At 40.2% G+C, this 137,377-nt stretch overlaps 3 protein-coding genes across 6 annotated transcripts in view; 2 read left to right on the top strand and 1 right to left on the bottom strand.

Annotated features, from left to right (window-relative positions):
* The window catches only part of lhfpl2a (LHFPL tetraspan subfamily member 2a), a 42,256-nt gene extending 15,055 nt beyond the window's left edge, over window positions 1-27,201 (top strand). For 2 of the 3 annotated variants that reach the window (XM_046066135.1, XM_046066136.1), the window contains exons 2-4: window positions 1,553-1,641; window positions 17,753-18,575; window positions 26,032-27,201. In XM_046066135.1, the coding sequence (XP_045922091.1) occupies window positions 18,155-18,575; window positions 26,032-26,288 (678 nt within the window). In that variant the 5' untranslated portion in view covers window positions 1,553-1,641; window positions 17,753-18,154 and the 3' untranslated portion in view covers window positions 26,289-27,201. Of the gene's footprint in view, window positions 1-1,552; window positions 1,642-12,275; window positions 12,337-17,752; window positions 18,576-26,031 lie in introns of those variants that run through there. The other variant, XM_046066137.1, reaches the window with a different exon arrangement.
* Window positions 27,202-31,574: 4,373 nt separating this feature from the next.
* Window positions 31,575-46,718, bottom strand: LOC123981376 (secretory carrier-associated membrane protein 1-like). The gene is made up of 9 exons (XM_046066134.1): window positions 46,477-46,718; window positions 42,162-42,239; window positions 40,632-40,739; window positions 39,487-39,598; window positions 37,951-38,079; window positions 35,604-35,763; window positions 35,410-35,511; window positions 34,902-35,019; window positions 31,575-34,804 (listed from the first exon to the last, which is right to left on the bottom strand). Exons 1-9 carry the CDS (start codon window positions 46,531-46,533, stop codon window positions 34,655-34,657), a joined length of 1,014 nt encoding a protein of 337 aa, XP_045922090.1. The 5' UTR covers window positions 46,534-46,718; the 3' UTR covers window positions 31,575-34,654.
* Window positions 46,719-48,416: 1,698 nt separating this feature from the next.
* On the top strand, window positions 48,417-109,277 carry ap3b1a (adaptor related protein complex 3 subunit beta 1a). Of its 2 annotated transcripts, none has more exons than XM_046066133.1 (27): window positions 48,417-48,757; window positions 57,299-57,374; window positions 57,488-57,562; window positions 61,360-61,455; window positions 61,792-61,952; window positions 62,784-62,850; window positions 68,237-68,419; window positions 69,622-69,777; window positions 71,007-71,104; window positions 71,226-71,280; window positions 71,367-71,438; window positions 71,847-71,909; window positions 72,053-72,185; window positions 72,319-72,428; window positions 72,579-72,755; window positions 73,770-73,956; window positions 74,774-74,904; window positions 75,989-76,142; window positions 77,481-77,655; window positions 81,636-81,789; window positions 83,565-83,613; window positions 86,003-86,106; window positions 93,904-94,132; window positions 97,767-97,851; window positions 98,550-98,647; window positions 100,949-101,087; window positions 108,231-109,277. In XM_046066133.1, exons 1-27 carry the CDS (start codon window positions 48,627-48,629, stop codon window positions 108,382-108,384), a joined length of 3,312 nt encoding a protein of 1,103 aa, XP_045922089.1. In that variant the 5' UTR covers window positions 48,417-48,626; the 3' UTR covers window positions 108,385-109,277. The 2 variants fall into 2 exon arrangements, with proteins under 2 accessions (XP_045922089.1, XP_045922088.1); XM_046066132.1 differs by lacking the exon at window positions 48,417-48,757 and adding an exon at window positions 55,347-55,933.
* Window positions 109,278-137,377: the final 28,100 nt, after the last annotated feature.

Here is a 137,377-nt window from a genome sequence, read left to right as displayed (position 1 = left end):
AGACGAGATTAATGCATTTACATTTATCTGACACTTTTATCCAAAGCGACTTACAATTGGTTATACATGTCAGAGGTTGCACGCCTCTGGAGCAACAAGGGGTTAAGTGTCTTGCTCAGGGACACAATGGTGGATGTCTCACAGTCCAAAGGCAAGCATCTTATCTATGCGCCAGCACCACCCCAAAGCAGCAATGATTAATTTTTTTTGTCCACTTGGAGGCAAGCTGTAAACAAAACATGACATACTGTCATCTTATAAAGTTGCTTTTATGGACTAGTTAACAAACAGTTGCCTATAAAATCATCCAGCTAATTCACAGCAACAATATCATTCATTTGGAGTTGTGTTTCTGGAGACATGATAAAAATAACAGTCTCTCTCCTTTTAGCTCTGTTTTGGTCTCCACCAACCCCTGAGAGAAAAATCCTGCTCTTTAGCTGCTAAATGCTCCACTATGTTCACCAGCTAGATGCTAACTTTGGTCAACCGCTGTTTGGTACCGGGCAGGTAGTGAACGGTGGGTTAATCAGAGCTACCTGCTGTGACTGGAAATGATGAGAGCAGTGAGAGTGAACAAAAAGAGAAAAGGCAGCTGGTTGTAAAACCAAAATAATGAGCTGAACATTACTCAGTAGAGCTGAGAGAAGAAAAGAAATCTCTTTGGGTTCAACACTAGTAGCAACTCCTTTCAAATGCTACAGTCTTTTGATCCATTGCTTTTACCTTCAGGGTAAAGAGCAGAGGGGATCACACAACGAATGTTATGAGCTTGAATTTTATGAGCGAGGCAAGTGTTTAGACCTTCATCTAGTAAATAAATTTGATAATGGGATGAGATATGATGAGACTCAGGCAGGTAGGTTTGGATCAGTCACATTGTATTTTCCCTTCTGGATTGTTGGGAAAACAAAACTTTTGAGTTTTTACAAATTGGAATAAGTAAAAGCAAACAGCTCAATCAGTCAATATCAAGTGTGGATGTGTTAGAACCAGGCTGAAGTTTGTTTGAGGCTTTAAAGCACGTGTTGAATATAAAACATTGAGTTGTAGTTTAAAGGAAGTATTAACCAGCAGGGCTCCTATTTTAATATCAGCATGTCTGTGTTGATTTACAAGTTAAAATTAACATGTGGGAAAATGGGATGTTATGTGGTATATTTAATATTTAAAACACCTCTCACACAGAGCTCATGACTTGTCCCGCTCAGTGACTTGGTAGGATTATATAAAACACACACAATGTGTTGTTGTTGGGCTAAACATCATGCAGCTTTGCCACAGGGACTCACGTCGTGTCAAATGAGGGATGCAGACATCAGCGTCTCTCCCTTTTTCTTCTCTTTTTTTATGAACATGTGAAACAGTTTAAATGTTTTCTCCAGGTGCAGATGCTCGTCTGTCTCAGGTTTAGATGGAAAATACCAGCGAGCGAAGAGAAAAAGTTGCTCACGTAGTTGTGGAGCCAACTATGACTGAACTGTTGCTCTCTGGAGAAGGTATGGTTTTGTGATTTGGACTCATCGTTGCATTGTTCCTGCTGTCTCTACAGGTTGTGAAGAGTTGAGAGAGGACTCGCTACATCATTAGGATTTAACTGAAGATTTAACTCTGCATCCTCCACAAGATTCCACACAAGAGGTTGGTATTTTTAAGGTCTATGTGAATTTGTGCTATCTAAACTCTTGAGCTCAGTGACATGTGACTTCAGTGTGGAGCTTTTCCTCTGTGACACACTCCGCAATTGTGAACAAAACAAACAGAAACGTGGTTTCCTGCTTTTCTTGTTATGATATTATTGGGGTTCCTGGCACCTGTCTATTACTGGTACTGGAAATACAAGCTGTTCCCATGGCCGCTATTGTTCCAGGCAGGTGTTATCTAACATCACTCCTTTAAAGGCCCTGGAAACCTTTTCAGCTTCTTGCTGTGAGCAATTTCTTCCTACATGAACACAAAGTCATCTGTTAGAGATCGGTTTGGATTACTGAGCCTACATACATAGCCTACAGATGTGGAGTTGTTTCCTTTTGTTGCCGGACGACTCAACCAAATCCAATCAATCCACATCCACTCAGTCCTGATGATTAGCTGAGTTTTTGAATTGTAATGTATGATCCCTTTTTTCCACCTGAAGTTTAAACATTGATTGTTCCTTATTTAGTCGTGAATATTTAACATTAAAGAGAAAGTTTTGAAACCAGTGGTTCACAACTGTTTTGGCTTCCGATACCTTAAAACGAAATAATGTGAGTTTGCCGTCTCTTTTCATATGTCGCACCGATCAGCCATAACATTATGACCACCTGCTGGTGATAATATAGGCTCCCTTTTGCTGCCAAAACTGTCCTGAGCATGGACCCACTGTGTGTTCTGACCCCTTTCTATCAGAGACAGCATTGAATTTGTCAACAATTTCACCTACAGTAGCTTTTTTTTGTTTTTCATTTTGGAGTTGCTCTGACCTAGTCGTCTAGCCATCCCAATTTGGCCTGTGTCAACATCGCTCAAATCCTTTGGCTCACCCATTTTCCCTCATTCTAACAGATCAACTTTGAGGCCACAATGTTCACCTGGTGCCTAAAATATCTCACCAACTCACAGGTGCCACGATAACGAGATAATCGGTGTTATTTACTTTACCTGTCAGTGGACATAATGTTATGGCTGATCGGTGTATATCTCCATGAACAGCAAATGAAGAGTCATTTTTCCCTTTCAAATTAATTTATTTGGATACCTGTGGAGGTACAATTATCCAGTAATTCACAAAAAAGTTAATGTAGTCTAATACAACAGCCCTGCATTAAAGCCTACATTCACAAAGGTTTTTATTTAAAGGTTTATTTAGAGGTTTGGGTTAACAACTGGCTGAGTGTGTATTTTCCGCTTTACTACTGTGGGAACCATCTTTTGACCTCTGCTTTAAATGATCTGTACTACTGCCACTGTGTCAGCACTCTATAGCACGAACCTTTAGTCAACTGAAGGTGAAACAGCATCTTCAACAGGTCCAAGTTCATGCTGTATTTTCATTGTCTGCCACATGGACTATTGAAATCTGTCCGGCTTATTTATCTAAAGTAGGAAGTTGGGGGTGTTGGCGGTGGGGGGCATGTTTTTCATGTTTCATGGAGGAAAACAACAGAGTGAGAGATAATAAGCAGGGACCACCTGTGAAGGTCATTTCGAAGTGGAAAGCCCCCTCTAAGATAATAAACAGAATAATCGTTTGTCACTTTGCTCCTAAAAATAGGGAGAGTTCATGTCACCGGACCACTTCCTGTTATCTCATACTTGTTTTTGACTGGACCCCCTTTGTCTTTGTGCGCTGTACTGTACACATAAATGGGAACAGGATGCCACTTAGGTTTAATCTTTGAATTAAATCAATACAGTTCAAGCACACTTTAATTTCAAATCAGGAAGTTTTATAATAAACCTCATGTTCCTTTTTTATTACTATCTAAATACTCTCAGCTGTTATCCAAGGATGTCTCGGCTAATTTATTCTGGAAATATAAGATAGGTTTTTATATATCCTGCCATGTCAGCTCTAATTCAGGCAGATCTTTCCTATTGTGTCTGCAGGATACCGCCTTGGTGTCGAGTGTTTTGGTATAATATGACATGTTTGAGTTTTTATAAGTTGAGCTTGACTTTTCAACACTCCTCTCTTTGTCCTCAAGTGGAAGCACATCTCACTTTACTCCCCCGAAACCAGTCTGACAAAAGCAACACGCTTCTTCATTTCTCAGCTTCCCACCTATTCGTTTTTGTCCTTGGCGTCCTCCTTTTCACTCGGCTTCTCCCCTCATTTGTCTCCATCCCTCATCTCCTCGCCTCCTACACATGCCGTTTTACGCGATTTGCCAAGAGCCTGAGAGCAGGGGATGATATCACTTGATACTTTTATTATCCGAAACCTGAGAGGGTCCGGTGCCAGCTTTCCTCACCGGTGCTTACTTTTGATTTTGTGCAGGGTATCAGGTTTTAGCTTGGAGTGCCCACAACAGCTAAGGCTCTGCCCCCAGGGGCGTTTGGATAAAGCAGCCAGCAAGATCTCAGTTTGCAGGGGAGATTGTGTCAGAGCCACAGGGAAGTTGGGATTAAACTGCACTCATACGAAGCACATAACACAGTGAGAACAATTCCTTTAACCCCACAGAGAAGAGGGCCAAATACCATCTACCCAGCTCAGCAGAGTGGCTGATTTCCTGAGTCTGCCCTAGAAAACAGAAATAAGAGTGTTTGAAGTGGAGGGCCTTTTCTCCTGTGACCCCCTGTGTTAATGGTCCCTGGGGCTGTTTGCTGGGCTAAGGTGGGGCTGGAAATGGTTAAGCATAATGAAGACAGTGTTAGACCTGAGGGCCTCAAACAGCGGAGAAGTGCTAGGGCTCCTCAGGGCTCCCCAAGGCTCCTCAGTCCATCAGCAGTCAGAGAAATAGGTGTGAAGAATGTAGACCCTAATTTCCTAAAGTGCTTTTTCACCTTGTTGAATATTTTCATTAAACTATCCCATTAAAAAAAATTAACCTCCAGCAAATTTCATATATCTGGAAATTGATTAATACTGCGCTTCATTTGAGGCATTAAATTATTACCAGCAATATGAGATTTGTAGTTCGCATAATGCTTAAACAGGTAAAAATGTATCTTAACAAGACGAAGAAGCAGTACATACCCCCAATATGTGTACTAGCGTTTAACATACATCTTTCGGACGCACTGCTCATCACATCACTTTCCAAGAGCCTACTTGTGGATTGGAGACTCGAAACTGTGGTAGCCCCAAACGATGAACTAATTCAATAAATATGTATTACGCCTAGCTTTGTAACTTTGAACTTACACTTAAATTGAAGCGCTGTTAAAGTTTATCCAGAGCTGGCGAGTCGCTGTCCGCCATTGTCTGTTATGTTGTTGCTTTTGTCGCCACTATTGCATTTTTTTGTGGGATAATTACTAATATTAATTAAAATTTTTGCTTGATGGTTATAGCGCTCAATGAAAAGTTGGAAATTGTTTGTTTGTCCCAAATTTAATGGCCGATCTACTATTTAGTGAGACATATCATTCTGGACCAAAAGAAAGGGAGAAATATTCTACCCAAACAAATAAATAATAATAAAACCCCAGGAGGACTGTTTGTAGGGTCACGCAGCAACAGTTTTTTCTGTTTTGGTTTTCACGCAACAAACAGTAGTGATTGTAGCCCTGTTGTTATGGCTCTTTGAGAGAAACGTGCCATTGTGATGGATGTTATCTCTGTTTGTTGCTGCTCCTCAGACTCTTTAATCCTCAGCTCAAACAGCACAAGTTGATGTTTAACTGCTCAGAGATGCCTTACAGATGGAGTCAGACCAGCGACAAAAAAAAAAACAACTCTCTTTTGTGGCAAACAGCACAAAACAATCTTTTCACAAGATGCCTATCCAGTGAAACCCTCCCTGTCTGTGGCGGTCCGGTTGGCCACCCACTTTGAAACTGGACTGTGATATGTCAGATGGTCTTTGTTTTCCATCACCCTCTTAACCCCCGTGGCGTGATCTTGCCATGCGAGGGCTGTTATGGTCAATATGAGAAAATGAGGGATTGTTGATGTCCGCCTTCCTCCTCCGGGGCACAGCAGAACTACTGGAGTGACTCCTTCTCCACCTCACCACTCAACCTCAGAAAGTCAGTCAGATTGTATAAACAGATGTTTTCAGGGGAAACAGTTGACCACACTGAGATCAAATAGAGGTGTGCATGTTTTGTGTTCCCAGGTCCACATGTGTTCATGTGTGCACTGCTATGCTGTGTTTTTATTATGCTCTATATGTATGTATTTGGACTAAAAAGACTCTTGGGATAGGTGAAATTGTTTTCTTTTCCCCCTCATACTGCTTATTTCTCCAACGTTTCCTCAAAAGTCAAAGGTGTTTTAAGTCCTCTGTGCCTTTCCGACCGACATGTTAGCTCCACACCTCTCACAGGTGTACACCCTACTGACCACGAACTGTGGGATCTGTTCAACATTCAGGTCTCTGCACCATTATTCCTTTTCCCTCCTTCTCTCTTTCCCACGCTCCCGTCTTGCTTTCCCTCGGAGCTCAGTGTTGGGATTTCCTCACCTTCAACACATCCGTGTGTTTATGCTCCAGCGGTACTCCCCAGTAAGTTCATAAATTAGCAAATGTGCCTCAGAGATAACTCTCCCACACTAAGATGTGCTGAACTACAACCACCATTGACAAGAGTGTAATGGAAAAAAATGATGTGGCGTGACCTCACTGCGGAAATCTATCTGTCTCTTGACCTCAGCTGTTGTATTTTGGATCATTGTCAGCTATATGAATAAGATGTTGAGGCTGTCAGTGAATATACGCTTGGTAGAAAACATTTTATGTGGCTTAACCATGAAATGTTTTTGTGTCAGCAAGTTTCTTTGAACACCTTCAACGTTTATGTTAAAATCATCAAATGAGACGATAAAGGCTAAAACAACGGCTGGGTTTCCGGCCTTAATACATTTAGAATACTGACCTAAATGTGTCTTCTTTGACTTCCTGATTTAAATTAACATTTTAGACTGTCTGCTTGTGTTTAGACAGCATTTAACATAAGAGAACTTTGGCTTAAAGTATTTTTAAAAAGTATTTTTTGGTGCAGAATCTCAGGTATCATACAACTATCAAAACATTTCAGACAACACCCAGTCCTACCCAGGCTGTAAATTAGATGGTGCTCTGCCTTTCCCCTGTGTGTGCATGCTGAACATCTGTCTCCATGTGCCTGTTGATGGGTCTTTATGCAGCCGTGGCCTTGAAGTGGCCAGATGGTTGTAGCTGCTCCCTCTGTGGCATTCAAACTGAGCTCTGGCTTCTCTGATTGCACGGAGAAACAAATGTATAGCAGTGAAGACTCCCCCTACATACATTTGTCGTTCCAGATCTGCTTTCACACTGCATTGATGCTGAGCTTTTTTTGTTGGGAGATGGGAAATGCCTGACATATTTGAAAGTCAAAACGGGAAGGGTATACTGTTTACATCCATATGCTACCATCAGGGATGCTGTCAGAACCTCTCCTTGTCAAGACATTTGTTTTGCACTCTAGAGAGTTTCCCTAGTAATCTCACCGTGAGCTGTCATTATTATTTGCCTCAACTGGAAACTCCATAAGCTCTCGTCAGAGCCAAATGTTCCATCTGTCCGTCTGCTGTGTCCATCTCTTTCCACAGCAGCTTTTATAAGTGAACCCTCCTTAGCCTCTTCAGGGTGGCTAAACGGTGGAGTGATGTAATGCGTGCAGGCGCAGCGCAGATGGAAAACACGTGGAGATAAAAACCTCATTGAGATATCTGAGGCACGTCCGGGGAATCGCGACACGAGCCAAAATCAAGCATTTGGTTTCTGTTGTATGAAAACAGTTCCTTCCTGACTCAGACTGCCTTATCAAACAAGGGCTTTGGCACACCAGAACTATCCAGTTCACAGGTGTATAGACACAGATCCTTGCTGTAAACAGAACATATAAATATATAGATATATTTTCACATTACACAGTTGTTATGGCGAACAAGCAAACAGAGCACTTTGGTTCCCACAAATTCCTGAGGGAAATATCTGGCTCTTTAGCTGCTAAATGCTACACTATGGTCACCAGCTAGTTAAATTTGTCTGGACAGGTAGTCTATTTATTTGTTTTTTAAAGCTTTTTCTTTTAAAATTGCTGCCTGCTGGTTTGATGATCGCAGTGCAACTCGCGTAAGTTGTTTACTCTAAAACCAAAACATTAAGCCGAAAGACACTAAAAGAGAACTGAAGAGTATGGTGAGAATCATCAGTGATCATTAGATCCATTGTTCATACCAAATTACTGATTAGTGCAGCTTTACTTATTTATGTATATATGAGCAACAACTAAAGATGAAATTAGGAGAAATCCGGTAGAAATTAAAACAGTTTAACAATCAAATATTCTTCTTCAGCACTGGGTGGGTATGGTTTGATCAGATTTGATTTCTCCTTGACAAGCAAAGCTGGTGGAGGAAGATGACATCACTTTTTTCCAACAAGGCCATGCCCACTGTAAATTAGTGAGAAGAGTGTTGACAAAACTTTGATACATAAATCTTTCATGTGAGGTGGAGCTGCAACGATTAGTCAAATAATTGATCAAAAGAGAAAGTGTATTTGGCTACTGTTTTGATAATCATCATTTTCAAGCAAAAAGGCAAAGAGTGTTTCAGCTTCTGAAATGGGAGGATTTACTGCAGATTTATCTGTTTTATATATTTGTAAATTTGATATCTTTGGGTTTTGGACTCTTGGTCGGAAAAAAAACCCAGACATTTGACGTCCTCTCGGATTCTGGGAAACCGGATGGGCATTTTATTTTATTTTTATTTTTATTTTTTTGTGATTCAAGTGATTCATCGATTCATCTAGGAAGTAATTATCAGATTAATGGATAATGAAAATGATTTTTAGTTGCAGCTTTAACGTGAAGTAAACAAAGGACACCATTGCGTATAATAACAGAATTATTAATAAAATAATTTTTTATGTTTATGCCACTCCATAAAATACATTCATCCACATCTTAGCCAAACTGTCAAGTGGATTTCCTTTGCCCAATCTGTTATCTGTTTCACTGCACTTTGCTTCACACTCATCCACTTTCTTTAGATCTAGAAGATATGATTGATCAGTCTGACAAGAAAAGATGAATTACCAGCAAGCCCAGAGCCAGACTCCACCGAGTGCTCTATGGAATCTGTATGAATGATGATTTAACCTGGCATGTGTATGGTGCGTACATGTGATGCAGATGTGCTGCTATAATTGCGACTGCTAAGGATCTTTCTTCACTTTGTTTTCTGATCCTCTGGTCTTTGATGTGAGGGTCTGTGCTGTGTCCGAACTCCCAAGGCTGCCAAGAGAAATCTCCCGGAGCATTTTCACGCAGCACCGGTTACTCTTCATGAGTCTGTAAGACGATATGTTGTGAGTCTGTCTGATCTGTATCTCCGAATCCACAACATGACATGTGAGAGCTAGGTCTGCTCACAGTCAGGTTTGTTCTACTGATACCACTGAAAATGTAAACAGGAAGAGTAGTTAACTGAGGTATGGCTCTGCAATGATACCTGGATACGGCGCCGCTACTCGGCCTTGCTATAATTTATGCCCAGTGGCCTCTTGTGGTATTACAGAGATAAATTACCAGAACTTATTATACATCCATGGACTGAGGTATTTTAGAGCCAGTTTGCCCTTCCATTAAAACGCAATTGTCCAATTGTAGCTTGTAACTGAGCCAGAGAAGCACATCATTAACTAACTAGGTTACATTACTTTGTGGAGCTACAGGTTACGTTTAAAGAAGCCCTGTTCATAGTACAGGATGCTGCTATTAGCGTTTAAGTTAACTTTTTGGGGATTTGGCATTTGGGGAAGTTTACACTCCAGCAACCCCAGCCACGTTCCCTGTGATAGCACTATGTTTGCCAAACACATTGTCGTCACCCTGAAAGAATCAATAAGCTAATAGTAGCCAAACAAGCTTGATTTCAATCACATTATCAACTGGTGAGGCTGCTGACTGGAAACATGAATAAGTCAGCAAGAGATGTTTTTTCCCCCAACCATCTTATTTAGCTAGCTAGCTCCGGCTAATAAGAATTGCAAGTGACAGATGTCATTTTTGCCTAGAAAGGGCAAGTCTACTTTAGTCTGCCTCTCTGTGAAATAAGGACCCATTAAAAAAAAATCTGTGTATGTGCTGTGTGAGAAAGGAAAACCTGAAAGGCGTAACAACATTATCTAAGGGGAGGGGCTTAGCGAAAGGTCAAGTGTTGTTTTGCTGAGAAAAGGCATTTTTGTGATATTCCAGACATTTTAGGGAGACTTTGCGTGGCTTTAAAATGGGTCATTAACCTTTTCCCATCCAATTCGCAGCCACAGGGTGAGGATGGGTCACCAGGATTTATTGGAAATGGGTCAAAGGAGAGGTTTAATTAGGTTCAGGATATATGCATCAGGGTTAAAAGGAACTATTTTTGAACTGTTACGGCCTAACATCCATTCAGACTGATAAGAAAGGCCTCTTCCTCAGGCCTTCCACGCTGCCTTTAAGCGCCCGGCCTACCGTCTTCTCTTCCTGTGTGAGTCGGCCCCTTTTTCCGTCTTCATATGGAACTCATTTGTTTCCCATGTGTGAGTGAACACAAAAGTCAGACGAAGGCTGTAGCTGACTGCAGTGTTGGCTGAATGCACCCAGTGCTGCTGTAAGCAATCCTGGGACACTTTGCTCCCATCAGCCAGAAAGTAATCCATTAGTCAGACACCGAACCATCTGCTGTATCAGTCGGTTAACTGGGCATCCAGGCAGCGATCTAATCTGGCAATCAGATTTGTTGTTGACTGAGGAAGGATGTAACAGAATCTATGTGTGTGATGTGGTTCATGTATCGGTTATTGGTGGGAGCAACTAGATTAGCTTTGTGTCTGTGTGTGCAAGCTTAACTTTTAAGTAAACTTTATTTACAAACTAAATACTAACAGCACCTTGTAGTGTACTGTAAATTCAGATTACACAGTTGAAGTAAACTAGGAGTGCACTAGATGCATTACATGTACACTAGCCATGTACTGAGACCATAATCAGATCTTTTACTTACTGCAATGTAGAAATACTTCATTACAAGTAAAAGTCCTGCATTCAAATTTTACCGCCAGTTAAATCTCTCTGTATTTGTGAACCAGTAGTGATGTGTTTTATGCCAACTAGCAATGATTTGCCAGAGCTGAAGCGGAGAGCAACTGTAGGAGCATGGCAGAGCCTGCACGGCATGTGCCGACAGTGTTGTGTTAATACTCTCAATATCAGAAGGGAAGAGTCTTCAGAGAGTTGGTGTTAACTGAAGGGCATTGATAATGGGTGTCACACTCAGACGTCCCAGTGATCATGGCAGCATTGATTGTAGCCAGGCGACGCAATAGCACATCACATCATGTGTGCACAGATCGCACAGATAGTACAATACCTGATGCTCACCATGAGGGAATGAAACTGGAAAACATAAAACCTACTGCTGTGAGAAGCAGAGATGATAGTTACACACTGCAGCGATCCGGCGCAGAGTACCGAAAACAGCTCTCAGCACTGAAAAAGAAGAAAAGAGCAGAGGGGAGTTAATAGAATATTCAAATACTTTAATTAGAATCTGTTGTCTTTCAAATCAAACATTTTAAAATATGATTGGAAAGTTTTGTTCTTGCAGCTGCATTTAATAAAGATAAAATATTTTGACTCAAATGTTACTTAACCCTGTTGTGTAATATGTTGCTTCAGTACACTTTAAGGTCTCAATTAGACGCCTGGTCTGGTTTTCATTGAAGTTCTTTGGATGTATAAAAATCTTAAAGCCCACCGGGTCACCTGCTTGAGCTAATTCTAAGCTGTTTAGTTCGCACATACAAATATAAATGGTTTGTCAATATGGACATGCTGCACATCGTTAGATCTGTTTTCTGATTCTCCACAATTCAATCGTTTTGTTCATTTTACAGATATAGTTCAGATTTAACGGTATGGTAAATAAGTTAGACGAATAAAAGCCACATTTTTATACAAGTAATATTTTTACCGGTTGAAATTTGATAGTAGCCTATTTCCCATGTTTGCTGAGCAAGAGTTTTGTGGGAAAGGAATTAAAGGCTTGTCCCATAAAGATGCCTGTCCCAGATATAGACCAGTGACTGAAGCAAATAAAAGCCTGGTTTTACTGTGTATAAACCAAAAAGTGGGCACATTAAATTTGATTAAGTATTAAACTAGTTCACTTTTCAAGTATACCAATGGTTTATCCAACAGTATATTAACACACATACACTTCACTGAAGTATACTTAATGGTGTATACTAGAGGTTCACTTGTTTTTTGTAAGGGAAGTGAAAATACAATTTTCATTGAGGCTGATAAGATGTTGGCCTTTGCTGATTGAATGGGTGCGGAGAGAAATGAAAACAGAGAGAAGAGGTGAGAGAAACTGAGACAGAGAGAGAGGAAGAGGAGAGACCCTCTGCAGCTCCAGCTCTTGTTATTTTAACCCAGATTCAGCACTGAAATATGGCCACCATGTGGACTCTCTCAAGAAGTGTGGCTCCGGCGTTGGCCTAGCCAATCAGAGGAGACGTGGCGGCCCAGGGAGGAGGGACATTTGGGAGGGTCTGGGAGTCGGAGTCTGAGAGGGGCATTGAAGTGTGTGAGCAAAGCAGAGGAGAGTCAGGGCAGAGAAGCCACATCTCCAGGAGAGCTGGACTATCGACAGACCAATGGAGACAGGTTGGACTATTGTTTTATTTGTCCTAATTGTCCTTCATTAATTTCCTGTTTAACCTACTGAGGTTTCTTCCTGGGTGAACACTTATTCAAGCTCTCAGCTGGGTTCCTGGCTCATGTTATATGATATAAATATTATGTTTTAGGTCTGAATCACAAGCTTCACTGTAGCGTCACAGAGTTCCAGGATGCTGAGCAGATGTGCAGAAGTGTTGGGAAAGACTGGCTGTTTTGCTGTGGAAAACCTGACTATAGACTCCTTTGTTATGAACTGCTATTATTACTATTAGAGTCTGCAATTTTCCTTAAATAATGACAAGGCCAAGACTTATTCTGTCCTCTAAAGCCTTCACAAGAGCGCTGAAATAACACATAACCAGATGGATGCCCAAAGAAAGAAGAATTACCACTCTGTGCTTTTGTTGTATTGACATTTTACAATGTGGTTTATCTTAAACAGAGCCTTTACTAGACATGAAATTTTGACTGGAGTAGTATTTGAGGTCCACCGTGACCAATCATCTCCTGCATTCCCTTTCAGTAGCTGCAGGGGCTTCTCATTCAAACAGATACTCGCAGATTATAAGCACTCTCTTTGTTTTAAAATTGCTTTGCCGTTGGGTCACATAAGGCAAGAGAGGTGTGGGCGGAAAATACTGGGAATCTAAGGAAAGACTCTGCATGTTTCTGAGTTAGATCATCTTTAACAGAGTGATGCAGCTGAGTTGGAGATGCTTCTTAATTCCTGACAGCTTCGTCACAGGTTGCCGAAGCTTATCTGGTGTTTCTAGCGCTCTCTAAACCCTCCAAAAACTCTCCCTAAACCCCTCATCCAGCTCTAAACAAACACTCTCCATGGTGATGTGTTACTCTAGTCGTGGCATGTCCATAGATATGTAGATTTCTTTCCTGTCAGTTGCAGCGTGGAAAGGCGTTTCCTGCTGTTTTGTTGCTGTGATAAGAGAAAGGTTGAGCGGAAGCTTTTTCAGCCATAGGGAGATAGGGCAATGTTGGTCAATTGGTGGGTCGGTCCATCACTTTGGTCCAGAATGAAATAACTCAATAACTGTTTGATGGATTGCCATGAAAGTGGGATTGTCCTTCTTGTTCCCCAGAGGATGAAACCAGTGTAGGTGTAGACTTGACAATTATTTGATGGATAACCATGGACTTTGGTGCCAATATTCATGGTTCCCAGTGGTTGATGACTTTGGTGATCCCCTTTCCACCAGCGCCACCATGAGTTTTTGTGTCAATGGTCTCCACGAGTATTCAACTGACTGCCATGAAATTCAATACTAACATTCATGTCGCCCTCAGGATGAATTGTAATAACTTTGTCGATCCCTTTTTTTTTTTCCATCTTGCGCCATCATCAGAACAAACTTTTATATGTTTAATTCTTTAGTTTATGACTTACAAAATTAATGACCATCAGCCTCAGTTGTGCTTTGTGTTTAGTGCTAATTACATAGACTGTATAGAAGAAGTGGACGTAGTCACCCGTTCGTTTGTGGACTGCCGTTTTGAAGCCTTGAGTTTGGTCCGTAGGGCGCCGCCAGGTTGAGTTTTTGCAACCAGCGGCACTGGACATTACCATATTTTGGACGAGAATGGTGGAGCTAACGGCCGTGTGCTGAGTTAGGTAGCTTGCTTAGCTAGGTGCATCTGTAATTCACGTTAACTTTCATTTTAACAGGGCTGACAATTTTGTCTAGCGAACAACAGGCCTAAAACTAAATGTACTCACCAGAGAAAGTGAACAGCCAACTCCTAATAAGCTTTTTCAACGGCGCTGGTTAAATTTACACAGTGCTGTGGAGTCACTCTAGCCTGATTGACAGGTCACCATCCTGCCCTGAAGCATACTCTGCTTCATGGTCTATTTTCCTCTAAATGGATAATTTACTAAATGAACATCATGTTGTATTAAAGAAGACATGAAACTTGAGACCATAAACTCATTAGGAACGTGTTTACTTAAATCGGCTGAGAAGTAGTGCCATTTTACCGTTATTTCTAATGGAAACAGACTTCTTTTTGCAACCAGAAGAGTTGCCCCCTGCTGGCCGTTCAATAGAATGCAGGTTTAAGGGACTTCTGAGCATGCTTCACGTCTCAGACCGTAAGCTTCCAGCTTGGCTAATTAACAAATGTTAGCATACTAACATGCCAAACCAAGATGGTGAACATGGTAAACATTACCTGCTTAACAAAAGCATTGGCATTGTGAGCATTAGTGTGCTGACAGTAGCATTTAGCTCAAAGCACTGCTGTGCTGAAGGACAGCTTCACAGAGCTGCTAGCATGGTTGTAGTCTTATTTATTTTAGTGTGAATGTTTGTAAATAAATGTAAAAGTTAAGGGTGTTCCTCTGTGACCGATCAGGCATCTTTAACAGGTCATTAATCATTAGTTAATGCTGAATTTCCTTTTGATTATTGATTTATTAGTAGAGGCTGCAAGCAAACTGAGGTCCAACTTAGGGGAAGTTCCCTTCTTTTCTATCCATGGGCCACTAGCTCTCACTTTGGGGGAGCATGTGTTAGGTGGCAGAGAGTCTTGTAAGATAGTACGCTCATAGGGATTTGTGTTGGGGTCAACAGGTTGGTGGGATGCCGTAAACTTTTCTGTGCATGTAAACCGAGCCTTAAATAATCCTGCGTCTCCCCCTTGGTTACTCAGGCAATATAAAGGACATCATAAATTCACCTCGAGCCTCACATATACAGGCAACCATGCTTCACTCTGATCCTGATAACTGCTCTGTCTGTCTGGGAACAGTGAGCAGACCTCTGGGCATATGTTTTGACCAACACCAGGTACATTAATAGAACCAGACTTGCCCAGACTTGTTTTAGATACAAACCTGCATTCAAGACAACTCAATTGAGACTCCTTATCTCCCCAGCTGGTTTGAATAAGTGTTTTCCAACAGTGTTCCTGTCAGTGAGGAATTAGTCTTTGCAACTGGCAGGCAAATGTTTGACCCTAAAACTTTGGACTGGCCGTTTGTCTTAACGTCAAACATCAGTCTCGTCAAAGGACCTCTGGGACTTAGACGTCAACGGCCTTTTTGGTGAGAGGGTTGGAAGAGTTTTCAGTTAGTGAATGTGTGTCTGCATCTGTTCCTGCATCTGTTCGTGGTGAGGGAATGAGCACACTTGTGATTCATGAAATTAATTTTGGTCCAGATCCACAGAGACGGCTGTCTGTGCCTGTTCTTATGATCTCATCTGTTTTACACAGTCCAAACATACTCTACGTTAGCACACACACCGCCCTGTAAGAGACCACAGATTTGGGTCATTTTCTCCGCTAGAAAAGGGGGGTTGGGGGGTTGGAGAACTGTTGTTGATATCTCTACATGATGACAAAGATCAAAGTTTGTGTACTGCTCTTACTCCCTAACACACTCGCTGGGATGTGACCACAAGGGGCCACCGTGGCTACCTCGACCTTCGCTGTAAGGGCACCACAGGGGCCGAGGGATGGAAACCTTGCAGTGTGGGCGGCACGCATGTTAACAGCGGCCCCCGGCACCCTCTGCTGCCTTGCCAAACACTGGTCGGGGAATGACTAACAGACTCCCAAGAGGCAGCAGGGAAACCAGGGCAAAAAAAAGACTTAAAGAAAAGAAACAACTGTCAGCTTTGGCCCAGAGCTGTATTTATAACATGAGGTCTGTACTGTACACGCATCTTTTAATCTTCTCTGGCATTCCAACTTCTGAGTTTTAATGTATGTTCCTCCCAAATTTGTTATTGTCTCGTATAGATCAAATCTGAAAGATTTCATAACTTAAATAGAATTAGTGTTTGACTGTTTTATCTCCCGAAATCTTCCAGGGATCCTAAGGGCTTTAGATCGGGACGCCATGATCAGAAAGGTCTTCATTCTCATACTGTGTTGTCTGTTTACTGGAGTTTGTAGTTTTTGTCATCAGAAAAGGTATCTTTTATAATGCAGTAGTGCTAGACACTTTATGGAAGAAAAACATCTTACAAGGTGGGAAAATGAGCCCTGTAATTCTGATATAGTGAAATAGGGCAGTCAATTACTAAATCAAAGAAACTTACGTCCAGGACTAGACCTTTTATAGCAAATCTTTATGGAGTTTGATTTGATTAGTGGAAAAGGCTCTGCTCATTGAGGGGGCATTCAACAGGATTTTCGCGGGAGAACTAACCCTCCTGTCAAGAGTTAGCCTAGCTTAGTATAAATACAGGAAGCAGGAGGACACAGCTAGCTTAGCTCTATCTTAAAATTAAAAAAATACAGTATTGTGACAGCACACAGCTACACATTAAACCACAATGTGTTAAAATAATAATGACAACTTCTAGGTCCATACTTTTTCACAGTCACAACCCCCTCAGTATGACTCATTTCACTATCAGAGTTTGATTCATTCGGTCCGATAACATTTGGAAAGTCTGGAAAAGGTCCATGATTGAGTCATTTTATTCCCATTCAAGTTAGCGGAGGGCTAAACTTTCTGGCGCGCTTACTCTGTGCGAGGCTTTGTTAAAGGAAACACTAGGAAACTTTTTATCCAGCATATCGCTTTAATCACTGTTGCCCAAGCAAAATACCCATTTAATAAAACATGTATCACGAAATTGTTGTAATCCAGTTTTGTGCTGTAACAGATTTGGCTGTGTTGTGATTGTTTGCTTGGTGGAAGATTTGGCTCTTTTATGAACTGACACCATTTGCAGCTTCCTCATTGTAGTGTCACTGACTCAACAGTGCAGCTGGGTTGATGTCAGTGGTTCGTCAATCGGTTACCAGCGATCATGGGACAGCCGGGCGGGCGTTGTGTTATCAACCGTTGGCTGACCCCAGGTCAGCTGTGTGGGCTGCTTGATGAGAGGCCTCAGGCTTGTTTTTCTCCCTGTCTGCATCCGCTTCTCATTCCGCTGTTTCCACATCCATTTTAACCCTCCCATCTCCACCGCGCGCACACACACACACACACACACACACAAACAAACACATACACAAACACACCAAGGCAGACATGCATAATGTTTTTCTAGCTTTCATCTTTCTACAGCCTCAGCGATGACGATCCACTGGGAGTAGAGAACACGACGAGTGCCCTGATCACAAATCCTTAAACATAAACACACTGAAAACAGAAGAGGCCCACTTCAAATGAACGCATCCCCACACAACTCATTAAACCCTCTCCTCAAGATCTATACCAGAAGCCTCCCTTCCTCCTCTGTCTGCTCCTCCTCCACACTTTCCTCATTCTCCACTCTTCTGCTTTTCCAAATATGACAGGGGAGAGCTGCACTTCCTCAAATAAAACAAAAATTACTGATCATCTGAGAGCGTCTTTTATACATGCAATTACATTTTATACATGTTATTAAAGCACTCACTCTGTTGTTCTGTCTCTCTGTCTTAGGTGTGTCTGATGTGACGCCAGCGGGCTGGCTCAGGGAACACAACTTCTATACAATGTAGACACCAAAAACCAGACAGAATAAGAGTCTGAAGACTGAGCCGACAGAAGGAGGGTGAGTCCAAGGAGGAGGAACAACAGCTGTGCCGAAACGACACCAGCAGAAGATAAGAAGTGAAAGAAGCAGAGAGAGAAGAGGGAAGCAGCAAACTGTGAATCATTAACGTGAACCCTTTGTGCACAGCAGTGTCACCTACTCCTTCCTGTAAAGTGTTCACTCGCCCCGAGGGAGAAGGATCACAATATCAGCTCTCGGTCTTCTGAGGGCCTCCGACCCACACTCCACCTTTGCACCTCTCAGACGTGTTGAAATCTGAACAAAGGGAGACTCCAGCCGCCGTCAGCATGTGCCATGTCATTGTCACCTGCCGCTCCATGCTGTGGACTCTGCTGAGTATTGTGGCTGCGTTTGGAGAGCTCATCGCCTTCATGAGCACTGACTGGCTGGTGGGATTCCCCCGCACCCCCGATGCCGTCTTCGGCCCCCATGGGACCACCACAGCCGGAGAGGCCTACAGGCCCACTTTAGGCATCTACGGTCGCTGTATAAAACTGCCCCACCTGCATCGTGGAATACTGTGTGGACCGTACGCCATCCACTTTGGGGAGATTGCCAGCGGGTTCTGGCAGGCTACTTCTATCTTCCTGGCGGCAGGGATTCTGCTACTGTGTGCCGTGGCGTTCATCTCGGTCTTCACCATGTGCTTCCAAAGCATCATGAAGAAGAGCATCTTCAACGTGTGTGGACTGCTGCAAGGGATCGCAGGTGAGATATATATTTACATTTTCTGGTGCTTATCACTAATCCAAAGGGTAATTACTGCCATACCCTCCCTGTAGAGGCTAAGCCCAAGCTTTAAGCCCCTGAGGTTCTGTCCCGGGGTTGAATAATTATTGCACTTTTTACCTTGTTTGCTTAATGAAAGTCCAAGTCCGTGTGTGTGCGTATGTGCTTGGTCAGAAAGCTGTCTGTGCTTCCATGTAGCATCTGAGGAACCAAAGATTGGTTCCTTTTTATGCCAAGAGCACTAATTGTCTCTTATACTCCCTTTAAAGTGTCTGTTCCGTTCTTGTTCCGTTAGAAAAAGTATGTTTTGAGCCCACATTGGATCTTCTTCATGTACAGAAGTATCAAACAGACTCAGCAGATTGAAAGACTCAAACAGATGAAGAAATAGTCAGTTTATTTCATCAGAACTGCTTGTAGGATGGTCAGACAGCTTCAGAAATCCTCTCCATTCCACACCTTTCTGTAACTTTTCTATCAGGTGTGTGAAGGTGAAAAGTCGGCAGGGTTTGCACTTCTCTCTCTAGCTCTCTCTTTTTCATTCTTTACAGTTATTTCTTTCTGTGTGTAGAACAGAATTCAACTCTATGAATGTCCTCCAGCAGAAACTGTCTAAAAGTGTGAACTGTTATCCCCATATTTAAAAGATTATTGCAATGCCTCTAAACACATTTCCAAAGTTGTCGCCTATGGGTGTGCCTACAACCACAGTGTCCAAGCCAGAGTGAAAACAGTATTAATAATATTAATTACAAACTACTTTAATCCTTAATAAACTGTCAGTGTATTTACTGCTTTTGAGCCCCATGTACACTGTACTGATCTAAGCTTACTCAGTCCATCTAACCTTTATTGTTTCTCTCCATTCCTGTGGCGTCCACCGTTCATCAAGGTAAATGAAAAGTTTCAGCTGAACACATTCATTACGAGCACCACAACTCCCACTGCTGGAATTATGTGTTTGATTCTCATGGAGCCTTCTGTGAACTTTTACCAAACCACTCAGAAGTTTAAAACACATGGCGGTTTGTTTCCACCCTCAGAGCTGTCATTGCCACCCAAATATTTACTTTCAGCTGGACCTTTTCTGACACTTGATTGGCCAAAAAAAAAACAAGTTGAACACGCATGCGTATCTCTATTTGTGCGTGAAGGGTGTGTATCCTGTGTCTATGGTTGTGTGTTTGACGACCAAATCTCAGGCCGCTTTGACTCAGAGTGGTGAATTATGGAAGGGAGGAGGCCATGAGATCACGCTCGCTGAACCTCCTCTATTTTCACATGCTGTACCTCTCAGCTCTCTGGTGATTATGGCTGTCCTCCCCCACAGTTGTTTATTTGGTGCAGGCCCAAACAGAAAAAGGTGGGAGTGTGGTGAAGGACTTGCCAGGTTGTAAACTAAGCTGACCTGAGAGAGAGCTTAAATCCATTCAGTTCATGTTATTGCCTATATTCTGTTACATTGAAATTTAATTTGTTGGAGTAATTAACACAGACATTGCTTGTTGGTTATTTTATACAAACCAGTAAACTGTCTTAACCAATTTTCCAGATTTCACACAGACAAACAACAGCATGCTTTTTTTAGCTGATGACCATCAGTTTTGCTTTTTTTTTTTATCAGCTGTAGTTTGCTGAAAATTCTGTTTTTTGCACTGACTTTCTTGTTTCCCATGACTCGTTTTGAAAGAAGAACCGTGTAAAAGGATCTGAAATTGCACATGATAGCACTACAGACAGTATTAATATTATATAATATTATGATGAAAGACTGAGGCTAAAGGTTCATGCCTAAGGCAATAACTAACATAGAAACAAAGGAGCAAAATGTTCTTGAATTGCAGGGTAGCCTGGGAGCCTTAGTATTATGTCATGTTGAGATGTTAAATCGTTCCATAACCTTTTTCCATAATGAATGCTACTTATTTATATATTTATATAAGAGCAAAGGCTTTGAGGATGAGGACTAACTGTTGAGTTTGGAAAACGTAATGCTACGCTGGGTAGGCTAGTATCGAATTTAGCTTGAGTTGAGTGTAAACATACCCAAACCACATAGACCAGGACAAAGTCACTGACGTTAGCTTAAACTCTGATAGCATCTTGGCTCCTACTCAGTAGATGTTCCAGTCCTGACCGGCCTTTTTGTATTGTAACCTTTAATAATGTATTTATGTAAGTATTAGCTCTTTGGCCTTGTAAAAAACATTAATTTACTACTCTAGGTTCTAAACTTAGTTAGCCGGGAAAGCTAATGTTTGCAGCTTACATCAGAGCATTCCTGTGTCTTTGGTTTCGAAAATGCAATAAAAAGATTACACCGACTGTAGTTCTTACTTGGAGTCTTGGGATGTGGAGAAACTTGACAGGCCTGCCGTGCCTAATTATGGTTGCTAAGCTATGATTGGACAATCACTGTTTGGACGGAGGGGTTTTAGCGAACGGTCAATTGTCCAGTTTTTATGAATGGAATCTGCTCATAGCCGCACCAACATGGCCACCAGAGATACTATTACATAACCTGAAAGCCTACTATTTACAATCTATATAAAGGCCCGGGACTCTGGGACACATGGCCAAGGTAATGAAAGTGGGGAAATACACCTCTGAGTCTCTTCATTGTGGAGAGGATGAGGATGCGGAAGAGGAAAGGAGGCGAGAGGAGCTTCAAACAGCTGAGGAGGCGGGAGGGTTTCCTTCGTGCCTGTTAAGCTAAAGGCTGATAACCCTTTACTCATTTCAGCTGCAGGAAGAGATAAGTCCCAGCATACCGCTTGTCTGACATCTAACAGTGTTTCTGCTGATGCTTCTTTGTCTTTTTCGAATCAATTAGCGAGCGTGCATGGGAGTTCTCAGCTTGACTGCTGTCTTTTCATGAGGCCTGTGAATGATATCACTCTCACTGATATCCAGCACCAGCACTAACACACTGACTTGACTCTACTAATCACTATTTCCACTATTCGTGCCGACCCTCCGGTAATAAGAAAATTGGAGCCAGACGGCAGATGTTTGGGGAAGTGATTGCCCTCAGATGGGAAGATTGTGATGCCGTTGCCAGAGATCGTCACGTCATTGCACATAGCTCCAAACCCATTAACCTAATCTACACACACTGATGTCACTTGTACTTTAGACTCTTTTGTCCCCTGTGACACACTTTCTGATGGCTAGTGTCTCAGATGCCATTGAACTGACGGTCAGTTTAAGCTCAGGTGGTTTTAAGATTTCAGCTGAACGTAAATCCATTCCCTTTACTTTACGTAATCAAATGGCTAAAGCAGGCAGTCTGCTGTTGAGGGTCAGTTGGCTACACATTGCTGCAGACCCAAAGGCTTCTTGTACACCAGTTGGACTACCTGTAAGTAAGTGAATACTCTGTACATTTATTGAAAAGTTGGACTACCTGTAAGTAAGTGAATACTCTGTACATTTATTGAAAAGCTTTCCCCACTCATGTAGACCTTTAGCAGAAAAGGATTAGAAACAAGACGGTAAACAAACTCGGCAGTAAAACTGTCTCCAATTCTAGTGCGTTCGGTGTCGAATGCTTTTATTACCTTCCATAAACTTTCTCTCCAGCCGTGAGTCAGAGACCTCATCACAGGTTTAACCATTGGCCATGACTCAGCCCCAGGTTGGTAGTGAGGGAAACAAAACAATGTCTTGGAAGGAAGTTAAGCATCATTACTGTGTGATGATGATTCTGACACAAGATATTTTAAAAGAGTAAAGCACTGACTGGGTCTGATTGGTAAGACATGGAATTCCCATGATTTTATAGTTTTTACTGGATATCTGTGTTTACACTGGAGGTGTGGCTGTTTCATAATGACACTAACCAAATGTAGAAATTTAGTCACATTCATAAATCTGTAATTTTACAATTAGAAGCATTTTGCAACCAATAAATCCTTACTGCTTTTAATGGGAAGCCATAGTATTATTACTATAAACAACAAAGGCCATTATCATGAAGGAACAAAGATACGGTATACCTGGTACTTTACATGGTGTTACTGTTGGCTTACTGTTGGGGACATGCCATAGGTACTGTACATCATGTGCTTTACTTGTTGGGAAGTCTGGTGTTTAGGAGTCCAACTGTTTCCTGCATTAAAGCTTCTATAATTAAGGGAGCAGTTGACTACATGTGAAAGGTGTTGCTCAGTCTGTCTCTCCTTCAGCTTTACTGTTTTGGATCCTTTGCTTTGTATCTGTTGAATGTGTAAATAACTTTGCTAACATGTTTTTCACATTATAAGGTGATAATAAGTCGGTGATGTCTTTACAGCTTGTTGTGCTAACCCCCAAATGCCTAAAAAGTCAATAAATGGTCCTTTAACAACAAATAATACATTATATATGAGAGGAGACACCTAGAAATTGCAGTACAACAACACTTAAGAGTCTACATCCACGCTAGCATCTCTGTAAGGAAACATGTTGTTGCTGTTAATATTAGAATCACCTGCTAGTATAACTCAATACTTTTCAACAGTACCACAAATCATAGCCTCTATTATGACCATGAAGATGAATCAACACCTCTCGAATTAAATAGTTGTGTAATAGTGAATATATCCTTCATGAAGGTCTGATTTATATTTGTAGGGCTGTTAGATTAGACGGCTCTAGTTTTAGGTAGGTGAACCTGATTACCTGTTTACATCAGTGGTGTCCAATCAGAATGCAATAAGTCTTCAAGTGAAGCTTTTGTAAGAAGCTTTTGTACCCTCAAAGGTGCGATAGAGCTAAAGAAATTGTGTCTCTTATCAAATTGTGTCTCTGGGTCAAATCAAGAGGAACATTTTAGTTAAATTAGAGCTCCATTGATTAGTCCATCCATCCATCCATCGTCAACCGCTTATCCTGCGTACAGGTTTGCGGGGGGTCTGGAGCCAACCCCAGCTGACATCAGGCGAAAGGCGGGGTACACCCTAGACAGGTCGCCAGTCCCATTGATTAGTCGATTAATTTACGACCGAAAAGAAAGCAGCAACTGTTTTGATAATCGACCAAATTTTTCATACAAAAATGCCAAACATTTTATGTCTCCAGCTTTTTACATGTGAATATTTGCTGTTTGTCCTTGTCTTAACATTACAGTTGATTAAATGTCTTTAGGGTTTGTACTGTTGGTTGGACAAATCAAGATTTGGTCACTGTTTTACAGACCAAACGATTATCGATTAACAGAGAAAATAACTGATTGCCGGCATTTCATTTTGCCCTCTCGTTGTCTCTTCTCCATATTTTCTCCTCATGTGGATCCCGGCGGGGTAGGACCCAACTCTTCTTTTTTCCTGGAAAGGAGAAGGGTAGCCAGATTTCTTGGAGCAGAGTGCAGACTTGCTGTGTTGTGTATTACAGGGTGGAGGCTGTGGGAGCAGAGGTTAGAGAGGAGGGTTAGGATTGGTGGCACGAAGGCAGCTATCACGAATGGATTGATGGTGGAGAATTGACAGTTTGGAAGTTAACAGAGACAAGAGCCAGCGCTGAGGGACTAGCGAGCCTGGACGGGTGGAGTGCAGCGGGATATTAGGTTAGAAGGTCCAGCTTGTGTGTGTGTGTGTGTGTGGAGGGGGGGTCTTAGGGAGGGGTAGGGTTGGGAATTAAAACCATACCTTCAATCCATCACTGGAGCCGGTCTGGATGTCAGGGCAGTGCAGCAACATGTGGAAAGAATTTATGACCTAGTTTTCATTTCCTTGTTTAATACGATATTGGACGCTTTAAGAGCGAGACACTGAGAAAGAGAGGAAGCAAAAAGAGAGAGAGAGGGTAAGGAAAGGAAAGGAGGGTGAGACAGTTTCACCTCCACACTTGTTTTTATGAAGCAAAGCAGAGAGACCTGCTCGTTAAAAGAAAGCTAGTCAGTTGAAAACATTAAGACATCAAGATAATTAAATCATTAAAGTCATTTGTGTGCTTCATTTATTATCTGTTATTGTATTATTGTAAATGTTTCCTCCTGAGCTGTGATTGGTGGAAGGACCCTCGTCCGGCCGGCTGACTGATGCACTACCACTGGAGGAAGTACAGGGCACATAAGGATGGAAAGCTCATCACATGGTAGATAATATACAGTCAGTTGCATCTGTAAGAAGAGTGTGTCAGTATAAGTGTTAAGGTGTTGAAGCCAAGTCAGCACGGTAGTAGAAGTGGGTCACAATAAGACAGGAAGTGACCCCATACTTCCCCGGAGACACAGGACGTCGGAGAGTCAGCGAGTGACTGGGGCAGGCGGGAAAGCCCTTCAGCTACCTTTTCCTGTTGTTCTCTACTCTCTCTTGTGCACTGACTTGACAGGCATGTGTGTCAAAGGTTCAGGTTTAGGTTTCTTTCCTGCCTCGGCAGTTGCCACACTGGAGGTCTTGCTGTGATTATCTTCAGTCGTCAGGAAATCATTTCTGCCTGGTGCGACATTTTTGATTTCTGATGGGATGCTTTGAATGCCGTGATGGCACTTTGGCAGGAAATGTTTTCGTACCAGAGAATGGTGGCGGTCACAGAGATAATCCGCTGCAGTCATCATCAACAGAGTTGTGAAGATGGGATGTTAGTCAGTTCACTCAGACACTGTGGTTCAGAGCAAAATCTCCCTTAAATAAATGGCAAGATTGCTATAAAATGCGGTATGAATATTAATAGTCTCCAGAGGATTGCTCCTACTGAACTTGGTAAATAGAAAATGGAAATTTATAGACGAATCTGGTGGCTGATTTATATGTTTAAATGTTTGGGTTGATCACTGTGGGCAGTGACCCGTTCCAGGTAGTCTGGATTAATGCGGAGGTTATTCATCATGAAAGTACTGGTCTGAAATCAGTTACGACACAGGCTTTGGGAAAAAATAACAATGTACAGCTTCTGTCTGACCTTTACAAGCCTGTATGTGAACGTGTTATGTAGAAAAGCTGACTAAACCCAGCAGGAATTACTTGTTAGAAAACTATGATTTGTTGCCTTTTAATCAGAAGAAGTGCATAACTTGTAAAAGTGTAATTTTATACAGTGAAAGGAAGGACCAAGCTGGCAAAAGATCAGCGGGGTGGCAGCTAACTGTGATCCTTTGTGAGCAAACTTCTCTGAACGTGATTGAAACAATAATAATAAAGATTTAGGTAACTAAAATTGATTTCATAGATCAGAGTGCAGGAATTCAACTGATAACATAAGAGTGGACTTTGAACACACGTTTAGAGGGCAGCCCTATAAACCAGTGGTCCCCCTATGTAATCTTTAAAATCAATAGTATGTTTGACAATGTATATATTTAAAAACGTGTATATTGAGTAAAGATTTCTTTGTCAAACGACTATTTCCAATGTCTTTTTAAACTCATATTTTGTGGCGTAATAACCACAAAATTTTCTAGGGCTGCTATGTATATTGTTGTTAATGTTCCTTCTCTCTGTTTCGCTTCTCGCAGGTCTCTTTCTGATCCTGGGTTTGATGTTGTACCCTGCTGGCTGGGGTTCAGACAAGGTCCAGCTGTACTGCGGTCACGACGCGGCTCCGTACCGGGCCGGGCTCTGCTCCATGGGCTGGGCCTTCTACACGGCCATGGGCTGCACCGTGCTCACCTTCATCTGCGCTGTCTTCTCCGCTCAGGCTGAGATCGCCACCTCCAGCGACAAGGTTCAGGAGGAGATCGAGGAGGGGAAAAGCCTCATCTGCCTCCTCTGAGGCCCAGATACTTTTGTCCTGTGGGGAAATGAGAAGAAGAAGAAGCAGGGAGAGGAAATCCACACCTTTTCTCATAATGGCCTGTGAAATGGAAGCCCCTGCATTGTTTACCACTAAAACTGACCCTTTTTGTTTTGTGTTTGTGTGGGAGAAATCTAAGAGTGCCAAGTTTTTTCTCAGTGTGTTTTTGTCTTTCTGCCACTAGAGGTGCTGTGTTTGTTATTGTATTCATGTTAAACATGTGGGCGCCAAGAGGGGATTTGTCTGTCGCCACGTGTTCTGTAAATAAGTGTGATTATATATATTTTGTACATAGTTTTGATCGCAGAATGATGGTCAGCTTGATCCAGGCTGGGCTGATGATGTCACTCTTGCCTTAAAAACACTGGTGTTTTTTGTCACCAGACCACGACCAGCAAACCTGGATCTGTTAACTGTTTGCCACGTGTGACTGTTAACTCAACAAGGGAACCACTACTCAGTCAGAATAAACTACTCACAGAATCAGAGTGGGTGTCCTTTAAAGCTTACAGAATGTACTGTTATTTGAATGATTTATGTGTTTGCAGACCCTTGAAATGTATCAATGGAAATGATTATTCACGCAGACTGCACGAGGACAAGCGTGGTGCATTTTGTTTGTCCTCTGTTTTGTAAAATCCTGACATGAAGTGAGCTTAATCCTAGCCTAAGCTGAAAGACGACCTGTGAAGGGTCCGCGTCTGGTCCTCATTCAGCAGACATCCTGTAATCTTCGCACAAAGACATGAACTGAATGATGAGGACACTTAAATGAAGTATTGCTGTTATTAGTAATGTCTGGTTTCAGGGAGGCTGTCGAGTCGTAGATAGTGTCCTATCCTATCTTCCCATTTGTTTCTGCCAAACGAATAAAGAGAAGGGAGAAAAAAAAGGTTTGCTTTTAGTTTTTTCATCTAGTGGAAGCCTCGCTGTGGGGAAGGAGGGAGGAGATGCAGCAAGTGGAGCAGCCAGCTTGGTGCTCAGACCTCGGTTTGGCCTTTGAGGTGGGGGTGGGTACGTTTTCCAGCCAGCGGGTGATCAGTTTTTCCACTGATGCAGAACTGAACTCTGCATGTGTGTCTCTGTGTGCCTCAAGTTCATTTACTCAAGTACTCAAATAATTTTTCATCACATTTCAGAGGTAAATAGTGTACTTTTTACTTATTTATTTCAAAACTATACAGTAGTTACTTTACAAATTATGATTTACATAAAGACGCATTTGATAATCTTAGGAAATACAACACATTGTTAAAAATTAAACCGGTGGTTCACAACCCCGTCCCCTTATAAAAAAGCAGTGTCTACTTGAGGCCCTCTGTCACGTGTGTCAGATGTATAGCACTAAGCACAGACAAAATAAAGTTAAAAAAAAATAATAAGAGGTCCTTATAAAACTAAAATAAAAAGAGAAGTAAAAATAGAAACCACACAAGGGCAATTAAAGACTAATTTATTGACAATGGTGTGATCAGTAGCAGCACATGTAAAAATATATGAAGCAAAACTTCTACTAGTTTTTCTTCTTTCTTACCCCATTAATCATCTCATGTATCTGTATTAACAATCTTATAATATCATAACATTTCTAATTCTCCCGGGCCATTTATTTTGCAGAATAATTAATTTTACTACTCATACTTTAATCAGTTTTTGATCATACTTCTGCATTTTTCTTAAAAGTTCAGTGTGTAATATTTAGGAGGATCTATTGACAAAAATGTGTATTATCTCTTTAGCACAAGTGTGTTGCTTCTCCTGGGTGGCGGAATAATCAGAGCCTATTTATTCCTCCTTAAATCTTTATTGGAAAAAGACAAAAAAAAGTGTACATGCAGCATAAAGAAGTATACAGAACTTCATGCATTCATGCAAAATCATGTACTGCATATACATATCTTGCAAACATGTTTTTTGTAATATAGTTATAACGGTTAGTTTGCTGTCTGTGTAGAGTAAACTATATGTCTGCATGTTGCTCTGATAATGCTAATACAAAACACATTTTTGTAGAAGCATCCATGTTGATTCTACATTCCAACTTAAGGGCACATGAAAACACAAGTCGGAAGAAGAACTTCACAACTCGGGAAATGGGACCATCCGAGGAGCACATGAATGGACCATGAGCCACTGGTTGCACTTTGTAACCCTCTCCACTAGATGCCACTAAAACGTACACACTGAACCTTTAATTAGGATTTTGAACGCAGGATTTTGAATGCACTTTTACTTGTAATTGAGTATTTCTACATCATTATTTTGTTTCTTTTACTTAAGCAAAGGATTTGAGTTCTTTCACAACTGCTCTTATTTTAAACCTGCAATAACAGATTGTTGGCCTCTCCTTTACAGCTGAAACAACACTGACATATCTCCTTTGAAGATGATATGGCAAACATGTTTGCAAGTAGTTGTTTATTTGATTTACACATCCAGCATTATGGAGTTATGGAGCAACATGATCATTTATTCATTTCCCGTTGTGCTTGTGTCCCCTGAATGTCCACTATTCACTCTCTTTAAGCTCTGTGTTTGTTCTCCACGAACTCCTGGGGAAAATATCTTGTCTCCTTAGCTGATAAATGCTCCACTATGTTCACCAGCTAGTCTCTTAACTGTGTCTGCCTGCTGTTTACTGCTGAGCAGATTGTGTACAGTGCCTTTTCTCTCAAAACAGCTGCGGCAGAAAACGAGTTCACCAAAGTTGTGTGTTGGACAGATAAACAATGAGCCGAAAGTCACTATAAAACTGAGAGGTGCTGCAGATTCAGATTCAGATGATACGTCTGTATAACTTCATTGGTACGACCCCTTTCACAGTGTCACATGATTATTTGATACATTATTATTAAAGAAATATCGATTATACCAGCAGGATGAACACCCATACACTTCCCACCTCTAGCCTCTCTTCGCTCTCTTTTCCCCCAGCTACCTGTGTGTGTTTGTGATCACAAAACGACGAGTCCCTCCCCAGATGTTCCTCTCTCCATGTGGAGTATAGAGAAACCTTTGGCACAAAACGCTGTGGCTCCCCTCCTCCACCAGCGCACTCAAAACCAAACACAGCGCTTGATGACTTCCAGATTAGGCACATGACAAATCGTGCAATTTGAAGAGTGCAGCAGAAATGTAGGCCTGTTTCAGTGCCAGTGGCTTTTAGCTTTGCCTTTCATTTTCCTTTTTGTAGAAAGTGAGTTAGGAGAGGAAGAGCTTCTATCTTTTGTTTCCCTTTACACCTGGTATTTTCTCATGCTGATAAGCTAACAGTGGTGGAATGTACATTTACTCAAGTGCTGTGCTTAAGTACAAATTTGAAGTACATGTGCTTGAGCATTTCCATTTTTCTGTTCATTTATGCTTCCACTCCACTATATTTTTTATTTTTGCTGCATTTATCTGATAGCTGCAGTTTCTTTTTCTTTTTTTTAAAGATTTTATATGTCAAACACAGTTTATACAGTTGTTAAAATTACAACATTCTGTAACAAATCAGGAATAAATATCCAAAAATAAATGTTTTAACAATTAGGTATTTTCTGTCCCATTTGAATCAGTTATTCGTGTTCAGAGGTCAGCTTGTGTTTAAGCCATGCGTTGGACTTTGTCAACTGTCAGCTGTCCTGTGACTGGAAGTCATTATTGGTTTGATCATGTATATTAATAGATGGGCCACTTGGCAACCACAATCATACACTTGCCTCAACCTACTCTCATTTCCTCTAATAGCCAAACTAGGTTTGTACCCACTGCAGACAAGAAATCACGTATGTCAAATCCAGTTTAGGATCTCAACTGAATTAATCCAGTGGCAGCTGTGAGCAGAGCAGCTGACAACCAGAGGAAGGCCATGTCACAAAGCGGGAAGACAGCTAACAGCAGGCTGGAGCTGTTTTCACACACTCGTGAATTGTATGAGAAGGCAATAAAGAAAACAAGCCCTTGAGTCTGTTATTCCTCCACTGTGCCTCTCCCTGTTGGCACTGAATTTGATCTGCTACCAGTTTCCTCTTTTTTTCCTGCTTTATTTCACACAGGTTTTAGCAGAGACCAAAGGACTCAGCACTTGGCCTGCAATTGTCTTAGAAGTATGTGTGAGAGTATGTATTTTAGACTGCTTCTTTAACAGGTCCGTTATTGCCACTAACTAACCCTGCTACTGCTGCTATGAAAAGTATTGCAAAAAGTACCACTTAAAATGAAAAGGCAGATCTGAGATGACCCAGTCTCTTTCTTAACTTTATTTAAAAGTGATCCATTAAACAGAGAAGGTGAGTAGAGAAAACATACTGTAAGTGTATGTGCGCTGTCTATGCAGGAGGTGAATAAGAGCAGACAAGTCAAGTAAAGAATAAAAGAAAAAATAAAGTTATATATTAATTATAATGTATATTTGTAGGTTCTTGGGAGTCAGTGGGTAAGGATTGGTTAGATATGTTTAGTAAGATTTCAACCAGATCCCAATACAAAATAAACTTGTTTCAAACATTTTTAAACACGACAGAATACACAAAATAATACACTTATCTCACTTTAAAATTATTTTTAAAATAGTAGTAATAGCAGCAATACCACTACTACTGTTATTACTTTGCTACAACGAAAAATGTGACTTTTCCGACTTTTCATGGTTATTGTATTAGTGTTTATGTGCGAGCGTAGAATCAGGTTAACCCGGTCTTGAAAGTCATGACAGCAGCCAGTAACGAAGCCTGTATTGATCTAAGATTGTTCAGTTGCTCTATTTGCAGTTTGTCTTCATTCAGTGCAACACATATGTACACATATGTAAACATACAGTCTGCTTAGTCTTGGGTGTGACAAGGAAAGGATATTATATCCTATTAATGTACATGATATTGCACAATGTGAGCTATAATGTGAAATACAGGAAATTCTTTTAGGCCTTACATGACTGATTTAATTGTTCATGTGAGTGAAGCCGAAACCTCATGCTTGTCTCATGTCTTCACCTCATACCAACCCTCCAGTGATTCTCCAGGGACACGAGAACAGTTACATGCTGTCATGCTGTGCATGGCTATGTTTTATCCATTATCGATGTATTGGATACTAAATATGAGAACTGACTGTTCACCTGAACTAAGTAACATAAATCTGCAATGCATTTTACACTGAAGTGAACGTAATCTCATGTTCTTTGATAGCTACTGACCTCATCTGGTTTTCAGCTGCTGGTGCAAGCAGGGTTCATGTTCACACCACATACAGTACAAGTATGAACAGAAACCATGAAAGACATACAGAAGAAGAATTATTTATTTATTCAGTTAATACAATAAATATACAAAACTCAAACTACTCAACATGCGACTGAAGTTGAAACCAGAGTGCACCTTAAAATTACAACAAATAGCCAACCATCTGTAAATCGTACAAAATATACAAACATCTCTTCCTACTTTTCTCAATAATCTCATTTAAATGCTATTGTTAGAGATGCTTATGGACATTTTAATTTCATTCTCAGTGTTTCTACCACAAACCGTGTTGATTATGAAGCACAGCTTAAAGCCACAGTCCATCTACTGTACATCACACAGTTCACGTTGTATTGCAGCCTAACGCCTTTCTTTAAGCAAGTCAGAAAATAAAAGCAAAAGATTCTGCAGTTGCCACTCAGTCCGATTCTTTTTAAGGAATAATCTCATGTTGCTTTGTACATGATTGTACTAAGAAATACACATGCGCTGGTCCAGTGAGAAATAAAAAAGTGAGCAGAGAGAAAAGCAAGGCATGTTGCAGGAAGCTTCAACAGATTTAAAAAAAAAAAAAAAAAAGGCTCCAGGAAGTCAGGAAGGATCCCAGACCCACAGCCAGACTCTGCCCTGCACACAGATTAAGACGTAAAGGCCCGATCCCCTCTATTTACACTCCTACACAACACACACATACAAAAGGCTTAACTGGCTTAAACATGAGACACAACAGACACATTCAACACTGAAGCAACACAAAGTCAAACAGTTCTTAGAAAAAGACACATTCGAAAGAAGCAGGTTCAGATTTGATGCATCTGATTACGGTTCTTGCTGCAGTTCAGTGATAGTCAATTCACAATTAGGAATATGCAAGCAATTATCAGAACATTACTGGCCATTTTCATCATTACATTTTAAAGTAATTTTTTTTTATTGCAATATATTGATTTACAGCACACTTATTTAAAAACAAGGGCCCAGTCGGTGTCTAATTTCATACAATCTCATAATTTTTAACCTCGTCATGCAAGTGAAGAGTACATCCTGAGTAAAACTGAGGTAAGTCTCCAATAGACAAGAAATGCTGGAGACCGGTTACACTTTCCTCTTCAAAAAATGATCGCCTGTATAAACATGCAGCTGTATATACAGAATAGTGGATCTCTTACTGTTCTTTGTGAGAAATGACATGAACTATGCTGAACTCAGCTGGTGTATGTAACATGTATGAATTAAGTATGAGCAGGAAGGCGTGAGGCCATTTTTATAAATATCCTTTCATTTGCACCGACTTCAGTGTGCAGACAAAAAAAAAAAAGTGCAACTCGGCATCATGTCATGGACCATTAGAGGCAAAAGATTTTCGGCAAATAAATATTTAAAAGCTAACTTTTTAAGTGGCGGTTCACGCAAAATTTAAACAAATAAATATATTTTGAGTATTAAACACTGCTTTGAGGTGGGAGAGGGGGCTGTAAGGAGTCTGTAGTTTTGTAGTTCACAGAGAACAATGGCTCTGGGCCAACAGCAATACGTTTTACAGTGGAAAAAAGGAACAAAAGAAAATTGTCTTACCACTTTTACAGCATAATCTACTTCTCCTCTGTCTATCTATGAGGCCAAAACATGACTAAAATACCACCTGTGGCAGAGTTTCAAGAAGGGCGACATTCCACAGTGCCACAACTTAAACAATCAGTCGATTAATCTATTAAGACTAGACCATGCTAGCATCTCTGTGAGCGGAATGACAACGCTAACATGCTATTGCTAAGCAGGTATAATGTTCACAATGTTACTTTAGAGTGCTAACATTTGTTAATTAGCAATGAACACAAGCTGAGGCTCATGGGAATTTGAGTGGTTTTGCAGATATTTGACGAAATTGTATAACAAATTAAAATTCACACCTGACCTACAAGTCATCGTGAGGGGAACATGAATGTCTGTCTCAAATGTCCAAATCAATCTCAGGGTTGTGGAGATTTTTCACTAAACAACAACAAATGTCAACCTCAGGATGGCGCTACAGGAAAAGTCAGGTATCAACAAAGTCATCCTCTGGCCACCACAGAAGTCATTGCAGAATATCACAATCAATCAATCCAATATTTGTTGAGATATTTCAGCCACGATACTAGTGTGGCTAAAAGCAAAAATATTTGTCATAATAAATTAAATATCTTTGCTCATTCTTTCCAACCAAACAACCAATAGATTTCCTTAGGGAGATTATTTGATAATGAAAATCATAATCAGCTCTACAGTCTACAGGAGTGAGTGTCTGATACTTTAACATATAAGATTTTGGGTGATGCATCACTTACAGGAAGTAGGACTTTACACATGCAAAAACCAAATTCTGAGGAAAGCAAAAAGCAGAAAGCAAGGCAGTGAACTGGAATGCACAGCATTCATCTTCAACAAGTCACTCCACCGGGGGGGGGGCAGCAGTTTTAAGTTATCTACTCATGGTAAACAGCAAAACACATCACAGAAGGCAGCTGCATGTGCATTAACAACCAGAGTGTACTAGATGTCTTCCATTTGTCCATTAATGAATTAATTTAAAAACAAGGAAGTAGTGATTTTGGTTTATTAATCAAAGATAGGCCCAGTAGCACACGAAGCCAATGATGCCTGATGGTGGGAAATGCACTGGTAACTTTAGGACGTCGGGACTTGGTTCAGCTACATTAGAATCTGTCTACAGAGGACAGACAGGCCATTTAATGAGGCACACAGACATTCATTTAGTTGTCCACACAAACACACACACACACACACGAAAGTTGAACATGCTGGTTGAGTGGTAGGAGTGCAGCGTAGGCGAGGGGTGTCAGAGTCTGTGATGAGTGCACAATGTTGCCGGGGCAGGTTGAGTAGGACAGAAGCGAGCCGTGGCCCTGTTTGAATCCTGTCTGAATGTTCCCAGTGGTTGTTTTCTCACTTGGACAGAGATTTCTGCATAGCACCTTCACGTAACCCACTTCGGTGACTCTTCGTGGGGTCAAACAGGGCGTTTGGCTCAAATGGAAACTGGGTGTTGCACTTGTTAGGAGAGGAGGGGGCTTGGGGTGTAAGGGTTGGACGGAGAGATGAGCGAGCTATCTAGGCCAATCAGATCTGCTCCTTGAAGGTTTCCTGTGCAGCCCTGGAGGCGGCAGTAGCAGCAGCTGTCTGGACCGTCTTGTTGGACATGACGCCTGTGGCAAACTCCTGCTGGGCCCTCTCAAAGCTGGCACCGGTGGTACGGTACATCGCATGGACCTAATGAGAATGAAATGGGAGAAGAAGACATGAATTCCAACTGAACAGACATTGAGAGAGGCTCATTAAAATTCTTCTAGGTTTGTTCTGTGTCTACCTTTTTGAACATGATGAGGGACATGACAGCCAGAGAGGTAAAGAGAGCAGCGATGAGGATCATTATAATGCCCACTGGGATGCTCTTATTCAGGCCAATCAAAGCTGAGATCCACCCGCTGAGGATGAGAAAGTCATAATAACAAAAAATAAGGAATATTGCCCATCTTTAAAATCACACAAGTTGATCACAATAGGATCGACCATACATTTCAAGATCAAGTTTCAAATAAATATGCGCTGTTCACAGATATTTAATATCACATTATCGTCGCAAACCACGTCTGAGTCAACCACAGTACTAAGTTTAGCTTGACTGAATATTCATCTATATGTCCATGTGTAGATCATTATTTCTTTCAAGGCTGATTGTTGCTGCTGAGTGAAAGTTGAAGAAACCAGATGGTTAATTCTGGTTTTAAAGTTTTCTTTACAGCCAGAACAAACACTTTTACTGGAAAAAAAGTACATACACATTTCTGTGTCTCTTTTCTGTGTCTTTTTCTTACCTGGCGCCCCAACCACTAATGCCAATACACTGCATAACGTAGACACCAAACTGACAGATGTACACGAAGAAGAAAACAAAGAACCTGAATGAGCTGTCACTCCTGCAGAAAGAGAGAAAGAAAGATATAAACAACACAGAGGTGGAGGGTTTTATTTGCACATCCAAAAAGGTAATTACATTTGTGATGTTCACCTGAATGCTCCGTAAAGTGGTCTGTACCAGCAGACGAAAGAACACGGCGTGAAGAGCATGAACCAGAGAATGGACAAGCCAAAGTCCACCCCACGTAATGTGTCCACACAGAACCAGGCCAGGCAGCCCACCATGTTCGCAAGCAGCGTCCCAGTGTGAACTGAAGTAGAAAGAGGGAAAATATTTAAATTAAGTATCTGGATCAAGCTTTTAGTGAAAGTGGGACAGTGTGGCAGCCTTTGGAGGACGGCTGTTTTTCTGGCTAATGTCCAGGGTCCTGATGCTGCTGCACACTGACGCTTAATATTTTAACGTGCAACATAATGCAGGACTGAGAAGAGAACACACATTTAATAATTCATTATTACTACTTGTTCTTGGGGTCCTAACAGCGACTGTTAAAGGCATTGTGCACATATACAGTAACAACCGTCTGTAAAGCTGAGGGGATTTTACATCCCAGTGTGACATCTGACATTAGCCTGCTGGTTCACATACCAGGACTGCTCGTGTGTGCTCAAGATCCTTTGTGCTTGAATTTGCAGGAGAAAATGTTTCGAACAAAAAGTATGAAATTCTTTGCTTTTATTAGACACTAATCTGTAAAAAGAAATAAATAGAATAGCAGTGAGGAAAGTGTCTAGTGCTCTCTGAAGTCTGTGTCTAAATCAACGTTTAAACAATCATCTGACCAAGTCACTTCATCAGGCCACATGACAGGGGCATGGTGCAATCATGTGGCCACTTGAAGCCATTCATTCCCTGATTTTTACCACCACTAGGACTGAGCTGTAAAGGTTGAAGGGAGAGGAAAAGCAGATGCTCTTACCAGACAGGGTCGAGTCAGGGTTCATTTGGTAAAACAAATTCAGTAACTCTTTGAAGAAATCTCATGAGAACAGTTTGGTACAAATGTATAGAACAGTCTTGTGTTTTAGATAGACTGTAACGCCACAATAATCAACTTGAATCAAACCATTTATTACATTAAATCCAGTTAAAGGCAATTAATAAGACCGCATTTTCCCCCCATTCTCTATATTCCATGAGTTGCAGGTGTGGTATTTTACCAGCTAGGGCCTACAAATTGTGGATGGATGAAATACGTATGAACAAGCTGACTGGTTAGTGTGTTAAAATATAAAATTAATACTAGAATGATCGATTATATAAAAAGCTCGCCTTGGAGATTAAACACAGAGTGCACACAGAGTTTGGCATCTGTTCCCAACAACATCGAGGGCCAAGAGCCAAGCAGTGTAAACAGCAGAAGATGGTTTCTCTCACTCTGTGTTAGTTGTATTAAACGGGACAAGCAAAATAACATCCATATATTGTTACTTTACATTCACATAATATTTATTCTAGGCACAGACAATTTCATGACAGCAGCATATGAGGTCCTCTAGTATGCTAGTTACCAATATGAAAGATTTGCCACCATACGCCTTTTTGCAATAACTCCAGTGTGAACATTCACACAGAAAATCAAATGTGAACGTCAAAACAAGCTCACAAGGTAAGTTTAAATGGACCAACAAGTGGTGAGTTCAGAGGACATCGGGCTTCACTGCTTTATGCCAGTCGTCTAGTCAAAAACTTGGGAGGGTTTTAAGTTTCCTTCCCATCTTTCATATGTGGATAAATTAGTACTGAAAAGCATCCAGTGATTCATTTCATGACTGTAGCGCTGCTACCAACTCATGACTAATCGATTAATTGTTTGGTCTGTAAAATGTATTAAAATTGTGATAAAAATCCATCATGATTTCTTAAATAGTTCGTTTTGTCCGACCAAAACGGTCTAAAACCCAAAGATAAATCGCATAAGACAGAGAAAAGCAGCAAATCCACTCTGCCACACCTGAAAAACTGCAACAAGCTGAAAAGTTTGGCATCTCTGTTTGAACACAGCGACGCTGGAAGTCAGTCAGAGTTGGGGATGCTGAGAGAAACTCTGTCTATTTAATGACTTCATACAGTACGTTTTGCCAAAGCTCAAAAAATTACAGCAAGCTCTAGTTAGTAGATATTTTCCGTAACATAGATCTATAACGGAATCACACGCCCAGTAACTGCAGTTACCTGGCACTGTACTGCAGCTGTAGCTGGCTGGACTGAACTCTCCGAGTCTGTCTGACCATCTGCTCTGATGTCTTTGGACACTCGCTAAAACACGTCAATGTGTGAAAGTGTGAAAGATCCGAACGGCCTTTTACTTATTTTAGGTTAATCTTTGTTCTGTTTGACTCTTCACTCACTTCATCTGTGGGTTACTTCACAGCCGTTACACTAACTCTTGATTACAATGCAGCAGAACAAAGAAAAAAAGTAATAAAAAACTCACACATCCAGAGGTAATACATGATCTTGACGGTCTTCTGAAACTCTACAGGGATGTCCACTGTAATGTCATGGTAGAAACAGGGGCCCACAGGGAGCTTCTCTGGGAGTGGAGGCCAGTTGTTTTTCCTGCCTGAAACAGGTCAAAAAGATTTTAAAGAAACGTGAGTTTATTTATTTATTAGGATCCCCATTAGCTGATGCAAAAAAAGCTTAAGAAAAGCATAAGAAGAAACACACTACACAATACATAAAACAACAAATTACAAGGAAAAACTCAATCAATACACTGAACAAACACACGAAAAATACAAAGAAAACAAATTTCAAAGAAATACATAAACATAAAAGAAAAATATAATACGCTATTTTCCAACAAATTGGTTAGATTCATGTTTTACAGGAAGGATAACATCACTAATAATCTAGACTTCATCAGATCATCCAGAGATACGGTCAGATAGGGGAGAAATCAGCTGTGTGTGCATGTAAAGTAAATGCATTCGCTGATTTCCTGCTTAGATTTTTGTGTGGGTGTTAACGCTGTTGGAAAAAGCACCTTTTATTTCGATAAACCCATCATTTGGTTGGCACTGAGATACAGAGGAAATGCTTTTACTTGTGCCTAATAACGTTGAATAAAACCCCGCTTATTTAGATCAACTTGCATCTCTGTTTGCTAAATATGATACTAGTGCTCAGTATAAACTGGAAGCAGGGGTCACCAGCTAGGCTGGCTCTGTCCAAAAGTAGACCTCTAAATTCGACTAATTAATTAAGACGTCACTATTTCTCTGCCGGGTGCAGCGACTTCATGGAGTCTGATCTTACTACTTCACACTTTTGTTCCAGCAGGTACCTTAAAACCACAACTAGTCATTGTTACATTTCTGTTTGTGCATGGATTAAACAAATGAGATGTGTGTTAATTAGTAATATTTAGCCAGGCTTCACCCACTTCTGGTCATTTTGCTAAGCTTTTTTTGCTTAGTTTATTTGCTTAGCTTAGCCCATTCCTTCAAATATATTGCAGAAACATGAGCATGGTTTTATCATCTAACTCTCCATAAATGTAGAATGTTTCCTTTAAATTAATAATAACTTCGATTTATATAGCGCCTTTGACAAATCCAAGGACGCTTAAGAAACAAAAGGTATGTAAAATATGTACAGTATGTGTCTTCTGTACTTAGTAAAGTTGCAGACTTGCTAGTTTGAGATCATGAGTAATCTAATCCAATCGCATTCATATGTACAGCTGTCCTTATTTACGACTCGTTACATTTTGAAACGATAGGGGCGAAAAAAATGGCCAAAAACACCAAATCCTAGATAATGTTGCTTTTCGTGTATGTAGTCATTAAATGCTTGGCAGAAGAAAACAAAAATGGTTCTGATCCCCACAGCAGAAAAAGACGCAGTGCATCAGTGCAGTGCACCTGCTGTTGGAAAAGGTCATTTTGAGCACGAGTGGATTTATAGACGGCATCATGTTTCAGTTGTGACAGAGCTGATCTGATGCTGTATGTTGGTGTCTAACCTCCTGAAGCACTGAGTGACTGCATTTCTCTCTCCCGGCGGTCCAGCTCTGCAGCCTTTCTTTCCAGCTCCTCCTGCCTCCTCAGCAGCTCAGCAGCTCCTCGCGTCTGCTCCTACACACACACACACACACACACATAAAAAACAGATTTCCACACACTGGTTTAAGTACACAAGTGTGTTTCATGTGTCAGACTATTATTCAGCTCAATAGGAATTCTCTGTTTCCACTTTTGGAATAAATCCAATTCTCCACAGGGGCAGCACCAACAGGAGGAGAGACATGTTCCCACGCTTACAAATGAGATGCATCATCACAAACTATTTCCTCCGTCTGCCTGGATTTCTCTCTGACTCTGTGTCTCCCTCAGCTAGAAAGCCCAGTCACAGCTTCTTCCTACTTTTCTGTCCACAAACTCAGCATTAAACCAGCGATCATGTTAATGTATTTTCTGCCTTCAGTACGCCGGTAAAATCTCTGCTAACGACACACAATAATATCAGCATGGTGACTGTCACAGGGTTAGCCCTTGCCCTATAAAATAAGATACGCATCCACTGCATGTTCCACTTCCACTATTAATTAAATCACGCCGCCTTGGAGGTGTCTGTGTTGGCGTGTCAGCAGAGCATGATTTCACATTGTCATCCTTACTTCTGTTTGTTAATGTCAGGAGGTCCGCTGACAAAGCATTAATATTTTCTGTCAAAGTATAAAAACGTGTATTTTAAATCAGACACTTGTAGTTGCACTAAATATTTCTATTTATTGTTAAAACTGTTTAGCAAGGAAAACCATCTGTTTCTCCTCTGCTGTAACTGTACTTCTCTGTTTAGACCAAGAACTGACAAAACCGTATAGGAATGTGCCATTGGCTTATAAAAATGTCTCTTAGTAGGACCACGAGGGGTACAAAGAAGAAAGCTGGAGATCCTGAAAGGGAGTTGTGGTGATATTGTGTAACAGAGACAAGCCAGCAGAGAGAGAGGGCCCTGGTTAAAGGTGTGATTGTATGTTTGCATTAGTAAATAAATGAACCCGGGCTGCTAAACCTGCAATTTCTCTACATGAACATGAAAGCATGAAGCTAAACAAAGTAAGGCTCTGTTTTTGGCTGTGTGAGGTCTAGTTGTGTTCAGTCAAACCTGTGCCTGAGACTGCGAGTAGGCTGGAGGCTCCTCTGTGGGTTTCATGATGGCGGGTTGTGTGTTGATGGTGGGGGCCGTAGTCTTGGGCGCCATACCTGCATGTGTCTACGGAGGAAACATATATGCATTTATAGCCTGTTATCATTACAGTTCACAAACAGTCTGGTATAATGTAAGTGGTGAGTAATACTGGTAACATTATGAGCACCGTTTGCCTTCAGTTAATCAGATTCTGCAGTACTTCTGAAGTTAACATGGAGATCTTTTCTTCTTACATTAAAACAAACTGATGATTTTATTCAAGTCCAAGCATGAAAGCACACTAAAGTTATGAAAAAGGAAAGTGTTTTTATATATTAACTAGGGCTGGGCACGGTAAAGTGTTATTATCACGTTAACGCATTAATTAATTAACGCCGACAATTTTATCTAACGTTAATGCAGTCTGTTATTTTGAAAGTCCGTTGCTCGCTGGCTCTGAATACACATAAAGTCAAACCATGGGTCACAGGAGGGGCGGGATGTTGATCAGCCTGCAAATCACCCACCCAAGCAAGCAGTGGAGAGAGGCTTCAGCAGACTGCGCTGCAAGACAAGCGATCAAATACTGTAGCGTAGTGGAAAGCTACACATTGCATGCTGATTAGTATTGTGGAAGATGTCGGTCGTATGAACGTTCTTAAAATCACAATGTAGTCGTTTGGACCCGCGGGGTTGCACTTTCCTCAGGTGAACAGGAGACAAGCGCTCAGCAAGTAAACAGCAGGCGCTCTACGGATAGTAAACATGCAGCTTCTGTGCGCTAACCAGCTGCAGCCTATTTAACTTAAGTTAAAATTATACATGACTTTACCTGATAGGCCTACATCTAGTTTTGCGGGGATGCTCTGCCATGCAAATTCCCTCCTGTTCATGTCCTGATACTACATTAATAGATTCTGGAAACTCACAAACAGCGAGGATCAGTCTCTATTCCACTGATTTGTGCTGACAATTCAAGACAATTCAACTTCGGCAGCGGGCTGGCGTGTGCGTGAGGCGAGCACAACCACTTCGTCTCACTCTAACAGGGACACATGCTACTGAACAGTGACTGTTTCTGCTGCTACCTGAAAAATGAAGGTGCCTGTTATGATCGTGGCTCTGGACTCTAACTTGATTTAACAAGCTACACAGTGTTTTTATCTGGACCTTCAATATAAATTTCCAACGTAATCAAATAGAATTTTAAAAGTAATACGAATGAGAGCTACATAATAAAACTGGGTGATTTGTGTCCTGTAATTACAAATTAACTTAAAAAGCTTTCTGGTGGCACACGTGTTAGATTGGAGTATGATGATAATGACAAGCGCTGGGTATTATACACTATGCCCTGGGACTTTATTGGCTCTCATGTCACGGGTAAGTCATAAATAATGTGGGTCGCTTTAAAACTAAATCAATCCTATGAATGCTGGTAATGTTGTTCAAATCTTTTTGAGTGTGTGAACTCATTGCCAATAGATTAGCTGTAAAAGTACTCACTGGTTTGGCATCTGTGAAGGGATTGTACTCCTCTAACCCCGGAGTAGCCGCCGTTCTTACTTGTGTCACTGATGGATCCTGAGAAAACAGATTAAAATAAAATCTCATATGAAAACACTTTCAATAAGCTAAACATACACTTTAGAAGAAAGCCTTAATTAAGTGTTATGAATAGCTTTGGTATGATAATACCACAGTCTTGACGTGTCTGTCCTTGTGTTCTTACCAAGGACAGCAGTGGAAATCTCTACAGTAAGAGTAAAATGGCTCATGTTAGTATAAAAACCCTCCATTATTCTGTCAGATCGAGGCCAAACAGCCCTCTTTATTCAAAAAGCAACAGCCCTGTAATTCAATACTAGCAAAGACAGGATGATTCCAATAATTTTCACGGGAAGACGTCTTTAAATAGTCAAGACCATGAGTTTCAGAAGAGGGGGAGAGAATGCCTCTGATTGCCGACGACAGAAATAAAAAGGGTAACTGTTTTTTTCCTTTCTGATCCTATTTAAGCAAAATCCTGATTTCTAAGACAATCAAATTTAAAGAGCCCACATTGGGAATGACAGTTTTACTATGTAAACATGCAAAGTTAAATAAAGAATGAAGCTCAGGAAAAGCCCTACATTGTTCTCTGCACTGTTTACATGTGGTGTGCATTCAACTATAGCTACCACAAACATAGCTTAGCATCTTCTGCTTCTTATCTTCTTGAAAAATTCTTGTTCCTGCAGACATCAATTAAATTAACATGTTTCTTTTTATAATAAGCTTACCATCAGCTGTTGTCAGTCATGCGCTAGTTTCATTCAAATTGCCGCTCTAGATAAACATTTAATCTGTTTATTCCTGCAGTGCTATCCTTATCCAGTCTCAGTGTAGTCCTCTCACTGTCTCTGTGACTCTTAAGTTTCTGGGAGCATCTCTTTCTCTGCCACACAAGCACACACACACATACACAGGCTGCAACTTGTCATCAGACCAGGGTCATAAATATTTCAGGGTATGCAGCGTTTAAAGATTAATGTTGCCCTGATGTACTGCCAAACAAACACATGCATATTCACCAAGTTTTCATCTTGAAATCTAAAGTTACAAAAAGGTAAAAATCAAATGATGACCATTACCTTTGGCATGTCTGCCTGTGTGAAAATGAATCACCTAACGAGGCACACAGTTAGTGAACTTGTATCTGCTTTGGTCCTGATGTAGCTGCAAGTCTCATTAGCTGGTGACACTTTACCCAAGAATTAAACGCTTTGCCTACTGTACTGTGTTTGAGGGTTAAGTCTGTAGAAGGTTTCCACTTTTGATGGATTTCCTAAGACTATCTATGCTTCCTTACAGGATTTTTTAGTAACTGACATGGGAGCCTAATTTCTGTAATTAGCCTACATCCAGAGAAATAGGCCAAAGCAGAATAAACAATCTGACACATGACTGACAGTGATGAAATTCAGCAGGAAAGACGCCAGAGGGGATCCGAGCGCCACATGTCGCCATAACGACACCATATGATTTCATGAACTATTGAAGATAGCTCAGAGAAGGGGACAGCGCTCCATTTCTCCTCGGGGAAAAAAAATTAAAAAGTGTGAGCCAACAAATGGCAGAAAAATGGCAGGACAGCAGGAGTTCACCAGTCATGTCAGAATGTTAACGGCGCTCCATGAATAATTCACTTTTCGTGCGTCTGTACGGTCCAACTGGGCCGTCAGAATCTTTCACCGTCATACACTGAGTTGATGAGATGGAGGACTGTTTTTGCGATACATTAGCCTCTAAAATGGGAGACATAATTTATTGTAGCCATGTACTCATGCACAGAAATTACTGTCTCATAGTGTTTTAACCAGTTACGCTGTTTTATACTTCATCAACCAAAAGAAAATGAACTGGTAGCTTCCCTGACTATTCATTTTTTCTTTTCTCTCTCTGTTTGTATTTGTAGTATGTCGAGAACCGATCATCCAATTGACCTCAAACGTATGTGTGTTGCTGCAGACCCAAGGGAGCGCAGTGTCGCATTTGGTGCAATTTGGAAACGCGACAACTTCAGAATGAATAAACTTGGAATAAACTACAGTATAACGTAAGCTGCTCCACTCTGCAACAGCAAGGGCAAGGTACGCTTGCAGCAGCGGGTATAATTAGATCCGATGTGGTAGTGAATTGTTGAAACCATCACGCAGGTTTCATGTATTTTAGAAACAAATGTGTTGAAATGGAGCTGTAAGAGTTTTATGTTAAGTTCTAATGATGCGCAGTATTTCCGCCACGGTCGTGTTGTTTCAGAGTTATTAATGCAGTGACAAGCACTGCACAGAAAAAGCACAGGGAGGGGTCACATCGGCCCCTGTGAATAGGCACTGCACTAGTAGCCTATGTAATAAAAATGCCAAATGTGTTTAGGCTGGTTAGTTTGTCTTTATAAAACTAAACCTTTGTAGAACATCTTTAAAACCATTATGTGTGACACTACAGACCAAGTGATGAATCTGAAAAAAGGGCAGTAACTAATTATTATTTTAAAAATGTGTGTTGCTGTTCCCTTATAATTTGTCTTTTTTGACACTTTACAGTTGAAAATGTATCTTTGGCATTTTACTGATACTGTAGTAAAATATGAGCATTGACCTAATAACGGCCAAGGAATCTGCCTGGCTGATTTATCAGTTGGCCTCTAGTGGAAAATGCACATCACAATTTCCCAAATGTTGTTTCTACCAACTGTCCACAACTTAAAAAATATTCATTAAAATATCATAGTTTTAGACAAGGAAAACCAGCAAATACTCATATTTGAGAAGCTGGAAGTAGATTGACTTTTTTGGCATTTTACTACTTAAACAATAAATATCAAAATATTTGCCGATTCATTTTCTGTGTCTTGACTAATCAATCAATCAATCGCAGAGTCTTTTCAGCACTAATAGAATGCTAATTAGTTGCTGCCCTAGTGTCCCTGTTTAGTACACCTGAGAGTGAAACGCCATTGCAGGCTTGCTAAGAGAGGCACGAACTGAAGGCCTGAAGGGAAAATGATCATCAAAGTCATGCATTCACTATGACAAGACACTATTAACACAGCAGCATAATGAAGGCGTGACAGTTACAAAATACACAACCACACTGTATGATCAGCTTTTTCACTTCTCTGTTTTGGAGAGTTCTTAGGAGTGCCTCATTGTTTTAACAGCCTATTTAAAACATATGTATCCAGGAATCATCCCCTAAAATCCTAGACCTCATGTTATTATTATCATTATCTGTAGTGTGGGATAGATTCAATCTAATTTCAGAAATATCCATTTAATGTCAAATCTATTACAGCACTTAGACAGGTACGGGAAATCAAACATGCATGCAAACAGGAACAAAACCAAATATGTCCTTGTTCCCTTTACATGTAGGGAAAGGTTTTATACAGGTGTAAAGTTAAAACTGAAAAGGTGCAAATATGGCATCATAGGGCTGGGCGATATGGCCAAAAATGTTATCACAATAAAAAAATGAATATCATTCAGTATCACGATATTTATCATTTATCACGATAAATGTCATGTGTTTCTTTAGGCTGATTGAGTGAAAGTTGAAGAAACTAGATGGTCAACTGTAGTTTTCTTTATGGTCAGAACATGACAAACACTTGATGCCAAACAGTGGATCACTTAACAAATCTGAGGTACAACATTAGAAACAAATATGCATGATGAGTAAAATCCAGTAAAATCCTTTCGCAGTCCTCAACACAATAAATCTTAATAGAAAAATTAAGAGCTAATTTGTTCGTCAAATGAAATTAATCAAACATAAAGATAATAATGAGCATTTATTTAACATGTTATATTGTTATTGAAAAACAGTAACAATATAATAACAAACTTATATCGCGATAATTATCATTATTGTTTTATTGCCCTGCAGAACGGACAGTTTAATAAAAACAACACACACAGAGTCTGCTGCAGTGTGAATTAAAGATAATACCTGCTGTATCGCCAGGAAGGCCAACACAAGAGATCAAGCTAAAACACTCAAACAAAACACTCCCCGCTACCTTTAACCGCTAACGTTAGTTAATGTTAACTCACTCCAGTTAGGCAAAGTGTGCCAATATTAAGAGACAGACTCTAACTAAAGCCTACCAACAATTCACGTATTTCACCTGCTACTGCTTCTATTATTAAACTCAGTTAGCTTTTATCTCAGCTGCTAAACACATCCGCATCCAAAGTGTCTGATCAACGTCAACCTGTTAATTCATAATGCAGAAGCTAATGCTAATGCGGCTAACGCAGCTAGCTCACGTTACCTGAAACGGGTGGTTGAGCTCCGGGTCCGCGAACGGGTTGCTGTCGAAGTCTGACATTCTCCTAAGAGGATGACTTAAGTCGTTTCCGTTAAATGTGTCTCTCACAATAAGTATTTACAACCTGCTTCGAAGAAACGGCTCGCTTTTTGTGGGTAGACGCAGTAGATGACACGGTCGGAGGTGAAGTCAAGTAATGTCCAGAGACACTACCGAGGTGGAGGATTGGTCACCAGCGGCGGATTACGTGCGAGATACACCGAGACGTAAGGCGGAAGTAAAGAAACGTCACTTCCTAGTTGTAGAAAAAGAAGAAAAGTGGCGACATGAATTTAATAAAGCGTCAAAGTTATGTTGTTCTTTCAGTACCAGTGGTACTACGGTAAGGGCATTAACTCAAGTACTGTTCAAGTACAAATGAGATACTTTTACTTTACTTGAACTTTATTTTGATGCCACTTTCTACTCCAACTCCACTACATGTCAGAGGGAAATATTGTACTTTTCATCCACTACATTTATTTGACAGCTTAAGTTAGTAGTTACAGTTATTTTACTTTACAAATTAAGATTTGTGCATACACAAGTCGGTGCAAGGGTTGGTTCATTTGTCACATAACAACTGGTTGTGTGGTTGTGAGAAAGTGAAATTTAGTTTGTAACTCCCTTTTGCGACGTAGTCGACAATATATAGTAAACTAAAAGCAATCATAGACGGAAATAAACTATATTCAGTGGAGCAGTGCTGAGGATGAGGATGAATGAAAAAGTCTGTTAGCTTGGGGGAAAAGCTGCTCTGCAGTCTTGTGGTGCAGCAGCAGAAACTTCTATATCTCTTCCCAGAAGTCAGTAGGGTGAACAAGCTGTGGCTGGGGTGGGTACTGTCTTTTAATATCATTTGGGTTCTGCGTACGCACCCCACATTTCAGGCTTTCAATTCCTCAAAATACTTTTTCTATTAAATTCTTTTAATAATTTAAATCTATTTTTAATAGGCTAATTTTGAGGTTTGACCTGGACAAATAAAACATTGTGAAGGTGTTGCGTTGGGCTCTGGGTATTTGTGATGGGCCTTTCTCACTATTTCTACTTTTTTTTACAAACCAAACAATCAGTTGATTAATTGAAACAAAATCTGCTGATTAATCTATAATGAAAATTATTTGCAGTCATATAAATTATAGTTTTACAATCAGCTCTACCTCAACTACAATGGTATATTCCTGCTTTTAAATTAATAAATGAGTAATAATAATCTCCTGATAAAATAATAGTACAACAATCACATGGGGCATTTATGCAGTAGCCTCCTTTTACTTTTAATACTTTAAGTACATTTTCAGTGCAAGGGGCTACAATGTTGAGATTAAAGTTGAAATGGTACTTAATTTCAACTTTATTCTCTTAATTTCAACTTTATTCTCGTACTTTTACTTTTCAAATTTATTCACAACAATTCGACAATACATTTAAAAATTATTCTCAGCATTTCTGCTTTATTCTCAAAGTACAAAATAAAAAATCTTCATCCCTAATTTATAATTTATATTTTTTATTTTTTTTTAATCCATTCACCTCACAGGTGTGGTATATCAAGATGCTGATCAGACAGCATGGGTTATTGCACAGATATCACAATAAAAGGCCACTTAGTCGTTTGTAATATGGTGTTATTAGGTTATAACTGTTAATTTGCTGTCCCGTACCTTAGGAAAGGTATTTATTAGCAGTATTTGCAGTGCAAGCAATATTTTAGTGGTTTCAGGGAATGTAATGGGACAACTCTGGGACAAAAAAAACACCTTTGTAATAGAAAGCTTCAAACTGTTTCGGCACAGTTGGATGACAATGATAATGCTAATCCAACACATTCGTGTTATTTCCACATTCCGATTTAAAGCACATGAACACACCGAAGTCGGAAGATCCGAGGAGCACCTCAATGCAGCATACGTGCCCTGTCATGTGACACCAACTTATCCAGCTCACACTTCCGGAACTGCGTGTAAAAGAAAGTTGGGTGAAATCTTAAAGAAAGTTTGGCTTTGCAGGAACTTTAAACGCCACGTTACACTAACATATCCTCACGTTTATGAGCAGTTTAAACATCGGGAAGAGGAGCAGATTTAATTATCGTGCACTTTGTTTAAGCAATGTCGACAACAGCCGTCTTGTACAACGACCAAGGAGGAGCGGAGGCTGCGGTGGAAGCAGGTCAGGAGAGCACCCCGACCACCTCCAGCTCCGGAGCTGCCTTCGGACTCTTCAGCACCGACTTTAAAAAGTAAGCTAGCTTAGCACGTGTCCCGTCTGCTGTCAGCGCTGCTGTGTTGTGGTGAAGTTTTGTGGTTATTGTTAACTTTATGCGGCTAACTTCCAGTTAGAGGCCAGGAAGACCCACCATCAACAAGCTAGGCACTGACTGTTAGCCGTGTGTCATGGCACTGTTTGTTAAAGTTACCCAAATACTGCGTGTTTAGGTTACCTTTTGGGGGGCGTTTAACCATTGTGTATCTGTTTTTGCCCGTTGAGATAGGTAGCAGGTTTATACAGCGTATATATATCTTCTTTAAGCCAAAGATCTTTACTTGCACAGTTGAGAAGAAGTGGTATTCTTCCTCTATTGAGGTTGGCAGGTTCAAAAAATTCAAGAGGAAAGCAGAATGTATTATGAGCTGTGTAATTGTGGGTTTAGTGGGAAGAAAAAGTGTCTATTTGTGCTGTACAAACTAGTTTACTGTTTAATTGTGATGTTTTTAGGATTGCTAAATTTCTCTCTAAAGCCTGGAAAAGAAGGTGGTGAGATGATGGAGACAATTTAATGGGTATTTAAGCTGGTTTCTCAAGAATTATATAGTAAATGTCCAGTGTTTTATAAACTATGTTGGAGAAAATTAAGGCCCTGAGGATATGATTTATGTTCAAGTTTACTTTTTTATAGTATTGAATGAAAATGTATAGGAGGCACCTTGGATCGGGCTTTATGATCTGATCTGAATGTATGGTGTCCTATAAACCCAGGTGGGCTGGCCAATAAACTAAGTTTGAGTAGAGTTTACACTTTTCATAGTTTGTAAGAAATAGCATTGGGAAAGGTCTAACTTAATCCAAATAACAAAGTCTTCTAGATCAGCGTCCGTAAACAAATCTTGAACTAGTTCAGTCATTAAATGAGTACAGCTGTTATTTTCTGCACAGGCCTCCACACGTCTGGACAGTATAGGCAGACAGAAGAAGTTGTCTCTGTTTGGAGACTGGAGGTGTTGAGCAGATGCTGCCAACACAGTAAAGTCTGCTTTTATCAATGAGTGAGGTTCTTACTTTTTTGAGGAAGGTGTTAGCATGCTTTTTCTTTTTTCTTTCAGATGTCATTTGGAAAATAGCCTATTACCAAAACCCTATATTTCCACTATATTTCATTTATCATTATGATATGTATTTAACTAGCACAGAATTATTTAACTATTAATTTATTATTATAAATATATATATTTTCTATATATATTGATGTATAAATTATTAATTTTATTATAAATTATTATTATTAATTATTTATATGTGTTTATTTCATCCTAGAAATTTGTATTTTTATAGAAGAGCAACAGGGTATTGCATTCCTATAAACTTGTGAAATTGTGGCCTGTTTGAATTTCTCTGCAAACCACCTGTTTTTATGCCCGGCCTTCTGATTCTCTGTGCTTTATCACACCCGGGTGTGGGTAGATAGGAAGAGAATGATCTGTACTTAAATTTACATGTTCAGAGTTTGAGCTACTCGAATTTGCAAAGACACAAGACCTTTTGGACCCAACGCATCAAATTAGTTTATGACATAGCCATGTAGGTGTCCAAGTCTGTCTGTGTTTTCCAGGTGAAGTTGTTAAAGAGGAGAAATGCTGTAAAGACACATGTGATACCATTATATTAACATCACATGACGGTTAGCTTCTACATTAGCTTGTCAAAACCATGTTTCATTAATCAACCTGTCAGTTGTATAAAACTGAAACTGGATTGTCAGCATGTTTTTTTAATCAGTTTCATCTGAGAAACCTGCCACTAGAGGGCAGCCAATCATCAGTCTAACCATCCTTTGTATTTTGTAATTTCTTGTTAAAAAAGAAGAAGAAATAAAGCAGTGTTTGCTGCTTAGCTACTCTGGTTTCATGCTCTCTGAGTGGCTGCACACCACACCAGCTCCACATGTGTAGATCTGTGCTGCTCAGTCTGTTTTTTAGCAGCCAATAAAGGCTTTTATGTTTTTCATTTAACAAGCAATGCTGTTACTAAATTTCCTAAAATCTGTTTCTGTGAACTTAAACTGACTTAAGTTGTTTTGAGTAAGATTTTTCCTATCATTGTCATTTTAATCCCTTTCTTTTTGCCAACATGTTAAATGTTGCTTAGTACGCTGAAGTGAACGTTTAAGCGGTCTCACATGACCATCTACCCAGCGAAGCAAGGGGAGGTCATATGTTTGCCTTACTCGGGGCCGAGGGCATGAATGATGCTTCTGTTTGCTCATGTCTGTCTGAAACAATTCACAATGCTTAATCCTGTGCATCCTGAGCTGTGCCAGTACAAGTATCCCGTATTAGTGTAGCACACAAACGTTGTCCTCCTCAGCATGTATGTGTGTTGCATATTTGTTAATTGAAGTTAGTCCCAGCTTGTTTCAGTAGGTAGAGGATGAACAGAGAGCTGCTCCTGCTGAAGTCAAATTAAGTTGTGCTATTATCTATTTAAAGTTGCTAACTTGTTTGTCTCATGTGAAGGGCACTGCACCACTACTGCAGTGTTCTGTAGTTTTATTGGCCTCTTCGTACTGACTAAAAGCTCCATGCCAGGCCTTATGCATGCAAACATGTGACTCATTTATGAGATGTGACTAAAGAGATGTTTCACTGCGGCGGCTGAGTGGTTTGGTGGTTTGGTTGTATGGATTCGTTGTATGGACAGTTGTGTTTGAGCTGCTTTAAAGTTAAGATTTTGATCTTTAACTTTATTTTCAGGAGAGGGTTATTAGCTCAGTTTCTGTTTGCCCATTTGTTAATATCCTGTCCAGGGCACACATCTGGTTAAGAGACTCTTTCATTTTCCACATAGAGAGCAGACGTATTTCAACCAAGAAGCACCACAAAAGACTGAATGACGAGGAAATTATTCTAATAGATAGAGCTGGAGTAATGCTTTTTTCAGTGTCTCAAACACTAGAAAGGTTTGCAATCTTAATTCACACCCACTAAAAACTGGTATTAGTTGCTGGCTGCATGTTTACCGTAGAAAAACACTGATCGAACCGCTGCACATTGACTTGATAGAACTTCATTATTCCCTCGCTGCCTTTTTGTTTTTCTAAATGGTGTATTGTTTTCAGTTACATGAGTCATGTGAATGTAGATTTATTAATCTTTTATGCAGCCCCTAAAAATAAAACGAATATAAATAAATAAATAAAACAACAAGCTCAACAAACCGTTGCTAATTATGGTGTAATTAGCTAAAACCTTTTTGCAGTGTCACAATCCATGAAAACAACTATTTCTGTGTAAACTTTATCTTATTGAAAATCTTTTTTTCTGACACCTAAGCATTACTGCAGACTTTTTTGTGTTTGTCTCAAACCTTCCCTTTGGCAAACTGCTATTGAGGTCGATCCAAATGTTTTACAGAGCATATTTTCCCAGGCTTCTTGGCGTGCTGGATCAAAACTTAAACAATGTATTTTTCTGCTGTTATTTAAGATAATCTATGAAATCTATTTGAGTCTTCATTTTTTGACATAAACAAACACACTCGCATGTCGGTGAAGATTCTCAGTCATCCAGGTTAGTTATCCAAAGAAGGTTAAAGTCAAGGGCAACTAGACTTGTTTGAAGATACTAGAAGATGTTTCGTCCCTCGTCTGAGAGACTTCTTCAGTTCTGACTGACTGGTAGGGAAACTAAGCTATTTAACCTCAATGGGGTTGTTTGCCAGGATCGTCAATACCGCAGGTTTGTTAGTGTTCCTGGCTGTTGTAATGACAGTTGTTATGGTCGTTTTCATTTTGTTGTCTATCCTTTTAAAAAGGCCTAGGGTAGGACAATAAAACAAGAACAATATTTTTTTTTCTATAACAAGTGTTCAATAAATGTTTTTTTTATTCACTTGAATCACACACAAATTAGGACTTTTTTTATTAAGATGTTTATTTTGTTGGAAGAGGGACTGAAAAAAGCTTTTACTTAATTTTACTCATGCATATTTGCAGAATTGTTTTGAATGTCCTACCTCAGATTTAGTGACCCACTGTTTTGAATCAGGTGTTTGTTCTGACAATAAAGAAAAGTTAAACCACAATTAACCGTCAGGTTTCTTGAACTTTAACTCGGGAGCAAAAATCAGCCTTTAAACTTTATAAACGTGTTCTATTATGACCCCCTTTAGTCTTTTCTCAGACGCTGTAACTGCTGGTGTTTATTTATAAAACATCACAAAGAGTCTATTTGTTTTGCCAACTACTGTTTCCAAGGTCAAGAATAAATGTTTTATCACAGCCTTTAATCCAACATGGATGAGTAGTCCTTAAAGTACTAGTAGAAAAAATGCAAAGCTCCACAACAGCTACAGAGAGTAACTCTGTAAAGGTTTCTAAATGGAGAGGGAGGTATTTAGTTATATTTCAATATGATATATTGATGTAAGATGTGTCATACAGCTCTGTTCCTTTATTTAAATCAATTAAGAAAAAATGTGACTCTTTATTTATTCATTCATTCATTTATTTCTGTATGAATGGAGTCAGTTTTCTGTATGAAGTTCCTGTGCTGAGCTACAGAGACGTACCTCACACCGGTTAAAAATCTGGGCTATAAAATATCACATTACAAAGTTAGTTAACCATATTAACCACAGTTTCGCAGAGCTATTCTGGTGTACGGGTCAGACCACAAGAATTATAGAATTGGGCTTGATTTAGTTGTAGCATTTTACATACTTTTGTATGACTTAAGTCTAAAATGATTACAGTTCTGGAGAGTGACCTGGTTTACAAACTTCATAAAATCCAGCTCTAGCTGTGTTGTGAGTCTGTTACAACTAGATGATTAGATTGATAAAAGTAACTGCTGGCTAATATATCTGATATATCTAATATAACTTCATGGAGACACTAATCTCTGCCGTCCATCTGTCCTTCATACTTAACTTGAATTCAAGAGTTGACACTCTATGTGACAAATGTGGGTGCGTAAAACAAAATACTTGTAAGATCTAATAAGATTTAACTTGTTTGTATAAATCCCCCCCAAAATGTGTTGAAATACAAAGCTGAAATAATGATCATCAAATCAAATGTGTTATGTCTGTCTGTCTGTGTCTCTGTCTCTCTCAACATGGCATTAAATGAGACCGATACACACATGTGGCACATTTGTGATAAATATTCCTCAGGACTGCCATGGGTAAATTGTATTATAATAAATCTCAGCACTGATGGGAAGGAAAGATTTGAAAAGCTCGTAATCAGCCAGAAGCGATGCAGACATTTGGCTTTTTGATGTGTAGACACTGGAGAGATTGAGAGCGATGCATTGGTGTTTTGCTGAAGCTAACTTGGTGCCTCTTTTAACGTTTGTTATGCACTATAGTATTTATAGATTCAGGGATTTATCCTATTTAATGTAAGAACCTGGATACTATACAACAAAGGAAGTATTATTTTAGATGTTACTGCTGCTATAATCAATATTTTTATGTTAAAACAGATGACATGACTACTTGTGTGTGGAAACTTCACTCATTATCACAATATGGAGCTTTATAATATTTATTTACCTAAACTTAAATACTAATATGTCACTGTTGTGTTAGCTTGTTTCTGCTTTCTCTAAGTGGCCAAACACTCAATTTGTGCAGGTTTAAACAACAACATTGAGTTGTCTACTTTGTCAATAGGCTTCATATATGAAAAGAAATTATGAGAACAGTCCAACTCTGATTTATTATCGGTTTATTACAATTTTGGTGTAAGCAGGGGTAGATAACTTGGAGAAATCCCCCTCCCTTCAGGCCTCCATCCAAAGTCACTGCCAAACACATTTTCATGTGCAGTAAGTGTACGGGCAGAGTGCATGCAGGTAGACAGCTGTCCAAATGAAATGATTGGCCATGCTTATTACCAGATATTTTATTTTTATTTTGTGTCAGAGCATTTAATTTATTGATTGCTGTCGGGATGTAAAGAGAATCCAAACCTAGTGTTAATTACAAAATAATTAAAAGTTTGGCATCTGTGAATAAGTTACTAATAGTTAACTGAACTAAAACTCTTTGGACCGATTTTCTGTATTATCTACTGTATTGTAGAAACCTACTTTTCCAACATTTGACACAAGAAGATATTTACTGTGTGATATAATCATTAGCGTATGAAAGTGACATTGGTTATCAGTTGTTTTCTCCCAAAAGAAAGGCCAGGAAACAAATGTTGCACCCTCCAAAATCCTTTTGTTACATTCACATCTTACAGGGTATTTCCTGACATTCAGCCTTTTTGCTGTTATCTGTGATGCAGGCCGATCCTGTTGGTCCGGTCAGCCAAACTTGGCAGGGTATGTGCTCTCAGTGGTGTGAAGCTAAAATGGATTATTGTGCAGCGGAGGTGATGAAAGGTAGCGCAGTGTTTACCCACCAGTGCAGATAAGGCCCTCCTTTTTCCCCTAGAGGGAAGTGACCACAGTCACACAGGGACAGAGTCACACACACAACCAGAAGGCAGGTGAGTTGCCAAGTTTCCAGAGGAAAATCTAGAAGGAGAGAGGAGAACAACTTTAACAAGAGTCGAGCACAGCTGACTGGCAGGTAGAAGGAATATGGACCAGAAGGAGAGTGAGCGGGCACTACCCTCATGAATAAGTATGACTTGCCATTAGTGAGCTGACAGGGCATCTTGTGACTATTTTTTTTTTTATTTTTTTTGCCCACGAGAAGAGGAACGGAGTAGTGAATGACAGGCACCAAGCCAGTGGAGCCTGTGCTGTTTTTTCCACTCTTCCTAGCTTTTGACAGTTATGAACAAGAACGGGGCGAAAAGACAACTGTAAATAAAGCCAGGAGAACAGGGCGCACAACCTGAAGGAAAGCAATTACCACAGCTCTGTTTCACTCTTGAGTTACTTGAAATATAGTCAGTGGGGTGTGTGGACTCTATTCTTTAGACGGCTAACACACACACACACACACACACACAGAAGAAGTACTGATTGTTGAGTTTACTCGAGTGTTTGAGGACTGCTGTGGGAGAGAAAGCCGGTATGGATGTTGGTTTATCTTCTTTGCGCTCGGAGGCAGTGGGAGCCATGAGGACTGCGCTGGTGTCTGCTGAGAGCTTACAGCTCACTCTGAAGACTGAGCTCAGTCAGGAAGAACAGGCCCTCACGCTCACCAACAGTAGCCTCAAGGAGTCGCACAAAGCCGGGTACTGTAGTAAGATCACCCACAGCACTGTGATGGGAACATACTGTAAACTTTGTTTTCTACTTCTTTGAAGTACGATTTAGTTCTGGTTATTGTTTCCTCACAGTGTTGGTCAGATGGATACTCAAGTTTGCAATGTCTTTCAAAAGAAAACCTTAAAGAAAAAATTATGTAAAACATGAGAACCTTGACTCCTCAGTGACTATTTACTTTTCTCAGAATGTTTGGTGCACTGCAGTTTGTTTAGCCTAAGAAGGAAATGAAGATAAAATGCAATTTATTTTACTTGAATTAAGATTATTGAACCTCCAAAAGTATAAAACAACCCAGTGAAAATGCAATATATATTATTTAAAATTATGGCTCATGGTCTTTTAACTTCAACTCTGCGAGATTAATTGATTTTGAAGGAAGTCACAACATAATATTGGAATTAAAACAATTGATTCACTCAGACCAGTGAAATAAGAGTCTACAGTCTTGCTAGCAGCTCTGTGAAGCTGTAGTTAAGCACAGCAGTGTTTTCAGTAAAATGCTATGTCCGCATGTGAACTTGATCACAATGTTAAAATGCTGATGTTTAGCAGGTTTTACGTTTACCATCGACACCATCTTAGTTTAGCATGCTAACCTTTGCTAATTAGCACTAAGTACAAAGTAGGCCTACATCTGATGCTGATAGACATGTCAGTAGTTTAGCAGGTATTTGGTCATAAACCAGAGTGTTGACCTGATGATGGCACTGAATGAAAAGTCCAGGGATCTCCAAAGTAAGAAAGATTTATCTTCTGAACACCATAAATGTCTGTATAAAGTTTTATTTCACAGCAATTGATGCTAAAGTTGTGGAGATATTCCAGGCTGGAACAAAGTGGTCGACAGACCAGCATTTGCCATCCTTACAGCCTCGCAGCTAGCATGGCTTAAACACATTTCACGTCTGCATTGGCATTTCTATCCCACATTTTGTTTTCCTTCTGGACATTACCTCTCTAAATGTTTAGCCTCTGTGTGGAACAAACAACCTGTGTAGTTCTACAATGACACTGTGTGTTAGCATTAGCCAAGGAATTGGCATTGTCATATCATGTGAGTGCAATTTTAGCAGAAATTGCTGTAATGCTGCTGTTGGTAAATGTTAACATTCCTGCTGTTTGGTTCGGTGCATTGTCAGCGTTTTGTTTCACTTTAGCTCCTATACAGTTTGTCCTATAGGAGCCAGTGTGACCCCTGTAATCTGTGAAGCTGAGACAGATGTCGTGTGCATGGAGCTTTCACAGCACCTTTGGTCAAGCTGATTAGTCACCTCAGCAGTGCTTTTTCTGTTGTTTGCCACAATAAGTACAACAGTGTTTTCTGTCCTTAGGAATGAAGACCTTAAAGAGATGCTGGAGAGCAACAAGGAGTCTCTCAAACTGGAGGCCATGAAAAGAATTGTTGGGGTGAGTGCACTATGGGAATTCATATTTACGTTGTTTTTAATAAATTATTTAGGTTTGATATATGTGATAAGATTGGTGGATTAAAATAATTTTATTGTTTGATATGTTTGCAGCTCATTGCCAAAGGGAAAAATTCATCTGAGCTTTTTCCTGCTGTTGTGAAGAACGTTGCCAGTAAGAACATTGAGGTGGGACATTATTAAGAAATATACCACAGAATAACATCATCATTACTATTCTTACTACAGTTGATTGTTATGATTCATTTAAGGCTCATGTGACACGGCATGAGGGTACTCATGACATTATAGAGGGATCTTCCTCATACAGAAAAATGGGCTCATGTGGATTGGCTTCACTTTTCATTGATTTATTTTACATTCTTATACAAAGCGAAATAGGCAAATTTAAAAGAAATGGTCAGATAAGAGTAATTATATTAAATGAATAAATGGAAAATGAATAGATAAAACACCAGGTAAGAACAAAGTCTCCGCAACAACAAAGTCAGTCATGCCAGTAATATAAACCTAGATATAGCCATGTACAGGGCTGAATGATAAATAAAAACATTTATATTGAGATTTATAGTGACAGATTTTATGATTGTGATGTGAGTCACGATTGTAGTTGGGATGGTAATTTTAGCATTTCATTTTCACTGAAAAAAATATAAGTGATGTGGTTCTGTACCAAACAAGCATATGTTTCCTTACATCTGGAGATTATTATGTGTAGTCTGGGGCATCTCTGTAGCGCCACAATTGTAATGGTATGTATCAAAATATTGCACTTTTCAAAATATTGCACAATTCATTGTTCAGCCCTACCGATGTATTGTACACTCACTGTATGTGCATAAAAATGCGTAGTCTCCCGTGGGTTTTGCTCAAAATAAAATTTATTCATCGTAAATAATAGATTGCAAATAGAGAAAAATGGAAAAAAAATGGGGTCATGTTAAAGCAAAACCAAAATTAATTGATATATTCAAGGTACATTTATTTGTCATTCGACTTGGCTCCTTTCCCGCCTCTCTTCCCTCTCTTCTGAGCGATCACCGCACCGTCGCAGTGCCTGTTCACGATGTTTAGTCCGGCTGCTTGGACCGGGTGGATTGTGGTCTGCTGCCCTTTAATCCAAAAACCTTGTCTTCCTTTTCCAGTGATACGTGTTTCGGCAATAAAGCCAGAAAAAAACAGATGAAGAACAAAAGTGTAGCAAAGTTGGAAGGAGCTACCGGCCGCTGCTTCTACAAGCTCCACCAGTTGCCGTATATGAGTATAACTGGAAATTTGGTATATTCTACCCATCTACTGTTCTACACAGTTGATCTAAGCTTGCCTAAGCAAATTAATCCTCTCAGGTGTATAATACATTCTGTGGTGGAAGTAGGTCAGACCAATGGTTCATATCAAAATCCCAGATCTGTCTTCCAAATTTCTCTTAAACGTTCTTATTTTTTGGGGCATTTCTACCTTTATTTATGAGGGGTATGACATTCAACAGTGGCGCCTGACTGGAATAAAACCAGAGACGTTGCAGTTAATACTAGCGCACTATTGGTCTTATTTGCCTTTGCTGCAGTCAAAACTTTATTACAGATTCAAGGTCCAAATCTTACCCACAACAATACATAAATACATACCCAAAAACGCACATACATTTATATGTACATATAAAAAACCCATCATAGTAAATCATGGTTAGAAAAATTTAAAATACCATATAATTTTAAAACGATAATCAGTGTTACGAGATTGGGAGCAGGTAGTACTCTGCCGTATGTTAGTTAAAGCCAATATTATTTCATTTTGTAACCCATTAAGCCGGCACATGAATTTATACATTAGGTTTCTTAAGACAGCATAAAAGGTCCTTACTCCTGCAGCCGCAAACATCTCACTTGCACTACACCACCTTGGTCTTTTGAGTAATATTCTCTTTGCATTGTTAAATGCTACTTTACATTTTAGTAGACATTCCTTTCTATAATTTGACCACAAGTGCGCAGTATAGCATGGTGTGCAATATATTTTAAACTCTTTCTTTACACCAACCCTAATGTACATGCCCTAAATTTACGTAAGAGAAAATTGGCTTGTGCAGACATCCTGCGACATTGCCTGTAAATATCATCTGCCCTTTGATCGGTGATAAAATGACCAAGGTATTTCACCTTATTACAAACATTAAGCTTATTATTAGCCAATTTAAAGTCAGGATAGTTTAAACCTATGCCTATGTTTTGCAGCTATCCTTTACTTGAGCAGTAACTCCAGTTATGATAATAACTAGAATAGTTTTATTACTGCAAATCATAATTTGGTGCAGTAGCATAAAGGTACTGTGTACCTGTATTAATACACCACTAAAACATGTAGCCATGACAGACTTGTGCACACGCTACTCCAGTGAATGACCAAAAACTAAACAACTGCTCAAGAGGGGTTCCCATGCCCAGAGCCTGTGAATATTGATTAGCAGCAGCAGAATAATCAGATGGCGTGAGGGGCACCATGTGAGTGGGGGGCCTGAAGCCGGGGGCGCTGTGTGCAAGGCATGCAGCCGAAGCGACTCATGGCAGGGTAGGGGAGCAGGTGGGTGGATGTAATTGACAGTAGAGAGCCCACAGTCACGTCTCCTCTCTCCCACCTCATATTCACCAGCTGCTAAGGTAGTATGAGCTTCTCTCTCGGTTTCTTTCTCTAGCTCCTAAACACTTTACTCACCTACAGTATATCTCGCTAAAAATGGCCCCTTCTCTTGTTCCCACCCTCATCCCTTCTCTCCTCGTCACTGTGAGCTGCCATTGATCCCCACTAATTAGAAAACAACATAAGAGATTGCAGGTTATTGACTGTGTTGTGTGATTTCATATCACTGCAGTTTATTTAATTTAATCAGTGCTCCAATCCATTTTACCACCACATATGATACATGAATGTGTGTGTGTTTGCATGTTTTGGCATACATATGTATACTTTCGAGTTCATATTCAAGTGACATGAAGAGAAATTATTAAAAAAAACAAGAGTCTTATTTCTGAGCAAGTTGTCGAGACCTTGATCGCCTACTTAGAGGTTCAAATGAAACCAGTCTTGTGTTTTTGTGGTCATAGAAACCAGATCCTTGAGGGCAGATGGGTTGTGTCTCCTTTTTATAGTGAGTAATGCCATTAATTCCAGCAGTAATGACCAGAACGATGATTGAGAACCGTGGTGCACTGCTGCAGGTCGATACTCGCTGCATTAGAAAGCATGGAGCTGATTACTAATTAGGCTCTCGGCGATTGTACCCAAAATGTAACCTTACCCCTGACCTCGACCTTAAATCAGTTCTTAAAGGAAACTATATTATATACAGTTCCCAAAGTAAATCATAATTTTTCATAACCACTTGTTTTCCAGTTCCATTATTTAATAATCCGCAGCCTTACAAGCAGAAATCATCTCTGTTAACACTTCTTTTTTTCTGAATAGCTGATGTGGATCAGCAGAGGGGCAACCTTTGGCCTCCAGTTAAACTCGTCAGAAAGCAGGACAAATATTATGTCAGGCTTTCCTGCGAGAAGTGTGGAAGTCAAAACACAAGACAGAGGGGCGAATAATTCAATAGCAATTTCTGAAAGGAACAAAAATACATAACCTCGTTCTCTGCCTGAAACAACACTGTAGTGTTTCTGCAGCTTGTCATATCAAGACAGGAAAGCTTCCTATACAAACTTTTTCCCCCACCCCTTGAAATAATAAACTCAAATTTCCCTCAACTAAGAGAAGATTTTGCCTTTTAGTTTCATATCATTTTATTAATTATTATAGCTGCAGTCTTTTATTAGATTTGAAAACACGCAGCACATCCTCTCACATAAGTTTTAAAACACAACTGTTCCCACTCCACCTAGATTGTTTCCCCCATGTGCTGCATTCAATTCCCTTTACAGCTGTTTCAATTTATTGCTGTTTGATTTAATTGTCCTTCGCAGCTTAAGAAGCTTGTATATGTGTACCTGGTGAGGTATGCTGAAGAGCAGCAGGACCTTGCTTTGCTATCCATCAGCACCTTCCAGCGGGCCCTTAAGGTAACATTTCGGCTTCTTGTCTCTGTCTTTCTCTTTTCATTACAACTAACATGGTAAAAAGCTGTATTTTTATAGATTGGACTACTGATATTATATTGTGGATATTATTCAGTGTGTGCATCTTATTATGCACGTTTCTAGAGACTGCTGTCTTTCTTGCCTTATCTTCTTAATTGCTGAGATGTTAGACATTAGTCTCGCTGTGGTACATAATCTCCGCTGGGAAACTTGCATATTATCTCTAACTAAATGCTTCTGGTACAGTAATCATTATTAGTAGTAAACATTCTTTCACACACTGACACTAGTTCTTTTTCCCCTATATCTTTATGGCAGGACCCAAACCAGATGATCCGGGCCAGTGCACTGAGGGTTTTGTCCAGTATCCGGGTCCCCATTATTGTCCCCATCATGATGCTGGCCATCAAGGAGGCGGCAGCTGACCTGTCCCCATATGTCAGGAAGACATCGGCCCATGCTATCCAGAAACTCTACAGGTATACTTCTGTGTATCTAATGTTGTGTCCGGTTTTGGCAAATACCAGGGCTGCAACCCAGCTGCAGAAGAAAATAGTTGACTTGACTTGACTCTCATTACCAACTCATTCCTGAGAAGTTAATACAGTACATGTTAGGTAATGTTGATACTAGGGGTTTTGCCCAGCAGTTACTGTTTTCTTATCAGCTGAGTCTTTCTAAGACTGGCATGAATCACAGGGTAAATGAGTGCTGAAATTATGAGCAAAGTAGTAAACCTGAACTTTCTAAGATCTCACCGATTTGTTGTACAATGCACTATATTTATTTTGCACCGTTTTATTTGATTGTGAAATGTATGCTGTATATAGTGTCCTTTTAAAAATCCCACAATAGAAAGAAAAATAAATTTTCCTTGGTAGGGCTGCAACTATCTGTTTGTTTTATCTGAAAAATCTCAGATTATAGGAATATGAAAGGTGCCTACTGTAATTTCCCAAAGCCCAAGATGATACTTGTTTACTTAGTTACTGTCCAAACCCCCAAAATATTCAGTTTACAATCAGATATAACGAAGAAAAGCAGCAACATTTGATTAGTCCAAAATCTTAATTTATTTCTTTCCATAGAGCAAAATACTGAGTGTATAATATATAGGGAGCAGTGAATATCACTGATTTCATTGATAGTCTAGAAAATAAAGCATTCTTTATTAGACGTAGACAGTTGACCTGCACCACTGTAAGCTTCTCTGTATTCTAAGCACACAGAGGGGACATAATTTAATTTGTAATTCATGTTATCTGAATAATTGCCATTCCTTGGTTTGCCTTTCTCTGTATTGTCTTCAGCCTGGATCCAGACCAGAAAGAGCAGCTGATCGAAGTGATAGAGAAACTATTAAAAGACAAAAGCACAGTAAGTACAGCCTGAGCAGCGAGTGGGATAATACAGTACACTTCCCATGTTGGAGAATACAGACCACTGGAGGGCACCCCAGTCAAGCGATTCTCCTCTTAGCTCTCCATCCCACAGCTCATTCGGCAATGCCATGGTTTGTTAACACCCACTTAAACCCACACATCTTCAGATGCTCCTTGTTAAGTGTCCATTTGGAAGGAATTTTCACACTGATGCTAGTGTCAGCTTAATTTTCTCAAAGGCCAACTTCTTCCCTTTTTTCTGAAATGGACCGCAAATGAGTTGAAATCTCAAATTCTGTGTTTAGGCCAGTCACAGACACAATGCAGGCAGCCCATTAGAAGTCGGTAGGCAGCTCATTAATTTGAGGAGGTCACAATGAATACTAAGGGTGTTTAAATGCCAATTTCAAATATGTAGACGTTGGCCACAGAATGCAGAGTATGCTGTGTTTGTACGTGCCAGTCATGCACAGTTTTTTGTAATTATGTATTCATAGCAAATACCTATCGTTATATAAACAAAACAAAGCAGCTTAGGCCAAGGGGGGATGGAAAGCCCAGTACCAGATGTATAGCATATTTAGCCCCAGACGCTAACGAAGACAGATGACTTCTCCCCGTTGGAGCCCACATTGTGAGGCTGGGGACAGAGAGAGAGGGCACTATCATCACACAGACACACGAGCACTATCAGTGCGTGATGAATCCTAAAAAAACCCAAACACACTGGATACTTAATAGCTATCAAGCGGTATATTTTTATGATGTTAGGACGATACCACGCGCTATTCAGAAGTCCCACAATGATGGTCAGTCTTGCTTAGCCATTTTATTTCTGTTTCCATAAGCTGGCAGTAATTCTATGTGAGGATGTCCTGGAGTTGAAGCAGTGCTGTCAGAGGCTCCTGGTGGGTCACTGAGGCTGGAACACGTAGCTTTATGTAAACAGGAACTTCACATTACTTTTACACAAGGTACTAGTCATGAGGAGTACTGCACTGCCTGTGAAATCAGTTTTACAATGTCTTCTGTAGCTCAGGAGGAGTTTTGTCAAGTCTCAGAAAATAACCCCTGATGATGTCATAAGGGTTACTTCAGCTTGGGCTTGGAGGCATATTGGAAATTAAGAGATGTGGGTATTTACCAGACATGGATGAAAACGTGGTATTGGTTGTAAGTGGAAATATATTCTCATTAATATATAATATAATCACATTAGAGAAGCTGAAAACAGTGTATAATATTATCATTTTTGAGGATAAATGACTAATTCCGCAATTCTCAATCGATTATAAGAGTTGTTCATTTTCTGTCAGTTGACTATTATATAAATTGAATAATCGTTCCAGCTCTATCTAGTGTTGGAAACAAATTCACATTATTGAAGTTGTTTCCAAACTTAAGTTGAAATAAATTGATGAATTGATGTTGTGAGGAGTTAATTACTTTTCTTTTGAGTATTAAGCCATTTATTTTTCATACCGCCTGTTCTCTTAAGACTAGGCACGACTTTCAGCGTGAGCCGATCGCCGTGCTGTTCAGACTACACGACTTGTCGTCTTGTGACAAAGAGTCTGGAAGTCGTCGTGGCGATCAAACTAAGTGACTGATCGGCGAAAGGGATTCATACACTACACGAGCTGACAGCGTCTGTATCAACAGACGGCTGGTCTCCAAACCACGTTTTGTCAAGAAAACACACGGCAAATGTGAAACGGGAAATGACGCGAACCCACACAAGAAACAGCTGTTTGTTATAAAGATAGCAGGTAGCAGGGATCCTCTGAGCTACAGAGAGAGTTGGAGGTGAGGAAAACGTGTTTTGCAGTGAAAAAGTAGCTGCCTGCTCTCATAGGCTGGATGTGGATGTCGATTCGGCCGACTCCTCCACATATTTGGCGTGCTAGATATCTGGCTGGCGTCTGTGATGTGTCAGCGATGCGTCGGAGAGCCGTTTTGATGCGTCGTAGTTCACACATAACGACTGGCGAGCTCTAATCGATCGCTGATTTACCCCTGAACACAGCCTGACGGTCGCCGAGCTCAGTGACCAGCAAATCGGGCTAAAAATGATGTAGTTTGAACTAGTCTTTAAGGTCCACATGGTATGGGGGTCGGTGGTTGATCCCAGCATGCATTGGGCGGGAGGCGATTTATTACTTTAACACATATGAACAAACATATGATCACTCATTCACCCTTACTAGCAATTTAAAGTGTATGTCTTCAGACTCTGTAGTCATATCTATAGACCATTTTTACAGTAGACATTTGTCATAGCAGGAAAAACACACGTGAAACTAATTTCGTACATGGCTCAGTTCCATCAAGTGTCCTAATGTTATTAATCACACCTGTGCTTGTCCTACTGTGACATGTCAAAATGCTTACTTTAGCTTTTCAGGCTTAAGGCAGCCAGCTTTCCTGACATCTTCAAGTTTGTAACACTGTTTTGCCATATCTGATGTTAATGACCCAGTTTAACTGCAAAAGTTAAGTGAATTCATGTAGCTAAATGCCATTGAGCTGATGTCACTGTGCTGCCTGTAGAAGAGGGAAGCATTTGGTCATTGTTCCAGTCTGCGGCATTGTCGAGGCCTCCTGACATTTACCTTTACAGATGTGCCTGTTTGGTTAAATGGCTGTGACACATGGGGGGCCTGTTTATAGGCAGGATGGTTTAAAGAGAAAATGGGAAAGCCTGATGACAGAGACAACATAGGAGTTTGTGCAGCTGTTTTACCGTGATGGATCTATTATCCAGCCATTACAAGATAAATGATCGATCCTTCCCATCCCCCCTGTGCACCTTCTGCAAAAATTGAAATGAGAACAGAAAGGGGGGGGGTACTATGATTAGGGGCTAGGTGAGATACCCATTAATTTAAGAGAAAAGGGGGGAGGGGGGGAGTGAGAGAGCAGGAGAGGAGCGAGCAAGCGAGCGAAGGAGGATAGGCCGACCCCACGCCGGGCCATCAATCAAAAAGGCGCATGTTGTCTCTGGCGTGATGACCCAGCACTCTCTGCCTCTCTGGCACCCTAATTAGAATTCATAGCAAAATAGATGCAAGGAAACGGTTTGGGCCCTTCATAATTTTATAGGAAATTTATTGTTATTAGAAGAACCATTTGCTTAGTGTGATTTTTCCATTACCGGCTTGTCACGCAGGGTAGATAATATGGTCGGGGTGGAGGAGGAGGGGAGAGGAGGTGTATGAACTCCATAGATTGGGGTGTCAGTTTTGTTGATGGCGCATGTAGTTTACCTTGGAGCTGTGTCTAATGGGGGGAAGTTGGTTAGAGAATGCACAAAGCCTGCAGGAGCCACATGCTCAGAAACAGTGCTGCCTGTAATAGCCTTAGAGACCGGAGAGGCCAAGGGAGAACACCAGGGGAGAGTGAGAAGATGCACAGCAATACAGGCTGAAATTATATATTCTAATAGACTGCTTTGGGTAGTTTTATGCACAGTAGAATATGTTCTAGCTGAAATATTCTACAAGAAATCCGTGCTGTGTTTCAAGCCGCTGTGAAACTACTACTCGAATGTCATGATTTCGTCAGTCTCTGTGAACAGCTCACATTGGTACTACTTCCTACGCGCCTCTTTAAAAACAGTTGAAATTGTGTTTTGTGGATTATCCAGAGGAAGTGTGATTTATAGATGGAAAGAAGTCCATATTGTGCCTTTAATTAATTATGGAATTTGTAATAGTAACAGTTTTTGCGCTTGAGTTGCTTTCTCTCAGATGAAACCACATATTAACAGAAAGTTTATTTTCCAAAGAAATTTCCCCCTGTTTTCTCCCTACACCATCTATCCCTGCTAGTGCTAAATCAAAAAGATAAAGAAGATTCATTCGATGCAACGTTAGAATAGTATGATATTCTTATTTTGTAATCTTCCAGATTATTAGGACAACTAGCTAAAGCTAGTCCAGTATGATACTGTCATGAAACAAATCCTCCCTTCATGATGTTTATAATGTTCAGTTATTTGCAATACTCTGAAAGGGGTTTATTTACCATCATATTTTTATTTAAATAAAAAAAATGGAGTGGACAAAATAATAGAAACACCAATACGATTCAACAGCACCACAAACTGCAGCCCCCAGTGAACACAAAGTTGAATCAATTCCTCTCTAATCTAAAACCGTTTCAACAAAAATCTGAACATTATAACCTACATGCAGGGAGGATTTATGCAGGACTGCTGTAGTAGAGTGCATCCTTTTGGATTAGGAGTGCCTAACAAACTGGCAGTTGAGTGTATATTATATATGATTGGCGTTGAGCTAGTTTTATCATGTAATTACCCTTGCTCGATCCACCTGCAAGTGTCATTGGCTGAATGTACAGAGAATTTCTGTGTGGGTCATTCAATAAGTATCACTTCATACATCAGCGTTATACCTTTAAAATGTAGTTTTCTTGATCCTCTTGTAATCCTTTCATTAATGTCAGTGTCAGAAAGGCCACTCGGATTTAAGGTCCAGATTTCTTAGAGAACATACAGACAGCAGCATGCACATTCACATTTCATACACACACACACACACGTTCACACACACTCACACATAATCAATGCAGGCTCATGACAATGCTGATGGGTAAATGCACCGGGTTCCCACAGAGCCACCAGGGGCCAGAAGGCTTTAATTGGGAAGACCAGATTCTGCTCCCTTTCTCTTCTTCTTCACCCTCGCCTGCCCATGATAATGCTGTTTGCATATTAATACACCACCATGTCACTCACACTGTCTCTCAGTCAGTCAGCGAGCCAGCAGGCAGTTGGGTGGTGGCACGGTGGGGTTGGGTGCGGGCGTGCAACAGCCAAATGGGTTTTTACCTCGTAGCAATAAAACATAGTTGATTATTGGCTCTCTCAGCTGCTGCTTCCTCCTTGTCCTCTTTTCTCCGTGAATTGAACATTAAATGAGTTTTGTACCTGAGGAAAAAAAATATATAATTTACGGGAAAAATGAGAAATGCTCTCATTGATGGAGTCCTTTCACAGGGTTGTATAAAATGAGTAATTTAAAAGTTAAAGTGCAAACATTTTCCTTCTAATTATCAACTAACTACTTAGAGGCTGAACTGTGTGCGTTGTAATCAAAGTAGTAAATTGGCAATGTGTGGTTTTTTTTTTTTTGGTTTTTTTTTTACCAGGGTCATATCTGTTAGCAAGTCTTTTATTTATCTAGGGTCTTTATATTACAGCTTTTTAAAGAGATAAAGTATTTGTTCAATCTGTCAAACAAAACTTCCATTTACTCAAATGTTAATATTGTAGAGAAATACATATTAAAAAGAATCAGCATTTCCCTCATGAGTTGTTTTTTCTGTGTCTTTCTACTTACCTTCATTCTTTTCTGTAGCTGGTGGCCGGCAGCGTGGTGATGGCTTTTGAGGAAGTGTGTCCAGATCGCATTGACCTGATCCATAAGAACTACAGAAAGCTGTGCAACCTGTTGGTGGATGTGGAGGAGTGGGGCCAGGTGGTTATCATCTCCATGCTGACCCGCTATGCCAGGACGCAGTTCACCAGTCCCTGGAAGGAGGTGAGGACTAAAACGGAAGGGGATCCATAAAATGACAATTCAACATAGACTTTCTAAGGATATTTGGTAGTAAGATTACATGGTAGCTAGTTCATGGTCATTTTAACTACTTAGTTAGTAGCTAGAATTGCGAGACAGATCATGTTCTGTAAAAATGTTCTGCAGAGGACAAAACACATCAAATGTAAAAGCTTTACACTTACCTTTTGGATAAGAATCCGGGATATGCTCTCTCTGTATGAATCTTGTTGTGATATCTGATATTAAAGGAAAAATCTGGTGATACTTTATAATTTTCTTTTAATAAACAAATCTTATTAAAATACCATAACTTGATCTGCATTTTGGAGCTGAAAAACTGTTCCCACTCACAAGTACTGTTTGTTTATTCAAAGGCTGATATCCCTCTGTGCCATAGAGCTCCATTGTTTTTCTTAAAACTATTAAAAACACATCAGCGAGTCTCACTGTGGCACTGAGGGACATGTTCCTTCATCGTCATGAACACACACACTGTAGTTAATGTTGCCTCAGTCCCGCATACACCATCCTGCTGCTGTAAATACTCAGTACCCACTGCTAGAAATAGTGCTTGACGAATACAGTATTTACTTCTGTTAGTAATAGTAATATTTGGTAAAGACTACAGTGCCCTACATCTTCAGCAGGAACAGATGGGCTTGGTGTTGAAAGGCAGAAATAGTTTCGGGAAGTCAAAAAGTTTTGCATTGTTTGTCTTTTATATAATAAAATATAATTCTAGAAATGTATAAATTGAAATACAAAATGAGCAAGCCAAAATGTAATATTTGGGCTAAACTCTTTATTTATGAAACACATTTCATTGTGTTTTTTAATTACTTTTATACGTTGGAGCCATTTCGCAATATTTGATTTCTGGTGAAATGTGTAATGCCTCCTTTTTATAAGAGAAGTCTATAAGAGAAGTTAGGAGAGTAAACGAATCTTGAGGCATTAAAAACATTGTGTCATTGTGTTATTGTGTAATTGATATACTACCAATATAAAATATTTAACAACGCAGTTTACCAGTTAATTTACTCAACCCACTGGGACCAGTTATCCAGTTTAGTTCAAGAAAAAAACCTTAAAAATGTAAGTTCATAATAAGCCTTTGTCAGGTTAATGTTTAAGGGGGATAGTTTAATGCATTAGTGTGATGTTCTGTGTTTGTGTTTCAGGGCGCCATGTTTGATGAGAATAATGAGAAAACGTTTTATGACTCTGACTCAGAGGAGAAAAAAGGCCGGACGGAGGTCAAGCCCTACATCATGGATCCAGATCACAGACTGCTGCTCAGGAACACCAAACCTCTACTGCAGAGCAGGAACACTGCTGTGAGTTAGCTGCACACTTAAACCTGGACATGATGTACAGCTATATTCAAGCCATTAGGAGCAGAATCAGCATCTGAAATGAAGATGATTGGCGTGGCCTCTGCTTGTAGCTACACAACAAGTGCTGCTGTAGCCCTGTATGGACACACACTCCCCAGCAGTAATGCATTTCAAGATACCTCTTCTTCCACAAGTACACACATATCTGGACACACAACACAAAGACACAAGAATAAACACACACACATACCTGCCGTAGTGTACTCCCAACGACTGGAGGGGAAAAAAACAAGATAAAAAACATAGTGAGTGCAAATCTCCATCACCCAGGAGGTCTCAAGGTCTCTGTCGCTGTGTAGCAGCGGGAGGAAAAATGCTCCCAAATGAAAGTGTTGATTAAAATGTGACATGCTGTGTCTTTACTCGCGACGACACAGTGACATCCTCCATCTTCATAGATGCCTGAACCCTTTCATCCTGCCTGCAACGATGGACACACGTCCGCCTACTATTAAAGCTCCGCTGAAAAATTACCGTTACAGAGTCGTGTCATGAGTGCCTTTGTGGAACACTAAGAAATGCTTGTGGAAGAAATGTTATTTCATCTTGTGTACACAGATGGTAAAATACTGTAGGTGGTGTAATAATGATAATAGTAATAAGCACTTAAAAGATACAAAGTGCTTATCAGGACGTTGACAAAACATGAAATCAAGGAAAAGTAAAATATAGAGTGTAAAACGTGGGTGCTCGGTCCTAACCCGTTCACAACTGTATTTGGCATCACACTTGAAGCAAACATACCATACCATTGCAAAGGCTTCTGGCTTCCACAACTTTATTGGCCTGATGTCTCACCTATTTAAAGTGGAAACATGTTTCACCCCTCTACTAACGATAGATGGATTAAAGAGGTTCTACAGTGTAAAGAGAAAATTAGATTTTCCCATAAAGGCTCCTTGAAAACCTTTAACAAGACATGGTTTGGGTCGTAGGTGGGGCTGTGGACACTACTAGTTTGGTTGATGGGTTTGGTTTTTATGCGGGTAAAACTCACAGCAGGATCTGCGCACATGTACAGTTTGTTTTGTATATTTATAAAATGAAACAAACAAGAAATGCGGTAAAGAGATTTGAAACAAAAAGTGGTTGAACATTAAAACAGGTGAGAGGTATTCAAATGCACAGATATTTAAATCTATTTAATTTCTAACTGTGGTTTGTTTTAGGTGGTGATGTCTGTCGCGCAGCTCTATTGGCATTTGGCCCCTAAGCATGAAGTCAACATCGTCACCAAGTCACTGGTTCGACTATTAAGAAGCCACAGGTAATGTCTCTGTTTGCCTCCTCCTAAGCAACACTTAACGTCTTCCTTCATCACTGAGTTTAATGTAACTCTGCGTCCATGCTGGCGATAAAACAAGTTGTTTTCTTTCTGTTTTACACAGAGAGGTGCAGTACATTGTGCTTCAGAATATAGCCACAATGTCCATTCAGAGGAAGGTAAGTCAGCTTGTGAAAGCCGAACAACAATGATGGTGCCTCTCATTGGTGTAGGCTGTCTAATAACATGAAGTATCTCCAAACAGGGGATGTTTGAGCCCTTCATGAAGAGTTTCTATGTCAGATCTACAGATGCAACACATATCAAAACACTGAAGGTAACTACCGGCTCATGATGTGCATACTGTACCACAACATGGGCTCAGATAAGGATCAGTAAGATTTTGAGCTTGTAAAATGATAATTTCACACCGTGTGGTTGAATATTATTCCTTTTTAAAGCCATGAAAAATGGCTGCAGCAGAAATTCAAGTTTACGGTAAAAGATACCATATTATTCCACATATGCTAGTGTTTATGCTCTTTTCTACAACTACAAATGTTTTCTACACATTTACAAACTTGAATTTCTCCTGCAGTTTTGCCACAGCTTTTATAAGGGTGATTTACTGCACAACCAGAGTCTTTGAAATCCTTTCTGAACACCATTTCCCTAGCTCAAAATCTTTTTACTTAATTACTTGAGCCCATACTTCAGCCAACGTTTCGCCTTTTGATTTTTGTAGTTGGAGATCCTGACCAACCTGGCCAATGAAGCCAACATCTCCACTATTCTGCGGGAATTTCAGGTTTGTGTTTTTTATTGATTACCAGCTATTTGCATCAACATTGGATAGTGCCTGCTTTGAGATTTTGTGGATTACACCTTCTGGGGACTTGTATACAGTTTCTTCTCTTCACTGTCTTTGTCCTCGGTCTTGTCTTTTTTCAGACCTACGTGAAGAGCCAGGACAAGACGTTTGCGGCGGCCACCATTCAGGCCATCGGCCGGTGTGCCACCAACATCTCTGAGGTGACAGACACTTGTCTCAACGGTCTGGTGCTGCTGCTTTCCAACAGAGACGGTAAAACACCTTAATTGATTATAGATATCGGCATCAGCCTTTTGCCACAGGGTTTTTCTTCTTCAGTGTATTAAGGTGCTGTGAGTTTCCTGTTTGGTGTCTTTTGGGAGAATTTGCTGTTTTGTCTTTGCAGAGACGGTGGTGGCCGAGAGTGTGGTGGTGATCAAGAAGTTGCTTCAGACTCAGCCCACCCAGCACAGTGAGATCATCAAACACATGGCTAAGCTCTTCGACAACATCACTGTATGATTCATCATTGTATTCTTCGTACTGTTGATCCATTTAAGTTAAGACGGGATCAAATTAGTGTCGTAAAATGCGTGCGTCAATATTTATGCTAGCACTCTGAGTAACTGCTGCTCTTTCTCTATGATTTGTCACGTAAACTTGCAGGTCCCCATGGCTCGAGCCAGCATCCTGTGGCTAATGGGAGAGTACTGTGAAAGGGTGCCAAAAATTGCACCTGATGTACTCCGTAAGACTGCAAAGACTTTCACAGCAGAGGAGGACATTGTGAAGCTGCAGATAGTTAACCTAGCAGCCAAACTCTACCTGACCAACTCCAAGCAGGTACAAAATAAAGCAGCAAGCCAAAAGAAATTTATCAGATTCCTGTTATCTTAACGTAAGTTTTTTTTTCTACAAGACACAGCTTTGTCTTGCAGAGGAACCGAACACTTCTGCAACTCAAAGCTAAATGCTCGGTTTAAATATAGAGCTGTGAATGAGACAGCTTTAACGTAATGAAGCATCTCCTAGTGCAGCTTGGTGTCTACAGGCCTATTCCGTTAGATGGGGTGATTTTGGCCTCTGAGCTGGGTTTATGAGCCCAGACGCTTCCCCTCCAAACGAGCACATCATTACACCTCTCGTAATGTGTCGGGAGGATAGAGAAGGAGAGAGGGAGAGACGAAGACAATGCAGAAAAGGCTTTGTTTATAATGCTGCCTTCATGACAGCACTGATTTTAGTTTTTATGCCTGCCTAAATAATCAATGTCAGTTCAAGTGCTGTTTCTCCTGGTTTTGCCTTTTACTTATCCAGGTTATAATAAGAACCAAGCATTTCAAAGAAAGAAAGTGTGGGAATGACCCAGAGACAAGGGGTGGGGGGTGGGGGGGGGTGGTGTCTGATGTTTAGTCATTAAGGGGCGGTCATGAATGGCTATACTTGCTCAGTTCAGTTGGTTGCACATTGAAGTGTATGGATATATTCCAGTTTTATAAAGGAAATACCGTCATTCTCTTTCTTAGATGAGAAGATCACATATTTGCCCTAAGTACAGAGCTTGAGCCAGGAGGCAGTTAGCTTAGCATAAACAGTGGAAAATGGACAGGCTGGCTCCATCCAAAGTTTCAAAATACACCTACTGACACCTCTAAAGCTCTGTGATTGTCAAATTATATCTTTTTAGATTAATCCAAACAAGAAAGAGTTGTAATGATCTTCTCTCTGCAAGACAGCAATGGCATTTTCCTTGTCCTCTGCAAAAACTGTTTCCTAATGATTCACAGTCTTTACCCAAAAAAGTGTTGGCTGCTGTCTTATGTCATCTCATAATCCAACCCCCCTCCCCGGCCTTAGACCAAGCTGCTGACCCAGTACATCCTGAACCTCGGCAAATACGACCAGAACTATGATATCAGAGACCGAACACGCTTCATAAGACAGCTGATAGTGCCCAGTGAGAAGAGCGGTGCCCTCAACAAGTACGCTCGACGCATCCTACTGGCCCCCAAACCAGCCCCAGTGCTAGAGTCTGCCTTCAAAGGTACTTCATGCATTTCTCATATCAACTTCTTATTCTTATTTTTAGACACATTAAATCCTCTAAATTGGTTGAAAGTTTAAGATTAAATACAATTCCTCTCTGGTAATTCATCTATTTCACATTCAGCGGCTCTATTTCAAGTGTTATGCAAAGATGATTCAGGCAGTGGTTTTATTATTCTGGTGTGTCTGTCTCTCTGAAGGGCAGTTAGGTCAGACCCCTTTACCTTGGACTAATGACATGGGTAAAATAATTGAGCTAATGCTAACCTTTTTCAGACGCTCGGAGTGAAAAAAAAATCTGCCTCATTTAGCTGTCTCTTTTCTCTCTCTCTCTGTTCTTGACAAAAGGGACAGAAAGTGCCTCCTACAACATTAAAATTCAGAGGCAGTGTGCACCTACTGGATGTTTATGGAAAGCGTTAACCACCCCTGTCATTCTTAATATTCACCCAAGTCTTTTCTCTCTTTTTGTTTGCAAAGCACTGTTTTTAGAGCATACCTCCCAATGCACAGACATTGATTACCTTCCTTGTGAGAGAAAACGGTGAATGTGTGTATGTGTACACACAAATACAGAAAGCTGATATTGAAAGCGCGTGCCTAGGTCTTATATTAAAGGTCTGTCTGAGTTTACAGTGACATTTTGCCACTGGCTCCCTAATTAAGGACCCAGTGAGGTGACTTTGAACCATCCTCTATCTGACATACCCTAATTTCTCCACCACTCATTAAAGTAAAATGACCGCCTCCTTGCTTTTTGCCACTCATCTTTGCAACCCAGTACTTTTTTTGTTTGACTTTGTTCTACTTTTCAGATCGAGATCGTTTCCAACTGGGCACTCTCTCCCACAGCCTCAATACTAAAACAACTGGATACCAGGAGCTCTCAGACTGGCCAGATGTTGCTCCTGACCAATCCGTGAGGAACGTGGAGGTCATTGAGCCAGTAAGAAGTCCACCTTCCTGACACGCTCCTTTATGAAAGTTATACTTCATAAATGCCTGTCATGGTTTATTGAACGGCAGTAAGTAGTTGATTAGTCGATTGCAGAAAAAATAACCTGCAACTATTTTTATAATCATTTAAATAATTCAAAATTTCACTGGATCCAACTTCTCAAATGAAAACATTTTCTGGTTTTCTGACATTTTATCAACCAAAGAATGAATTGATCAATAGGGAAAATCATCAGTAGACTAATTGATAATAAAAATAATTGTTAGTTGCACCTGTAGTGGTTTAAAATCATGTTAAAGTGCACTATTTAAAAAAAATATTTTATGAAGTCTGATCTCCCACTGTACACTGATATATGGTGGTTGAAAAAGACATTTACCGGCCTCCAACATCGTCTGATGTCCAGCTTTGTTTTGTGGGATATGTCAGTTTGTGTTGGAGAAATTAACATGCGTTCCTTTGTTCAATTCAGCTCACAGACAAGAACTTTTTGGCCCTTGTTAGACGTTAAAGAACAGAAATTACAAAAATAAGGTTTTTCATTAAGGAAGGTTATTGATTATTCAGTTTTTTTTTTCTCTGAGCTCAAGCATTGTTACTTTGTGGCAGCTCATGGGGGATCCTAATAAAACAATAAACAACAACAATGTCGTTTTAAATATAATGTAGATTTAATAGAAGGGAGATCTAGTTGGAGAATGCCAAAAACCTGATTAAAAGAACTATCCTTCCATCCATAGCTAGACCCACGTATCACTTTTGAGGGGCCCAGCTGACACTGGGCGAGAATTGGGAGAGAACATTGAGTGAATTGATAATAGTTTTAGTTAATTGACTAATTCCACTGCATGTTATTAAAGTGATTGAGAGGTATATAGTGTGCATACCCACTATATCCAGCTCTTCACAGACTGCTAATAACAAGATACTCTTTATTTTGTCTGAAAAGTATAAGTAAGTATATTTTTCATGACAAGGCAGTTGTGGAATGATTTATTTTCTTTCCATTGTGCACCTACACAGCAAAAACTATTTCATAATGTCTCAAATATAACTTAGCTCATCTGTTTAGGTGAAAGAATGGGCACCGATAGTTGGGAAGGCCAAGAAACCCAAATCAGATAAGTTCTACTCGGATGATGAAGAGGAGAAAGAAGAGGAAGGGTCTGAAAGCAGTGGCAGCGAAGACAGCAGTAGCAGTAGCAGCAGCAGCAGCAGTGGTGAAGGTTTGTTTCTATTTTTGTCAAATAAGTTTTATCACAGTGACAAGATGTTGAAATGTTGTATTGAAATTATAATCCCTAAGATTTCAATCCTGGTTAACGGCAAGTGTGATTTAAAGGTTCGGTGTGTAATATTTAGGAGAATCTGTTGACAGAAATGTTATATATATATGTGTGTGTGTGTGTGTGTGTGTGTGTGTGTGTGTGTGTGTGTATATATATGTGTATATATATGTGTGTATATATATGTGTATATATATATATGTGTATATATATATATGTGTATATATATGTTTTCAGTGGTGACCTTACATAATGAACTGTTTCTTTTTTATTAACTTAGAATGAGCTATTTCCATCTACATACACTGCTGGTCCCCTTACATCGATGTTGCCTTGTTGCGCCGCCATGTTTATGCAGTAGCCCAAACGGTCAAGCTGCTCTACGTTGAATACGTGCGGAAAACAAGTAGTGTTAGTAGTAATTGTCTTGGTTTGTTCAAAGTAAGAAGAGAAGTGAAATTTGGACACATTTCAGAGGACATAAATAAGTATACAGAACAGTACAGAAATATATAAGAAGACACAAATAATAAAAACTTTGCCAAGGGTAGTCTATATTCTATAAAGATATTAAAAGAGGACCATATGTTGACAGTTCACATCCTTTTTGTTGTTAGATTTAGAAATTAAATTGATATAATGCACAAAAGGTACAAAGTTAGTTTTTTTTTTTTTTTTTACTGCTGAATTTACAGTTGCCATTAGAATTAAGACATTTATTATACTTATTTCGTGCGAGGAGCAAGTGAATGCACACAGAGCTGTTTGTTGCAATTCACAACCCTCACCACTAGATGCCACTAAAACTTACACACGGGACCTTTAACACTATAGGTCTCTGAATTTTTAGCAGCTACTTTGATCAGAAACACAACAGAAGAGAGAATCTGTTTTCAGTGCAGCCAAAAAAATTCATTGTTTTAATAGAAGAAGATGCCAGTTAATAATTTTCCTTTTTCTTTCATGTCATTTGCAACCCTGATCTGATTTTATGCTGTGCTAGTAGTTTTCCACACAGAAGCAAAGCACAAAAGGTGTTTGTTACCTTTCTGAGGATTTAGAGGCTTTTATTGTGAAACAGCAGCAGTAGGAAATGTTGGAGACTGTAGGTGATTTAACAGTAAACAGTGAGATAAAATTCCAAACTGTAACACTGGATCAAATGCATTCCTCATTTTCGTCTGTAAAATGCCGTTAATCATAAACAGGGTTTGATCTCATGAACTTTAATTTACCGGGCTTATGTTTGATCCGTTTGTTGTGTGTATGTCTGTACAGAGTCGGGCAGTGAGAGCGAGGAGGAAAGCAGTGAAGAGTCAGAAAACACCTCCAGTGATGGAAAGAGATCCAGTGGATCTGAAAAGAGCTCCAGCGAATCTGAATCGGAACAAAAAAAGAAGAAAAAGACGAAGAAGGCACCGCAGAAGAAAAGCAAGCCAACAGCTGCTGACAGGTAGAGTAAAATCTCTCCCGCCTGTGAGACTCTGAGAGCATAATTTTTCTTCCCTGTGAATTTGCTGTGTCCAGATGTTACCTGTTTCTTTCTCGCTTAGCTAATTAGACAGGTGTGTGTTTGTGAGATACACTGGAGTCGTAGTCAACAACAAATGTGATCAGTGCTTTGCTGCATCAATAAGCTCAAACCCCCATCTGTTCACAACTTCTTATTTTTTTTCAGTTTTTATCCTCTATATGACAACCCACCTGCTGGCATGATACTTCCTTCTGTTCAGTTTGATCTTTTTTTCCCTAAACCCACAAAAAATTTTGATTCTTAAATAGCTGGATTTTTATATCTTTGCATCGACGACAAAGGTGTTCTTGAGTCATTTGTAATGCATGAAAAGTTGAAACACGCTGAAATGGTTGTGAAACTGAAAATTAGATGCATGCTCCCCCAAATGGGGGGAAAAGATTTGGTTTATTCCAACATGTTTTGGCTTATGTCTTCATTATGCCTTAGTAGAGCCTGAACAAAACTCCAAGTTTTAGCCTTTGCAGCAATTTGTAATTGTTTTCTGGGGTTTGATTATCTGACAAATGATTTGTGTTAAGTGGCAGTGAATGCAGCGCTGTTTAGCAACTCATTGGAAGTTCCAAATGAAGAAATTTCAAACCATTGCATGCACACAGTGTGACTGTGCTTAAGCTAAGAGACAATAATTCAAAAGAATACATTAATAATAATAATGGAGAAAAGCTCAGATCCAAACAAGGTGTGTAAAAAAACACGCACATCTACAGTATATCTTGACCATGTACTGATTTTTAAATGAACTATGTTTAGTGTACTATGTGGCCACTATTATGCTGTGTGTGGGTGGAGCGCCTATGTCTGGTGGTCTAGTTATTTACAAAATATTTGTTGTTAACTTGGTAGTTTATCTTCAGATAAGGCTGAATGGGGCAGAAAGTTTAATGCCTTGTATGCAGCTGTGTCCTCTTCACTCACTTCTGTGACCTTGCTGTTATTTTTACCCTGTGTCTACAACATCCTTGGTTCACTCTGCAGAGACGGCCGAGACACAAGTACTTGTCTCTTACTTTATACTTTGATGAACGAATGGACCAAACCTCTATTTGTCCAGTTTGAAGACACTTTAAACATAATTCCTTAGCAGTTATTAAAGAAACAGTGTTAGTCTGTCTAAATGGCAGTGGTGGAATGTTTCTCCAATACTGTACTTAAGTGCAAGCTTCTTGTGCTTTACTTAAAGATTTCCATTTTACGCTACTTCTGCTTCTACTATATTGTACTATATTGTACCCCTAACCAATGTGCATGCAAGAACTGCCAAGTAGCACATCTCGATAGGTAGCATATATCGACAGCAACACCGGTACTCCGGTCGCTCTGTGACCGAGACAGAGCAATGTCTGCAGCAGCTGAAGCAGTAAGACAGAAGAAAACAGGGAGAAGATAAGGAAGGTTTGTGTGTGTGTGTGGCTCAGTGCCATTTAACATTAGCTGTATCTGTGCCTTTTTGTTGTTCAACTTTTCACAGAGCCGACGTGCTTGTCAGTCACTTTTCGTCAACCGACCAATCACAGCCTGGATGAGGCAGGACATTAAAAAATGTTTGATGTGCTTCAGTAAATCATTAAATGTTGACCGATATGACTATTGACAAGTTAGTACTTAGCATTAACAAATTAGAGACCAATGTAGAGCATTTTGCTTGCACAAGGATTAAATTTAAAAAAAAAACACACAGAAATGAAACGACTACAACTGGTTTTAATACTCAACAAGTGGTAAAAAGTATACTATTATATGAAATTCTAATTAAAGCACTACATAATATATTTTTGTTATACTAACAGTAAACTATATCTAGTACTAGTTAACTAATCATTATACTCTTTATATAATACACTCATGCACAGTTCCTCCTCCAGGTTGTGAATAAAGACAGATAGACAGATGTACATTGAGCCGGTGCCAGTGTGCCAATATTTGCTGCTTTTAGCCGCCGCCTCCGTAGAGCAACACGCTCCCCTTGTTCTGTTTTACATCTGTTTTACTTGTCATTGTTATAAATATTGTTTCTTGTTTAACTTTAAGTTTAGAAATACACATTTCAAAATATCTTGTGACTTGTGAAAATCACTTTTGCTCCAAATCGTACAGCTCTAAGTATAATGTATCTTAAATTGGCTGCACACTGACAAACTATTACATTAAAATGCTCTTACATATAATAATATAACGCCTGTCTGCATGGTGAGTACATTTACTTTTGTTACTTTAAGTACATTTTCCTGATAATACCTATCTACCTTTACTTAACATTTCAACACAAGTCAAGATTTTATCTTCTAATGGAGTATTTTTAGATAATAAGACACTTATCTAAGACAATAAACAGATAATAAAAATATATAATATTTTTACAATATTTCTACTTATTATGCGAGTATCACCGCTGCCCATAGGTGTGGTTGCAGCCTGTCTCAAGATAACACCAATAGTGCATCACAAATTAGTATTGTATAGATAATCAACAAAACTATTAAAAGAGTAATATACATTGGGAATTTGGGAATCAAATATGAAAAAATAAAATCTTAGACAAAATAGAATGGGGTACATTTTGAAAATAGACTCTAATAATCTGTTTGAATGAGAGTTATTTAGACTCTAGACTTTGCAACAAAGAAGAGAGTTTAACAGGACCAGATTACAGTGTTGTAAGTCCTTTTCAGAAGATGGAAACCACCAAACAACCAAAGCTTAGTCAACAGATTCTGGGCCCAAATGCTTGCACTTCACCAAATGTAGACAAAAGTCATGTTTTCAGAACATAACCTCACACCAGCTTTCTTGAAGGAGGAAACAGTGTCATCTGTGAGACACACACACACACACACACCTGTTGTGCTGTGTATACACCTTCTCGATCACTTCTCTCTGTAACACACAGAGACACATCAGGCTGGCAGAGCTGCTAGAATATCGTTAGTATGAGTTCCATTAACAAGCTAATCAAGGAGAATTTTCCTCCAGTAGCGTAACCCACATTTACATGGCTAATGGATAATGACTTTTGATTGGTCATTTAGCAGCCTGGTGTTACCAATGAATGAGATTTGAGTCATTACTACTGAATATGCTCACGTACTCTCTCTTACACAGTGGCAAATTTCACTCTACTTCATTTGCCCACAGACACACAAACTCGCACCGAATGTACCTGATTTCGCTGTGTGACAGGCCGCCGGCTGACCCTGTTCTCTCCATTAGAGAGTATAATTAGAGCAACTCACCCCAGTGCTCAAACACACAAAAACACGCACACACACACATACACACAGTAATTAGAGCAGCTCACCCCAGTGCTTCCACAACAAACACAGCATAATGCCCTCATTATGGCCCAGTCATTTCAGGCAGGGCCTAATCAAGCCCACAGTGATTTATATCACTTTTTCCTGTTCGCAGCAAATGAAATCTGTAGGCCAAATTAATACTGGCTTTTCATCATCGCCCAAGTTAAAAAGCCAGTTACCATCACAATTCCCCTCATTAATTTAATGGCTGAAAATCCCAGGCAGGCGGAGTAAACACTCATTATCAGGACAAATTGAAGAGGGACAGAGCAAGTGAAAGAGAGAGGAGAAAGATGGAAAAAGTCTTTTTGAGTGAACGCAACATTGAATTAACTTCACAAACAAAAACAGATTGATCGCTGTTGCTCTGACCGGGCCAAGTTTAAGCTTTTCAGTTTGGATGGAGAAGAACAAAAACACATTGGCTGGTGGTTTCAAGACCATTTGTTGAAATGATACACAGGGAAGAGTTTTATGGAAATGTTGTGGTAAAAGCATGTTAACGTTTCACAAAGTAAATGGGCAGTTCTGTTATTTCATAGATGTATTGTTTTGCTTGTATTGATACTATACGTGAGGCAATTTCTGCTGTTCATGTTTCAGTGACTCAGATGAAAACGGCAATGGACCTGTAGCCCAAGCTAGCAGCTCGTCAGCTGAAAGCTCCTCTGGCTCGGAGACAGACTCTGAGGACGACACTGACTCAGACTCCCTCACAGCACAGAAGAAGAAGAGTGATATGAAGTCTAAACCCAAGGTAACATTATGATTTCGTTGGGTTTTTTGGACCTGGGATGAACAAATGTTTGAATTGAGCAGCAGAACAAAGTCTAACTTTGAGAATGCTCAACAATGTGAGCTACTATGCACAACTCTTGCCTGGTACACCGCGCTTTATTGTATTATTCTTACCTTCATTTAGGATGGTGTCTAATGTTGTTGTTTCGAGTCTATTAATCAGTCATGTGACCTACACATATTTGAATTTATTAAAAGATAGCTTCTTGAGATCCATCGTCTCATTTTCAAGAGGGTCCTAGTTAATGAAAACAGTCTTAACACATGTATCATCAGATTGTCTATCTTGTGCATTTTGATTTTTTTCCGGATGCCATCTAAAATTTTACAAACAAACAAACTATTTTTAAAAATTAGAGTCTTGGTGGAGGTATACATCTACACCAAGGCCTGCTTTATCTCTGAGCACTTTCAATTTATTTTATTTTACTGTATTTGTTTTAATGCCTTGATTAGACAGCCCCAAGAGAGTGGAGCATAATAATGCTAAAATACATGTTATAATCATAAATGCTAGACAAGTAAAGTGAACGTTAAAAATAGACATCTGGCAGTTTATATAGATATTCTTAGCCATGGAAATACACTGCAAGCAATTCTGGTGTATTATCTGGTTCTACATACAACAGATGTTGATTTGGAGCTTTTATCAAACATTTAATAGTACTTGCCTAAATTCTCTAGAGGGAGAAAAACATGCATTTGTCATGCTGTAATATATAGTTTTTAGCTCAGTTTCAATCATAATAAAATAGTCATCCATGATCTGAGTTATTCCACAATATATCATGTTTAAATATGAGGACAAACACCATGTTCTCCCAGGGAGTTGCTGTTCCCCAGGTACATGAAATCACAGTTTATATAGTGGGATATAATTTTGCTCCTTTGTAATCGGCTTTGCTTTTTCTCTTCAAGTCTTTCATCTGTCCCCTTTTCAACCCTCGCCATCTTTTTCTCACCTGTTATGCTCCTCACATTATTTCACCCTCCCTTCCCTTTTCTGCACTGTGAAATTCTCATATCGTACCGTTTGTCATTTGGACATGGCCTATGAATTATGCATCTTTCTCTCCCTCTCCTTGTACTCATCTCTCTCTCTCTCTCTCCCCCCCCCCCGCTCTTCCAGACCCCTGTATTTGCTAACAAGGTTTCCGTCTCTATTACCATCACGAAGCGTCAGTCAAAAGAAGATCTGATAAGATACGCCCGCTAACTTTGTTTGTTTTCACTCTCATTCCTCACTCCCTCCTCTGTCCTGTTGTTTTGTTTCTTTTGGGGGGGTTTCTTCCTCCTGAGTGGAATTTTATGGTTCTTTATGGGACGTGAATGGAGTCTTGGTTGGTTAGGAGGGTGTGATAAAAGCGCTCGTATGTTTAAATCCGTTTTTATTGGGCCTGTTGTGGTGGGAGCCAGAGGCGTGTGTTGTAATTCCCACAAGTCAACACCTGACAAGCCCGCCTCAGTCGCACGAGGTGGCGTGTATCGGTTGTGACACGACACTGTGCATGACTGGTCAATGGAAATTCCAGACATGTTACATATAAATGCAGAGTATCTGTTTTTGGGATGAATGTCTCGCGTCTTGAGAGACACTGTCAGCTAAATTGAAACATTTCCTCCACTGAATAGCACAACACACACTTTCAGTACTTTTGTTTTGAGTTGTCATTTTTGTGCCGGATCTTTTTTCTTTGTTGCTCATCGTCATTTTGCTGTGTTTTTTTTTTTCAGGTGGAAGTGAAGTCCAAGAAAGAAGTCTCTTTACTGGATCTAGATGACTGTGAGTTTGTCTGCACTTTTCCTCTGTAAATGGCTCAATTTACAACATTTGTCTTAGTCTGTATAAGATGGAAATCCTTCGCTTATAAACCTAGTTTTCAACAGCAGCAGGCTCAAAAAAAGCTTTGATGAACCAGATGTATCCTAATGACCCAGGTATTATTCTCTGGAGCTGAAGGAGCCCCTGAAAGAGCGCCAATAGGAGTGAATATTGACCTTACATTAGTCAGGTGGCCAGAAACATGGATCCAAATGAATGTCAGTGTTGCTCTGTGTGTACTGGATGTGTAAATACGCAATTTATAACACATGTTTCAACAACAAATAGCGACCTGTGGGCCAAATCCAGTCCTCCAAATAATGTTTGGCACCTTCACAAAATGTTAAATTGTCCCCTTGATTTTCTGCATCAAAACTTTAACAGGATTTTTTTCTTCTGTAGACAACTTGTATAGAAATTTAAGGCTTCTGTTAATCCCACTAAGCATGACATCGTGTCATTTAATAATAATCGATGCCTCCATGTGAAGAGAGTAGGGCTGGGCACGTTAGCTCGCTATTATCACGGCAGGCGCTCTATGGATATTAACCATGGCAACGGCTTCTGCGCTACACAGCTGTAGCCTTTTTAACTGAAGATAAAATTGTAGGCTACGTAACTTTGCTCTGCCATGTAAAATTCCCTCCTCTTGATGGCCTATTTAGTAAACAGTAATGGATTCAATTCAGTTTAACTTCGGCGGCGGGCGTGCGTGTGCGTGAGGCGAGCACAACAGCGACAGGTTTACGAGAATGCGCCTGCTTGACGCTACGCCTTGTGCTCGACCACTACACCTCACTCTGACAGGGACACTTGCTTCTGAACATAGACTGTTTATGCTGTTCCCAGATGATAAAAGAAAAATGTTTCTGCTGATACCTGTTCAGATAAAAAAACAAGAAAACAGATTTATATATGTTAACTTGTTGCTCCGAAGGTGCCTGTTATGATCGTGGTAATGCCCTGGCAGTGGCAAATAGCTTTGTTGATTTCATTACATTAATGTTTAAGTTGAGATTTACAAGAAATTTCTTATTGCTACCTTGTAAAGGTATACTGCTGGTAAGAAGCACCTTATTTGTTTAAAGTGCTTGCAAACCACATGTTATTGCACTTTTGTGTATATAGCAGTACATTTAAATTAAAAGTGCGCACTACACTACTTTTAGAATTCATTATTCAATCTTGCGCATAACAATGCAATTAATCGTGATAAAAGATTTTAATCGGTGCCCAGCACTAGAAGAGAGGCAACCGTGGCTGCTGTGCCTCCTTCAATGCCTGGCTATTCCAAGTGGGGGTGAAATGAAATCTAATAACATTTCTTGATTAGTTACACAGATATATAATTTAAATGAAAGAAGTACCCCTTGGTTTCAAACACTAGATTGATTGGTGGATAACATTACTTTTTTGAAAGGCAGCAATAATAACAGTGGTTTATCTCAAACAGGACACAAATTAAATCTCATGTCTCGTAGTACAACACAGAACACATTTTACAGCAACATAAGCTGCTGTAACTCTGTTAGCACGTACTTAATATCTTCCCTCAGATGAAATTCTGAAACACTTTTATAAATCACTTTGGTCTTTTTAAATTGAAACTGAAACAAATAAATATATTGACAAGCCAGCTGCTTCCACGCCTGTGAAACTATGCTGCCCTTCATTGAAAAAATGCTAGGAAAAGTGTCCTGTGATTGAACCCAATTGCCAATACATGTTGTAAAGGGATAAAATGTCAGTTGTTTTCAGCGTTTCCCACAGCCCCCAAGTGGCAAAAAAAAGTGATTATTATACTGTGTTCAGAATTATTAATTCTTGTCTTGGCGCCCTCCAGTGGCAAAGACACAATAGGTGCGTTTGACTTCATGCGGCGCTGCGCAGCGCTGATTTAACGTGATGCGTGCTGGACTTAAAATAAAGGCGTGCTGGTTAGAAATTGTGTCCGATTTTCACCGGGGCTGCAAAACATCACCGTGTCACATGACATTAAACGGGAGTAAGGCGGCTGCTGGCGCGGAGTCCGGCGGCCGCTGTAGCTTTTCCCCGGCTGCACAAAATTGGAACCACACTTTTGCCTGTTCTCGCAACATTTGCAAAGAAAAATCAGTCAGTGATCTCAGCTAAACAGTAAGCTCACGCAGGCAGAATGTGTCCGACTTGACGGCGCCGTTTTTATTCCCCGCCCCTGCAGTCACATGCAGCTCACGTTAGACCGTCAAGTCGCCGAAAGTCAGCCGCAGACATCTCGAACGCACCTAGTGACACAGAGCAATGCATGCCACTACTACATAGCAGCTTTAAAGTACCTGTTCTTGGTTTCTGTTTTCTCTCCGTCCTTTAGTTTCTCCTGCTCCCTCAAACACACCAAAGTATTCAGCCCTCTCTTCGAGCCTGTTGTCCGACCTCGAGGGCCTGTCTCTCTCCAACATCTCCTCCACCATGCAGGTTAGTATACTGTGTGTGTGTGTGTCTGATGTTGAGACACACAGGGTGACATTTCCTCTACCAACGTGTGTTGAGAGTCAATTGTTCCTTTCTGTCGCTGACACTGACAGAACAGCCGAGCAGCATATGAGATGGTGAAATGAGCCTCTCTCCCTTGTGGAACATTTCTGCCTCAGACGCCAACTATTGACCTTTTCTGCCTTCTTATATTTATAACCAGTCAGGACAGTACAACTGCTCTCCCTGTTTCCTGTATCTCTTATAGTTTGTCTTTCTCACCCTTGCTGTCTTTTGCTCTTCCACACCCTTGAACTCTATTTCTGTGTCTCATCTATAAGTCCACCCGCTCCGTTTCTCTCCCCCTCTCTCGGTCTTATGTCTCTCTCCTCCTCCTCTCTGTCACCTTCCATCTCTCTCTGTCAGATGTTGTGTCCCTTGTGTGTCGGTGCTGTGTATATCTGATGGTTGACCTTTCCTACTCTGACGGCTCCTTTCTCTCCTCCGTGTGTGAGCGGCTCTGAACATATTTTGTATCTTGTCTTCCCCCGGGAAGGAAAATGTCCAGACCATTTTTTATGCTGTTGCTGTGTCTATTTTGTCTCTCATAGCCAGGTCTGTGGTAACTCTGCTGTTTGACGATATTAAATCTGAATATGGATGATGGCGTGAATCTTTCTAATATGTTTATAGCATTCACACAGGTGTTTGACGTGCGCTTTTACTATGGTATTTACTTGAATTCACGTAAATAACTTACTCATAATTATAAATAGGGCTGCAACTAATGATTTTTTTACTTAAAGATTAATCTGTGGATAATTGTTTAGATTAATTGTGTAAAAATATAGAAAGGAAAAAAATGTATAAAGTTCCCAGATCGTAAGGTTTTCCCAACAACAGTTAAAACCCCAAACGTATTCAATTTACCATCAACAGATTAAGTGATTAATTAAATCCACTTGTATGTTAATCAAATAATAGTTTCAGCACTAAATCTAAATTCAGTTGAGGAAAGGTTGCAATCAGAGAGGAATTTGTTTTATTTTTTTAGGTTTGAACCACAGCGTGTCTTCCTTCCTTCCTTCCTTCCTTCCTGACTCTTGATATGTGCTAAATGCTTCTGCAGTCTCAAAGGCATCTTAATTTAGAAGAGAGATGTACACATGAAATTACCTTGCGTTCCAGTTGTATTGGGAAGTCAGAATTTCCAAATTCCCAGTCGCAAATTTCAACTGGAACATCCCCTTAAGGCGGATTTCCGACAGTGAAAGGTGTAGTTTCTACTGTTTATTAGCACTTCTGTGTATTTGTGTCTCATATAAACTATTGTGAACAAAGTGCAAACATGTTGCTACTGTGTTCAGTATGCATATATACTGCGTAATGCGTTTCTATCAACCAATGTTGGTAACAATGGCTAACGTGGCTAGTTGTAAACAGTGGCTGGCCGAGCAAGAATTTCTGACTGTTAACTGGAACGTGGTCCGCTTGGGCGTGACGTCGTTCTCACCTCTGACTTCCGAGGTAAATGCAACGCGTCAATATTTGTCTTTTTAGATATTAAAATAGATAAGTGTCTGATGGTGTTTTCAATTTAAACAACATATGAGTTACCTATGTAACTGTGGGGAACAAGGAAAGAAGAAACCTTTAGGAAGAGCAACGGCGGAGGAATTCCTCTTCCAGGATGCACAGAGAATAATTGCCATATCGACAGAGCAGACAGAAGCAGCCGTGGTAGAGTTACAATGTTAGAGCAATAGTTAGACATTTTGTGAAATAATGCTTGCTTAAACACTAGTACTTATTTTAGATTCATGTACAGTCTAAATGAAGGGAAATACTGGTGGTGGAAGAAAACGTTTAGTTTGTCTGCATGTAGATGAACGTCTTTTCACAAATATCCCAGCTCTGGTGCTGTACTAAGCTTTGTAGTCAGTTACTCTGTATTCTGAATCTGCCCGTCAGTCCTGCCCGCCTGTCAGTCAGTATGATTGACAGCTGCTCTCAGGCCACCGTTTATGCAGCGCCAGTCTTGTTCGCCACTCTCTCCTCCTCAGGTGAAGGCCACGGAGAAATACAGAATAGAAATGCAGATTAGAACAGGGAACTTTTTGCACATCAACATCTGATTTAGAGTCAATTCTATGCATAAATACATGATGGGCATCAGGATTCATAGACAAGGGTAAATAACCTCACCTTTATTCACACACGCCCCTCTCAATGCATGCACACGCTTATACAGCTCTCTCACACACACACACAATCGCACACAATCACACACACACTGGCCTCAGTGTCATTTCTATTTCTCAGCAATCTGCCCACAGAGGCAGCGAGTCTGTCTCAGCTGAGTGCTCGGGCCCTTTTAGAGAATTACTGCATGGTTATCAAAGGCATTTAGATTAACCCTGGTCACTGTCTTTGACCCGCCTCCTCTTCTGTCTCCTCCTCCTCCTCCCCAGTTTCTGCATGCTACCGCTCTCTCTAATAACATTTTGACATTAGGATCTCTCGCAAATGCCTCTTAAATCCCCCACCCTCCCACCCCACCCAAAACCTCTTCCGACCGCTGTCCATGTGTGCGGCGGGGTGGCTGAGGCTGATAACTTTTCATTCATAATTAGCAGTCAGCGAATGGGGCTGCGTTGGGGGGAAATTGAACTGTCAGCGGCAGGGCGCAGGGCGTTTGACCCCATCACACCCAGAGGGGGCCATCATAATTTGTTCATTTGGTGTCCATCAGGCGGGCGCCGGCTCACCCCCTCCTCTTCCCTCGTCTCCCTCCTCACCCCTCTGACCTCCCCGTAGTGGGCGCTCTGGGTTCACGTCTAATTATGAATCAGCAGAAGGACCCCGAGCACCACGAATATAGCAGCCCCTGCCCTCCAAACCTCTTGCTGCCACTCAAAGTGCGGAGATTGCCTCTTAAATAGGAATAAATGCCCACAGAGAAATTGCCAGTCAGTGCAGTGGCCTACGCAGCAAGTGGGTAGTTTGGGAAATGTTTGTGTTTCAATGCAGCTGTTGCAACATTTCTTTTCTTATTAGTTTGTTTTAGTTACTATGCGAGGTTTTTGTCTCTGTGCGTGCGTGTGTGTTTAGGCATTTTATATTTCTGTCCCCTTCCTTTTGTCACTCGCGTTTGTCCTTGACGTGAAGGAGGTCATCATTACAATGATCCCTTAAATCTTGATTTATCATATGTATGTTTTTATTGACCACTTAGTTATTTAATTACTGTAAGCAAATGAATCAGGGTCTTAACCCCTTGTTTTAAGATCTATAATATAAGTATGATTCCTACATGAACACATCTGCTTTGGCGTTTCCTTCTTCCAGAGATGGAGGGAGTATTCAGATGCTTTTCTCAAGTAAAAGTAACAATACCATAATATGAAAATACTCCATACAAATACAAGTATAGCCCTGCATTCAAAGTTTAATTTGAGTAAAAATACAGATGTAATATCAGCAAAATGTACTTTTCAAAGTCTTAAAAGTAAATTCACTCCTTATGCGGATTGGCCTCTTTCAGAGTGTTTTAATATCATATACATGTGAGACTCTTGTGATTTATAGACAAAAAACTTTATCAGCAACAGTTTTGACTTTGAAGTACTTCGTTAAGCAAAAATGTTCAAGCTTCAGCTTCTTAAATGTGAATATTTGCTGAATGTCTTTGTTTTCGTTGATAGTAAGTTGAATATTTTATATTTTATTCTTATTTTGCATATTGTGACTTTCAGTCGAATCAAAGTCGAAATTTTATATTTCGTCATTGAAGATTAAAGTATGCTCTTGACTAGTGATCTCAGTTTATCATCACACACCTACTATTAACACCTGTTTTTAGTTTACAATCTTTATTTTAATTGTATCCACCCCCTAGCTCTTTGTAAAGAGTATACTATGTAATCCGTTTACGGTCATTTGATGACACAAGAAAATTATAATTTTTCTGATTTTAGACCAAAGGATTAATTGAGTAATCAAGAAAATAATCAGCAGATGAACAGATAATGAAAATAATAATTAGTTGCAGCCCTGTTGGCAGTTTGGTAACAATACTTGCAAACCTAGATGAAGGACAATGCTCTTTCTGAATAACAGTCCTCTATTATTGCTAATCTTTTTTAATGGAAAATTTCAAAATTAATCATTTCAGAATACCTAATTTACTGACAAATTGGCATAAATGAACTAACCTCTGTCTGTATGCGCTGGAGAGACTTCTTGTTACGTTAAAGTAGTTTTAGATGGCTGTAGTAACATTTATTTAATTAAATTTGCAGTCAAGGTCTTTGTGACACCCCTCAATTAATTGTCATCTCCTGACTAGGGGAACAATTAGGCCCTAAAGTCAAACACATGTCCCTTACCTTAATCCTCACAACTCCTGTAGAGCATAATGAAATCCTGTCCTCGCTGTCGGAGGCAGACGGTGTCTGAAAAACAGAAATGGATTTTCAATATATGCCCATACATCTCTGTACTCCCCACACCACTTTCTTTTAAATTGGCCTTCTTATGCACACGGCACAAGGCTACCCGGCTCCGGTTAGCCCTTTTTTGAATATGTCAGCTGGATTTTCAGGTCATTTGCCAGAGAGGATGCTGGGAGCGTGGCGTCCGGGCTCTGAAGGTGACTGGTGTCTGTGTCATCCATCACAGGAGCTTCCTTTAAGTTGATGCATAATAGAGCCTCTCAATCAACTTCCTCCCTCATTGTCACCTCCCTCCTTCCTGTCCAGGATGGAGAATGGGAGCCAAAGACAAAAAAAAAAAACAGAAAGGGAGACTGACAGAGAAGTCAAGGTTACATCCCCCTTCTTCTCTTATTTACACTTGAGGTGTTATGGGCTTGTGCTGCGTAACAGGACAACAATGGATAACCGAGTGAAGGGGCTTGTGTGGGCACTTGTGTCAGGCTTTAACTGTCCACTGTGTCAAATTGGTGATAATAAGCAGTTTGAAGCGCTGTCCTGTCTCCGTTCCTCTCTCCTGTCGTCGCCTGCCACAGGGCGAGGCGACAGACAGGACCTTGAAGCAGGATGTGTCTGTCAGGGAGGTAAATCTCTGTTGTGATGGGGTGGCAAACATTATGGCCAGCTTTATCGACACCGACTGCTCTGACACATCCAAAAGTGGCCCAATAAATTTGCAGGCTGTCGGTGGCGTGACGGGCGCTTGTGAGGGCGCAGCAGCGTTACAGCACAGCGACAAATGTTTGTTTGACCTCCTTTTACAGGCACTTGGGCAGTCGGGGCACAAGAGACGCTGCTATTCTGTCAAGGGGACTCGGAGATGGTGTTGTGACTGGGAGACGGTTTATTCTGTATCTAATATGACTGTTTTATATTGGTGCCAATATGATACTCAAAAGGCGACACTCAGGTCACAAATACACTCACTTTGTTTTGTTTTTTGTCTTTTTTTTTTCTCCTTCCTTCTTTATTGACAGACATAATTTCCTTGCGTCATAAAATGACCGTGAACAGAGTACATATTAGACTGTTGACAAAGAGCTAAGGCGTGGACACAATTCAAATAAAGCTCCTAAACAAAAACAGGCGTTAATAGTAGGTGTGTGACGATAAGCATACACAATAATGGGTTCATAAGAATGAGACAAGACTATTTTTAAAAATCTTCAATGACCAAATATATTACTGGAAAAACAGACAGATATATAGATAGTTGTAGTTTAGAGGAAACCATTAAAATTAGCAGCTTTAAAATCGCATATATAAATAAATAAATAAGCCATTAAAGGATTGCATTAAATAACAAAATGAAGCAATTAAACATGCATTAAAATGCATAAGCAATATTAGCATTAAAACTAACTGGTACAGCAATTAGATAAAGTGCATTCAGTGTGTGTTAAGTGCAGTTTGATCTATCATGTGATGCCAAAGTTTCCACAGCTGTTGTTTTTTTGTATTCAAAATACTACCACATGAATGATTTATAACTTGCGGGCTTATATTCTACGCTATTTTCTCTTGTTTACTTTTATAATTTTTCTCTCACTCCGTCATGCTGATATTGTGAGACAGATTTTTACCATGAGAGAAATATTGTGGTGTTTTTATATCGTGAGATCTCATCACATGTCTAATTAATAGTTTTAATAGCCTTTGGATGTATTCTTTTGTAGCTCGAGTCAATGTACTGTTTAAACTCCTTTTGTGTGAACTAAGAGATTTGGATTTTTACCTGTATAAGGATAAACACACTCCATTTCATTAGCTACACCTGGCTAAAACTTTCCTTCAGAAATATATGTAATCTTTTAGATTATTTAACTATATTTTATCAAACCTGTTGCGTTTTTCATGTCTTTCTGCTACAGTACATTGATAGTGAGTCACCCGCCAAAGCGAACACATTGAAACTCATCTCCACAGCTCTTGTTGTATGTCAGACCGATTCTTCATCCTCACACACCACGTGACAAGTCGGCGGATGCCTCGTACGTTTCTCACCCAAGTCTGAACACGCTGCCAGTACGTCCAGCTTCAATAAAACAATGTACCCTGACACCCCTCAACCTTGTGAGCCATCATGCCTGCATGTTTCCGCTGTTTCTTCATATCATATTATTAGTCATATTCAATTAGCTTAATCATTTAAGTCTGTGGTTTTTCTACCACTGGTTGTTGTTTTTCCACATAATGCTGTCTCACACAGTGTTGTAAATCTTTTTGGTGAGTAGCAGTTTTTCAGTCTCTGAACTCATGCTCACTTGTACCAGGATGATATGTGTTGCCTCTGTTTCATAGTACGAATACATTCAGGTGCTAAGTGTTTTAGAGGGTGTGAAAAGGCTTTATCCATCCTGATGTTTTGAACTAATTGTGCTGTCATTCAAGACAGACAGACCAGCTGACGAAACTACTAAAAGTTATTCTACTTTTGTGATGTTTTTTATTTTTTTTATTATTTTTTATAGTTATGTTTGACAGTGCAAGATGTTTAGTGCGTTGTGGTGCATTGTGTGGGCAGAGTAGTCTTATCTTCCTAATGAGAGCTGACAGTTGTCACCATCAAGTGTAAACCGGAAAGCCACCAAGTGTGAACATTGTTCATCCAAGTAACAAGATGTTAATTTTTTTGGAGGAAAAAACACCACATCCACCTTCTTTCTTTTCCCTATCTCTCAAAGGTAATTCAATTTCCTGCCTCTGAAAAGGTAAAAGCCCCCTTTTTAAAAGGCCTGCGAGCGGCAGGTTTGGCCCATGCAGGCACTTGTGTTTCTATTCATTAGAGGTTGTTTTTATTCAGCCTGGTTTGGCCAAGCATCCGGCCCATTTTCATCTAACTGGGCTGATTGAGCACATTTCTTAAATGGGCTCCTCTTTACCCTACAGAGTTAATGAAGGGAGGGTTAGTGGGGAGCTATCAGCCAACCCTTGGTCCCACTCCACTCAGAAGTGCTGCTTTCTGCCTGCTGATTGGACACGGTGAATTGCATGAATCCAGGTGATGGAAGGACCGGAGATTCTTGTATTAATCTCCTCTTGTGTGGATGCATTTGCACTGTAATGTGCAAGGCGTCCCTGGATATTGTGTAGATGTGGAGCGCTTTATGCTTCTGGGAAATGTTCTGCATGTACTGTTTTTCTCATCTTTCTTCTCTGCTTCTGCTCTCAGGCTTTTGTTTCCAGCTGTGCTTAGTTGTTCATAGATTCATAATTTCTTTTGTCAGCACTGTCTGTTTGCACAAAAACAAAATTATACTTTGTCAGTGGTTGCTGAGGTTAATCCCTGTCTTTCGTGTGCTTCTAGGTCACCACTCCGTCTTTCGGCCCTGTGAAAACGTATGAGCTGCTTCACCATATGACAGGAAAAGGTCTGTCAGCCAAGTACCATTTCCCCAGGCAGCCCTGTTTGTACCAGCCCAGTATGGTGGCTGTACAGGTCATACTGACCAACAGCTCAGACCACAGCCTGGAGAAGATCCATATAGGAGACCGAAACCCAGCGAGCCTTAACATCCACTGCTTTAACACCATCGGTGAGTATTGGTGCCATATGTGTAAAATACTCCGCTAAGGACGCATCATAATGCCACTAAGTGGTAAAAATATGCTTTATTCTTAAAAAGGTAAACTGTGACTGAATAAAACAGATCAAATCTTATATCACAGTATTATTATTGTACTAATAGTTAAGTATAATATTCATTGTGGAGTTTGCATGTTCTCCCCGGGTGCTCCGGCTTCCTCCCACCAGGTGTGGGGGTTAATAGGTGTCTCTAAAATTGTCCTTAGGTGTGGATGTGAGTGTGAGTGGTTGTTTGTCTATGTGTGGCCCTGCGACCTGTATTGGGTTTACCCCGCCTTTCGCCCGATGTCACCTGTGATTGGCTCCAGCCCCCCACCACCCTGGATGGATGGATGGATGGATGGATGGATGGATGGATGGATGGATGGATGGATGGATGGTATATATTGTAACATCATGCTATATATTTTTTGGTAAAAACCCTTTTATAAGTAAAATAACCAGGTAAATCTAGTATTGCTTATTGATTTGTAGTATTGGCAGCAAACGGGAAATTGAAAGATGAGGCTATTGATATTCTATATTTGTCTAATTGTCAACAAATGCCTTGAAAAAAATGCATATCAACACTGGTTGTGAGCCTCGATGAATGTTCCTTTGTCACACTGAACATGGGCACTGTAGTTTATTTTGACTTAATCCCAAATACACCGTACTGCTGCGGGAAAAACTCACTAGAGCACCAAATGTGTATTAATCCACCACTGAAAATAGTCCCCCAAAAATGCACTATTTACTCCTGTTCGAGTTATGTTTGTTAAACACTACAGTGTCCAGCTGGTTAAGGAAATATTTAATCTTTAAAGAATGAAGGTGTTTGTTCATCTTTACATAGGAACCAATAGGCTTGGGGCTTGAGAGCCACATTCAGGATTGGGATGTCAGTAATAATTGAGACTACTAATAACACATGATTAGTTTTATTGGTCTTTTAATGAGATTTTTTTTACATTAACAAAAATAAAAAATAACGAAAGAAAAAAGAATATCGCCAGCCTTATAGTTTCCTTGGTATTAACAGTAAAAATCAAAATCTTTGTCAGACAGATTTTAATATGAGCCTATCACCCCTCACACTATCTAGAATCTAAAAAGCTAAATAATACTTTTAAATTACAGAGACCATTATGCAAAGTGTGAGGAATCTGCTAGTTATTTTATATCTTCTCTTCATTTATTCAGTCTCTGTGTCATTAACTTCCTGTGTAAATACAAAAGTGTATTTGGCATGGCTCTGTGATTTTTATATTTTATTCTATTTTCCAGTTCCCCAAGAAAACGTGACAGATTTAGATACGCATTATTAAAATTGTGCAGAATGTGCTTGCTACCAGTTTCACACATGTTAGGCTACAAGTGGGTCAAACTCCAGCCTGAACTCAGTTTTTTCCCCTCTGTAATGTAAACATAAATATTTATTACAATTGGTTGAATATTTGTTATCACTCCTAGTCATTCATAGTGGCTTTCTGGAATTTCTGCGGTGCTAGCTTATGTTATATACTATGATTGTTTGCTTTCAGCTCAGCAAAAGCCCTGTCCCGTTCTCCCACCCTGAAAAGAGCCAATTTTACTTCAGCTTCCCTGTTCATTAGTATCGATCAGGACGAACAAACATGTACTATCTCCATATTTCTTGTCATGCTGTTGTATGATTGCTACACTCTAAGACTGAGAACAGTGCTCTGTCAAGGTTTTATTTTTCATGCACACACAAACACACACACAACTGGTGAGCGGTGGAGCACGTTAAAACTGTCAATTGCAAGGGATTGATTGGGCATTGAAGGAACTCAAGCAGCCAAACAGTGGGTAATTTGGATCGATTGAGCCTGGCAACTGAGCGGGTTGCTGGAGTTGGTTTGGATAAGTTGCAGAGGATGAATACAGACAATGTCTGTATGTCAAGACTATGTCTTGTTAACGGAAAATACTGGCAGGGTTTGTATTTAATAAGAAATATTGCTCGTTGCCTCTACAAGGTGCTTTACTTTCAATTGCTGTTCATCTGCACGTGAACGGTTGTTTAAACCCATTATTTAAGGTAATTTCAAATAGTATTTGTGATTTTCTCATTGTTTATGTTCACCAACATGTCCCTAAATCAGTTAACATATTTCTTGTCAGCTAATTAGTTACAGCTAGTTACTGGCATCTCCTCCACCTTTTAATACTTAATACTTGTAGTTTAATACAAGTAGTTATCAAGTAGCTTTGGGAGTTTATGTGGTTCTGGTTTATTACAGCACAGGTTTTATTTTGTGATTTTATTCTGTAATAACAATATTATACTCAAAGCAATTGTGGAGTTGTGGGAACACAGTGACATTGTGAGAAGTCTGACAAAGCAAGATACATCAGCAGTCAGATGATCATACAGGTTGTAAACAAACCCTCTGGTTAGCCACACGTGTTGGGATGAGAATTAATCTTAAATTAATTAATCTAAATCTAAATAATCTTATGTAAACATCTCTCACAGTTTACACACTGACTTCCTGCTTCAACTTTGAGCTGCTGTATTTAGAGCTGTTGTGTTTTGCTGTGCAATGAGGGATTTTTACTGACATTTCACATGTGCATTTTTGTGTTTTGAATAGTCTAGATAAACTGTTGGCGTGTGTTTAACCTGTCTGACTGACTAGCCACTCATGGGACACTGTTGTTACTGTGTACCCAAATTTCAGCAATTATAGATTTTGGATATCTCAAATCATAAACTTGTTCTTACACATTGTACATACACCATTAACTTACTATCTGCAATTTGGCCCTCTAAAAGAATCATTGTTGAATCATCACATTTCGATAGATATTGTTATTTATTCAGATAATATTCTGAATCATTTGTCTTATGGTTTACTTGATCACAGAAGACTAGGGAGACGGAGACTGTAAAAAAACAAAAAATACATAAAGGTAAAACCCGAAAATGTCTGTTAGAGAAGCTGTGAAGGCTGGATTGGAAGTGAGTCCATGATGGCTCTGTTTTCAGAGGGTTTCCTCTGGAGCCTCTTCTCTTCTCTGTCTGTGGAAAGAGTTATACAGTAAAATCGCCCTGCTCCACGGAGAGAGAAACACAGGCCGACTGGGGAAGCGTGGAGGATGTTTCTGTCTGTCTGTGTTCTTCTCATCCTTAACCTCCCTCCTCCTCCTCCTCCTCCTCCCAGTCAGCTGTCCAGACTCTCTGTTCAGCATTTTTTGGCTTTACTTAACTCTCTGTCTAGCTCGCATTTCTTCCACTCTGTCTCCCTCACCCCGTTCTCTCTTGATGCTTTGACAAGCCCATTGTTTTGGAAATATGCTAGTCCTTCATGTGTTTTGTTTTTTCTTTTCCTTCCCGAGGCTAGAGGTGTGGGGAATGAGATTGAAGGATAGATTTCTCACACACAGTGGCCTTGCTTTGTGAAGTAGAAAACACAAGTGGTGTGGATGCCTGTCTGTTCCACTCTGCTGCTGCCCCCCCCTCCTCCTCCTCCTCCCCTCTCCCTTTGCTTCATCCTTCCCCACGTTGCACACTGTGCCCTTGTCACTCACTCTTCCTTTTCTCCTCTCGTCTTTCCTCCCCTCTTCCCCACTCTCAGAGCGGCTGGAGCCAGAGGCCTCGGTGACTGTTTCCATGGGTATTGACTTCAGCGACTCGACACAAGCAGCCAACTTCCAGTTGTGGTAAGACAACCTGACAACCACTCATATCAAGTTGGGCTTATTTTATTCTCTCTCAGACAGTCAGTTGTATGTCTCTTTCACCACTTTTTTCAGCTACTGCTCTCATTCTGTGTCTCCAGATTCATCTTCGCATCCCCCTTAAGTGTCTCTGTCTCTTACGTTCATTTGTGTCTTCTCTTACCTTTTTCCTCTCTCATTTGTTCTTTGTTAATTCTCCTTTTCCTACTCCGCTTTGTGCCAGCACTCCCAGGTGAGACATCAGCCACGATTGATCCGAGTTCACTGGGATAACAATTATTCCTCCAGTAATCAGCCCCAGCCCAAATCAACCTGCTGAATGCCATTGGCACCGCTGCTCAGCCGATCAATAACTTTATCAGAAAATCTGTTCAGGATGGGGGAATCAATCTGGCCCAAAATGCCATTCACAGAGCGCGGGTTGCATGGCAATCAGAGGAGAAACATTTAATACACAAACAAAGCATAAATACACACAAGTGCACAAAACACACACAAAGTGTTCATTTAGATTAAGATGAATTTGAAGTTATTTGTATTTTGAGCTGAAACTTTGCCTTACAAGTCCTAACTTACAAGTTTCCTGAACTCTTTAAACAGAACTCTTGATTAAAGAACTCTTTATGTGCCTTATCCTTTAAATATCTTACTCTTCTTTCTCTGTTGTTTGTTTCCCTCAGCACCAAGGAGGACCAGTTCAGTGTGTCCATCCAGCCTGCTGTGGGAGAGCTATTAATGCCCAGTACCGTTACAGAACAGGACTTCTGCAAGGAGCAAAGTGAGGAAAACAAATGCTTCAGTGTTTGTTTCAGTGTCTGCAAAATAAAAAGTCCTATTGTTAAAAGCTTAAAGCACATTGGAGATCATCGTAATTATCACTAAATACAAACTTGAATTGTTGTTTTACTAATTCAAAGTCTTTGATGTAAAAAGTATTTAAAGTAAAGTATTTTACCATACCATAAAATGTTGCTGGATGAAATATCAAGGTAGTAACCGCAGAGTTGCTGCAATGTTCGGTGTTAAATCAAATCAGCAACAGTGGGAGAACTAATTCATTTCCTTTCTGTTGTCTGTAAATACAATTTCTCTAAATGTTTCAAGACTGCTGGGTCTTAAATAAAATAATTATCTTTTAAATTTGCCCAAGTGACCTTAACCTTTTAGCAAATAAACATCTGCAGATCATTTTATGATTAAAGAATAAGGAAGGCAATATATTTGTAGAAAATCCCCAAAAAACAATGTGTTAGTTCATCTCTTCAAACTTCCCCACTCAGTATGTGGCACTAAGCCCCATTCATTCATTCCTACTGAAGACATGAATCTTTAAAAACACACCTGGGCACTAGTTTTTAGCTAACATCACTCATACAGGAGTAAATAGTACATTTGTTGGAGACTTTTTCTGCTGTGGATAAATACGCAGTCAATGTAGGACTCAAAGTAAACTGCAGTGCCCATGTTTAATGTAATGAATATAGCCTGAATGATACTGGATGTTTTTGAGGTCAATACTGATATAGACTGATATTTGACATCACTATATAGGCCAGTAGTAACTTTTGCAACATAAATGCATAACTTAATCATTCTGGTGATATACAGATAATACTAGAAGGATCGATTCATTGTTGGTTTTGAATTTAACAGTAAGAAAAATGTAGAATATCACCACACCTATGCATTAAAGTAATGGTCAACTGATACGTGTTTTTCAGTGGCCGATGCCTATGTCGATATTTAGAGAGCAGGGCGGCCGATATAATGCTGAAATCAAAACAAAGGAAAGCCATGTATAAATCCATTATTCTATGCAGAATACAATTTAATATTCATAGTTATCTTGGCCATTTACATGTTGGTTTAGATGGAATTTTTATGAATGAATGGGTTCTGCTGTGTTTAAGGGAGAGCGCAGTACAGTTTGTAGAAGTGATGATGTTCGGCTGCATTATTCCCTACAGTATAACAATATGTATATATAATGCTAGCCAGTAATGGTATTAGATGTGCTGTCATTTAGGATGAAATATCGGACTATTGAGTGCAGCCCGATTAATCGGTTGGCCGACTTTAAAGGTGATTAAATTGTTATGGATGAAGTTGCAACCATCTAAAATACATTTAACAGAACCACTCACAATTACATTTCAGGTCTTTGTGACAAAACTAGGGGTTTGAATCTTAAAATCATAGTTTATCCTCTATTACATGCTGTATTTAAAATTTATATCTGTCAAATGAAATAAAATCCTAGCAGCCTACCTCTAATAAACATTTCCTCACCTTTTGTCATTAAAGCAAAATGCTTGCCTCTTATGAAGCACTTAATGGCCTTTCCTACACACACACACACACACACACACACACACACCTGTAGAGCTGCATACTGTGGCAGCTGAGAGCATACTCATATCTAAGCCATCAGTGTGCCCTTAAGTGCCTGCTAAATGCTGCTCCTGCCTTAATTAATCTTCATTCGCTGTTTTGAGCTCTGCTGGATACACCTTGCACTCAGACAAAAGAAATGGACAGAACAGAGTAGGACAACTTGCTTTGCTGAACCTTTTTCTTTCCAACAAATTGCTGCTTTATACCAAATTGAGTGAACTTAATTTATTCTTTCAGTTAGCAGTTTTCATTATATATATTTTCCTTTAAGATCCCTTTTTATTTCTGTTTAACTTCTGCATATATATCTTCATTCTTTCTTTCAAATCCTTGCTCATTACTAAGTGCACATGCATTGGCCCTTTGCCTTCAGCGGGGAGTCTTTTTTTCAACTGTGTTTGCATTTTAAAGAATCTCCCTTTTTATTGTTTAGCTCACCCTTTTAGTAATTATCAATCTATTGTGTCTTGTTCCTTCACTGTCTGGCTTAAAACCTGGTCCCAAAATACCCTGTATACAACAAGGTAATACACAGTTTTATGTATATTAAACTTAACTGTGGAATTGTAATTATTAGAAGTTTAAACCGTACAAAAACATTGAATATAAAGCAACAACAAGATTTTAGCTCCTTTTAGTTTGTGTGCGTCCATGTTTGATGGCTGATCATTTTGCGTCCTCTCAGGTAAGCTCCTGGGCATGAATGAAACCTCTGTAACCATCACCATGGCAACAGCAAACACCTCAAGCCAGGCCATCAGTAAGCAGGTCCTGTCCGTGGCCAACGTAGGCGTGGTGTCATCCAGCCAAAACGACTTCCACAGGTGAAATGTCCAGAATACACTAATACACACAAAATATCTTGTTATTGTTAGGTTTTACTATTGTGTCTTTATTCCTACATATACAGATAATTTATCCAGATAATGTATGAAATGTACCAATACTTATACAGCCTGATGTTACATAGATACAATTGTACTGTATCTGACTGAGATCTTTCACGTTGAATCCTAAACCAGCCCAAGACTGAGAATTTCACACTAAATGACAGGTGTTTAATGTTTCTTGTCAGCTGTTGGAAAGAAACCCCACAAGACAATAAGGAAAGGAGACATGAATTCACAATAATTGACAAATTGACAAGGATTTATAAATGCGGGTTTAAAACATGAACGTTTCTATTGTCATGTTAAAACAAGAAACTGATAAGGATCTGCAGAGTCATCCAATCACTTAAATGAATACCAAATCCACTTAAATTACATTCAATTAGTCTCGCCCTTGGTTTTTGATTTGAGCAGACTTGAACCATAACAATATTTAAAAGAAGAGTTTGTCATTTTGGGAAGTTTGGTCATTTGCTTTCTGCTGGAGACCTCAGCAGTTGGTTAGCTTAGCTTAGCACAAAGACTGGAAACAGCAGGAAACAGCTAGCCAGGCTTCTTCCAATGGTAACAAAATTACCCTACCAGCTCCTAAAGCTCACTAATGAACACAGAATATCTCTTTTGTTTAATCTGTACAAAAACCAAAATGTGTGCCGCAGTGTTTCTTGGTTGCTTAGCCAACGCCCTGCCGGCTGTAGCTTTATAATTAACAGGCAGATGGTGGACAGGAGTGGTATCAGTCCTCTCAGCTGACTCTCAAATATGCAAATAAGTGTGCATCCCCAAAATGTCGAACTGTTACTTTTAAAATGATAACTGTCCACATCAGTACAGATTTGGGTAGTGTGACATTAGCGATAGAGCTTAGTCAGTGAAGCAGTACTGTAGTAATAGGAGGAACAATAATATACATTAAGATATAAAAACAATGCAAAATGCAGCAATTCAGACTGAAGAAATGATAAAAATAAATAATGATAAAAATAGTCAAAGTACATTTAGAAATGTTGAGATTTAGCAACATGTTCCTGAATTGCCTGGAATGGATTGAAACACCCACTTCATATGACTGCTGAGTACTCTGAGACCATTTTGTGTGTCACATACAAATCTGGAGTGAGAAAATTAATGCACACGTTGCCCGTTATAGTTGTGTTTTACGTGGAGATTAGTTAAAGTGTATATGCTGGTATCATGGAGCGAAAGTGCCTGTGTGTCCCCGCCAGCCTCACACAGACATGCCAGGGGAATGCCCTGAGAAGCCTGGCTGTGTAATTGGTGTACACAGAGTGTGCTAATGAGCTTCCTCCTCTGTCACGCACACCCGAACACCTGATAGATAATTACACCTCCCTCTCTCCCTCTGTTTCCTGCTCTGTCTCTCTTTCACTTCATCTCTGCGCCCCCATCTGTCTCTCCTTCCACACCGCTGTCTCTCTTTCACTTCCTCTTTGTCTTTCACTCCATCCCTCTGCGCCGTGGCCTCCTGCTCCTCTCTTTCTGTCCGTCTTTTGTTACATCTCTCTGTGTGTCTTCGTCTTTGAATGATCTTGTGCTGGTGATAATTTCTTTGTGGATTTGGGCTGTGAATAGAGGAAAAATGTAGGAGACAGTGGATTAGTAAGGGACAGCGAGGAAGTCAGAGAGGAAAACATAAGAGGCAGGCAGTAGCACAAGGGACAGTGAGCTGAGAGAGTGGAAATCAATGTCAGCCAGTGGGAGAGGCCTGCATCCAATAAGCCCATACTTCATTCAGAATAACCAATAGCTCAAATGACTCCATGCTATCAATCTCTCTCCTGCTTCTGTGACGGCTAAAGAGGAAGGCAGTGTCCCAATGTTGCCCCGTAGTCACATAATAATGAAGGCATTCTCCTCCATATTGTCCGCTGGTGTCCTTATGATGGCCGGCTCCTCCACGCTGAGGTCTGTTGATTGGAGATGATGGAGTTCCTTGCTGACAAAATCTTCATACCAGGACTGTTTGACAGCCTTGACTTTGACAAGTTGTCTCAAAGAAACAGTATTGGGTGCTTCTGTGTTTCATTTATCCAGATAGTTCCCTTTAAATGTTTCCGTTAATGGTTTTAATGTGGTGCCGTTAACTGCACGACTTCTGGATATTTCTTTTGATGTGTTCAAACAGTTATAGGATTGTTATGATTAGAGCTGGATTAGTTCATCATCCTATCCTAATGCTAATCGATGAATTAACTAAGTCATTTTAAAAGCAAAAAAAGCCAAAAAAAAATCACTGGTTTCAGCTCCTCAAATGTGATCTCTTTTTTTTTTTTTTTTTTTTTTTTGTACTTTTCTATTACAGTAAACTGAACATCTTTAGGTTTGTAACTGTTGGTCGGACAAAATAAGGGAAATTATGAAGGACATTTTCACTATTTGCTGATATTCTATAAACACAAACAATTATTCAATAAATGGAGAAAATAAATGTTTGAGCAATCCATAATGAATATAATAATTAGTTGCAGCCTTTGTTATGATTGCTCTTTTAAGTTAAGGTTTGTTAATTCTGTGTTCAGTTGTGTTGTTTTGTTTCTGCAGATCAATTAAAGAAAATTAACCATTCATCAACTGTACTTACTGTACTCCATATGTTTATTAAACATTTTCCCCTTCCCACATACACAGCTTTAGATCCTTACTGAATCTTGGAAAGCAAGAGTAATTAGAGTCAAAACTAAAGGTTATTTTTATTATTATTATTATTAATCTGTTGATTATTTTTACTGTCAGAAAACAGTGGAAAAATGCCCAGACGAAGAGCTGCAACCAGAGACCGTTGGACTTTTTGTTTTATAAATAACTGAAGCGCTCACTTGATTTCAATATTGTTGATTTAATGTCTGCCAATCGTTGTAGCACTGATAATTCTACTCATGGTGTTTTTGTGTATTGCTGCTGTACATACTTTGAATGGCACGCACACCCACAGCAGAGTGATCGATCTGATTGGATACACCCACTGAGAGCTTATTGTGGAGGTCACTTTGCATTAAATGTGATGTGCGAGGTGACCTCCATCCAGGACCCTCTTTCTCACCTCTGATCTCCCCAGAGAAAGGGTTCTCTAATCCGGGAAAGATTACACAAAGGATCTGCCCTCGGAGGAGCGAGAGTTTGGGTTTAATGCAGAAATAACGGATGGGATTTCAATATGAAGCCTAAGAATGATACAGTTCACAATGAACTGACCTCCAGCTCTTTGTGTCATAGATTGGTGTTAACACAGGTTCTGTTTAACAAAGCCAACATCCAGCATCCCCCGCTGCACCTCTGCATCCCTGCACTCCCCTTGTTTATCAGCAGGGTGCAGCACTGCTTTTCCCAAACAGGCCTGGAGGCCGAATGGAGGGGGATGCCACTGAAACACTGAAATTGATTGCTGGAAAGGAGGATGGCAATAAATCAAGCAGGAAAGCAAATGTAGAAAAACGCTGTTCTTGTTTATGTCTAAACAGGCGGAATAGAATAAATGTGCTCTATTTTTCAGTCCGTTTGAAAGCAAATTTGATCGAATTTTGCATGCATTGCCAATCCCGCTGGTTAGAGCCTAATTTTAAAAAAAAAAAAAGAAGAAAAACTGAACCCTGTGATTTATAAGCTATGCTTTCTCTTTACACTTTGATATAATTAAATTATGTCTCTCTAAACACTGAATTTTCTCTTTTTTTTTTTTTTTTTCAGTGAAGTTGAATCCTATTTAAAATTTAATTGATTTTGATTTATAACCTGCCTAATTAAACGTCTGGTCTCTCCCTTCTAGATTGCTTTAGCAGAAACTGTGGCTTTTGATCTATCTTCAGATGAAACGAGGAGTGCCATGTAACTGTTGTAATGTGGGTTGTTTGTAGAAGACACTGAAGAATCATCATGTTTAACTCAGTTGTAGGTATCCTCGAATCCTTGTTAAGTTAAATTCTCATTTCCTCTTCCCATCTTGTCCCTTTTTGTTCTTATTCTTCTTCAGACTGTGTAGTCTGTTTGTCCTCTCCTTCCCTTCGTGTCCGTCTGCACCTCTGCCCTTTGAGTGCAGCGCTGCAGTTTGTCCGTATGGCCGAGCTCTGGAGATGCGTGGAGGTTTCCTGGTTGTAATTGGGGCTAATAGCTCTGGCCATCTGCCTGGTCTGAGTCTGCTCGCATGTGTTTGGCTCTGGTCTGGCCTCACTGACCACTCAGTTGAAGGACACTCCTCCACTTGTCCACCTGGCCAAGAACCGGGATGGAACAATATTAGCTAGCAGCAGCCACCACACATATGGCTTCAACTTTTCTGATGTTGGTGAAAACGTCTTTTTACTTTTTTTGGATTCAAAGCTGGTCGAATATTTACTTAAGATGCAGGTCGCTTGTGTACTCGCTTCGGGTTAAGTCCTGCATTCTTGGTTGCAGAATCCTTGGTGGCCTGTGTCTTCTCTGTGTGTGGGTGAATGTAAAGGTGAAGCCCACTTTGTGTTTGCAGTGGCAGGGTGGAGGGGAGGCAGATGGCACACACAGGCTCTCTACACTGAGGAGAATCACAGATAATTGGAGAGTGATGCTTAGCCACAGCCCTGCCGATCGATGCCAATCCGCCTGCTCTAAGTCCAGGGGTTATGCTTTGCTTTTCTTTCCATACACTGCAATTAATCCAGTGTTTAGCCCGGTATGTGAAGAGTGCAGGAGAATACCAATGACCCGTTTAAGGCCCCGCTTGTCTTTAATCTTTCCCTTCTAGTACCTAAAAGTGCACTGATGTTGTGTTTAGATAGATGTAATGTAGATCTGCTCATGCAAGCTGCCACAAACAGCAAAGTGAGAATATTCAAAGTAAATAGACTTGGAAATCAAACATAATCAAAACACACTCTTGTTTCTTTCACTCGCTCTTAATACCACACATGAACAAAAGCCCACAACCGCGTCTCCTGAGACGAAATGAAAGCAGCCTCAGGGTAGTGTTAACTGGCTGAGTAAATGATAGATTTATATCCTAAATCCATTAGCAAAGCCACAGGGACCACATAGACACCTTAGGCTGCTGACAGTGGGGACAAGAGAAGAGCTGAGGGAAGCAGACAAGGGACAAGCATGTATGTTTACATGTTTTCATGACTGTGTTAAACAAAACAGTATTTTTCTTTTTGCATAAATAGGATAATTTTTGTTGTGTTGTGCAGCGAAAGAAGTATGACAGAGAGCACACCCTGAATTCCTACAATTAGTAATTTGAATGAATATACGACCTCTGAATTATTTAAAGAAGTGAGAGCAGAGCAAAGAGGTTGGTATTTTTGAGAGAAATTAATCCTCTTCTTGAATGGCTTGTGTTTCCTGCTGAAGTGGCTAATATTTTAATTAAGCCTGAGGAGGACTCCCTCTCGCCTCCCTGAGAGCTCCCTGATAAACTCCCTCTCCTCTGTTGATGGTAATTTAGCAGCTCCCCAGAGACGCACCCAGACACACTGGGTTTGTGAGCCAGCGCTGTTTCATTGTGTATGTGTATCTGCATGTACCCTAGGTGCCCCCCCCCCCCCCTGTCTTTGACGTGTGTGTGTGTGTGTGTGTGCTAATTGGTGAATGTCCTAGTCGCTCCTGCTGGACAGCACGGCGTCGAGCGGCTCTGTGACAGCGCCTGTCCAGAGGCCGTCCTGCGGGGGCTCTTCACAGGCTTTAGTCAGGTCTAAGTGGGGCTCTTTGTGGGCTGTTTGTCAGGCCTAAGCAGGCTGCCACGGGGGGTCTTTGTTGCAGGGATGTAGTGCTAAATGGAGGCAGATGGCTGGGAGTCAGCCACGTGAGGCTCTGAGATGCTGAGGACCAGAGGGGAGCGGGAGAGGCGGCTCAACTCGGCTCCGTCGCCCCTCAAAGAGGGTCACACAGGGTCATAGCCCCTGTCTGCCTCTTGTTAGCACTCTCAATGGGGACCATGTGTGCCCAGATTTGGCTCCAGTCTGCAGGGACGGTATCCAAGGAAACGGCAGACTAAGAATTCTCCTGATGGCCCAGAGGGAGCGGGTGGGACGGGGCATCCCCCATACCGGTTCTGAGGCTCCCACACACTCATAGACACCCACGGTCCATAAAAACAGGCTAAATTTAGTTTGACTGGCACAAAGGGCGTGTCTCACCTCTAATGGATCTTTAGTCAGCTGGAATAATAGACTGTCTGTTGCTCTGCTCTCTATATTTCCTGTCACATCATTGTCCGTCTTTGTCTCACTCACTAATTTAGAGTAATTACAAGGTGTGAGGTGTTATTTGGATTAGGATTTATGGGTTTTGGGGGAGAAATGTGAGTTAAGTGTATAGGCCTGTGATTGGGCACATTTATCTTTTTTCCTTTTATTTTTACGTGCCTGATGTTAGCGTGTTCATTGATGTAGTTGTAACTATTGGCTTCACATCCAGGTGTTTTCTGTGATTTATCCTTTTGTTGAAAAGGAAATGTTGTTTTTAAATAGCACGAAACACCTGACAGTCATCCTGCCCAGAAAGTTGTTGAAATATGTTTGTTCATTTTTATAAAACCTGTTTGCTCAATTCAACCAGGGTGATGGGAATGCACCTTTTTCATATTTTTATTTTTGCAGATAATTAAAAAGTTCACATACAATTTGTTTGATAGGTTGGAGGAAAGATTCAGTAGCTATTTAGAAATTGTGATCAGTGCGATCGGTTCTTTTTGTCACCTTTGCCTCACCCGAGTAACAAAAAACATATCATCTCATTTTCCCCTGGTGGCATCTAGCCATGCAGAAAGCTATGGTTTTTATTTGTTCAGGTTTTTAGATATCTGCCTCCACCCCAAAATGATGGAGCTGTATGAAATTTTTGTTTGTGATGTTCACAGCACTGAAAATCTATTCTTGAAGAGTTGAAACATCTCTTTACAGAAACACTGCCTCTGATACTCAGCCACAGAACATGCTGTTAATAGTTTGGTAAGAAGTATTTCCATGGACAACTGTCGGATGAACTTAAACCCTTAAAGGCCACGCTTTCCGCAGCACAGCTCAGTGTCTGTGTCGGTCAGTCTTAATGGTTTTGTACCTGACACCGTGTTTTCTGACTCACCTGCAGGTTTGCTGGGCGGACAGTCAGCAGTGGAGCCCTGGTCTTGGTGTCGCTGGAGCTGAAGGAGGCCTGCACTGCTCTACTTACCATCAACACAGAGAAGAGCGTCATGGCGTCCATGTTGCTTCGAGACCTCAAACAAGCCCTCTCCCAGGCATAGAGCCCCCCGACTATCCTCCCTACTGCCTTTAGTAAAGGTAAAAGGGAACAGCACTTAATTAAATATTTCATGTATTTTATTTCTGTGGTTTAGGACAATTCAGGCAGTACCTGCAGCCCCGAACAACTAGAGCTTGAACTTTTGTGCTCAGGAAACAGTGGATAAGCACTTGTGCAGAGTTTCTTCTTTTAATGGTCTGCCCTTTTAGAAAGGATTGTCCTGAATCGCAGGAATAACTTGTGAAATACTTGAATTAAAGAGATGATCCCCTTTTAAAAACACACAGAAGGCATCATAGAAGTGATGATACATTTTAAAATGTGACCCATACCTTCTCCTTTAAACGTCACACACATAAACATGACACTACTCGTTCAGCTCGTCATTTACGTCAGTAGTGACTATTTAAATTTCATGCCATTTATGGTTTTGCTGTACAATACATAATGTGGGAGAAAGAGTACATTGCTGCACCCCTCTCAGTGCTACAGGCCAATGGGTCTCTCCCTCTTCAGTGTTTACACAAATTGACATACTCCACTAAAGCATTGATGTCTGACTGTAGTTCACTGGCATTTGTGCCGGAGCCAAGCAACTCTGTGTTTGCATTGTGCCAAGAAAAGGAGGATTTCTCCACGCCATTTAGACCCATCTAAATACTGTCATAAACCTTTTGAAAACTGTTACAATGCAAAACTAGTCCCTATCCATCTATGATGTAGTTTTACATTCCAGCCTTTACACTGCTCCAAATCAAATTTGTTAAAGTGCCTTCTGCGTGAGAATAATGTTATTTAGAGAACCAAACATATACATTAGACTTTAATCAACGAGGTCTTTTTATCTGTACCGCTTTGCTAAACAATAAAAAGTGCATTTATTAAAACGGAAAACATTTTATTTGTGTCTTTCTGGTAATAACACACCTCTGTGTGACTTGGGCTGATTAACCTGACTGCATCTCTCTTACATCTCTATGTTGTGATTTATGGTCATTTAGCTGAACGTGGCTGAAACACTAAATCATTAATGATTAGCTTTGCTAATTGGCAGGCTGAGGCGCATACCATGTACTCATGACATCATGATTTTGATGAATCTGTCAATCCACCTGCTCACATATGTTCTTCCCCTTCTCCTCCCATGTTTCCATCCACCGTCGACTGCGTTGTATCCTACAAACAAGGAGTCGAAATCTTTGCAACCAGTAAAAATATGTAAATATACATTTTCGCTTACATAGTTTACATCTAAATGTTTAAAAATGTTCACAAATGTATAGATAACAATGTAAACACAAATCTAATGTAAATCCCAATAAATATGTACGTTGCAAAATCTAAAACTGCCACTTCCCTTAACTTCATGGCTTTAGCCTGTTTAACCAGAACAAATTTATGCCTCTCACAAACAAATAGAGGTACCACTGCACTTCTTTCAGGTATTAAAGCTAACACACTACATGAGAGGCACAAACTGGGGCGTGTACGCTGCTGTGTAGCCCTCACTTAGTAAAGGTAGGTCAGACACACTCCTATAGCAAACAATTTTATAATATGTTTTATTCTTAAATTAATTAAGAGACAAACAGAACATACTGAAAATACTCCTACCTGTAATGCACTGCCCCCCAAAATGCTGATTCCTGCTATAAACTAATGTTTTTAATGTTTAAAAGACAGTCAGTCATAACAATGTGTGAAAACAGTTGCTACGTAAGCGGTATCAGGACTTGTAACAGCATAACAAAGTGATAGTTGGTTTATTTATGTTAATAGTAATGTGTAGTAGAAGATGTATGAGACCTAAAGCCTATCCGCCGCCTAAAGACAGTTCTACTGCTGCGAGTAAAGTTGTGCAGATGTACGTGCTGTGCTTTAGCATTGCGTAGGCCGTTGGCGAAGTGTGCTTTGCGTCTGGCTGTCTTTGCCGGCTCATAAATAGCGTCTCTGAGGGCTGTGGTGAACACCTGTTAGCTCATCTGTCACAGGAGCTCCACTCACATCCATCACCTCTCCCTCTGTACTCATTCCCTCAGCCAGCTGTTCCCATTACACACACACACACACACACACACACACACACACACACACACACACACACACACACACACACACACACACACACACACACACACACGAGCTGTGTCAGGCCTGCCAGACACACACACATCATACAGATCCACAGCCACATTTTACAAGATACTTCACAAAACAAAAAGGAAGCAAACAAATGTCACATTTTCTACACCAGAGGTCCTCCCTTGATTTAAATAAAAAGTAAAAGCTAAATGCTAACATCAGCATGCTAACATGCCCTCAGTGACCTGCTTATTTTCAGCAGGTTTAATGTTTACCATGTTCACCTGTCTTATTTAGTGTGTTAAGTAAGCGAACACTTGCAAAACACAAAGTACAGCAGAGGCTGATGGTAATGTTTGTTTTTCGGGTATAAAGTATTGGACACGTTAAAATGTACCTGATTGTGGTGCTAGATGAGAAGTTAAAGCAGCCAAAGCCTATAATTCACAATAGCAACGCATCAAGTGACAATGTGAAAGCGGTCTCCTTGTAGTGATCAACCTACAAATAATTTTCACCTGAATCTGCAGCTCCCTTCGGCTCTACGGAGCTTAATAATGAGTTTCAGCTCAATGTTTAGCTCTCCGGCCCAAAACTCTTGTGATTCACTCTCACAGCTCTTGTAGTGTCGTTTTTGGGCCGCAGCAAGCAGGTGTTTTTAGAGAATATCGGTTTCCATGCACGACCTGCTCAGCACCAAACAGCAGACAGACTCAGTCAGAGACTATAGCTGGTGAACAAAGTGTAGCATTTAGCAGCTAAAGAGACAGACATTTGCCTCAGGAGCTCATAGAGACCAAAAACAGAGCTGTAAGAGAGTGAATACTGGACTAACATTTACCAGGTGACTCAAATAACACGGGGCGGCTGTGGCTCAGGAGGTAGAGCGGGTTGGCCGTTAATCGGAAGGTTGGTGGTTCAATCCCTGGCTTGCGTGTCGAAGTGTCCTTAGGCAAGATACTGAACCCCGATTTGCCCCTGGCGGCTGTCCAGTGTATGAATGAGTGTGAATGCTAGTTTCCGTTTGAGCACTTAGGCTCAGTGTATGAATGTGTATGACTGGTGAATGCAGATGTAGTGTAAAAAGCGCTTTGAGTGGTCGAAAAGACTAGAAAGGCGCTATACACGGAGCATTTACATAACCTCCAGATGAATGATCTGTAAATGCAAGAGGCAACTGTTTGCTATCATGTTCAACTTAAAAGGTGGTTTAATAGATTAGAATAGAACACAACTTTATTGTCCGGCCGAGGCTGGAAAATCATCTTTGGTCTCACTAGACCTATAAAAACATCACTATATAAACATATATAGACATGTGAAAACTACACTACAGTTAATACCCCAAACCCAGTGTACAACATACTTTCTATACAGAAAGGTGCAATTAGTCCAGTTTGTTCATTACATTTTTTGCACTAGGTATAAAAGATTGCTTGTAGATCTTCTTGTCTGTTTTGTCGTCCTAAAGGGAGCAGCTAAATGTTAATGTAAAATGTAAATCTGATTATAGCTTATATAAAAGCATGTTGTGATTACAGGTGTGAGTTGTAGTTAATCTCTACAGGATTTCGTCACACTCTCAATATTGTAAAAATGTTTTACTTTTTAAGTATTATTACTTAAGATTATAAATGTTTGATATGTCCGTCATGTACCGTCAGGAAAACCAGAGCTGTTGACAACCCACCATCCACATCACTCCCACGCTGAATCTGAAAACACTTTACATTGTTCTACAGTCTCATGATTTTAATTAATTATAAGCATAAACAGAGGAAAAGAGCAGCCAGTGGACATGTTTGAATAACAACATAAATATACATCTGTGTTTGCTGATGAGGAGGGATTTTAGTAATCTTTTACAAAACACGTAATTCAGCTTTTAATTTATTCATTCAGTGTTCTTATTATTTCCAGTTACAGAAACTCATTTAACAACTTAGAGACAAATAGATGAATAATAACTTACATTTGAACCAATAATAGCTGTGACTTCAATCACCATAATGTGTGTAAATGCCGTTAACGAGAAGCTTAGCTTATTCTCTTTTTACAACTGCAGTCACCTTGGCAACCTCAGTATGCCAACAATATCAGAAAAGGGGTGAATTATTATTATAAGTGTAACCTTAAAGCAATGCAGGAAGATAGTCAAATGCATCCTAACTTTAGGCCAAGTGCAGGATAACAGATTCAATGAAGGATAAATGGAAAGTTTTTTTGAGCACAAACAAAAAAATGTTTATTTTCTAAAGGGTACTTATCAGGTGGCCAACAAAGGTATAATAGTCATACAAAAAAATATATGCTGCAACACTGCTGCACAGAGATTATCAAAATCAACAAAATATTTACAAAATATTTTAATGTATGTTAAAATATCAAGACCACGTAGTAAAGCTCCAACTGACCAGAAAATAGTCATATGGGGAAAAAAAGTAACTGCAGGATGTCCAGTCAGTATTGGGCAATATTTCAAACAAAAACACACACATGCACAGTTTCCAGACTACGATTCTTGATGATTCTGGTGATCCCCTGATGTTTCATCTAGCTTCACCATGAGGTAGACATTTGTGGTTTTAACTTTGGAATTGTCATGAAATCTGGTACAGACACTCGCGTACCCCTCAGGATGAAGTGTAATCACTTTGGGAATCCGCTCACTTTTCCTTTAGCGCCATCATCAAGTCAAAAATGTAAGACACCATTTTCACTGCAGACATTTTGGCTCGTCATAGCAGGAAAAGCACAGGTGTAATTGAAATCAGTGCAGTCCAAATTTCTACTGGGAAAAATATCTGCAAAACTAACCTGCTAATTAGCACATGTTGGCATGCTAACACACAAAACTAAGATAACTAAGAGGGTGAAAAAGGTAAACGAACCTGCTAAACATCAGCATGTTAGCATTGTCATTGTGCGCATGTTAGCATGCTGATGCTAGTACTTAGCTCAAAGCCCCACTGTGCCTGAGTACATCCTCACAGATGTGCATGTACAGCGGTAGACTCTTATGCTCGGTTCAGACTACAAGATACCAGCCCTGTATTAGCCCGACCAGACAGATGTAGGCCGCCAGGCATAAAAATACACCTCAGACGCGGCAATAGCCCTGTTTATCCTGTGTAGTGTATCATAGTGGACAACCGGCGCCACATCTGGGACGCCTCACAACATCCCAACAAAAACCCTAATGTCCAGCTGTTTTTGCCTTCACTCACCAAGTATGAAGAATTCTATGATGTGTCCCACCAAGACTCTGTAATCACCTAATCTGACACAGTGACCATTTTAACAGACCTCTGTACTTCAGGGGCTACGTGAAGGCTAAATTAGGGAAAGGGTTAAAATGAACTCACTTTTTAGGGAAGAGTTTTTTTATAGTGTCCTCATTCTGATAGATGCGCGTGTGTGTGTGTGTGTGTGTGTGTGTGTGAGATCCATCTCCCGGTGTTGGCACCTGCTATAATGGGCTCTGGGGAGTGAATGAGAGAACAGGGAGCTGCCTCTCTTCCCCTTCACCTCTCCCTCAACATAGCTGTGCAGTGACAGCTTGATTTCTTTCCCTCTCTGGGCTGCAGCACAGTGACATGATGGGCCTGCTCAGTTGGTCTTATCATGGTCTGTGTTTGAAGAGAGTAGAGATGGAGGGAACGTTGGGGGTTGGGAGGGTAAAGCAGAGGATCCCAGCTGAGGAAACGCCTGTCTGACCTTACCACTGAGAGCAACTTCTCATTAGCCAGCGTGTCTCTGATCAGCCCCTCGTTCATCTGACGGGGAGCCACACACGTGCGGGCAAAGATACAACACACACAGTCAACGCCAGCAGTGTCAATCCACATTACGTTACAGATCTCCACCTTTATTGGTAAAGATTTTAGCTTTTGTCACAGCAAAGTCTGCATCTAATTAAGAGTAATCATGACAGTGATTCTAGGAGAACGAGCTACTGAGGTTTTCAAAATCTAATTACTGTGAGCACCAAAAAGACATTTCCTTTCACCTTCAGAGTCTCTCTACTGTTCCTCTAGCTTTTCTCACCAAAAACAATCTGTCATTCAGTTTTCTTTTATCTGTCTTTCTGGTTTAATCTCCATTCTGTGAGTTTGATGAGTACTACTGCAGCACTTGCTATTAGATTTTGAACTGTGTGGTTATATAAGTCCTTTAATTCCATTCCTCATTCCTCTGGTCATTTGTTCTGTTTTGATAACTTTGTACTAACTAGAGTAATTGCTAAGGTCTTGGCAATGTGGCAACTAGAGATCCAACTTTTTCTTTCTAGATGCCGTTTCTCTACTAGTGCTTTCTCTCTCTCTCTCAATGTTGTTCTTGTTTTGTTGTTGTGTTATGTCTGCCATTATTTAACAGTAACAGTAGCAGAGAGAGGGGTATGACATGCAACAAAGTTCCCTGGCCGCAATCAAGCAAGACGATGTTGCGGTTATATGGTGCATGTCTTAATGACGAAGCCACTGGTGCTCTCGTGTTCCAATTTTTATATCTGTTTATATATCTGGGCAGTAGGGGAATCTCACTAAATACATTTACTTTGGTACAAATTGTAACTTTATACCTCTGCTCTACTGCATTTCAGAGGTAAATATTGCCCTTTTCAGTCCCACGAAAACCACTTAACTCCAAATGCGGTGATTTTGAATGTTTGTGATAAACTGAAAGATGAAGTGAGAAACGTCTCCTCCTTCCAAAGCTAAATAAACTATTTGACCCCCCCCCCCCCCGGATCAGCTGGAAAAGTCATCGTCACAAAGAGGACTGTTTTCCTGAGCTCTTGAAGTTTACTTTTTAGACATACGTGGTTCTCACAGGATAGCGATGTTACGAACAAATGATGATCTTATAGAATATGGAGCATTTCTGTACATTAATTAAACCACCCGACATAGTATTGTATTGTTAGACTTTTAGCGATTTGCGGATTTTTGACTTGGGTTTTTTTCCACTCTGGAACAGAACCATTAAATTCTCTCAGATTTCTGAAAGTCTGTTAAATAAAACCAAAATGTGTCTGCATGGATGGATGCCACTGGGTGGATGAGTGGAACGATGTGTATTTTTGTAATTTGGGTGAACTAGCCCTTTTTAAACAAAAAGAAAATGTAAAATCCGTCAATACGCTTGCATGTAGACTAATTTCTTCCTAGAACTGATTGTTAAAAGCTAAATAAATAGATTACTCACTCTGTAACTGATCATTTCACAAGTCACTAACACAAAATTATGTTCCCTTGATGAACTAAACACACCGTACTTAAAACCAAGACCTGCGTGATGATGGGAACATGCATGACATCTGAGGAAAAGGTGTCACATCCACACAAATACAATTTCTCCCCCCAAAACAATCACTGTGTATCTCCCACAGACCCGTGGGAACAGTAATTGTAGTGATTATGCTTAAATTGATGCTTCACAGCTATTCCTGTGTCTCCTGTATTGTAATTAGATTTTTTTTCCTCAACTGAAGTTTCTTTTAAATGCTTCTTTGGAGCATGGAGACTAATGACTACATGTTTCCCCACTGAAATGTTCAATCAGCAGCTCATTAGGGGGACAGGCACATTCAGCTCTGATGATTTGATTTTTCACTTTCCTTTTTGGTGTCCCACATTTATCAATCTACAGTCCAGAGGAGATGAGGAGCGAGAGGTTTCTGTCCGGTTATGTGCGCACACTGAAACATCTATAATACTGTCTGACTCATACAGGTTAAAGTAACAAAGCACTCAGTAAATATTTCCTCAGCGATACAAGAATATTATGATTCTTGTCCTCAGAATAGACAATTTTCCCTGAGATATATGTGATGTTTTGCAGTAATTAATATTAAAACAAGATTTTTTTTTTTTTGCTTTACGGCTCTACTTTGCGCTGTCACACAAACAGCAAGCAAAAAACTAATTGTTGCAAATTATTTGAAAGGCTGGGCTTTCATCACATTGTTTACTGCCCATTTTTGTGTCCTTTTTAAATGAGACCCAGTTCGCTGAGGGCCGTCTTGCAGGTGCATTTAACAATTGTCTCATGCTTGTGTTTCTCCTATGGTAAAAGCATGCACAAAAGAAAACGCAGAGAAAGAGCATTTATGGTCAGCCAGTAAAAAAAACCCCACCAGCCTTTAATTAGCATTTGATTGCACTTTAAAAAACACTCAAGTGCATTAAAATGTGATCGCACAGTCAAAATGGAGATTGGCTTCATTAATAGTGACTAGGAGGTAAAAAGCTTGTGGATTCAGACAGATGTAAACACATTTTGCACCCAGCCACACACTCTTCTACACCCGCTGTTGTGATTTATTTGTGATCCAGATGCAGAGCTGTTGACAGGTTAGAATGAGTTAATATAAGTTAATAAGTTAAAAGGGGTGAGGAGAAGGTGAGTGCTGTTAAAGTGCTCCGCTGTCCTATTCGGCACCAATTTACCCCCATAAAGGCTTGCACTAAAACAGACTCCATCTGACATAGTGGCGTATTAGTGGTGCAAAAAGACACATAAACCACAGTGATTCACGCACACAAAAGCCCCTCAGCAAGTCTCTTGACGTCCCTAATGAAGACCTGTATGTGACAGCGAGCGCACAATAAAGCACAGCGAGCCGAGTGCCAGGCCTCTCCGCCTGCAAACACTTTGCATCTGCATCAGCCTCTCCGTCCTCTCAATGATTATAAAAGCCAGAGTGGAGTCTGGAAATCAGAGAAGTGCCTCTGTGTGTTTGTGTGTTTCTGTTTTGAATGAATGTATTGTTCATTCAAGAAATTGACTTGCATTTAGAAAACTGAATCCGCCCTTTTTATTCGCAACAGTCCTATATGCTGATTTGCTTTCTGTTACATTGAACATTGTGTTTGCACAAGTTTATTTTCCCTTCATAAGAAATAGCTCATTAGAGTTATTAATAACTGTTAGCTATGAGTCGTCGATTACTTGACTAGTCGACTGATTTCGTTTCCATCATTTTTCAAGTTAAAATGCCAAAACCTTTGATGGTTCCAGCTTCTCAGATGTGAAGATTTGTCTCGTATGACTTTTGGGCTGTTGGTTGGACAGAATGAGACATTTGGGGGACGTCATGTAGGGTTTCCAGGACATTTTGAATTTGAGATTGGTTTTCATCAACTTATTAATCTATAAATGACTAAAAGAATGTGCAGATAATGAAAATAGACAGTGGACATTAACAATGATAGTAATATACTTATGGTTCCATCTCTTCCTCATATCTTGTTAAACCTTCATTCATTCATCAACGCATTTGTATTAATAGATATAAAACATTTGAGATGGAAGTTGAAAGTTCTGCATTCTAACTTGGTTGCCAGTTGGACAGCGAAAAGTTTTATTGCGATTTTACACTATTTTCTGACATCAATGAGCACAAAATAATAATACAATAATACTTTTCTTTTTATTCCCCCTTAAGCAGCTTTGTGGTTGGAAAAATTCACTTATACACCGTCTGTCAGTATTATATGCTGTTGATCAACTTCGTTCCAACTCCTCATATGCTGTTTACACCCGGCGAAATTTTCAAACCCAACCACTCCATCAACTAGAAATAATCTAACATTGATGCACAACATACTATTATACACATTTCACCAAAATTCACCCGGACATGTTTGGTGTCTTTTTGAGATTTTGGCAATTTAAATTAAAGTTCTGTCATTCTGAACATGCCAAAACCACCTGCAGGTCAGTGGAGTCTAAGAGGTTGATATGATATTGTATATTATTGAGAAGTTATCTGATTTTAAGAAGAATGCAAAGTCATCACATACTCTCTAGACAATATAAACCTTACTTTCTTTCGATTTAAGTGAATAAAACCAGTTGGGGTAAAATAATTTCAGATTTCAAATGCATGTGTCAATTATTCAGATGGTTTTATGAAAGTTTCAATATCATCACACCAGGGAAAACATTGTGGACCATTATGATAATCAATTCATTTTTATTTATCAGCTAAAATTGTTCCAGCTTCTCTAATTTATGCAATTGTAAATTTAATATTTGGTGGTTTGTTGTCTGGTTGCAGCTTCTCAAATGTGAGGGTTTCTTGCTTTTCTGTTTTATATAGTCAAAATCAAATATCTTCAGTGGTGGAAGAACTTAGATCCTTCCCATAAGTAAAAGTACAACAGTGTAAAAAAGAGTCAATTACAAGTAAAAGTCCTAATTAAATACAGACATTATTATATATGACATTTTCATATTTAAATTAAACTATATGAGAAATGTCTCTTTGATAGAACTGCTAACAACTCATAAACATCTGGAGCCACAACTAGATATTACTTTTTTGTAAGATTTCACAAGCCAAGAAGTTTGGAAACCACTGGTTCAATCTTAAACAATGTGTTGTATTTTATAAACGTATCATGTGTTTTTGATTGTAAAATATTCATCTGAAATCCAACTAGAAACAATAGTTATCAAATTAGTGAAATCAAGTAAAACATGCAGTACTTCCCTCTGAAAAATAGTGGAATATGAATTATAATGTATCAGAAAATGGAAATACTCAAGTCGAATTGTACTTCAGTACTTGAGTAAGTATACTTAGTTACATTCCACCACTGAATATCTTGCTGGACTGATGGTTTGGAAAAACAAGCAGTTGTATGACCTTGGACTCTTCTGTGCCTTGTTTTGTTTTTTTACTTTATCAATGAAAATTTGTCTACAGATTAATCAGTAATTAAAGTAATTGTTGATAGTTGAAGCTCTGAGACTTTGTTGTAACTCTAAATGTCTGATGGGCACTTTGATAACCAATTTGTACTGACAGAGAAATGCACACTTGTGGTCTGGGAAGGAAGCGAGAACTTAAGTCTGACTTCAGACCAAAACACACCATCAGTGAATGAAGCGTTTTTGGCACAGTGAGACTCACGTTTTGTCCTGCTAAGTGCAGATTGTGTCACTAGCACAATCACCTTCCCTAGATTTAAAAATGTTACAACTGTATAATCGCAGCGCAGTGCCATAACGCACTGGTCTCCCATCTGAATGCTAATTTGCTATTTAGAAACCCTCCCTTGCGCACGGGAGGAGGGGACTGGATGAATTTGCAAGAAATCACAGCTGTAGAGAGCATCAAACCTGGCCTCTCCTTCTCCAGCAGCTCTGAAGGCTGCTTAATTAACCCCTAGGCCGGCCGGCGGGGCGGGGTTCCTGGCAGCGCATGGCCACAGGCGGTGGATCCTGCTCTCAGATTTAAATGCGCATCTCATTTCCACGGTGCTGAACACGCACATGCAGCCCCCTCTTTAGCGGAGAGAGAGAGAGAGAGAAAGAAAAGAAATAATGGAGGGAAAGGCGGTGTTGCAACCCCAATTCTCCTCCCAAATCCAGCATCTAATCCCCTGAGATGGCCTTTGAAGGGGCGGATCCCGGGGTCGACTCCAGTCACTTTTGGGGAGTTAAATGCTTTGGAAAGATCCTTTTGTTTGCACCACGCACACGGCGGCGATCTTTTGAGGCAACTTAAATAGAAAGTGACTGGCCTTTAATTGGAGTGGTCTGTGAGCAGTTGTCATATGGAAATATTTGAATAGAGATCGTGTTGCACCACTTCACTCAAATCCACCGGCGGTTTGAGGGCAGCGGTGAAACTGAGGGATTAGATAAATGGACTCAATCAGCCAATTAACACTTTAACCGGCTTCAGGAACATGCTGGTTAACATTTGAAAGGATTTTAAAGCCTGGCCCACTCATGCAGCCACCTTTGTCACCTTTGTTAATAACAGATGTGTCATAATACTGGGGGATTACACGAGAGGAGGTTGTAATCTTGTTAGGTTAAGATTAGGCTACAACTGTGATCTTGGCCTGATCTGAGTTTCTGTGAGTTCACGGAGGACTGAATGTTTGGATGAGTGTCACTTGTTCCATTTTGTTTCATTCCTCATTGAAGATGATTTCATATCAGCTCGCAGGCTGACAAGGTTACACGCTGCATTTGTTTGAGTTTGGCATCTCTAATCATGGCGTTTCCAATTGTGTGATTTATGTTCACCGTCTAAATGCGGGCTATGATTACGGGCCTGGTGGCGAGTGCAGTTTGGATGTCTGTGGTAGGCGAACGGGGGAGTAAATGGGCGTTTTATTTATCACCGGTGCCACAGCCCCCCGGAGCGGAAGAGCGCCCTCCCAAATTGAAATATAGCGGAGTTTACTCTCCTGATTAGGGCTCTCTCCGCCGTGCTCAGCCCAAGGCTATCATCAAACTGAGAACAGCAGCGCTCTGACACCTAATTGCGTCAGGATTAATGTGACAGTAAAGCTTCCCTCCAAAGCAGCCAGCTCACCTCCTTTGTAAAGCCAATGAATGTATGGGCCTTTAAAGGGAATAAAGCACAAATTATTTCTTTAATTTATCTGAATATAATATTGATAATTAATATTGGTGTGTGTGTTTTTCCACCTTTATAAGCATTACAATGAACAGTATTACATGTTTGAGTGTCTGTTTAGGGCATAAATATAAATTAATAACATTTCTGTTTGCTTTTTGATAATTACAAACTGGAAACAGACCTCAGCCGTGTATTTCAAGATAATACATATCTGTAGGACATAAATACACAGCATACCATGGTGTCACTGCAAATACATGTGGTTTATTATAATGTTTTTTGATCACTGATTGTAACTGTTATTTATCCCTTCGTGGGGCAGTTGTGTGAATCAGCTTACTGATCAGGTTAAAGAAATACACATACATGTGAAATAGGAGAAGGGAAAAAAAGTAGTGTTTATCGCAAAACTAATAACAATGAAAAGCTAAGCTTAAAAATGAATTGTTAATAAAAACATATAACATGTAATAAATGGAAAAATATGTAAATCGAATAGATCATTGTGCCATATAAAAGCATGAAAAATGACTTAGGAAGGACTTAGTGTCCTTAAAGTCCTTTAATAATCATTATAATTTAATCATTATTAATGAATTGTTAGTCATTATAATGAGAACTGTATATCGTAGCAACATCCTGAAAGCAGCGATGAGAATCCTCTTGTGATCAGGTAGGTTCAATATCACTGATTTTCTGGTCACAAAAAGAACTCCGATCTGGAAAAAGGGCAGAAAGAAAGAGGTCAAAACTCTCTCAATAAAAGATTGATAACAACAACTAAGAATAACTGAACTAATCGAATAAGATTTAATGGAGAAGGTCAACTTAGCTGGCCACCTGACACACCTCATCTTTTTCTTACATTCCTGTGGGGAAACTTGGGAGTCAGTTCCTCCAACATTTCTTTAATAAACTGTAAAGCAGCTGAAGTCATTTGGATCACAAGCCCGAAACTCTTCACCCTTGTAGTTTCACTGAAGCCACTGACAGTCCCTAATGGTGGACACTTTGCAGCAGGCACAAGTTGAACTGGGACCATTAGGACTTATTACTAAACATGTATCAATGGTGGAAGAAGTACGTTTACTTAAGTAAAAGTAGCAATACTACAGGGTATAAATACTTTGTTACAAGTAAAAGTCCTGGATTCATATTTTACTCAAGTACAGAATATTAGCATCAAAATATGCTTAAAGTACCAAAAGTAAAACTCCATCACTCACAGAATGGCTCATTTCAGAATGTATTCTATTATTGGATTATCGTCTATTGATGTGTTCATCACTTTAATGTTGCAGCTGGTAAAGGTGAAGCTAATATTAATTACTTTATATAATGCCAGGTAGCTTGTGAATTTACCCCTGGGGATCAATAAAGTTTCATCTTAACTGATAATAATAAGCTACATCATCATTTGATTTATTTGTTGATTATATTATTAATCTGAATCTGAAAAGTAAGTAAAGTTAGCAGATAAATGTAGTGGAGCAAAAAGTACCACATTTCCCTATGTGTTGTAGTGCAGTAGAAGTATTAAGTAGCACGAAATGGAAATACTGTACAAAGGAAGTACAAAAGTGTACAGTTTTACAGTACTTGAGTACTGGGGCTGGTTAATGGCAGGTTTACTGACACCTAGCTCAATATGTACATATTTACACAGAAGTGATACATAAAACCATATATTTAACCTCCAGTTTCCCATCAATGAACCTGATCCTTATCTATGCCATCCAGTTTGATAAAAGCTGTGATGTAAAAGTACTGAAGTGAAGAGACATAAGTGCGAAACATAAGCTACATGGCGGCACGACATACAGTAAAGCTGATTATAGGTTTGGTTACACTCTGTGTTGAATAAGTACAGTATATCATGTTAATTGGTTAGACTGTTTTTGGTTGGGATAGATGGGAATTAAGTAGCAGAGGTGTGAGGAGGAACAAAAGTGTGTTACAGTGCCAGAGAAAGACCTTGTTGACATCATATGATGATTGCAACTGCAACAGTGAATATATTCTCACAGTGGCAATCTAATGATGATGGTTAATTCAGTGAGTTGATTATTACGTTAAATATTCAACTAAACATTTAGAAAATTAATTTTTCTTTTTTAATTCCCACATCTCTTCAGTTTATAGTGATACAAAATAGACAAAAGAAGCAAATCCTCACATTTTAGAAGCTCGATTCAGCAAATGATGATCAAATACTGATCAATTTCCACTTATTCTTCTTATGGTTTTGGCAGTGATCTACAAAACGTTATGCAGTGTAACTTGTCATGACACAACAATAAACACAAGTGGTTCTCAAAACTAACACAAATTAGACCACAAACCCCCATTTCATAAGATTTTGTCCTAGAGTCCCCCATCTGAAGGGATTTTTGCTTTTAGTTGTTTTATTACAGAAAGTGTGACTAAAATAGTCACAACCTGTCACTGTGCTACTTATGGATAGAATTATAACGAAAATAATGTAGTCCCCTATTTGCTGCGGTGCCCCTGGAACCTCCTCAAGGGCCCCACTTTGAGAACCACTGGTATGCACTAAAAAGGAAATGGTGATTGGCCATATTGCTTCATGGTACAGGTTTGAAAAGGCTCTCGGACCAAACGCAGCTTTTCCTCATTCAAATAAGTAGGCTACACATTTCCAGTGAAAGCATCTGCCAGGATATAGCAAGGCAAACACATGAGCTAACACAAACACTGTAACACATGCAATGTTGATTAAAGCTAAAGGGTATATAAATAACAGCATCATGGGGGTGTGCAGATAAGATTACAGTTACACAGAAACATCTTTCCTTTCCTACCATGCTTTATTCTAAATTTATATTGTCAACAAATGCCATTAAAAGACCAAAACCAACATTATGTGTTCCCATTGGTGAAGGCATAAATCATTAAAAAGCAAAACATGTCACCCAGTGCAACAGTGGCACATTTTGGGTTTTTAACAACAACTGAGCTGTGTGGCTCTGAGGAAGAAGAGAGAGGAGGCTTTGGATACACACAGTTCTTTGTTGGTTTTCTACTTTTCATGGGATTTATGACGGTAAGTAAAAATAGCACCAGACTTGGAGCTCTTCTTTTCTCTCTAGAACTTTTCTCTCAGTTGCAAAGGCTCATGGGAAGTTATTCTCTCATTACCTGTAAACGCAAAAGGTAAAGTTGTGTTATGAAAAAAGGTGACCACCTCCATCCTCCTCCCAAGAGGTGCAGGAATCCCTTAACCTGAACGAATAGCGTTTGTGCATGTGTGTGTGTGAGGCACGGCCCGGCCGGCCCTGGAAGCGCTCACCTGAGCGTTACCGTACAAACCCTCCATAAAGCACCGGCAGGCTGTGACCTTTACTATAATTCATCACACCGCGCGGTGACAGAGGGGCCCTTCACAGGCCGATAATTTGATTACTATAACATCTGTAACATCAATAATGTCCGATGAGATTGTTTTGCGCAACCAAACATGCAGAGGCCATAAAGGATTGTTGTGGCGGAGAGGGAGAGAGTGAGGGAGGGGATGTCATGACATTTAACCGCGTGCAGCCAGCGTGGCCGCCCATAACCGCCTTCAAGAGAGGATGATGATGCTCATGGTGACGGTGATGATGATGGTGATTTAGAGCCTCAATGTTTTTTGCAATCACCTTTACGCACAGGTTTAAATGACGCAGGGGTTAAAGGATACTGTTTAGGGGCGCGAGACTGACACCTTTACTGCCAGACGCTATTGGAAAGGAGCTCGAGCCGAGCAGGAATGTGCATCTAAACTAATGAATGAATTTGGGTGATTTCAGAATCAGCAACACAAATGATGCACGACGCGCGGCTCAGAGGCCCCTTTACGCACACGTGCGGATTCCTTGCAGAGATGTGTGTGTGTGTGTGTGTGTGTGTGTGTGTGTGTGAGAGAGAGAGAGAGAGAGAGAGATCGTGGGATATAAATGTTTTGCTTAACCAGAGGAAACACTGTGCCCGCTAACCGATCGTCGAATCCATTAAGCTAATTTATTAAATGCAATTTGCCGTGTGTCATTGAGCTGAGTAATGCTGGGAGAGTTGAAAACGGGGCGACAAAGGGCCACTGGGCGGGACAGCGGGGATACACGGCCCTGACACGCGGAATTAGAGAGGAATTAAGAGACTCGTTCAAGAGGTGGTTCCAGGATAAACACAGCAGCCATCACTGGCAGACAGAAAATACTCTGTGCAGAAAAATCCAGCGGCCTCTGAGGCCCTGAGTGGATTTCTGCTTCTGTTTTTCAAGGTACTTTGATTATTGAATTTCCATGTTCAATAAAGCCTATATTTAGCGAGCCAAACAGGTTTGATTTGCAGGCGGTATTCCCACTGGCCAGCATGCATGATTAGCACTTTTCTCTGGGAGCTAATATGCTTGAGGTTGTTTTCCCCACGCACTCAGCATTAAATCATCTTCCAGTGTGTTTTGCAATCCTCCTTGTTCTGCTCTGCAGGTTCCTTCATTCTGCAGGTGCCCCGGTCCCACCACGAGGCAATTTTAGGCTCCCTGTAACACACAACTCTGCCTTCAACTGCAAGCTTGACATTTTCTTTCTTTCTTGTTTTTGTCTTTCTTCTGCTATGTCGTTATTTAATTCCTCTTTCAAGTCCACAACAGTTAATGTTACATTACAAGACTGATGTTTCATCATATTGTTCATAATGAATGTAAAATCTAACAGAAAAGAAACGCGCTCTAATTCCCACACTGGAGGAACAGATAAAAAAACCTCATGCGCCATGGTTATTAGCTCAGGCAATTTATTTTGTGTATGTCAGAAACCAAGAAGACCAGAGAAAAAAAAAAAAAGAATATATAGGCTTTCTTTTCCATTACCAAACATTACAACCTTATTTCCATCACTGCACCGTTAAGTAATTTGCGGGGAAAAAAGCCAACAGTCTGGCGGCATTCTCGGTGCGTGTGTTTAAACCCATTACTTTGCCTTTTAATCAAACGGCGCGCTGGTGTCAAAACGCACTATTTTCTCCATGCATCTCCCCTCCCTGGTTCCAGTTCACCGGGTGACCTTGAAAATGTTTGCTCTCCTAAACGTCTCCCTCACCCTCCCTGTAGCCCTCCGGGCTCCCACCTCTCATCCATTCTCGCTGATCCCGGGGAAAACAAGAGCCTGAGCCATGCACGGACAGCCCGGTACCGGGCACAAATGTGATGATAATGATGACGATATGATGGGTTTAAAGGTGGAGTCATAAAAAGACGATCAAATTATGTCCTGTACGTGATCATCAAAGGCAAAACAACCACTAATATCAACAAAAAAAAATCGATTACACTTCCAGAAAGGCGTGAATTAATGTTTTTCTTGAAGGTCTGACATGATGGATTGCATTGATTTATGCCATTTAGATTTATATCAGCTTTAAAAAGGCTTGTGGTTGGGTTTGTCCTCAACTGCTCATCCGTGCTAATATGAGGAAATGACAGCAGTCCTCGCGATGCTGCTGCGTTCAAGGCCATAAGAAGAGAAAAATATATATATTTAAAAGAAAATGATCTAAAAGCAGAGTGCTAAATCCTGAGTAGGCCAAAGAATTAGGCCTCATAGTAATTGTTTACTGCCATCGCATCAGGCTCAGATAATGGACTATTGCTTCAATTACACTGCTGATCAATTGATTTAACCTGCAGGTGTAAAGGTGTGAGAGGCGCATGGCCGGCACGTGATGTGGTAAACATACCTGCACTTTAGCGTGCCAGAGAGAGAGAGAGAGAGAGAGAGAGGGGGGGGGAGGGGGGAGGGGGGTCTGAATGTGAATGTAACAACATTGGGCCGTATGATTTATCGCAATGGGAACGCAGCTCCAGTTTTTTGGTGCCTGGCCTGTCCTAACGCATTTCGCTCCAGCCATCAGCTATGATTAAACACCTGCTGTTGCGGGGGAACAAAGCGCACTAATCCAATATGTATTTCTGACATCTTAAATATCACCCAATCCCCTGACATCACGGGCTGCTTTTTCCGTGGGATGGAATTCTAAAACATATTTTTCTAATTTATGGACGGACTATAAATCAAAATTAAGGCCGCGGACAACGAAATATACATCAGTGCAAAAAATGAAGGAGGCTCTTACAGCCACATGCTGAAGCACATGCCCTTGTATGCTCTCTCTCTCTCTCTCTCTCTCTCTCTCTCTCTCTCTCTCTCTCTCTCTTTCTCTCTGTCTCTCTCTCTGTTTGTCTCTGTGTCTGGACACATTCCTTCATGTTTCACAGCTGTTCAGAGTAAAATCCTGATTCTGTAAATGGCAATATTTGTTTTGGTCATTTTTGTAAAAAGAACACAATTGTCGCCTATACCTGCTCCTGCTTTGTGCTGAGAGCCTCCTCAGCCATTTTAAACCCTCAAATGTTCATTTAGCTCAACAAATAGAATCAGTACTAGTGATAAGTCATTCATTCGCGCTTTTTAAACGTGCTCTCAGTCGATTAGACACAATTGAAATAGCTAAACTGGATAGGGACCTGTGGGCTCTTCCTCTGATTGGTCTGCTATACACAATGTGCACCAAGGGGACCTGCATCGATACTTTCACAGTGGTATTTTGTTGCACTTGAAGTTTAATTCAGTTAAATTAAAGTGCACCTTTTATCAGTGGTGCAAAGTAACTGAATACATTTACTGAAGTACTTAAGTCAAGTTATTTATTGTACAGTACAGGTAATTCAAGTATTAATATGACAGTAGTATAATAAGTATAATTCTGAGCTACTGTACTTTAATTTAATGCTACCTTACACTAGTACACCCCCTACATTTGACAGAGGAATATTTATTTTACTCCACAAGGTTGCATTGCTGTTAGCTAGTTTAACTTTAACTGCAACTTAACCAGATGAAACATAAATTACTTACACATCAATGCATCATTGATAATAATCCATGAAGCCCATCTGCTGCCTATTGATACTTTACTGAAGTAAAAATTGGAATACATTTAGCCTACCTGTAATGGAGTACTTTGTGGTATTGGTCTTTTTTAGATTCTTTCCTCAGAACAAATTGCATAGTCAATGAAATATCAAGAAATACTGACAAAAAATACACATCACAATTTCCCAGAGTGCACATTAACGTCGTTAAATTGCTTATTTTGTGGGAACAACATTTCAAAATCCCCAAAACAGTCAGTTTACTATCATTTGTGACAAAGAAAAGCAGCAAGTGATCACATTGGAGAAGCTGGAACAACAGCTTTGTTTGCAGTTTTTGCTTGAAAACATTGGTTATCAAAATAGTAGCTGTGATCGGCAAATCGATTAACCGTTTAACCTGATGTATTGCTTCTAACCACTTGTGTGTGAGATCTTTGTCCCTAATCATTCTTTTTTACTAACTTTTTTTAGGAAATGTTCAAATTGCAAAGTATTTTACATTTAGGGAAACGTTTCTCTTATTTCTTCAAAGTTGCTGCAGTGTTATAGGAAGTGCTGCTGAATCTGTCCCCCCAACTCCCCCATCCCCCACCCCAAGGCCACTGTTCCCCCCCCGAGGTGACGCTCATTGTATGTGACTCCTCAATTTTGCTGCTTCCCTGCATTTACAGCACATTTCTGCCGCTGTATTACCACGCTATGAACTATCTGGACAACCGGTGTTTGCACCAGGTAATGGATTGTTTTTTTTTTCCTCCTCTGGATCCCACTGCTGATGTGCTGAGATACCATTTCTACCACAGAAAACCTCCCGTAAAAGATCAAACATTATTCTATTTGTTGATTTTCTCGCTGTAGGAATTCGCGCCCTCTAATACTGTCCTAACTGGCATTGTGTAGAAATTAGTCTCACTGTGGTGTTGATTCTATCACAACAATGACCCATTACAGGATTACTGAAAAACTAACCCAGATAATTGTTTATAGTGGCCTTAATTAATGCACTAATGACTGCATTTCATGCCTCCTAATGAAAATAAAGTATATTTTCAAGCATATAAAGTTTGCGGTCAATAGGGCGGGTAATTGTCATAATGTCTTCTTATTGATATTTATGTAAATAAGCAAGTTCCTTTAATCAAACCATTTGAATCAGGTGAAATTGTTAGGATTCATTACAACGCGCATGCGGAGAATCAATGCAGCATTAATTTTTAGCGCCATGGACAGCGCACTTAAAGCCGAGGACTTATTGGCCAATTTGCATCTAAAACGACTCTGTCAAACATGTTTTGGTAATGCGTTTATGAATGTTATTCAAGCATTAGTGCCGTGGATAAAGGTGGATTATTTTCCCTCATAACACACACTGCAGTTAAATAGACTGGACCGGCAGAGTGTTGCTAAGTAGCTGCCTAAAGCTACGGACTCTAACACTGACAAACAGGATAATGTCACCACATGGCACCCAAATAATAAGATTAAATTAATACTTTTTAGCATAGTAGTCCAGTTGAGTCTGTGCTAAGTTTTCAGGCTCAAACCAGTAGCATCAAAACACTTCAGGCGATGTGTTTTCCTCTCCTGAAGTGATTCTAAAAGGTTTGGGGGAAAACAGGTGGCGTTAATTAAGGGAAGAGTGAAAAATGCAGACATTCCCATCCATTCAGCGACTTTTATGTCAGACAGCAGAATTTAATGGCGACGTCAATGTCCAGAAAATGAATGCTTGCTTTACTATAATTTTCATCTCCCTGACAAATTGGTTTCTTTTGCCTAACATGCCTCCCATGGCTGCCACTTAACGCCTTCCTGGGAAGCAGAGTCTGTTTTTCATTTTTCACCAGCGCGGCTTCCATCAGCCGCCTTTCTTCTTCATAAAGCTCCTAATTCTGAATTACAGGAAATGTTCTTTACTGTCTCGTGGTATATTTACAGAGCAGGGCCCGATCAACTGATGATAGATGTGTAGAAAGATATGCAGTGGTGGAATGTAACATTTACTCAAGTACAATACTCAACGTACAATGTTAGTTTGACCTTATACTCTGTACTCCATACACAGTTCAGAGGGAAATTTTACTTATTTTTTACTCCACTACATTTATTACATCAGCAGTTTCCTTTAGGGTTAAAGATTTACATACAAAATCTATGGTAATTGATGCACTGAGATGAGAATTTGTTGAAATATGATATATTGTTATAGATTAAACTACCAACAATAAAACTGTAAAAATGAGCTCCACCTCAACCAAGCACAACAGTAAAATACTCCTCACCCATCATTGCATGAGTAATAACACTCCTACAGTATGATATATAATAATAATGTAATATTTCACACTAGCAGGGTCTATTTTACTTTGTACTTTAAGTACATTATGCTACTACTAGCTAGGTACTTTTACTTGAGTGACCATTTTACTTGCAATATAGTACTTTTACACTGCAGTTTTGCTACTTTTACTTAAATGAAAGATCTGAATACTTCATCCACCATGGGTGTGAGCACATAATATATTATTATATATTATATTATATGATGAAATCACGTATATATTTTCCTGCGGTGGAAAGTAACTCGGGTAAAAGTAAATCTATACAAATATACCTTACTTGGGCATATGCATTTTATGCTACTTTCTTCTTCTTCAGCACTACATTTCAGTGTGAAATATTGTGCTCAACTACATTTATTCAACAGCAGCGATTTACTAAATACTCTGTAGATTAAGATTTAACATACTAAACATATGATGAGCTCATAAAATGATCTATTGTTATAGATTAAAATACTTAACAAAAGTAATTAAAATAAGCATCACAGTAAAATGCTGCTTACATGTTAATGCATCAAAAATATGAATCCATTGATAAAATATTTAATAATATAACATACGACAGTAGTACATTTTGCGTTTTATTACACTCCTGTACTTGTAAGATTTTGGATGCAGGAGCTTTACTTTAAGGATCAGAATACTTATTACGGTATTATCTAAATGTAGCCTAGGTTCTATATTAGTATGTTATTTTTTGAATTTTTCCAGAGATAAAGATCACAAAATCCAACATACCAGCATTCACATGTACATTAATATATATAAAACTGCACCACATCTTTAAACGCACACGTACATACATGAATCTGTGTGCAAAGAGAAATGAGAAGTGCGGAGGGAGATGATTTCTCATTTTGTGTTTCGCTTCAGCTCTGCCCCCCTTCTACAGAGGATCCAATCAATCTGCCAGCTATTAAGTTTGTTAATTGATAATGCATACTAATTAGGCTGTGCGCAGTTACTTTGGAGACTCAGAGGAGGTAATTGTAGGCACAAGTCCAAATGGAGTTTAAAACAGTCTGTGCCAGGTAAAAATTCATTAGGCGGATAGATTGGAGAGGACGAGGACAGGGAGGAGGTGCGGAGCAGAACAGGTGGAGGGAGGGAGGTGCAGGGGAGGGAGGAGGATGGGGGTCAATGCTAATACCAGTCTATGGAGAAATTTCCCACTGTGATCCAATCATTGTTTCTTTACCGTGCAGCCCTCCTTATGGAAAGACTTTGATGCTGTTCTATAAACTTCTCCATTCAGCTGTGAGGTCAAAGCACAGACTTGAGGCTGAGTTTTCTTTTCTGCTTTTCAAACACTGCAAATATGTTTTTCTTTTAACTCACACATCAAGCAAATAGCTTTCAACAACCACCACCATCGCAACTCACTCCCTCCACCAACACCATGCCTCCTCCTCCACGTTGTTGCCCTGAGGCATTTGTGATTGACATGCATTTAACATAATGAGACCTATCTCCGGGATCTCTGCGTGACGCCTGTGAATCAAAGGCCTGGCCGCTAATTGAGATGGTTGTGGTGTGTTTACTGTCCCCTTTCGGTGTCAGCCTGACGACCCTTTGAACTGTCTGTCAGTCTCCTCGACAAATGAATGTGTCCCTCACTGTGAGAGGCATGCCTGGGGATCATGTCAAAAGCATGTTTTACAGCTCGCCTCAGTGTCTTTGTCACTGAGATGGAGTGACAGGGATATACTGTGTAGGAATAGAAATAGATTAGAAGCTTAGAAGTGTCTGCAAACCCCTTCAGGAGTTTAGAGATTGCAGATGGGAATTGTGTTGCAGTGGACAGGAGTGCACAGATTGTTGTATCCTAACTGCAGCGGTTTGCACAGTGTTCATAAGACGCTTTGTGTCAGACCGTTGTCTTTGTCTTTTCTATTTCACTGTTTTTGTAGCTGACAAAGTGAATTAGCTATTCTATTGCTGTAATATGAGAAAGCAGGACAATTTTTGCCATCTCAAACTCAATGTAGAGAGACTGTAATCTCTACAAATTGCTTTGATGTTCTGCTGTTGTCACATTATTTATCCAGCAATATCCTCCATTTGAAATATCGCCAGCCACCTTTTGTTGAATTAATAATCATTTATAGTGGGAGATTTCACTTGCAATGTGAGCCTTCACTCCCGTTTTTTTTCCCTCCCTGTGGTCACTTGTTAAATAATCTCTCTCTCTTTCTGTCTCAGTCTTATTCTCTGTCTCTCGGTTTTGTTTGTTTCCCGCTAGCCTCATGGGACACCCAGAGACAGACAGCCTTGCCAGATTCATTTTCTGATCAAAGCTGTTTGATTTGGTCAATTTTGCCACATTGGAGACGTTCTCTATTACTGAGATAAATAGCCTCGGGCTAACTGTCAACGAAAACTTGTAAGCTAATAAATTATTCCAATTTCTTCCAGCTGGATTTCTCTTGGGAGTCAGCCTCTAGGAAATACACTTTTTGATTAGTAAATTTCTGCCTGTGTGTGTGTCTGTTTGGGTGTGCGAGCGTGCGCATGTGTGTATGTCTGGACATTCGGATGTGTCGTTTTTGATTAGCGGGCAGGCTGCTGGAGTGGAAGGCGGCAGAGGGGGCTGTCAGTAGATGGAGGCCTCTAATGCATTATGCATTGACAAGGCTTTGGATCCTGCCACCTTCGCTGGCACGCCTGGGAGAGGAGGCTGAGTCGGGCTCACCTGAGGGGCCTCTGCTTTCCCCTCCTTGCTCCTCAGTCCTCGCTCGCACTCCAGGGAAAGGAAACTTTGATAGAAGCCAGCCCTCACCGTCTTCAACACCGCTCCCCCCGGACAACCCCCAGGTGTGTGCTCTCTCTCTCTCTCTCTCTCTCTCTCTCTCTCTCTCTCTCTCTCTCTCTCTCTCTCTCTCTCTCTCTCTCTCTCTCTCTCTCTCTTTCTGCATCTGACTGACACACACACACACGCACACACACACACACAAACATGCACGTTCAAGACAAATACACACAACTAGACTTTCTTTTTTGCTCTTGGCCTGGAAATGGGCCGATGGGCAGAGAAAGTGTGTCATCAGCAGAAACGGACAGAGTGAGAGGACATGACTGATAGGCTGGAGAGGAAAATTGATCGGCTCCACGTCTCCCAGCCAGGCAGTCTGTCCTCTTTCCATCGCTCCATCCCTGTTGAACCCCCCCTCCTCCTCCTTCTCCTCCTTCTCCTCCTGCTCCCCTGGCCTGTCTCTCCGCTCAACTAGCGCTGGTGACTCAATAAGGCTCAGCATGCTCCGCATCTCTAGCCCTGCTCGGCTGGGTTTAGGCCAGAGCAGATAAATAGGTGTGCGTGTGTGTGCGAGCACCAAAGCCACACACACCATTCATCAACCTACCAAAACTGTCCCTAGATGATTACCTTTTCCAAGCTCTCCAAAACCAAGGGGAGGGAGATAGAAGGAGGAGATGGTAAATGAAACTTTTGAGGGGTCAGTGGTTTTGTACTTTGGCTATTCATCTTCTCTCTCACCTTGCAGAGCTGCAGAACGGCAGGAGTGCTGCTGGGTAATTACCTCTCAGCGTGCCGCACTGCTTCATTATGTCCTGCAACTCCAATCCACTGAAACATTTGTAATTTAGTCTGGGAAGCTTCGCGCAGGCCATGCTGAGAGGAAGATGGCTGTGTGGATGTATGCTTGTGTGTGTGTGTGTGTGTGTGTGTGAGAGAGCAACTGTGTGTGTGTTGGTGTCTGCAAGCCTTGGAGGGTAATATGTGTATGCATATTATTGGTTGGGATCACTTCTATCTCTGCACAGTCCATTTAGGAAATGAATCGAAATTTAATTCATCAGTTGCAGAGATTGCCCATTATTTTCAATGAGCATTGTTTTTTAAATCGGGGATAGTGTACAGTACATGAAGCACACAGAAATGCACTTTCAGCCAAATACTGTGGTGATATGAATCGCTCTGCAGCAGTGTTCATTTTAGAACATGATTTGTGATGTGGTTTTTGTCATTTGATTAGTTTTAGTGAACATTTTTATGTCACCATCTTTGTTGTGTACAGTTACAGTGGTTACAGGTGTCGTTCTTGACGAGGTTGGTGGAAAAGTTGTCCATTAACTTGTTTATACCCACAGTGTCCATGTGACTCTGATCTGCAGTGATACAACAGGCTGATTATCATTTCCAAACAATGGCTGTTTGAACAGAGCTGCTTGCTCTCCCCGTCGTTCCTGCTCACCTAGGATTAGCGTTAGCATTAGCACAGCTACCTCTCTCCATTCAGAAGCTGATTCGCTTACTTGATACTGTTCACTGTCTGGGTTTAGCTTGAGAGGATTAATTATTATTATTATTAACTGAACATCTAGAGTAAGAATTAGATGGTTGACTCTTGACAGTAATCCTGAAACAAAGTCGACTGAAAGTAATGTTAACGTCACATGTACAGCACTTGATAACACTACTTTACATTACCCTTTTATGAATGTCGGCCATCTTAATTGTCTAATTCTCAGTAGATTGTGGAGGAATTTAGTCCACAAATGTGTTTTTTCTAAGAACCGGTACGTACAGAGAAGGAATGTTACTGAATGTAAGATGCTTCCTGTTAACAGTAGTTCAACACCAGGTCAAGCAGCTGAATCGACTTCTGAACAAGAGATATTTTGGGCATTGGAGGAAATAGTTTTACCAATCAGGAGCTACAGTGTGATTTAGCAGATGCATGCAGGTCATTAGTTAATTTGTCTGCCTCTATATTATTATTTAGTTTTTATTTGTTTACATTTCGTTATAGAGCTCATTTTTATTGGTTACTTTCGTTACTTCATTATAGCCTAATATTTGGCAGTAAAAGAAGTTCATCAACAGATATTCTTCATCGATGAAATGAACATTGCTCTTCAGCTGGTGTTAAGGGAAAGTGACCCGAACCTAACATCCTGTCTTCCCGCCATGTTTCACTTCAGCAATTTACTAAAGAGTCTGGAAATGGAATTGCACTGGAACGAGTGCACCTCCAAGGTCCATGTCTTTCCTGTCACAACCTTTATCTAATCCTTCTCCGTGTCATTCTGTTGGCCAATGACGTCACAGTAAACTGGAGCCAGCCCTTGTCATACAGGCACTAGTATACATACAGACTAGTGACAGCACACTCATACGTCCAAATCCCACGGGACTGCTGTCCAGGCCGAGGCCCAGTCTCTCAGATGTGGACTCAGATGAGAGGACGGATGGATGAACAGGCCTTTGTTTTGACAGAGCCTGTGGGACTGAGGTTACAGTGCCCGGCAAGCTGTGTTTTCAGATCTTCTGAAGGCTCCACTCTGAGAGAAAACACAAGGCTGTCACTGAAATGGCTTTGTCCATGACACATGTGTTTTATGTCTGTCTTAAAACACTTCAAAGCCTACTCTAACCTGCCATGTACATGGTCAGAAATATATAGTTTCATTTTTTAAAAAGGCTCAGTCATTTCCTAAAACAGATGGGCAACGTAGTTTTTTTAGAAAACGTTACTCAAAGAGGAGTAAAATGGACATTTATTTGGGACTATTTGCACAACACGCCTTCATACCTAAATGGTAAAATAGGTAGATTGCCAATTTTCCCAAAACGGCATATATGACCATTTTCCAAAACAACATGTGAGAGGGTTGGCGAGTATCAGTCCAACAACAGGCATATCGGACCTTAAGTACATTCAAGTCACATTAGTCATCTGCAAAAAGTTATTTCACTTAAATCTAGTCAACACGGGACTCGAACCTTGGTCTCCTGAGTGAAAGTCCTTAGTTTACTTTAAACAGCCATATACTCCTCCATCCTCCTTGTTGCTGTGTCTACTACGTCACTTTTTCTGCCACTAGAGGTTGAAAAAAACAGCTAGATTTTGGCTTTGGAGACCTCCCTCCAAAGCCACTCCGCCCAAAAACACTACAAATTTTCTGTCTGTGATTTTATTCTTCTTACACTAAACATACGCAAGTCCACTTTAGTATTAGTTAGTTATGTTTTATATTGTGTTATGACTAAAGAACACAACTTCCTACAGATAAAATGACACTACGAAGAACAAAAATTCCCACACATCTGTTTTTTAGAATCATTCACCAGAAGAACTCATCAGAACTGAAAGACTTAAATCATCATAAAACAAACAAATATAAAATTTAATTGACTTCATCTTCAAAAATCAGACAATAAACAAACGCTTTCCACTTCATGTGATCCTTCAAACCTGCCTGTTTCTCAGATCATGGTAGTCCACCGCCGTAAGTGTGCACACAGAGACTTTTGTTAAACTCTGCTTCGCATATGGCACATATCCCACTGTCGCTGTTTTTTATGAGATGATACGTTCATTAGGTTTTTACCAAACATTAAAAGACCATCTTTCCTAATACACAATATAACAATATGCGCTGAGCATCATGAATATTACACCTTGAAAAACAAGTTCAACAAATCTTTAACAGTAATATATTTAGCGTCAATGATTCCTTTTGTACAAATATGCACCTATTTCTGTTTCCCCTTCACTTTCTACCATTCTTATGCTGATACCTGTGACATCTTCTCCTTTTCTGATTCTTCCACAATCATCATAAGTCCTTGTCCTCTTGTCATTCCCTCGATTTAGCCCTGCCTGATTTCATTCTTGTGTTGTTTCCGCCCCCCCCTCAGTGTCATCAGAGAGCTCCCTCTAACTAAGCAGCTCCCAGACAAGTCCCTATTAGAGACTGTTGGCCTCTAATCCGCTAATCAGAAAACGCATTTTTTCCTCAGTCCATGAACTCCCAGCAGCCTAGGATTCACATTATGCTTGTTCACTTGCATGTTCTCACACACACACACACACACACACACACACACACACACACACACACACACACACAGTCTTCCTGTAAGAGGTGGGGCTTTACAGTAGGAAGAAGGACCCCCCTCTTCCCCTCCTCCACCTCACCCCCCCTCAGTGGAGAGAAGAGAGTGTAGGGACGGCAGGAGCAGCCAGCTGGGTTGTAGGAGTAATAAAGAAGGAGAATCAATAGGGCATGCAATGGAGCCAAGGTGCTGCCATTCATCACGCCGCCTCCCTGACTCCCATCATTCATCATGCTCAATGAGGCAGCAAATAGGAAAATGACTATTTGTATCAAACACATCTGCACTCATCCACCAAGGTATTTTATTCCCATTAACTCTCAGAGTAAAATACGCACAGGGTTGTTGTTTTTTACCCCCCCCCCCCCCCCCCCCCCCCCCCCCCCC

The sequence above is a fragment of the Micropterus dolomieu genome, linkage group LG13 (genome assembly GCF_021292245.1).
Source record: "Micropterus dolomieu isolate WLL.071019.BEF.003 ecotype Adirondacks linkage group LG13, ASM2129224v1, whole genome shotgun sequence".
Lineage (NCBI taxonomy): Eukaryota > Metazoa > Chordata > Actinopteri > Centrarchiformes > Centrarchidae > Micropterus > Micropterus dolomieu.
The sequence above is the reverse complement of the archived record's forward strand: the minus strand, read 5'-3'. Positions and strand labels throughout refer to the sequence as shown.

Excerpts from the sequence above, each read along its gene's own strand:
- ap3b1a (XM_046066132.1), top strand. The coding sequence starts at position 55,770 with ATGGATGTTGGTTTATCTTCTTTGCGCTCGGAGGCAGTGGGAGCCATG. Across the intron at positions 72,186-72,318 it reads GCTGCTTTCCAACAGAGACG|AGACGGTGGTGGCCGAGAGT; the intron begins GTAAAACACCTT and ends TTGTCTTTGCAG. Across the intron at positions 94,133-97,766 it reads CCACTGCTTTAACACCATCG|AGCGGCTGGAGCCAGAGGCC; the intron begins GTGAGTATTGGT and ends CCCCACTCTCAG.
- LOC123981376 (XM_046066134.1), bottom strand. The coding sequence starts at position 46,533 with ATGTCAGACTTCGACAGCAACCCGTTCGCGGACCCGGAGCTCAACCAC. Across the intron at positions 40,740-42,161 it reads CCTTCACAGATGCCAAACCA|ACACATGCAGGTATGGCGCC; the intron begins GTGAGTACTTTT and ends TTTCCTCCGTAG. Across the intron at positions 35,512-35,603 it reads CCACTTTACGGAGCATTCAG|GAGTGACAGCTCATTCAGGT; the intron begins GTGAACATCACA and ends CTCTTTCTGCAG.